Source organism: Ruditapes philippinarum, unplaced genomic scaffold (genome assembly GCF_026571515.1).
Source record: "Ruditapes philippinarum isolate M1 unplaced genomic scaffold, ASM2657151v2 ctg3277_1_1_1_1, whole genome shotgun sequence".
Classification (NCBI taxonomy): Eukaryota; Metazoa; Mollusca; class Bivalvia; order Venerida; family Veneridae; genus Ruditapes; species Ruditapes philippinarum.
Window position 1 is genome coordinate 1 of NW_026851554.1, and position 144179 is coordinate 144179.

The 144179-nt window shown below is 33.1% G+C and overlaps 4 protein-coding genes and 5 long non-coding RNA genes across 14 annotated transcripts; 7 read left to right on the plus strand and 2 right to left on the minus strand.

Moving 5' to 3' along the window:
* Nucleotides 1-2741: 2741 nt before the first annotated feature.
* LOC132743182 (uncharacterized) lies at nucleotides 2742-5921 on the plus strand. Its single transcript, XR_009627543.1, has 2 exons — nucleotides 2742-2823; nucleotides 5392-5921. It is a non-coding gene; the product is annotated as an uncharacterized LOC132743182 (long non-coding RNA).
* A 903-nt stretch (nucleotides 5922-6824) lies between these two features.
* LOC132743248 (uncharacterized) lies at nucleotides 6825-7691 on the plus strand. Its single transcript, XR_009627552.1, has 2 exons — nucleotides 6825-7007; nucleotides 7301-7691. It is a non-coding gene; the product is annotated as an uncharacterized LOC132743248 (long non-coding RNA).
* A 2755-nt stretch (nucleotides 7692-10446) lies between these two features.
* Nucleotides 10447-14121, plus strand: LOC132743314 (uncharacterized). The gene is made up of 4 exons (XR_009627563.1): nucleotides 10447-11022; nucleotides 12055-12158; nucleotides 13595-13671; nucleotides 13962-14121. It is a non-coding gene; the product is annotated as an uncharacterized LOC132743314 (long non-coding RNA).
* A 665-nt stretch (nucleotides 14122-14786) lies between these two features.
* Nucleotides 14787-26938, plus strand: LOC132743457 (uncharacterized). Its single transcript, XM_060732012.1, has 2 exons — nucleotides 14787-15085; nucleotides 26878-26938. The coding sequence occupies exons 1-2, from the start codon at nucleotides 14787-14789 to the stop codon at nucleotides 26936-26938; spliced, it is 360 nt and encodes a 119-aa protein (XP_060587995.1).
* Nucleotides 26939-27020: 82 nt separating this feature from the next.
* Nucleotides 27021-30754, plus strand: LOC132744114 (uncharacterized). Its single transcript, XM_060732767.1, has 2 exons — nucleotides 27021-27173; nucleotides 28224-30754. The coding sequence occupies exons 1-2, from the start codon at nucleotides 27153-27155 to the stop codon at nucleotides 30150-30152; spliced, it is 1950 nt and encodes a 649-aa protein (XP_060588750.1). The 5' UTR covers nucleotides 27021-27152; the 3' UTR covers nucleotides 30153-30754.
* Nucleotides 30755-36214: 5460 nt separating this feature from the next.
* On the plus strand, nucleotides 36215-112172 carry LOC132743618 (DISP complex protein LRCH3-like). Of its 6 annotated transcripts, none has more exons than XM_060732335.1 (20): nucleotides 36215-36426; nucleotides 56175-56319; nucleotides 69546-69675; nucleotides 70635-70740; nucleotides 73433-73569; nucleotides 75855-75991; nucleotides 77270-77396; nucleotides 80736-81110; nucleotides 83235-83393; nucleotides 83872-84041; nucleotides 85671-85712; nucleotides 91328-92230; nucleotides 93227-93370; nucleotides 93821-94127; nucleotides 94517-94633; nucleotides 95095-95401; nucleotides 97931-98058; nucleotides 100730-100867; nucleotides 102480-102557; nucleotides 110932-112172. In XM_060732335.1, the coding sequence occupies exons 1-20, from the start codon at nucleotides 36252-36254 to the stop codon at nucleotides 111052-111054; spliced, it is 3948 nt and encodes a 1315-aa protein (XP_060588318.1). In that variant the 5' UTR covers nucleotides 36215-36251; the 3' UTR covers nucleotides 111055-112172. The 6 variants fall into 6 exon arrangements, with proteins under 6 accessions (XP_060588318.1, XP_060588178.1, XP_060588387.1 ...); XM_060732195.1 differs by lacking the exon at nucleotides 110932-112172 and adding an exon at nucleotides 104368-105968; XM_060732404.1 differs by lacking the exon at nucleotides 110932-112172 and adding an exon at nucleotides 104368-105968 and having other exon boundaries at nucleotides 95095-95209.
* Nucleotides 38714-42340, plus strand: LOC132743556 (uncharacterized). The gene is made up of 2 exons (XR_009627590.1): nucleotides 38714-39076; nucleotides 41820-42340. It is a non-coding gene; the product is annotated as an uncharacterized LOC132743556 (long non-coding RNA).
* LOC132743392 (uncharacterized) lies at nucleotides 46940-48026 on the minus strand. The gene is made up of 2 exons (XR_009627570.1): nucleotides 47657-48026; nucleotides 46940-47120 (listed from the first exon to the last, which is right to left on the minus strand). It is a non-coding gene; the product is annotated as an uncharacterized LOC132743392 (long non-coding RNA).
* Nucleotides 112173-125653: 13481 nt separating the features above from the next.
* On the minus strand, nucleotides 125654-136559 carry LOC132744016 (dynein assembly factor with WD repeat domains 1-like). The gene is made up of 13 exons (XM_060732658.1): nucleotides 136420-136559; nucleotides 134729-134801; nucleotides 134304-134395; nucleotides 133743-133795; nucleotides 133406-133464; nucleotides 132912-133034; nucleotides 132615-132714; nucleotides 132271-132378; nucleotides 131773-131879; nucleotides 131047-131168; nucleotides 130215-130387; nucleotides 127907-128069; nucleotides 125654-126993 (listed from the first exon to the last, which is right to left on the minus strand). The coding sequence occupies exons 1-13, from the start codon at nucleotides 136457-136459 to the stop codon at nucleotides 126959-126961; spliced, it is 1248 nt and encodes a 415-aa protein (XP_060588641.1). The 5' UTR covers nucleotides 136460-136559; the 3' UTR covers nucleotides 125654-126958.
* Nucleotides 136560-144179: the final 7620 nt, after the last annotated feature.

The following is a 144179-nucleotide window of genomic DNA, read 5'->3' on the forward strand; positions in this document are numbered from 1 at the left end:
ATCGAAGTGAGAAAATGTTTCATATTTTTCACTCGCGCTACGCGCTCGTGATACATATTTCATTTTTTTTCTCACTTCTCAGTGAAATATATTTCATATTCACTCAAAACAAACAAATATCCTCTATAAAATTCACTAAACAACCGTCGTTTGAAACTATCTAATCATAAAAGGCGAAAAAAGCTAAGACGCGTCGAAACGATAAAGCGGCCCCGCCACAAAGACACGATCTGTTAAACGAATTAACTATATATTATTATAACTAGTGAATAGATATGGAAAGTTCCATAGAGCGTCTGCAAGCAATTGGCACAGACTTGCAAAATTCGTCTCAGGAAAGAAGGTTCCTAGATGTCCAAAATGTCATACTCTTTAATTGAACCAAGATTCCTGAAAGTCTGCGGAAGTCAAAAGTCTGTCAGACCAAAAAAGGTTCATTGATGTCAAAAAGGTCCTAATCTCTAATTAGATATCCTGAAAGTCAACGGGGGTCTCAGCTACTTCCCAAACAATCATATATGGTCTCATTGGTGTAAATATGGTCATAATTGTACTGAAACTAAGATTAAGTCTGTGAGATTCCTTTAGACTGTCGCTGTATGGTGGAAGAAATTTGAGGGTTCACAGAGGTAAAAGATCACTTCCAGTTGAAGTCTGATACTATGCCGTGCATTGTCACCAAAATTTTTTGAAGGTTTCGAGAACGTAAGACGACTTGATAGCAATACCATTACGACAATGCGACAGTTCTATGAAGACAATACAATGCCGACGATACGATATTGCAACAAGTTAGTACGATGGCGATAATGCAATGGTGGTGAAAAAGATATTGGTATCGTGATGTCGACATCACAATATCGATTTATTGCATTGTCGCCCTTGTACTATCGCACTGATATAACCACGATTGTCCTTATGATATTCCGTGTATCACATATTGAAAAATAAACTTGTGACATTTGTGATTCGCCTGTTTAAAAATTCTCAATTTTGCTTGTGACGTTTGTGATTGGCATTTTTACCCGATTTTGGTCAATCACATTCGTCACAAAAGTCATTTGTGACGAATGTGATCACATTCGTCACAAATTCATAAAAACTTGTGACGAATGTGATTTGTGACACATGTGGCCTAACATAGCTCTTACTTGACGATATGATTTAGTCTTAAGGCATTGAAGGTCATGTTTTTTATATTGAGAGGACCTAAATATGTTATTTGTGTTATCTTATATTATGGTTGTTTCCTGTTGTTGTTGTTTTCAAGGGGTTTTTTATCACATTTTATTTTATTAATTTTTTTAAATTTTAGTTATTCATTTTTAGTCCAGTCAGTCTGTAAATCGACCTCAAACAAATTGCAACAGAAAATATTTTACCTGGTATAGAAAGTATATGGAATAACATGAATCATATCGAAAGTCTAGCAAAATCTAAGTTGCGCAACATAGAAAAAACGGGTTTTTATCGCGTTATTTTTTGTGATTTTTTTCTGACGACAACGGTCTTCCATATGCGAACAAAGCGTCTCCGATACTCAGAATATCGACTGCATAATGGCGACAACAACAACAAAATAAGTGTAAACAAAATAAATGTCAGTAAAGTACACTGTAAAGTGAGTTGGTACATTTTCCTTAAAATATTACAGATAATTACAGGAATTATTAATGTGGGGCCGTAAGTTTATTATGAGTATTTGTTGAAAATTATTACTTGTTTTATACCAGTTCTTTATCCGTTGAAGGTCAACAAGTGTTTCAAGCGATCTGTATTATACTTTTCATGGAAAACAGTTTAATTTATATAAATTACAACTCTGATTCACTCCTGCCTTAGTAAACATTCAAAAACGGCCTAAAAATGTGTATTTATAACAAGTTAATTTCGATAGTATTTTTAAACTATGGAACGCCATTATCACTTCAATTATGACGAATTACGTTAAATAAATTCTGAATACTTTAATCATGTTTTATGGTTAAATGTGTATTCAAGGTTGTTTTTTTTGTATTTTTTAAAATTGTTTTACATATATAATGTATGTAATGTTATTATTATTTCAGGGGTACCGCTTTGAGGTAGTCTTCATTGATGTATGCTTGATTTTGAAAATAAAAAAAAATCCAGTAAACTATATAAACACTAAATGAGTAAGTTTGCTTTCCTGTGCTTGCATTTGTAATATTTTTACATATACATGTATAACACAAATATCAAACATTATCTTTTACTAGTTTAAGTGAATATTAAACATGGAGGAAATAGAGAGTCATATGCATAATTCAATATAATTTTTATATCTGAAATTTTTTTCAGTTTTTAATAGACATAGAAGAAATTTATACATGAAAAGGTGACATGAAAATTTTATCAATAAACAAACGTGATTTCTAGTTATGGTTCATGATTGACGATGTGTATGAGTTCAAGGTAAACATGCACAGTTGATCCATAATTTAAAAGAATCTTTTATGCTTACAATAGCACCTGTGCGAATTTGAAAAAGTGCATTACGTGTATAAGATTAATTCACAGCGATATATTAGTATTTCTTTCGGAATGCACACCTAAGTTGACTATAGTATAATTTTATCACTTTTAAAATAAAAATTTAAGCAAATACATGTAACAATAAAAACATCTGTGTATTCTATAGAACCTTATTTCACGTAAATATGAAAATAAGATTCTAATTCCCACAAATTTGAAGTAATTTCTATGTTACAGATTTCATCAACACACCAGACTGCGTGACCAGAGCCAATGGGTATGCCCGATCATGTGTTCTGAGGACACTGTGATGTATACGAGTTAAAGGTAAAGATGCATAGTTGAGACATTTGTTTCACAAAATCACTTTAATGATATTTTTCATCTAAGCAAACTTTTAAAAATATCATAAGTTCCATATAGTAACATATCAGTACAAATATTTTTGAATGCATGCAGGGATGGGCATTAGAAATGCTTAAAATTGAAAGGTGACATTTTTAAACTCAATATGTGACTTTATCTTTACGTTACTTTCAAACACTTTAACCAGTAGGTATTTAATATTTTTATAATTTTAGATTAAAACCTTAGAAAATAATAATAATATATGTCATATGTTGCGGTTCGGATCGGAATATCCGTTCCGAGGTGATCCGCCCATTGGGCGGTAACGAGGCTTGCCGGATATTCCGATCCGAACCGCAAACATATGTCACATACTTTTTCTTGCATATTTTACGATATAACATTATATTTTGAATTCTTTACCTTAATTTCAAATGGGAATTTATGCCATTACAACCGAAATTATTTTTGAACAACAGCGTATGAAATTACCACTTCATTCATTACGGTAAAATTACATCATCGTAAAACACCAGTCACACTACAGCTTAAGATTACTTGCGACCACCGGCAACTTGTAAAACTGACGACCATCAGCGATTGTCTGCGACCAAAACCATTTTTGCGCGTATAAATTTACTTCTGCGACTATCGTAAGACCAGTCATCATTGGCAATCGGACGACAGGTCATAAGCAAACGTACAATGGTCTCAATATTGTGTGGGATTACTTAATTACGACTACCCGTGACCTGTCATGCGATCACCTACAACTAGTCGTACGACCATCACACGATTACTAAAGACTACTCAAGATTATCAGTGACTAGTGGCAATTTGTAAAGACTGTCGTAAGATTGTCGCACTTCTGAACGACGATCGTGCGACAGCCTAAGACCTTATAAGATCACTAGCGATCTGTTTGATCGCAAGGAGGTTTTTGTGCAAGCTCAAAAACCTCTCTACGACTGAAATTGGTCGTGGGACCTAAATAAGATAAACTGCGACTAACAAAGATCACCGATGACCGTCGTAAGACGTTTTAAAGATTGTCCGCGACCAGAGGTCACTAGTGATCGTGAACTAGCTTCACTGGTCGTAAGCTCTAATGTGACTGGGGCTTAAGCGTGACATTGTACAGCACGCGACTCATCTGGCACCCCTATGCCAGATGAAATTTCCGGCATGGGTAATACTAACGGAAACGCCAGTCTGATATGCAAGAAAAGTGTGTCATATCAGCAACTTTGATCAAATAAATACACCTAAAACATTTTAAGGAAGCCTTTTAGGAAAAATACATCTTATAATAACACGTACTATTCTGGGATAACTGAAACAATACGTAATCAGCTACAAATAACTAGAATACAAGAATACAAGGGATGATCCAGAAATACCCGTAATTTAAACAATAAATTCAATAATATTTATTCAAAGTTCATATAACAAACACTTTATTATTGCGTAATATATCCTCTTTACAAGGAAACAATTTAAGAATATGATAATTAAACACAGTATGCCTACCGATTAAGTAAACATAGCATTTGTCACATTATGCAAAAAAGCTTGATGTTCTATTGTTCTTATACATAGGGAATCCTCCCGATGCCATTCACTGTAAGTGTACTAACAACCTAAACCCATGACTATTGAACTGCTAGTTGCTTTGATTGCTGTGATTCATACACATGATCATCTTAAAGTTGAAGGCATAAAATATATGATTCATTTAATTTAATTAGGTAAAAAGTGCATGTAAAAGAAAACAAATAAAGTATGAAAAACATCACATAATTAATTAGAATTCATTTTTTTTAAATCGCATTGAAATTGTGCAAGGCCGCATATGACAACATATTTGTATTTTTCAATCGCCAAAGCGACGGAGAACGTTAATTTCACGCGTATTCTTCAATGCCGCAAACGATATGTATTTATCCTAAAAATTACTTCAACGGTCTGGTAAAAAAAACTTCTTTACCCCTCAAAAAGTTTTGTATGCATGACTAACAAAATACTTGTGTCGAATTTCTTTTATCATATTAGATGTTTCTATGTTAGGCTGTCTAAACAGTTGACAAATGTTTATGAAAGTGCCGTTTTCCGACGCCTTAATGAAGACGTTTCTCTATAAATAAACGTTGCAATTACAAATGATTACACAATAATACAATGTTCAAACGACGTGAAATTTTAGCAGGCTTTACATTAACCTTCGGCAAATATTGGACATGATCCCTTTTTGTGTCGGGCACTTTGGTGTATTATAAATTTCAACGAACGTCGTGATCTTTGAGTTGCGCTGCTGTGGCGTAAACATGGTTATTTAAGGCGGCCTTAGACGGTACTGGATGTTTATAATCAATTATATTTGGCAATTAAATAGAAGAAACATCGATCTTTGCGCATTTATAAATTTAATGAAGAAAACATAAAAAGTTATCAGAATTATAAACAAATTTTGGGTAATTCTGGATCAACCTCCATATAATGTAATAAACAGATTTTATAAATCTTACAATATCAGTTTTTTTTTTCAAGATGAACTCCTGTCGGATTTGTTAATGGCTGTTTGATGATCATACAAAGACAGTTAAAGGCAACGAAAAGGAATGCAAGGGAATAAATGCTGCCAGTGAGATAAAAAATAACAGTTTAAAAGTTGAATCGGAATAATATATCTACATTGAGTGTAGAAAGATGTACTTTAACCCACATTACACTAAAAGAGACACTAAGACAGAAAAAGTAAACACTGATGCCACCATTAACACCATTGAGATCAATGACTGATAAGTTTTCATACAAAAAAGATTGTTTATATTGTGGTCAATCTGTAATAAGTAAGGGTAAAACAAGGAAGTGTGATGTTTTGCCAGTAAATACACTAGAACCTACTATATACAGAGGAATGACTGTTTGTCTGATACAGTGAGAGCAAGGATAGAACAGGTTCACAACTTGCTTGTAGCCGATGCTCTTTACCATCAAACATGTTTATGCTCCTCTAATTTCAGAACTGGAAAAGATATACCAGAAGAATTTCAGGTGCTACCATCTAGTGATAAAAAGTGAAAGATTGGTCGACCAGAAATTACAGAAGCAAGTGACGCTTAGTAAAAGTCATGACATTCTTGTGCTTATGCTTAGCGAAGATATTTTACAAATTAAAATTTGCAAATATTTTTTTTTTTACATTTTATGCTCAAATGTATCAAATATTTGAAATTGACCTTCCAAAAGGTCAATGTCCCCTCTTTTGACCCAATGTCATGGTGTTATATAATGACTCAGAAAAAAAATACAACATATGTGCTTGAAAGTATTCAAGTTAATATAAAACTCAATTTTATTATCATAGATAATATAAATTTCCTTAATGTTTCTTTATTTTGTATAAAATTACCCCACCCACTAGCTGTACAATGTTAATATAAATATTTCAATATATGCATTAAATATTGATGAAATGTAAATTAAATTCATAAAACGTTAAAACTTGGCAGTTTTCTCATGTAAGTTAACCTTTATGTATTTTTCTGTTTAATAACATAGAGCTTTCAATAAATTGTTGAATTACAGCAATGTAAAAATATTATATTACCCCACCCACTTAAGTTAATTAATAAATTTTAGAAAGGTAAAAGTAGTTTCTTTAAACAAAAACAACTTTTTGATTACTTTATGTTACTATAGGGATAGATTAAGCAATATTTTTATGCATATTATATATAAAACTGATTGGAAAATTGTATGTGTGTATTATATTGAGTTCAAATTAAAAAAAATAAATTCAATATGATACCCATAAATTTGATCTCGATTTTTGAAAACATTCTCCAATTTAGATTTTTCTAGACTTTTGATATGTTATACAATATAGGTCTGGGGTTTTAAAACACTCAAAATATTTTCTGTTGCAATTTGTTTGAGGTTTGACTCTATTTTGAGCTAGAATGACTGGACTATTTTATCTTATTTTATTTTTCATTATTTATTTTTTGTGTTTATTGTTATTTTAATTTATTTTTTATTGTTATTATTGCTATTTCTTTTCATTTTATCTTTATTGATTTTCAGGATCTTTTGAGGTGTACGTCAACGACAGTTTAATGTATTCAAAACTTCGGAACGGCGGTTACCCATACGAAGATGACGTCAGTAATTTCGTCACCATCCTTATAATTTTTTATATAACATCTTGTATTTATAACATCTTGTATATTTGGAGCATTAATTCAAAATCTATGTTGATAATTTTAAAATGCTCTTCAGTGATTTAAAAAAAAACAATTTAAGTACATATAAAAAAAAATATTGTTGACATGTTTTTTGAAATTAACGATAAAATGAAATTTCGTGATTTCATAGGTCTTTTTAATTGACTTGTCTTAACCTATATAAAAATGTTAATGATATAAGCTTTCAGGTTATAGCTTTATGCTTTCAGGTATTGCTTGCAATCGAGAAAGTCAAGCGAGGACACGAAGTCAAACTTGTTAGGAGCGGAAGGTCCATTCTCTGTTCGATTCTTTAGAGATAATGACGTCACAGATACCCTGCACGAGACATAATCATTCCGGAGAAAAAAAATCAATAGTTTATAAAAAAAAAAACTAAGTGTTACATGAGATGTACATATATTGACAACATTTGTGTTAGCATAGCCTACAATGACGTTTCACATCGAAAATTAAAGTGATGTGGGACTGAAAAATGCACGTGCAAACACAGACACTTGGGGTGTAGAGCTCAAGTCACCTTTTAAATCAAAATAAAATGCATATTTGTCAATCCCAGCACATGTACTTATCATATACATTAAAAAACTTAATATAAGCCGTTTTGGAAATTTCATATTTCAACGTCTATAATAATACACAAGATAAAAATGTTCGCCTGAAAAAAATCCGCACACCTACTCTCAAAATCACCATGTATTTTATTCCATTTCCAATATTTTCACATAATCCTTTGATCCATCGACACAGAATATATTATTCTCCACGATGATGGTCAAATTTAAACTTCAACATAAATATAAATAACGCAACAGGCGAAATAAACATCAAAATTATCGCCGTTTTACTCCGTTTTCAAAATCTTGAAATCAACAAATTCAAAATTGGCTTCCAGCTTTGTTGTATTCAAATGCGCCGCGCTTTGAAAATCGGAACCAACATATTACCGAATAGCTCCGACTATAGCCAGACTGGTTCTCATCTTCAAAACGCGGCGCATTTGAATACGGCAAAGCTGGGACATTAAGCACATCAAAGTGTGTATAGTTGATGAAGAGATGACAGTCAAAATAAGTTTACATTTTGCTATATAATTCTCTTGGCATGAACAATAAATGACTCACGTGACCCACGGATATTTCTATTAATATCCGACTGAATTAACCTGTTACGTTCAATTAATGAAAAGGGTGGGCAGTCTTTTTTGCAGATTTATATTTTATCCTAGACATTTTTTTTCAATAAAAATGTGAAAATTATAGGAATTTAAACAAAATTGTTTTCTTTAAAAAATGAATTATTTTTTCACTTTAATATTTGATTTTAAAAATAGTATATGTTAGTCTAATGCCAGTGAAAAGCGAGGTAATCATCTATCAGGACATTCGTGAAAATTCTGGTCAGTCAAATGTATCAGACATTATTTTAAGTCAGGTTTAATGGGTATTTCTATTGGAAAATTGATATGAGCCGCGCCATGACAAAACCAACGTAATGCGTTTGCGACCAGCATGGAATAGTGTGTTTGCAGCCTGCGCATCCGCGCAGTCTGATCAGGATCCATGCTGTTCGCTTACAAACCCTATTACAACTAGAGCCATGTCAACATGGCCATCCCCCGCCGAATGTGTTTGCTCATTGGAAGAATGTATATGTAGTAGAGCAGAATAACTTCATTTTAAGAGGTCTTTTGGTAATGAAAACTGATGGCTATAGTGATTACAGATTTGAAACCTATGTGAATACTGTTATCATTCTTGTGCACTGCACTCCTCCTCAATGAGGTCTATCCAGCTATGAAGTTTCAAGTTGATAACTCAAATACTTTTAGAGATATGCTCCGGACAAAAATGTCGGACGGAAGGACGGACGGAAGGTCGGACGGACGGACGGAGACTATTTCTATATCCTCCGCCGAAAATTTTCGGCGCGGGATAAAAAGAGATACTGATAGCGAACAGCATGGATCCTGATCAGTCTGTCTGTCTGTCTGTCCGTCCGTCCGCCACACTTACGTGTCCGGTCCATAACTATGTCATTTATCAAAGGAATTTGTTAATTTGGAACTTGGCACAAATGTCTGTTATAATAAGACGATGTGTCATGAAAAAGACCAGACCCCTTATCCTTGGTCAAAATCACACTTGGTGATTAAAAGTCAACAGGTATATATCGTGTCCGGTCCGTAAATTACTTATCCATTAAGGGATATTGATAATACTTGCTACAAATATTCACAAAATGAGAACATGTGTCATGCGAAACAACCAGTCGGGCTACCTTAAGGTCAAGTATCGTGATACATACTTATATATGACATTATCGCGATACATATATTAACATGACGATATTGCTATATTTTTATACATGAAAATGTCGCGATACATATTTAACATAACACCTGTGAATGACACGGTGATCAAATAGCTGTTACTTTTTGCAATATGAATAAATGCAAATAGCAAACAAATTTTGTTGTTTTTATGCAAACGCGCTGCACATCAAGTCTCTTCTCTTTTGGTTTGCAAAATAGTTGTCTTGAATACTGACCAGAGAATTTTGGTAGTTCATAAAAGCCCATAATGCAGACAGAATTAATTATACTATAGTCACCTCTTGTTATGACACCGAAATACATGATTATGTGAAGTTTCAAGCGAGAACTTTTTTATATTTTTTCAGCAACTGGTGATACATACAGGACTTCAATTACAAATTTTCTAAGGTCACAAAAGGCCATAATGCAGTCAAATATATGCCAAGAGTTATGGACCGTGAATAAGTGACCTTTTATGCTCTCAAATAGGTGTGCGAAAGCAAAAGATGATGTACAAGAAATTGAACGTAAAACTTTCACCGAGTGTTACTCCGACATCGACCCATTAAGGCTCATTATTCTTCGAACAGTCGAGATAAAATGAACCATGACCCTAACAAATAATGTGCCCTAACTGGCACGCAAGGGCAGCATCTAGGCTTTTTCCGTCAATCTTCGGTAAAAATCAATTATAAAAAATATCGAAAAACTGGCCTGCTAACATTTCCACTTTCCATACAAAGTCATAGCGTCTCAAGTTACTTTATTTTGTATTTTTACATTTATGATGTTGGAAATTAAAATTTTACTGTAGTTTTTCAATCAATAGTATAATACCTATTCATCACATTTATCGATCTCGAAACCAAATACTTTACAGATCTTTGGTACAGAATTAAACAGAATAGATTCTTTTCATCTTTTTTAATTTAAATCAAATCGCTTTAAAAGCATTCATCTATTCGGTGTTTGAAAACGTCTTTCGATCTTGTTGAATTTACCAATTTTGCTACTGGTTTATTTAATATATATCAAATGTGTTAAATAATTTAAGTTGGCTGGCAAACCTTCTAAACAGGAGTATTTATAAAATTAATATTTGCACAAGTACATTAAACATTTCAGACCTCCAAAATCTGGATAATTCATTTATCTTAAAAAAGTTTCTTAAGAAAAATATATATATATAAAGATATAAAGAAAAAAAGGAAGAAGTAAAAAAACGTACTTGGAAATTTGAATATTGTGTAAATCACTTACTTTGTTTTTACTGTAACAAATTTTTACATTTTAAATAGGCGGAATAACTAAGACGAGTCTTTAGATATGCGCGAGTGATTGAGATAAAATAATTGTTTTAAGGCCAAATATGTTCTATAATCAATACGACTATAGGTCGCGTCATATGGACAAGAATTATTATTTTACGAAAACTGATGAAAGTAAAAAGGGGGACTATGATATATTACGAATAAATCACGACGAGACGGATAGACAGACGGGTGAATACATCGATGACCCGGATGAACACGATGATTACGGTAGGGATAAATTACCTCGTACACGAGAATCACGTGCCAGAGGAAAACAAGTTCACGTATTAGTAACGCATTGGTGAGTTTGTTTATATGTGAATTTACTGTTTCGTGAAAAATGATAAAATATGTATATGAAGTTAGATAATTTATGAACTTTCTTACATCATTTTTATAAGCTTTTTATGCAAGATTAGAACGAAAAGAAATATTGGGTAATCAAAACCGTCTAAGCTATTCACTTAAAAGCTGCACGCCTCCAGACGAGTAAAACTATTTAAAGAAAATAAGCCTTAAGAAAAATGCTCTAAGATTTTAAGGAGTATAACAAGAGCTGTCGGTAGGACAGCATTGCTCGACTATTCTTAGAGTTTGATAGTTAAAGTACCTTGATAATGTAAAATTTTCTAAGATAACAAAAGGGCAAAATGTTTCTTTAAATCAATGTTACAGTTATAGGCCTTGGAGAGAGTCCTATTATGCTCTCAAAGAAGAGTATAAAATTTCAACTTGTTTCAAAGCCAGATCTCAATAGAATATGAAAATATCTGAGGTGGTATGCAAACTTAAATGTAAATTCTAACTTGAAAAAAGAGGCATTATTCTGCCAAATGCTTTATAGAGTTACCCTCTCCTGTCTACAGGAACCATATGTCAATGGATTTTAAAAATATATGAAGGGATACAAATACTTTAAATGTAAATTCTAAGTCGAAACGGGGGCATAATTATGTCAAAATGCTTGATACAGTTACCTCCTCCTGTCAACAAGTTAGGGTCATGATGGTGAACTAGTGTGCAAAGTTTCAGGGCAATATGTCAATGGACTTAAAATAGTTGAGGTATTACAAAAACTTTAACCAAAATTCTAAGTTGAAAAAGGGGCATAATTCTGTAAAAATGCTTGATACAGTTATCTCCTCCTGTCTACAGGTTGCTATCGCTCCCGTCGAAGTTTCTAATTTCTGTAGAACAGCACAGGTGAACACTAACATATACATAATATCCGCTCATTTTCGATAAGATGTGTGAATCATAATTAATTTATTTTGTTAACATTTAAGCCATGCTTAAGGTTTTATTATATGTACTGTCCTTTTTATGTTATAAGGTCTGGATGAATAGGTCAGGGTGTCTGTGACAATCTTCGACTAGCAATAGAAGATAACTATGACGAAGAAGACGTTTCATTTGAACAGAGAAAAGGCGCAATAAGTATAGCATTTGTTTTAACATTCTTTTTCTATATAAATAGTTGCTTTAACCCATTACCCGATATACACGCCTTTTAACGCCTTTTTCACCCCCCCCCTCCCTATTTGTTGTCCCAAATGGTGAAAAAAATGTCTTATTTAGGCCCCCAACACTTTTTTTGTTTGAGAAATTTTGCTTAAAAAAGTGACCACTTTTACGGCGCCGCCTCCCATCTTAAAGATACATCAGGGAGGTGCCAGAAGGGGAATGTAACCCCTTCTGTTTGGGGGTTTGAAGGAGGGCGGCAGTCCCCCTCATCGCCAAGAAAATTTTGGACTTGTGAGAGGCTAAAAATGACCCCAGGTCGATCATAAGGTAACGTGTAACCAACGCTGAAAAGCCTTTGACTCTATCTCAATCCATTGGGAAGTTGCAGCACTTAGAAATCAATTTTGATGGAAAAAGTCAACGCAAAATAGTGATTTTTGGTAATTTTAAGATGTCCCCTCTTTGCCATGGTAACAGGAAATTTCAGACTGAGCATGTCGTTACAAAGGCAATGGTCCAGTCAACATATGTGCCAATTTTGATGAGTATTGAACAGTTTTTTTTAGTTTCATAGCAGTTTGAACTTGTAAAAGGAGGCTTTTCAATGAAAACAGCCAATTTTCACAAAATGCTCATGAAGTAATAGGTTAACATCAGAAATGAAACTTACCGACCAATAGATTATTTGATGCTGTTACGTATAAAGCCTCTTATCCACGCCTTTCTTTTCCCTTTTTTGGGGGGGAGGGGGGGGGAGCAAAATTAAATGGCAAATTAGACGATATTTTTTCTGCATGGAACATTTTATAAATTATTAGATTACTAACTAAATGTTGATAACATTTTCTTTTCCAAAAAAAAAAAATCTTCATAGGCAGTCACGGGATGAGAGGTATTTTATGTCTCGTTTAAAATAATAAATACATGTACATTTGTATATGTAATAGTAGCTCTTAATCAACATTTTTAATTTATAATTTTCTTAGTCTTTTATATTGAAGGTCATGCTTGTATATATTGTGAGGACCTAGATATGCTATTTGTGTCGTCTGATATTATGCGTTTTTTTCTGGGGGGGGGGGTTTTATTGGGGGAGGGGGTGGGGGTATTATATTTTATTTCATTTATTTTTTAAATTTATTTATTCAGTTTTCTCTGATTTTCATTATTTTTTTTATTATTATTTTTATTTTATTTTTATCATTATCATTATTATTATCATTATCGTTTGTCGTTTGTCGTTGTCGTCGTCGTCGTCGTTGTTGTTACTATTACTATTATTATTATCATTATCATTATCATTATTATTTTTATTATTATTATATTATTATTATTATTATTATTATTATTATTATTATTATCATAATTATTATTATTACTTTTTTCATTTTATTTTTATTGTTTTTCAGATTCCTTTGAGGTGTACGTCAACGACAGTTTAATGTATTCAAGACTTCGGAACGGCGGTTACCCATACGAAGATGACGTTAGTAATTTCGTCACCATCCTTATAATTTTTTTATAACATCTTGTATTTATAAAATCTTGTATTTTCGGAACATTAATTCAAAATCTATATTGATCATTTGAAAATGCTCTTTATATGCTCTTAAAAAACAAGTTAAGTACACATAAACAGAATAGTGTTGACATGTTGTTGAAATTAACGATAAAATAAATTGTCGTAATTCCAAAGGTCATTTTTATTAACTTTTCTTAATCCATATAAAGAATGTTAACGATATAAGCTTTCAGGTTAAAGCTTTATGCTTTTAGGTATTGCTTGCAATAGAGAAAGCCCAGCGAGGACACGAAGTCAAACTTGTTAGAAGCGGAAAGTCAATTCTCTGTTCGATTCTTTAGAGGTGATGACGTCACAGATTCCCTGCACGAGACATTATCCTTCGGGAGAAAAAAACAACAATAGTTTATAGATCTATAAAAAAATCAAAAACAAGTGTTACAAACCATGAGATGTACATATATTGACAACATTAGTGTTTGCATAGCCTACAATGACGTTTCACGTCGAAAGTTATGATGTGGGACTGATAAATGCACATGCAAATGCGATGTTGGAATTTACTTATCTTTGTGTAACTACCAATAAAATCACACGATACTCATCTATCACATTTTTTTTTAAAGAAATCATTTGAGCCGTGTCATGACAAAACCAATGTATTGGGTTTGCGACCAGCAATTTTGCAAGGAAAAAAGCAAAGGGCCTGATCAGTACAGTAACCACTGCCACCACAAGTAAATTCGGCTTAAGAGAGCCGAATATATTTTTTTTTTCACTTTTAATTTTTAAAAAGAATACTTTATATCATTTTAATTTTCTTTCATTAAATTGTTATGCTTACTGTACAAGAAAGTAAAAAAATATACGTTATAAAATATAAAAAAAAAAATTAAACATAACGAAAGATATTTTCACTGTGACACCGTATGTGTAGTAAATAATGACTGAAGTTCGATTGCACAAACGATTTTGATCCGGCACTTATTACAAATTGAGTGTTATTTGGTAAGGATGTAATTGTAAATCTGCCAGTTGGATATGGGAAAAGCCTTGTTTACCAGTTGTTGCCTGGCATCATGAAGAAGAAGGGGCTAACAAAGAATGTTGTATTGGTCTTATCCCCCTTAAATATAACACAGGAGGAGCAGTTAAATATTTTAGGATCTAGTGGTGTGACATCATGTAGGTTACCATACAGTGATAAGGAACCAGAGTTTGACCTAGATTTGTCAAAAAATCTTGAAAATTCAGTCATATTTGCACACCCAGAGGCCTTGTTAAACACTGACTGTAGAAAGTCACTTCTCCAAGACAGGGCTTTCATAGATGCAGTGGCAGCAGTGACAATTGATGAATGTCACATTGTTGGGGAATGGTAAATGCATTAATTATACTATACCTGAAACCTGCATGATCTATATTCTTGTGGTTTTTTTTTTTAATTTAAAAAAAAAATATTTTTTTCATGAGTAAAACAGTACAGGGTATTTGCAAGCTGACATTATTAAAGTTAAGACTTGAATGACTCATAAAATGATTATTATTAATGTATTAATTTGGTAAGTATAATCAATTAGTCTACTGAGTAATTCCATTTATTTATCATAAATTTAATTGATGAATAAAAAACCTCAGTATCAAAGTAGCAAAGCGTGGCGTAACCGCTGTGAGGAGTTTGAGGCTAGGTCCGGAGTAAAAAAATTCAAAACTCAAACTCAGATCCCGGGTATTTGATTGGTCAGAGACTTGCACTAATTGTGCACTGACCCATGAAAATCCTAATATTGGACACAAATTTTTAAAATAGGTTTTATCAGCCTTAAACTTTTGGCTTTTCAATCGATTTTTAGAACTTGTTCTATGATTTCAAGCTATTACTTGTTATTGACCCGGAACTCCTTGGTTATCGTTCATAAAATATCGCATTTTTTCAGCCCTTTCTATCAGTTTTCGGAAAGGAACTATTATTGATAATAGCCGAGATGTTTCGATTAGGAAAGGGCCGAGAAGATCCATGGTACAAAAAACGTTTGTTTATGTTATTGCTTGTGTGTTTTTTTAGATATCTTGATGTTAATATGTTCGTTAGTTCGTCCGTGTGTTATGTCGTGTTTTACTTGATTGATTGATTGATTGATTGATTGATTGATTGATTGATTGATTGATCGATTTTTTGTTTAAAATATTATGGAATATGGTAGAATATGCAAGAACAAAAATATGTGACACACTGAACAACCCTGTTGTTTAATGCAAGTAAAGTCACCTTCAACATAGTTTCTCCCGTTTAAAATACCAAAATTTGCATTTAAATAAAACAAACAATTAAAACATCCCCATATCCATTGCATATTGATCTTATTTCTACAAGGTATACAGTCAACACCTTCATATTACTGTATAGTATTATGGCTGATTTGAAACGCTTTTGTGCGTCGTGTTGGCGCTAGCGACAACAGAACAAAGCGCCAAAGAGCGCGTTGTCGGACTTCCGTCTGGTCGTCCTGTCGCTAACGATGTACGCCAAACGGCGAGTTGTCGTGCGGAGTGTTTTCGCGATGTCACACTGTCGCTCGGTTCAAGTCGAAGGATTGGCATATAATCCAAGAGACAGGGCGACAGCGCGACAACGCGCCGATTGGCGCAATGTCGCGTTGTCGCTAGCGACAAGACGAAAAATCACATCTTTAGCATGAATACTCAATTTAAAGGTAGGTGTAAGGGTATTTTGATAAGTAAGTCAATGAAAAAAAATACAGTAGTGTGGCCTTAAATAGAGTCATAAACGGGTATTTAAATGATCCCTTTATGTTGATACACATAGACACCATATAGAAGTTTTTCATAAAATACAGTTTTGACACACTTTGAGATGAGATAATGAAAATATTGTTGATCTCTTTTAATGCATTTATGGATAGACAATCATTGTAAAAAACTGCATCAAATTGAATTGTGTGGTCATTCCATCTTCTTTCAATTCAACAAAGTTTCCAAACGATTTCCGTCAGTCTTCGGATAAGGACTATTTAAGGTTATTATTGGAGAGGTCATCAGACCTCTCCATAGTGTTCAGACTGATTGCTGGCGGCATCCATTTTTGCGTATCTGATTGCAGTGAATGAATCTCATTTTAAGCGTAAAATCATTAGGAGCAGTCTACAAAAATTGTTTTGCGCATGCCCCGTTTCAAAACACGGCTTAACTTAAACGAAAAATTAACATCGAAGTGAACAAATCGGTACATAAAAAATCGGAAAATATCATTTACGTTACTTAACACTACGTGCATGGATGCTTCATTTCGTAACTGTATAAATCGATTACCGTATTGTTTTCTGAATAACGTTTTACTATTTCATGTTCTGATAAATAGTTAAAGTAAACATTAAAGCTACAATATCACCATCCACTACATATACCGCCTCCGTGGTCGAGGGGTTAGAGTCGATGACTTTTAATACAGTAAGCTCTCTGGCGTGGGTTCGATCCCCGGATGATGCTATTTTTTGTTAGTTTAGCGCTGAGGAAGGTTGTCTAGTACTGGTGTAACTCTCCAGGAACGATGGTTAGGAAACTACCCGCCTATATGACTAAAATACTGTTGGGAAAAGGCGTACAATGAAACAAACAAACATATTATATGACCGAGTGTACCGTGTATTGAACCGGTATATCTAAATAACGCAAAGGGAGATTTTTTGGTGCAAATGGCACAAATTTTATCTCAAGTTTGTATTTCTTCTAATATTGTGGTTGGAGGCATGCAGCTTTATATACTGTTTATTCCAATAAACAGTATTTAACAGTATAACAGTATATAACAGTATTTACTGTTTATTCCAATCAAATGATATCAACATTTTTTATGTAAACTTGTTTGATTAACATACTTTATACTCGTTTGGGAAAATGTAGAGGAAATGCTTCCTTATATTTAACAAAACAGTGACCGAAAATTTGCTTATTGAACTTTACAAGAAACTTTTATTTTGAAAATACTTTTAATATATATATATAATTTTTCTACAAAGGGAACTGAATTTAAAATACAAATGTAAATGATATATATCATTTAATTTACATTAAGTAATTTTACAAATTTTTTTGTAGAAAAAGTATCCCTAATGCGCCAAGAAAAAAGTCCATTTCTCCGGCATATAATCTTTTAAAACATTAAAAAAAGATGAAATGTAAAACAAACTTTCATTGCAATATATATAATAAATTCTATTTTGTTTAATAATTGTAATTTATAAACATTCATTGTGTCTGTTATGCAAAAATATCCCCAAATATTTTCGAATTAAGCAAATTTTCGACAGCAGCAAAAAGACCTCTCGCATGCTTCTTTTTAAAGAAGCAAACTTGTAGATAATAGCCGAGGATGTTATGATTGCAAAATATTGCTCTTGAATTCGGAACACCTTGCCGATTACTAGTTATTTATTATTATTCTAAATCTGACGTTGTACTGAAAGGACCGAAACGTTGCGATTTGTATGTACATGTATATTTTGTCCTTTTATCGGATAAAGTTTAATTCCCTTTAACTAGCGGTAAAGTACACTGGACAATGCTGTGCATTGTAAAGCGTTTAAATATTGTTTGGAATGAACTTGGGTTTGATTTATTTGTCAAACAAAGTATATTTGCCTTTCATCAATTATATAGCATGCATTATATTTATCATAACATTCATAACTTCGCCATTTCAATTCGAACGATAACAAAATTGATACTATATAATATCACATGAAAAGAAAATCTTAGTACAGTTTGGAAAAAAAGTATAAAAAGTAAAGATTTTTTTCATGACAAAACCAACATAGTGCGTTTGCGACCAGCATGGATCCAGACCAGCCTGCGCATCCGCGCAGTCTGATCAGGATCCATGCTGTTCTCTACTTGTAATAGGGTTGGTAAGCGAACAGCATGGATCCTGATCAGACTGCGCGGTTGCGCAGGCTGGTCTGGATCTATGCTGGTCGCAAACGCACTAGGTTGGTTTTGTCGTGAAGCGGCTCATTTCTGTTGCGGTCATTTATTCCCATGTTCACGCCACAAAAAAACGTCTTCTCAATTACTGCACGGTGCAGAATTTTCTTTGTAAAAAAATAAATATCCAGTTTCTTATCATTTTTAACCAAATTTACCGAACACCAGTAAGTGATTTCTTCCAAAATGAGCATGTTGAGCAGTTAACCAGTTCGATTATAAGTAATTGTTGTAGTTATTAAATTAACCACTTTAAAGTCGGTCTCGAAACTAACCAGCACTCGTCCAAACATATTTATTTTAGTTCAGTTGCGAAACAAGTTATTGCAACTTATATCAATCACTTTCGAGCCCCCTTCCTGGAACTAACCATTACTTGTGTTATGTGAGAAACATGGTCGTGGCCAGGTAGGGTCAGCACTTGTGATATTTAATGCAACACCCTCGTAACCCTTGACTGGTTCGAACTCTTGACCCCCATGAATTGTGAGAGACGGTACATCACAGCTTCCTTTAACTTTATTTGCAACGGAAGCGCAAATACTTTTACAGCCATTACTAATTGTTATTTATCTATCTACTCATTAATAATTTTTTTCATTTTTCCTTTTTCTGTCAAAACAGCAAAATAAATCAAACAAGAAAAGAGCATTACCTTTTTTACATATAATTTTATATGTCCTTAGAAATTATTCAGAGATGACGCAAATACTGTAAAAGCCATTATTGTATTAATTTGCTAGCAGAACAAATTTAACGAGAAACGAGTCTTACCTGTTAATTGTGTTTATTTAGATCCTTAGAAAATTTATCAGAGATAACGCACTTCGATCGAATCACTTTAATTGTCACTTTTATCTCGTTAAAAGTACATAGTTTCCTTACCAAAATCGATTACTTTTTAGTCCGTTTGTGTTAAAAGTTCTATTTTTACTATCTAACTGAACTGGTAAACGTCCAAATATAGATACGGTTTATAATGCCACTTTAATGCCCCCAGGGGATTACGTGGATTATTGTTTATGACAATGGTCAGCTAATCCTTATGGCCCGTATTCAAAACAATACAATACAATACAGTTATATTTGTTTTAAACATTATAACAACGTTTCTAGCATAATAATAGACAGGTAACATGGTTAATAGCAACAATATGCACACACAAAAAATGTTATCAAATCTGTGTTAGCGGAGGGATATTTCTTATATGACAAAATACATGTATATAAATCTTGATTTGATTTTTTTTTGTGATGAAATACAAATTTTTGTAGAATTTTGTTGTGAAAACTATCTAGAATGAAAGAAAATGGTCTAACTAAGAAAAAGAATTCGAACACCAATATCTTTTATTCAGTCGTTAACGCTGTACAGACGTTTAAAGTATTGTTTACGTGACGTCACAATGTAGCGCCAAATAGCACGTAAAAAACAATCAAATCAAGTACGCTATTTTAATGTCGCAAACGAGTTAAGTTTTACATTTATTTCACCTTTAATAATTTTTATTTCGCTTGAAAAATTATAGAGTGAAATAAAATAAACAAACAAAGTTTTATCAACGTTTCCAAAATTCGTTATTCTACACACAGAAGATTTAACGACAGTTTTTATATTTTTTCTTGAAAAGTAGTCCGGCAAACATGCATACCACGTGATCAAGTGCCGTAGATCAGTAAAAATATACGGCACCTTGTTATCGGGCCGAAATTGATACAAGTGACAGGATAAATAGAGAATAATAGGTTGGTGCCGTGGATGGAGAAAGTTTATCTGGCGAGGCGGAAGAATTTATTGGGTGAGCCTCAGGCGAACCCAATAAATTCCGGAGCAGAGCCAGATAAACTTTCTCCATCCACGGCACCAATCTATTATTCTATTTATCCCGTCACCGTTTTTTTAAAGAATTTTATTAGGCAAACTACCTTTATTCACAGTATATATAAACAAAAAAGGCCCGAAGTGTGCATTATTCTACAACAATGCACTTGCCGTTCTTATTATCTCCCTGCGTATTTTCACATTAAGGGCGCCATTTTGTTTGAAAAATGTGATAAATAAATACAATTTTTTGTCGAATTATGTTGTGAAAACTATCTAGAATGAAAGAAAATGGTCTAACTAAGAAAATGAATTCGAACACCAATATCTTTTATTCAGTCGTTAACGCTGTACAGACGTTTAAAGTATTGTTACGTGACGTCACAATGTAGCGCCAAACAGCACGTGCAAAACAATCAGATCAAGTACGCTATCTTAATGTCGAAAACGAGTTAAGTTTTACATTTATTTCACTTTTAATAATTTTTATTTCGCTTGAAAAATTATAGAGTGAAATAAAATAAACAAACAAAGTTTTATCAACATTTCCAAAATTCCGTTATTCTACACACAGAAGATTTAACGACAGTTTTTATATTTTTTCTTGAAAAGTAGTCCGGCAAACATGCATACCACGTGATCAAGTGCCGTAGATCAGTAAAAATATACGGCACCTTGTTATCGGGCCGAAATTGATACAAGTGACAGGATAAAGAAAGCTTTTGGGACATTAAAATTTCGGCGTCATTAAGAATCTTAAATAAATTAAATAAAGAAAATGAAGCATGTTGCGAAATACGTTTTTGGGTGCGAGACCAGTTACCATTTTTAAACAACGTTATTCCTAGATATTTAAAAGAGAAAACTATTTCAATTAGAGTGTTGTCAATACAAACATCAAATGCCGTATGTCTGCTACGTTCAAAAATTATAGTTTTTGTTTTAGAAGTATTAATCTTGGATCCACAAATATTACAATAATTAATAACGACATCGTTTAACATTAACTGTACGGAAACTGGCGAAAAAGAGAATAGTGCCTAGTCGTCGGCATACAGTAGTTGAACCAGTTTAAGCTCATTTAAAGTAAAAATCCCAGCAAGGTCTTAATAAATATATTGTGTTCTGTCTTTGATGTTTAACATAAAAAGAATAGACGAACTGGGGTCTCCTTGTTTTAGACCTATATTTGAGCTAAAATATTCTGAATATGAGATTGTATACCTTTACACATGATTTAACAGTCTTGTGCATAGATTTTATAACGTTCACTAATTTGAAACTTACGTTTTCTGAAATGTGTTTTTGCCATAGAAATGCTCTTTCAATATTATCAAAACACTGTTGGTAATCAATAAAGATGCAGTATAATATATATCCTGAATTAATGACTTTAGCTATTATAGAATGTAAAATAAATATATATAATCAATATAAAAGACTTCCCTTTCTGCAAACCAAAATACAAAAATGGCCTTTTATTCATTCATAATGAAAATGAAGACTTTCCTTGAAGAAAACTTATAAGAACCAAAATTAAAAGTTTTGTAAAGTGTAGAAACAAAAATCTCAACGTTTGACTATGTTCGTAAAAGACTCCGACAAGATTCTACTAAAAATCTCAATTCCGCGAAAACTTCAAAGCCCTCGGCTTTACATTTAGAATTACTCTGGTTTATTATGCAAAAAATAATTCAATCGAATCGCACACATTTTTCCAAAGCTATATTTGACTTTCGGAGCTCTTCGGCAATTATCCATAATCATCCTGGACTTAACACGGATTTAAAATGTTTCAACTACAGTAGATGTGATAAATATCAGACTGTTTACCTCTTTAATAAATAATACATGTACTATTCAACATCCAAAGAAAATTAGTCTTTATCAGTAAATTATGACTTTAAAATATGTAAGACGATCAAAATAAATTTAGATTTCCCACTGACTTACAATAATAACTTCATCCAAATTATAGTCAAAATAAACATTAGTAATTTTGCTTCTTCAAATATATAGAAAAAAAGTATATAAATAGTGTAACATTTCCTTCTAAAAATTCACTTAGTTTAGGTGTACATTTGCACGATAAAGTGTAACAATTCACAGCATTTACTTACTATTTGTTTACATATTTAACTTAACTTAGACCGAAATATTTCTTCTCTCATTCTTAGCATTCATACTTTTTTAATTGAGGTCCTTAACCAAAATTTGACGGAAAAAGCCGACAATGTGCGAATGTATGGTCAAATCAGACATATCAGAATACATGTGCCTAAAAACTATTCTACACCGTAACTTTATTTATATATATATATATTATAAAAACGGAATTTAAACAACTAACAGCTAGCATTAAAATAAAAGAAAATGCAGTTTAAATTTTAAAAATGTATAAAGAACGTGAAAATGCCGGAAATGATGTCCTTTACAAACGCGTCGCTTATAAAGTCATGGACAAAATAAATTGGACGTAAAATAAGTTTTACAAAAGTATCATAAGTATTGTCTGTCATTAATACAAAATTCCTAGATTATGCTTTTCACGGCCCAGTTCAGGGGAAAAGTGTCATATGATACTGTTACGGAAGAATTGAACGGATTAATTAAGTGATTGTTATCATGTGTGCAAACATGTCTTTGAAAAGAGCCAAAAGTTTTTTTTACGAAACAACAAAACATTCTTAGAAACTTCATTCAGCCAACTCATTCAAGTAACTTGAGTATAAATAATAATCACTGAAAAGCCAATTAAGTATCATTGAAAAGTCATCTAAATATAAGAAACTGTTGATGCTATAAAAGCATTTCACTCTTCACAGTCAGACTGAACATTTGTTACGGTGGTTAATTCTCGCCAATTAACTCAAATGGAACGAACATCTTTGCCAAAATGATAGTCTCATCATATTATATGTAAGCTGCGCATTCATTTGACTTTAATCATCAAAATTTAAAGTTATGGAGCAAACATCAGATAAGAATAAGTCGAACTAAACATGCTTTCTCACAATACCGAAACATGTATAATTATAATCGAATTCCAACTTAAAATGCCATGTTTATAATGCATGTACGATAAATAAACTAAACTCATAATTTTCTTCCAATGCAAGAAATAATTAGATTTTTAATAATTTATTCTTTTGGCATCTTCCACTTCATTAAAATACATGTACACTCTTTTACACGACATGGTTACACTTTTGCAATGTATATTGAGTGTTGCTATGTGTCATCTTTAGAAGTCTTCATATGTGTTGCAAAGCTTGCAAAATGTAAACAAAGTACTATTTTGACTTCCACAAAATACAAGATACTAACTCGCTATACCAATTACCAAAGAGCAAGAGAAGCGAAAGAATGTTTAGCTATATGGTCAATTAGTTAGTTTGGAAACTGTTATAAGATATAACAACTAAAAAGGATTTGAGAAATAAAGATGATAGCATGTCGGGGGCTTGGTGGGCCTTTAAAACTTGTTCCCTTGAATGTGTTGGAAACATGTCAATAAGATATATAGAGAATACCATGATTTTGCCTGATCTTACAAAATTTATCACCCAAGGCTTAGAAAAAAGGACGAGGTTTTTTTTCGCTCCGAGTCTGATCATTTTTGTTATCAGACATTTGTTTGGTTTTTCATTTATCATGTTTTCTAATGCGCGTTTCTTTCTTTCAATTTCAAATGAAACAATCAAACACTGTCAATAACTTCTTGAGTTCATGCCGCGCACAGTTATATTCCAAGTATCATACCATATGAAATAGTCCAAAATGTTTTAGTTTAATGTAAGAGATTCTTACATATTCAAAATTTCTATTAGTTTCAAAGTTAATCGGTTTAATATTTTCAAACTAGATCTAGTCATTTTATTTCAATATGTATTGAGGTACCTGATGTTGATAAAGTTAATGACATGATTTAAAGAAGGCTGCTGCTGGTGGTGGTGATGTTGCTGCTGCTGTTGTTGTTGTTGTTGCTGCTGCTGCTGCTGTTGTTATTTGTTGTTGTTGCTGTTGATGATGCTACTGTTGTTGTTGTTGTTGCTGCTGCTACTTCTTCTGCTGCAGTTTTCAGTATTTGCCCTATTGTTTGTAACATTACCATAGCGTTTCTGATTCAGAATAGTTGTGGTGTTTCGCTTACAATTTGGAAAAAGAACAAGATTTAAGTTTTGCCATCAATTCTCGTAATGAAAATCATCAACATAGTTACAAGCAGGTAGGTTTTGTAAGACCTTTTCATTCTTCTTATTTTTACTTTCCCAGTATTTCTGACACGGGGAAGATCTTCCTTTCTTATTTTCTGTAATGCAGTTATAATTGATATTTGGAAAAAGGGTATCCTTTTTTATTATGGCCAAGTTACGGTATAAAATATGCCGACATAATGAAACTGACGACATAACAAGAGCCATGTCAACATGGCCATCCCCCGCCGAATGTGTTTGCTAATTGGAAGAAATGTAAATGTAGTAGAGCAGAATAATTCCGTTTTAAGAGGTCTTTTGGTAATGAAAACTGATGGCAATAGTGATTACAGATTTGAAACCTATGTGAATACTGATGGCTGAAAATAACAAAGAGCAATAACGGAAAAATAATGCAGGGTAGGTTATCATTCTTGTGTGCTGCATCCCTCCTTAGTAAAATCTATCCACCTATGAAGTTTCAAGTTGATACCTCAAATACTTTTTGAGAAAAAAATTGAATTGAAAAATTAAGTATGAAAAATAACAAAGGGAAATAACTCAAAAATTATAAAAGGTAGAGCTATCATTCTTGTGCACTGCACACCTCCTGAGTTAGATCTATGCACCTATGAAGTTTCATAATGATATCTCAAAGGCCTTTTGAGTTATGCTCTGGACAAAAATTAATTTTGAAAGATAAAAAAGGGCAATAACTAAACAATTATGCAGGGTAGAGTTATCGTTCTTGTGCAATGCACTCCTCCTTAATGAGATCCATCCACCTATGAAGTTTCAAGTTGATACCTCAAATACTTTTTGAGATAAGCTCCGGACAAAATAGTATGAAAAAGAACAAAGGGCAATAACTCAAAAATTGTACAGGGAAGAGTTATCATTCTTGTGCACAGCATTCCTCCTCAATAAAATCTATCCACCTATGACATTTCATGTTGACATCTCAAACACTTTTGAGTTATGCTCCACTCAGGTGTAAAAGTAAGTATGAAAAATAACAAAGGGCAATTACTCAAAAATTATGAAAGGAAGAGTTATCATTCTTGTGTACTGCACACCTCCTGAGTGAGATCTATGCACCTATGAAGTTTCATTTTGATATCTCAAAGGCTTTTTGAGTTATGCTCTGGACAAAAATTAATTTTGAAAAATAACAAAGAGCAATAACTCAAAAATTATGCAGGGTAGAGTTATCATTCTTGTGCACTGCACTCCTCCTTAATGAGATCCATCTACCTATGAAGTTTCAAGTTGATACCTCAAATACTTTTTGAGATAAGCTCTGGACAAAATAGCATGAAAGAGAACAAAGGGCAATAACTCAAAAATTGTATAGGGAAGAGTTATTATTCTTGCGCACAACATTCCTCCTCAATAAGATCTATTCACCTATGACATTTCATGTTGATATCTCAAACACTTTTTGAGTTATGCTCCACTCAGGTGAAAAATTAAGTATGAAAAATAACAAAGGGTAATAACTCAAAAATTATGAAAGGTAGAGTTATCATTCTTGTGCACTGCACACCTCCTGAGTGAGATCTATGCACCTATGAAGTTTCATGTTGATATCTCATAGACTTTTTGAGTTATGCTCTGGACAAAAATCAATTTTGAAAAATAGCAAAGGGCAATAACTCAAAAATTATGCAGGGTAGAGTTATCATTCTTGTGCACTGCACTCCTCCTTAATGAGGTCTATCTACCTATGAAGTTTCAAGTTGATAACTCAAATACTTTTAGAGATATGCTCCGGACAAAAATGTCGGACGGAAGGACGGACGGACGGACGGAAGGTCGGACGGACGGACGGACGGAGACTATTACTATATCCCCCGCCGCCTTTTCGGCGGGGGATAATAAAACTGACGACATAATAACTTTATTGCATGAAGTGTTGTTACCTTTATATTATTGCTGCATGTCAAAACATGTCTAGAGAAAGTCGCTAAAAGCTCAATTGTTACCGTAAATAATATACAATTTTATAATCAGTGTAAATGAAAATGATCAGGTGCTTTTGTCTGATTTATTATCTTTCACACAAGTTAATCCACAAATGCACAACAAAACACACTAGCCCAGATTATATAACATTGAATAGCCTTGCATTTTTTGGTGTTGTATTTTTAGGCAAGAGACGAACAACTTTTGGGCAGATTTAACAAGATTAACGGTCTGGGATCAACATTAGGATCATAGGGATTAAGGTTTAAGTACGTTTGAGCTCTTTGACATAGAAAAGTTGTTTCATTATCCATTATTTCCAAGATTTTGAAATGCTATAATAGTATTATTGTGTATCACATGTACTGATTTCATTCTATCATGATTATGGAGTCGAAAGTTTAATAACATTTCGTTTTTGTACTAAATGGAAATACGTATGATTCCCGAAAAAACTACGCATGGCGAATTGTGCATTGTCGGTAAGTAAACAGTATTCTTTTTTTACTGCTAAGATTCTGGTGTCATGAGCAAATCCTAGTAGCAGGGTTGAATAGTTAACAATCTATAGAACTGCAACAAAAAATCAGGTTTTTTTTAATTGTTATCCACACAGTGCAGTGGTAAACTTTAAGATTGAAATGGGTGTTGATTAAAAAATCATAGCGTATAGATTTACGATTTATTGCTCTTTCCCACTTGTTCGCCAATCTAATGTAAAGTTTAAAATTGCATTTTGTTCCAAATCAAAAAATAGAATCGAAGCCCTTGTGTGTGGTTTGAAGTTCTCATGCACCAGACATAATTTAAAAATGATCAGGGGAGATAATTAAAATGTCATACTGATTGCCTCCCTTGGCATAGTGTAATGATAAGGGTAGATCACTGCGTAGGAGATTGCTGTTTAAGCAGTTAGGGGCATGTAATTCAGACAAGTGTTAGCCACGAGTTATTCTCCGAATATGAAAACTGTAACAGACAATCCGTAAAAACACAACGTGACTCCCATGTATACTCTTCAAACTTTGTTTAAACGCACAATAAGTCTCAGACATGAAAACATCTTCTTTTTTTTCGTCCTTCGAAAAGGCATACAGGCGTTTTAAAATACTATTTATGAAGTTAAGAGCATGTTAGAATTGCGTATCACACGAAGAACGGGATGCCTAATGTGAAATAAGTTGTCATAAATTTAGCAAAACGTAAGAAAACTAGTATCTTGACTTCATACAAAATACTAAAACACTACTTTTATGTATAACTAAACCTTAATGTGAAAATACAAAAGAAGTAAGAGATTGTTTTGCTATATAGCTAGTGATAAACTGTCTAGACACTGCAACTGGACACCAAGAATTACAAGGTTTTGAAAAAAATATAAATAATATTTTGGGCTTAATGGGCCTTTAATGATGATAAAATTAGTTTTGCAAAACATGCAAAAATGCCCGACGTTGTATTAGAGCTACATGTTTTTGTTGTTGTTTTTGTTGTTTATTGTTTTTTCCCTAAATTGTCTTTCCTTATTTCAGGGAACGAAAAACATTGAAATTCCATTTCTGCGACTTTGCGCATTTCAGAAAAATATGAAGCGAAGATGTGCTATTTTTGTCGGTATGTGTCTATCGTCTATCTGTGTAATCGTATTCATCACCGGATTAAATAGAGATGACCAAATTTTGCAATATTTCGATAAATATAGTATCAATAAATTTAAAGAACTGAAGAAACAAGCGTGTGTTCACCCAGACTTGTCCATATGGAACGATTTTGACGTAAGGTCTGTCAGTAACAAAAGCATAACATGTGGAAACGCAGACGACGAATGGGTGTATACCGGAAATGGAAAGTTCTACATTTCTTCATCGGCAGTTAAACGATATGGAGAGATAAACTGTACATATATACCAATTAGTAATTTTAACGACAATTATAAACGGCTTAAACTTATATATCCAATGCTTAACAACAGTGATCTTCTAACAGACGCGTTCAAAGCTTTGTGCAAATCCGCCAACGGAAGTAAGTACGACAATTATCATGCATGTATTTCAATAAATAAACAACCCACTGCAAATCAGAGTAAAATATCAAATGAAAATAAATTCAACGTTATAATCCTCGGTCTAGACTCTTTCTCTCGACAAATGTTTCAACGACTTTTGCCGAAAACACACGAGTATTTTACAAAAACATTACATGGTTCCTTACTAGAGGGATACAATATTGTTGGAGATGGTACAACGCGAAATCTAATGCCAATGTTTACTGGAAAGCGCATGACTGAAATACCGGAAATTCGACGGGGGTTTCCAGGAGCAAGACACGTAGACGAGGTTCTAGATTTCGTGTGGAAAAAATATGAAAACAATTCATATGTTACACAATGGGCCGAAGATTATCCGATGGCTGGTGCTTTCTTCTACAGGGTACTAGGATTTTCTAAACAACCTGTAACTCACTATATGAGGCCATTCTTCCTGTCTGTTGGAAATACGATGAAACATGACTACTGCATAGGTGAAAGGCCAAGTTACAAAGTGTATTTAGATTGGATTAAAGAAGGATTAGAAACAAACAAAGGAAAACCATTTTTTACGTTGGGTTTCATGGCAAGATATAGCCACGATGGTTACTTGCAAATGCCAAAAATAGATAATTATAATGTTGAATTTTTAAAATATCTTTACCATAAAAACGTTCTGAAAAATACATTTCTTATATTAATGAGTGATCATGGTCGTCGTTTCGGGTATTTTCGAATGACAGAACAAGGAAAACTGGAAGAAAGACAACCCTACTTCGGTGTATTTATTCCTCCAAAATTCCGAAGCAAGTTCCCCAAAAGATATCGAACATTTCTGGAAAATACAAAGCGACTTACTGTTCCCTCAGATATTCATGAAACTCTTCTTGAGATCATAGGGGAAACAGGTAACCATACAAATATAAATAGAACAATTTACTCGCTGTTTTCTCCTGTTCCACGAGAGCGGACATGCGCAGACGCTGGTATTGAACCGCACTGGTGCGCATGTCTCAAGTCAGAGACTGTTTCCGTTTCCGACCCGAGAGCAATACGATGCGTTCAGCATGCGTTACATTATATAAATGGCCGGCTTAGAAAATTTTTCATTCTTTGTCACAAACTATCACTTAAAAACATTTTAAATGCAATTTCATTTAAAACAGACTCAAACGTTCTAAAGTTTAAGAATAGTTTTGATGGCAATGCTGATTTTAGTGACATGTTAAACGCTGAGTTAGTGCACTACCAGATTACATTCGAAACTGAGCCAAGTTCTGCGATATTTGAAGCCTCTTTTATTATGGACATGAAGACATGGGATGTTAAATTGCACGGAGAGTCGATTAGCAGAATAAATAAATACAATGATGCACCAAAATGTATCGAAAAGTTTAGGCCAGACCTGAGGCCATATTGTTATTGCCGAATTTGATACATGTATTAACGATATAGCCTAAGGGATGAAGTCTTTTCTCAAAACGAATGAAGAAGTCAATGTGGTCATATTTAGCATGGGTTGAAACAAATTCAAATTAATTAATTTTGGCACGGCACGGCATAACAAGGCACGGCAAGGCATTCTATGCATAGCATTGCATAAAATAGCATAACCCAGTTTAAATTTTATTCAGTATTTAAATTAAAGGTTAAAAACTATGATATTTACAGTCGTGTGTTTATTCAACCTTTAATAGTGAACATACCATTTGAACTCACAAAATTCCAATGGTAAGCTTGATATAAACATAAAGGCGTTTATGAAGATTTCGAAAATCTACCCTTAAAGGGACTCCACTGAGGTTTTTTGACATGACGGGACTGGAAATAATTTTTTTTGAGATTATTACTCAATTTGATGTAGATCTATAACAATAACTTATGTGCAAAATTTCAGATCATTAGCTCGCTCCGTTTTTCCAGAATAATTATTATAATAGTGAAAAATGACACAAAATTGAAAAGCATTTAAACGCTTTTCACTCAAATCGGACTGAAAATAGCACAAACATACGATTTTCAATATATTTCTTGTAGATTTCTTAATTATAACTTATTTATAGTTCTGTTTTAAGTGCATGTTTATCTATGTGAAAAATTAAAATTTTATATTTTTAGGCTTATAAACCTCAGTGGAGTTCCTTTAACATTATTTAAGATTATTCAGATTTTGTTTACATGTTTTAGAAAAATTTTAAACATTACCGACTTTAAAAAAACATGCATAAAATGTACTTACTTAAAATTTTATATTTGCAGTAATAAAAAAATTTGAAATTACATGTATTTTAAAAAATGATACAATTTAGCCCCCAGTACTCTCTTTTTGTCCCGTAAAATTGGGGGGTTGGCTTTCCCCATTTTTCCATATGGTGTGAGCCTTAACTTTTTTGGGTTTTTCCGGGTTTTCCTTTTAATAACAAGAATTTGACTTTGTGAAGTGGAGCAAAAAAAATATTTTTCGCATTGCAGGCAGCACTTTCAACCTATGCAAATTATCAAAAAAGACGGCAAAATATGCAAACGTAGCCCTTACTGCGTTAGTAACACAGTATAAATATAGTAAAATTACTGTAAATTTGGTCATAATCGCTCATAACATGGAACTTATTACCTATATCTTGAATATTTTTACTTTTCTTAAAATAGCAGTACTTTTGTCTTATCTGGAGGCATGCAGCTTTAATGCAGAAATGAAATACGTACAGAATCACGGAAAGTCTATGTTACAAAAACAAATGACTAGGATAACATAACCATTCCATGCACTATGTATCTTGCTGTAGGGTTATTATCTCCCTTGTGCTGATACAAACGAAAAATAAAATCATTCTGGAGAAAGGGGAAACATGCGCTTTGTACAGTTGTTGTTATTTGAGGTGCCTATCACCAGATGACAATCGCGCTGAATAAGATATAAATTATTATAAAGATAACAAAATGAAACCAAAGTTGTTGTTTTTTTAATGCATAATGTAAGTTATATTAATAATTAATACATGTACTTTAATCATTGGTCACGTATTTGAAATACATGTTTCAAACGTCTGCATTGTAAGCATTAGATACCAAAAATAAGGTTATGAAAAAATTCTCTTTGGTATTTCGAACATACAATGTGTATTTTAGTAAAAAGTGATATTCTGTTTCTATCAAGTTTAATGAACAGTTTCGACGAATCTTCTCTTGTAGTATAATTGTCTCTCTCCTTTTCTATTTTAACTGCGAGCTGAACTGCACAGACACTGAGATCCAAAAGAAAAAAAAACAAAAAACAAAAATAACTCAGAATTAAATTGAAAATCGACATCTGCTATTCTAAGCTGGATTTAAGTGAAAAGCGTTGCAACGCTTTTCTTGTTTTCTTCTTTTTTTTATTGGGGGGGGGGGGTCATTTTTTACCATTAGAAAAATTATTCCCCCCCCCCCCCCAACAAAAAAAGAAGAAGTGAGCGAATGATCTGAAGATTTCCAGCCCTACATCAAATGGAACACGAAATCTCAAAAAATTATTTCCAGTTCCATCGTGTCTTAAAACCTCAGTGGAGTTTTAAACTTCTTTCCCCAATCCTTATCCTGCTAAATTCGTATCACTGAATTGACATAATTATTTTAAGACTTAATTTAAATAATCCATTGTTAATGTAAGAGATTTACATATCAAATTACTACTAATAATACGAGGGTTGTTAAAAAAAATAATAGGACTGAAAGTCTTGCAATCATATTCATATTTCATTCAATTGAGAATATTTCCATATGTAAAGGAATCGTAAAATGTTTTCTACAATTTATGCATAAGTTTATCAATTTATTGTGATGAATGCCCGATTCCTGTGATATTGAATAACCATGGTAACACGCACCCGGCGCAGCACATAAAAATAGTTATTTGAGCTAAATTGTACTTCTAATTTATTAATAATTTATACTCTGTTTGTCCATATATTCCACCAACACATTTACTTATATTTAAGTGACATTATATATAAATTTGACGTCATTCGGGCATGAAATTGCATAATTATGTAGTTTTGAACAGCTGTGGTCATGACGTTAAATGTAGAAATACGGCACTCGGTAGCAAACACAAATTAGTTCCATCGTTAATTTGTGCCAACAAAGTGGCAATCATACTTTCAGATACATACACAATGATAAAATTAAGAAACAAAAAATATCCTGCCACCAGGATTCTCGTTTTCAGCTGGTACAATCAAGTTAAAAACGACGAATACAAAATCTCTAACAGGAAAGTGTAAGGATGAAAGCGGAAAATTGAGGGGACGTTAGTGACGTCGTTGTAAATGGATCGACGCGGGCTGTCCGGCACTTATAATGTCTGCTTCGGGTCTACTTATTTAGTTGTCACCAAAGGATTGTATATAAGACGTTTCTATTAAACACTATTTTATTGTATCGCATTAGATATACTTGGTTTTAACACGGATTTATATTACTCTATTGTAATATAAATCCGTGGTTTTAATAAATTAATATAATAATGATTAACGTTAATAATTTGTAGTATTTTTCCCCCAATTTTGTTTTAATAAATTATACTTTTAAATTGATAAATATTGTTATTTTAATGTATATAATCATATTGTTTTGAAAACGTACGATGGCATACATGTGAAATTTAATAATAAAAATCGCTTTTGCATTAGCATTATAAGTCCATGCTTGTTGAATTCACAGTTTACTCAAAAGTTTCGAAAAAAGTGGAGAATGGCCGGCTATCAGGCATTTTTCTTGGATAGTTAAACAAAATTGTGATCTCTTTCTTTCTCGCTTAATCTCCACATATGAGACCTGATCATGGTCACACGATTCAGACACTTAGAGCACTAGGGAGAATACTTTCAGGATGGATGACACTTGTTATATTTTGTGTTTAGTTAACGACGTCATTAAAGTCATTTATTGTATTGTCAGCATGCGCCGGGTTTCATACCCCTTGTCATTTGAAAATTTCACAGAATTGTTATTTGTAAACATTTTGTATCGATTTTTTCACTGTATATAGAGAACATGTTCCGATATTTGTTTCTTGTAAAGTTATGCACTTAAAATAAAAAATGTGAACAGTAGAGCTGCAGTCCTATTACTTTTTGAACAACCCTCGTATAAGGAAATTAAGGGTATAAACAATTTTCAAACGGTTTAGATGCTCAGGCAGACTCCGCTATAATATTCTGGTGACATAGGCAAGTCATACCGAATATATCAAAAGAGTAAAGAACAAATTAGTTATAATCATGGTGGTGGTAGTTGTGGTAGTGATGCACTGTTGTTGTTGTTGTTGTTGATGATGATGATGATGATGATGATGATGATGATGATGATGATGATGATGATGATGATGATGACAAGGACCATGTTGTTGTTGGTGGTGGTGGTGCTGCTGCTGCTGCTGCTGATGAAGGTGGTGGTGGTTGTGTTGGCGGTGATGATGATTATAATAATGGTGAGGCTAACAAATGTTAAATGACATGGAAAATCATAAAAAAAAAAAAAAAAAAAAAAAAAAAAAAAAAAAAAAAAAAAAAAAAAAAAAATTAAATAAATAAATAAAATTAAATAAATTTAAATAAATTTAAATTGATAAATATTGTTATTTTAATGTATATAATCATATTGTTTTGAAAACGTACGATGGCATACATGTGAAATTTAATAATAAAAATCGCTTTTGCATTAGCATTATAAGTCCATGCTTGTTGAATTCACAGTTTACTCAAAAGTTTCGAAAAAAGTGGAGAATGGCCGGCTATCAGGCATTTTTCTTGGATAGTTTTTTTAGGCATTTTTCTTGCAATTAAATTAAATTACTAAATGTTCGTGTTTGTGTGGCTTGTCTGATTATGGAAAATCATAATGATTCTCATTTCCCGCCCAGTCACTCAGACGTAAATAGTTCACGTGGATCTTGAGTATGTAGTCATATTATATTTATATCAAGTATTAACAGTAATATAAAATCTAAAACAGGATATGTTGTTGTGATCTTGTTCTGATTTAAGATTACTAATAACGATGCTTACATACCCATGATGGATAAATTACATGACAAATAAACTTTTTCTAGTAATGCTGGAGAATCATGTAAACATTTGATCTTTCGATGTATTTTAAAAAAAAGGTTACCAGTATCAATGTTTAGTAATATCTCTTGAACTAAAATACACTCAAAACCAACATTATATACTGAACCAAAAAAGAAACTTTCGCAAAGTATGTGCCAGTTGTTCAAGGCACACTTATATACATGTAGTAGCTTTGTTTGCAAAATCGGTCAGCGAATCCCCGTATAAAAGCCTGATATGTTTATTCAACGTAAAAATCGAGTTATAAAAGGATTGAAAAACTGTACTAACATATCTACATTCAAACTTGGAGAAAGTTTCTTTTTTGTTTCAGTACACAACCAAATGTGTGTGTAAAGATAAGCGTACTATGTTTCAAAATGATTTACACCCTTATTCAATAATAATAATAATAATAATAATAATAATAATAATAATAATAATAATGATGATGATGATGATGATATGATGATGATGATGATGATGATAATTATAATAAAACAACAAACACTAAATCGTGCCGTAACTAAGCGTAAGAAACACACTGGCTGTAACAAAAGTTATCAGAAGAACTCGATCCAAGACATTAATTTTGAAAAATAGGGCATAAAGTTGTTGGGCTTTATGCTACAGATATTGCATTTTGAATAGCAGGTAAAACGTATATAAAGGTGTTAATTGAAATATAGTTCTTAAGCAAACAGCTGGTCTAAAATTTTTGAAAAAGAGGCTTTATGAACAGACTCAATGAAACCGAGCCTGCAACATTTTTAATTTTGTCGTTCTGGGCTTTCTTTAGGGATTCTGTTTTTCTCTATTTTATATTTGCAACTTTTCACATTAGGTAATTGAGTATGGCAATGAAGAAAATCACAAATGAACGCGTCAATATATGTAAGAATGAGCAAATTATTTTGAAAATTTACTCAAAACTACCAGATTTTAAACAAATGGCGGTTAAAAATGGGCTGTAAAGTTATGTGTCTTTTTACACATAATACAATATGTAAGGCAAACTTAATAATCAAAGTTACATTTAACACCTAAAACATCTATCTTCTTAAAGACGAAAATTTCTATTTTTGACGAGTGTTTCTTCGGAATATACAAAAGTTTTCCGACAAAATCCTTAAGATTTTCCAGGAAATCTGTGACAGTTATCACAAGGACTCCTGGCAAGTTATCTTAAGAATTCCATCCTCCATTTAACAGTTCATCCCCCCGTGTACCAGTTACATTCGAGAGTAACCTGATGAAGTAGATGTATATAAGTTGAAAACTGTTCGGTAATCGGCCTAACTATTCAAAGTACTTTGATATGCTTTAACAGACTATAACTGTATAGCGGTCTTCAGCCACAAAACAAATATGAAAAATACGTGTTACTAAAAGTACGAGCCGATAAAACTGCGCATGCGTAGTCAATGTAAAATATTCGCCAGAAAATGGCGTCAAACTTTCATGGAGGCGGCTCACAAAGCCCAACGTCGCTTTCCAAACCGATAGAACGTGTTTTTGAGGATGCACAGCATACAGGGGAAATAAGTTTAAGTTGCAGAAAACTCCGAGAATACCCAAACCTAGCTGCGAAATATGATTTGATTGACACAATTTCGGCAGGTCAGGCATCTGTTGTTATTTTTTTCAGCATCCTCTACGATGAATCATCACCTCTTCTCTTACAAATTTTACTTTTTTTAACTTTACGTTTAATAACGCTTCTTTATTCTTTCTATTCAACAATTTCGTTATTTTCCTTTGTAAATTTAAAAGCGTGAAAGTTGTAGTTTGTAGCGTATTTTTGATTTCTAATTCATAAATTTATTTATTAAAAAATAAAATTTTTCTCACAATTGTTTTCAAATTAACTTAGCGAGTAGAACTGACGGGCCTCAGTCACCGTATATTACATGCACGCTTTATTATTTAATTCATAGGGAATAGTGACAAATAATGACAGCAATCATCAATATATCCCGAAACAACCAATTTTCAATCACAACCTAAATTCAAACACATTCTTAATTCTGTTGCACTGATTTTACGGTACCACTAAAATACGCAACGGAGATTTTTTGGCGCAACGGACGCAACGGGCGCAACGGAGATATTTTTTTAAAAAAACCGGCACAACGCCTTTTTTTAAAGCCAATTTGCTATATTTAAGCATCTAAAACGATTGTTTAGCACTATTAAATAAGTATGTTTTAAAATGTTTCATAAATTGTATATGTTTAATTGCACTGAAGGGTTATATGCCTGGCGAAATGGAAATTTCATGGCGCAACGGAGATATTTTTTTAGAAAAAAAACCGACATAGCACCTTTTTTAAGTCAATATGCTGTATTTGAGCATCTAAAATGATTGTTTAGCACTTTTAAGTAAGTATGTTTTAAAATGTTTCATAAATTGTATATGTTTACACTGAAGGATTATATATGCCTGGCGAAATGGAAATTTCATGGCGCAACGGAGATAATTTTGGAAAATTGGCACAACGTATGTACTAATATATGAAATTAATTAACACCAATGTTATTTGAATAAATAAATTAAAAAAAAAATATTTAAAAACCTTAATCATATATCAAATAATCAAATAGCTGCAATGTTGATGTTGTAAAGGATAGTGTGCCGGCGAAATGGACATTTTGTCGGCGCAACAGAGATTTTTTTTGGCTCAACGGAATTTCAAAGAAAACAATGTTTGTCCTAATTAAGTTGTAGTATGAAGAAGTAAATCATTAAAGATATGAACTGAATTACTGAAGTGGTGTAATAAAAGTCTGTTTTATTAATTCAAAAATGGAATTAAATACGTTTTTATCGTTATGGCTGACACTGAAAAGGCAAGTATGGATTTTACAATCTGTTTCATTTTTTCCCGTTCAATCTGTTAGTACTCGTTTAAATTTGATCCTATAATTTTGTAACTGTAAAAACTATTTTCTTATTTCTGCTGCCGGGAATATATAAGCAAATTACTTTATTTGTTAAAAGCATGACCAGTAGCAAGCAAATTGCTAACCATATTACATTATATTTTTTATAATGATTAAAATATTTTTAAAATTAAAAATAGTAAAATATTAATTGTTTGATGAAGTTATTAAAATAGTAAAACGACTTTGCTGTTCTTTCTATTGCCATTTTAAAACAGTAAAAAACATAAAATAATTAAATTGAACGTTACTTATAAGAATTCCTTCCCCAATCAGAAAACCCCGTTAAAATCAAATGCAGCTACTGTTTATTTAGCGAAACAACAGCAATTTGGTGATTTGAAGAATGTTTATCACGGGTGTTAAGTACCGATAATTAAATTACCAATGACACGTGGTTGATGTTTATTGGACACGCGTTTTCACACCATTTAGATAATGTGATTAAGAGGAACATGTATTGACTTTAAGGTATTAAATATTTTTCTATAACTTGTTATTGTCGAAAATATTGCTTTTGAAGCTTATTACGCCAATATTTCACTCAAACTATGAGAAAAAATGTGTATATGAAATGTGAGACGTAATAAAACTTTTTGGAGTCTGAATCCACCACTGATGACGGTCAAGTTTTCTATTACAAGTGTTAAAAACATTATTAAACACCCGTACCATTCACGTGCACAATACGTTGCTAATTGCTAACAATTCTCGTGTAATTGATTACCTTTTGTCAATATCATAATTATGAAATATTTGGATTGCTTTTGATGAAATATACAATGTATACGTAACAAACAATTATTGAAAAAGTACACAATGATTAATGAAAGATAATAAATTAATAAAATAATATAATATGATAAAACTGTTATGATAATCCCCGTTGCGCCGAAATAGTCCATTTTGCTGTAATTTAAATATCTTTTACAATATCCTATTTTCAACATTTTCTAAAATAAAGGAAATAGTCCAGTCAGTCTGTAAATCGACCTCAAACAAATTGCAACAGAAAATATTTTACCTGGTATAGAAAGTATATGGAATAACATGAATCATATCAAAAGTCTAGCAAAATCTAAGTTGCGCAACATAGAAAAAAAACGGGTTTTTATAGCGTTATTTTTTGTGATTTTTTTCTGACGACAACGGTCTTCCATAGGCGAACAAAGCGTCTCCGATACTCAGAATAGCGACTGCATAATGGCGACAACAACAACAAAATTAGTGTAAACAAAATAAATGTCAGTAAAGTACACTGTAAAGTGGGTTGGTATATTTTCCTTAAAATATTACAGATCATAATAGGAATTATTAATGTGGGGTCGTAAGTTTATTATGAGTATTTGTTGAAAATTATTACTTGTTTTACCAGTTCTTTATCCGTTGAAGGTCAACAGGTGTTTCAAGCGATCTGTATTATACTTTTCATGTAAAACAGTTTAATTTATATAAATTACAACTCTGATTAACTCCTGTCGTAGTAAACATTCAAAAACGGCCAAAAAATGTGTATTTAAAACAAGTTAATTTCGACAGTATTTTTAAACTATGGAGCGCCATTATCACTTTAATTATGACGAATTACGTTGAATAAATTCTGAATACTTTAATCATGTTTTATTGTTAAATGTGTATTCAAGGTTGTTTTTTTTTTGTATTTTTTAATAGTTTTTTAAAATTGCTTTACATATATAATGTATGTAATATTTTTACATATGTAACACAAATATCAAACATTATCTCTTACTAGTTTAAGTGAATATTAAACATGGAGGAAATAGAGCGTCGTATGCATAATTCAATATAATATCTGAAATTATTTTCAGTTTTTAATAGACATAGAAGAAATTTATACATGAAAAGGTGACATGAAAAATATACTTCTGTCAGATATTTTTTCTTGCATATTTTACGATATAACATTATATTTTGAATTCTTTTTCTTAATTTTCAATGGGAATTTATGCCATTACAACCGAAACTATTTTCGTACAACAGCGTATGAAATTACAACTTCATTCATAACGGTAAAATTACGTCATCCTAAAACCCCAGTCACACTAGAGCTTAAGATCCCCGGCGACTTGTAAAACTGACGATCATCAGCGATTGTCTGCGACCAAAACCATTTTTGCACGTATAAATTTACTTCTGCGACTATCGTAAGACCAGTCATCATTGACAATCGCACGACAGGTCATAAGCAAACGTACGATGGTCTCAACATTGTGTGGGATTACTTACGACTACCCGTGACCTGTCATGCGATCACCTACAACTAGTCGTACGACCATCACACGATTACTAAAGACTACTCAAGATTATCAGTGGCTAGTGGCAATTTGTAAAGACTGTCGTAAGATTGTCGCACTTCTGAACGACCATCGTGCGACAGCCTAAGACCTTATAAGATCATAAGCGACCTGTTTGATCGCAAGGAGGTATTTGTGCAAGCTCAAAAACCTCTCTACGACTGAAATTGGTCGTGGGACCTAAAAAAGATAGCCTGCGACTGTCAAAGATCACCGATGACCGTCGTAAGAGGTTTTAAAGATTGTCCGCGACCAGAGGTCATGGATGATCGTGAACTGGTCTTCACTGGTCGTAAGCTCTAATGTGACTGGGGCTTAAGCGTGACATTGTAGAGCACGCGACTCATCTGGCACCCCCTATGCCAGATGAAATTTCCGGCATGGGTAATACTAACGGAAACGCCAGTCTGATATGCAAGAAAAGTGTGTCATATCAGCAACTTTGATCAAATAAATACACCTAAAACATTTTAAGGAAAGCCTTTTAGGAAAAACACATCTTATAATAACACGTACTGTTCTGGGATAACTGAAACAATACGTAATCAGCTACCAATAACAAGAATACAAGAATGCAAGGGATGATCCAGAAATACCCGTAATTTAAACAATAAATTCAATAATATTTATTCAAAGTTCATATAACAAACACTTTATTTCTGCGTAATATATCCTCTTTACAAGGAAACAAGAATATGATAATTAAACACAGTATGCCTACCATATAAGCAAACATAGGATTTGTCACATTATGCAAAAAGGTTGATGTTCTATTGTTCTTATACATAGGGAATCCTCCCGATGCCATTCGCTGTAAGTGTACTAACAACCTAAACCCATGACTATTGAACTGCTAATTGCTTTGATTGCTGTGATTCATACTCCTGATCATCTTAAAGTTGAAGGCATAAAATATATGATTAATTTTATTTAATTAGATAAAAAGTGCATGTAAAAGAAAACAAATAAAGTATGAAAAACAGCACATAATCGTCAATTAGAATTCATTTTTTTTTAAATCGCATTGAAATTGTGCGCAAGGCCGCATATGACAGCATATTTGTATTTTTCAATCGCCACAGCGACGGAGAACGTTAACTTCACGCGTATTCTTCTATGCCGCAAACGATATGTATTTCTCTTTAAAATTACTCCAACAGTCTAGTAAATAAACTTCTTTTCCCCTCAAAAAGTTTTGTATGCATGACTAACAAAATACTTGTGTCGAATTTCTTATATCATATTAGATGTTTCTATGGTAGGCTGTCTAAACAGTTGACAAATGTTTATGAAAGTGCCGTTTTCCGACGCCTTAATGAAGACGTTTTTGCATAAATAAACGTTGCAATTACAAATGATTACACAATTATTATAATACAATGTTCAAACGACGTGAAATTTTAGCAGGCTTTACATTAACCTTCGGCAAATATTGGACATGATCCCTTTTTGTGTCGGGCACTTTGGTGTATTATAAATTTCAACGAACGTCGTGTTCTTTGAGTTGCGCTGCTGTGGCGTATCCAGGTTTTTTTTAAGGCGGCCTGAGACGGTACTGGATGTTTATAATCAATTATATTTGGCAATTAAATAAAAGAAACATCGATCTTTGCGCATTTATAAATTTAATGAAGAAAACATAAAAAGTTATCAGAATTATAAACAAATTTTGGGTAATTCTGGATCAACCTCCATATAATGTAAAAAACAGATTTTATAAATCTTACAATATCAGTTATTGTTGTTTTTTTCAAGATGAACTCCTGTCGGATTTGTTAACGGCTGTTTGATGATCATACAAAGACAGTTAAAGGCAACGAAAAGGAATGCAAGGGAATAAATGCTGCCAGTGAGAAATAAAAGTTGAATCGGAATAATATATTCACATTGAGTGTAGAAAGATGTACTGTAACCAACATTACACTAAAAGAGACACTGAGACAGAAAAAGAAAACACTGATGCCACCATTGAGATCAATGACTGATAAGTTTTCATACAAAAAAGATTGTTTATATTGTGGTCAATCTTTAATAAGTAAGGGTAAAACAAGGAAGTGTGATGTTTCGCCAGTAAGGACACTAGAACCTACTGTTTTGAATATATGTATACAGAGGAATGACTGTTTGTCTGATACAGTGAGAGCAAGGATAGAACAGGTTCACAACTTGCTTGTAGCCGATGCTCTTTACCATCAAACATGTTTATGCTCCTCTAATTTCAGAACTGGAAAAGATATACCAGAAGAATTTCAGGTGCTACCATCTAGTGATAAAAAGTGAAAGATTGGTCGACCAGAAATTACAGAGGCGAGTGACGCTTTGTAAAAGTCATGACATTCTTGTGCTTATGCTTAGCGAAGCTTTTTTACAAATTAAAATTTGCAAATTTTTTTTTTCACATTTTATGCTCAAATGTATCAAATATTTGAAATTGACCTTCCAAAAGGTCAATGTCACCTCTTTTGACTCAATGTCATGATGTTATGTAATGACTCAGAAAAAATACAAAGATGTGCTTGAAAGTATTCAAGTTAATATAAAACTCAATATTATTATCATAGATAATATAGATTTCCTTAATGTTTCTCTATTTTGTAAACAGATTGTAAAGTCCATTCTTGTCTTCCAGTGTCAGCCATAACGATAAAAACGTATTTAATTCCATTTTTAATTTTTAAAAAAAAGTCTTTTATTACACCACTTCAGTTATTCAGTTAATATCTTTAATGATTTACTTCCAGTGTCAGCCATAACGATAAAAACGTATTTAATTCCATTTTTAAATTAATAAAACAGTCTTTTATTACACCACTTCAGTTATTCAGTTAATATCTTTAATGATTTACTTCTTCATATTACTACTTAATTAGGCCATTTTAAATTCCGTTGCGCCAAAAAAATCTCCGTTGCGCAGACAAAATGTCCATTTTGCCGGCACACAATCCTTTACAACATCAACATTGCAGCTATTTGATTATTTGATATACGATTATAGTTTTTAGATCTTAATCGTAAAATAAATTTATTTATTCAAATAACATTGGTGTTAATTAATTACATATATTAGTACAAACGTTGTGCCGATTTTCCAAAATTATCTCCGTTGTGCCATGAAATTTCCATTTCGCCAGGCATATATAATCCTTCAGTGTAAACATATACAATTTATGAAACATTTTAAAACATACTTACTTAAAAGTGCTAAACAATCATTTTAGATGCTCAAATTTAGCATATTGACTTTAAAAAAGGCGTTGTGTCGGTTTTTTCTAAAAAAATATCTCCGTTGCGCCATGAAATTTCCATTTCGCCAGGCATATAATCCTTCAGTGCAATTAAACATATACAATTTATGAAACATTTTAAAACATACTTACTTAATAGTGCTAAACAATCATTTAAGAATATTAAAGATGCTTAAATATAGCACATTGACTTTAAAAAAAGGCGTTGTGTCGGTTTTTCTAAAAAAATATCTCCGTTGCGCCCGTTGCGTCCGTTGCGCCAAAATATCTCCGTTGCGTATTTTAGTGGTACCCCTGATTTTATGTCCGACTAAATTGCATAAAGTCACATGTTGTATTAACTTCAAAACTTCCAGAAATGCCACACTTGATTAATTGTCAAATGTTATCAGAAAAACAATAAGAAACTGTTTGTTTTAATTGACACAATATAAATTGACCAATTTTAACTATATCAAAATAGTCACTCGTTTAAAATAGTGGTAATATTTTTCCAAACAAATAAGTTTTTTTATAAAGTATTGGCTAAAGAGTTTTACCATTTACCTCAGTCCTAGGTGTATTTAAAACATTTATTTATATGATGTACCACTAAATATTCATCAGACTTTACATGGGGGTCCTTATTAATAAAATCTTATATTGTTATCAATTTTTTTCATGTGATGATTGTAGAATAATTGTTTTGTAAGCGATACCAGCAGGCAGATCTAGACAAATTCCCATATTTGATAATATTATACAGTGGGGAAGGTAAAATGGCTGTAAAGATTGGATGTATTTATCATTTTGCACCCTAAATATCGTACTAAGACATGACACCTTCAACTGGCTTTTTATACACATTAACTTTAGTCATACCAATGCATTGTACTGTACATATGGTATTACATTTAGTGTGAGTTTTTAAAATCTTGAAAAAAAACTGTTGAAAATCGTTGAATATAGACTGTTGTGAAATTTTCTACAATTTTAAGAGGCCCTGATTTATCTTGAACAAATTTTCCATGGTGATTACCCTGCTGTTTGAATTTAGGTTAAAATATTCCTGGGAGTGGCCCAAGTGGGTCATATCATTTTTATTGAATTTCTAAGAAAGATCAAGACTTGTTGAAAATGTACCAACCTTAAAATGAATAAGAGTTGATAGATGCATTAATAGCTAAAATAAATTTAAAGTATTATTTCCTGTTCCATTTAATATTGGCTAAAAACAGCTTAACTGATTGAATATTGGTTGTCCCGGGATATATTCTAAATAATTTTGACAGTGATTTTGATGATTTCGAGACATTTCGGCCCCAAGACGTATCGGCCCCAAACTACCCAAGACGTTTCGGCCCCGGACGTTTCGGCCCTTTACCAAATCGGCCCCAGAATAAATACTGTATTTTAAACCGATATATTAATAGCATTTCAATAAATAAATGAATCAATTAATATATATATTTAATCATTTTGTATAAAAACTAGATTATAATAGTAGTAGGGGAAAAGGAATTACAGTCAACCCGGCCCCAAGTTAACCCGGCCCCAAGTCAACCCGGCCCCAAAATTGGTCAATGCGGCCCCACAGTATTTTTATTTGGTCAATGCGGCCCCAAAATTGGTCAGTGCGGCCCCAAAATCGGTCAATCCGGCCCCAAAATATGTATTTTTCAAAGAAAACTATTCAGGTGATTTTGTTGTATGATGGAATAAAATTATTAATTGATTATTATTAACTATAAAACAATAGTAAAAAAACGCAAATTTGCATAAAAGTGTAGGTAAATTTAATTGCGCCGATTAAGACTTTAATACGCAATAGTGATAATGAAAAATTATATAACATCAACAATTATATGTAACTCAACATTATTATAGATGTGATAATGAAACAGTTTAAAGCAATCAATTAACAAAAAAGGTATAGCTGTGAAAACAAATCCTTTAAATTCGATGTAAATTAAAGATGATTTCATAAGTGTTAAAATAAATGCGATAATTAGGAAGAAATGCTTAGAATTTCGAGTTAAAAGGTTTGTATAAATTAAGTTTACAACAATCTTTTTTTCAGTTCATTTGAATGTTTTTATTGAATACGTTCATCAGTATACTTAATATTTGTTTCGCATTTTATTAACTTATTTTCAAAGAATATTTACTGTGTAAAAAAATATTGGAATATTACTAAGTGTTTGCAAAATTGATAGTGTTTTGTGTTTAATCATTTTATGTCATTATGACTGACCACTGTATTGATTGTGGATATATTGTGCGTGACAGACAGGAGGCAGTGACCTGTGGTAGATGGCAGCATCTCTATAATTAATCTTACTTAAAAACTGTTAATGGAAACACTTTAGTGTGCTTTTGGTCATTTCTTTTTTTAACATACAATAACATAGTAATGTCAGATTTGAACACATTAAGGTTTCTTTTCCATGATTTTTCAATAAAAAAGTTTAGTTTTTTCTTAATACTTCTATCGTAGAAGGGTTACGGTTGAATGAGGACAGACGTCACCTTATTTTCGCGACGGTAAAAACAGTAAACTAAGCATGTGTTGCTTGTTTGTTAATATTGATAGTTTTTATATAAAATAAATAATAAAAGATATCCAGTGTTCCCATTTACGCACAAATGTGCGTATTTTACGCATAACAGGGCTTGACACTAACTTTTTTTAGGGGTAGTCAGAAGGACTACCTACTTTGAGGATCAGGTAGTCCTTGGCAAATCTAGGTAGTCCTCATTGTAAGACATAAAAAAAAATGTTTCTTATTCTATTTAAATGCATTTTGAGTGTATGTATCTGAAGATAAGAAAACAATAGCATGAGATCTCTCCAAATTTATTGGAAAAAAATCACCAATAGATAAATAATATAAGATCTAGTAAAAGTTTGTAAGCTTTATTCTGCATGAGATGTAGGTTCCGACTAGCCTCTGAGCTCTTCAAAGTCATCATCAACAATTTTTTTACATATTTTGTTATAAAATATGGCAGTGTGACACACATAAGTCATTAGGTTTTGAAAGGCCAGACATTACCTACAGGTACAGGGTTTTAGCCAGGAATTACTAAGGTGTGTTGCAAATAAAATTGCTAGGCAATCAGCTCAGCTTATATTATTGACAGCTTATAGGGAAGGGGAAAATATATTGGCAATATGAGCTAAATAAGTATCTGTCAGTTTTAAATTTATGTAATACCTGGCTTTTGTATTAAAAAAATATTTCAATAGAGCTTACAAATCTACTTTCAGGTATAGATCAGGGCTTCCACTAGGATTTTTTTTTAGGAAGTCAGGACTTCCTTTCAAGGAATTTTGGAAGTCATGAGGTAAATTTCTGGAAGTCAGTTGTTCTTACGCGTATAATATTCATGTTTCAATGTTTGATTTATAGTATGGGATGATACAAGTAAAAGCAATTATTTTAATCACAAGATTCTGAAAATGTCATTCCTTTTAATGTTTTAAGTTCAAAGTATCTTTACATGATTGTTGGGTAAATAGAAGAACATTACCCTGAAAAGGACTGTATTGTTGTTATTTAAGGACAGTGGTAACCGTGTAGAACCCTTCAGTGATAACATTCAAATAATTGCTCATTGGTATAACAAAAAAAAAATAATATTTCCAGAAAACTTTTAATTCTTTAATCAATCATGGTACAAGTAGATTCTGAAATGTGTATGATGGGTTCTTCTTTTTCTACCTCTGGATCAGTACCATACAGCTGTTGTCTCATGTGATCAGCCTGCACAGCATTTTTGTGGTCCTTGGATTCATTGTGTTTTAAAAGGGTGGATCTCTGTAGATTTCCTGAAATAAAAAACATAGACATCCTTTAGCATTGTTATATTTCTTATTTGTAAAATAAAAATTGTTGTTTAAATATCTCTCGTGCTTAAAATTATTTACTACAGTACTGAACACAATTTCAGTGTATCTAATGAATCATAACACATTAACAACCCAAACTGGTTAAATGTAATCAGGCTTGTAAATTGAAAGTTTTATGAAAATAATTTCGAACACCGTTCTTGACCAAATTAATTTTTTTTAATTACGTTTTTGAGATACGCCAAATTGCAGAAGTGAGCGTCGAGACATTTTAAGAGTGGGTAGGGAAAAAGATTTTTAAATGTTACTTTGCTTCTCATAATCAGCGAGTGAAAAAAAAAATCAACATCTATAGAATGTGTGAAAATAAAACGTCTATTTCTTCAAAAAGGAAAAAAAATATCAAAAGACTAAAACACGCTTCGCCGACTCGGCAAACTTTCAGATACATTCAAAACTTACCGATGCACACAATAATGAAACAATATCTAATTAAAGTAAAAACAGATACCTACCACAGTTTATGTCAATTAACTATCCGTTATCCGTACAAAACAAACAATTAATCCAATCACATTGTTTTCACGCTTATCAAGGTCATAAATCAACACTCGCTAATTCGTCACGCGCCAGGTGCATTCGCATAATTTCACCCATCGCTGTCATGTCAACCATGCAATTCAGGGGGCGGAGTTAAATAAATAATCCAATCGTACGCCAGGAAAGTGAGAAAAGGTCGGAAAATGGTCGTGGCGTACGTCGCGGCTTACGATTTTCGCCGTATTCCTAAATTTTTGGAAGTCATCGGTACGTCATTGATCTTAATTTTCGGCGTACAGATACGATTTTCGGGCGTAATTTACGTCCGTACGCCTGTTAACGGAAGCCCTGTATAGATAATGTATGACCTTTTAGATGTGTTTTTTTATAGGGGCCTCCGTGGCCGAGTGGTTAAAGTCGCTGACTTGAGATCACAGGTCCCTCACCACTGTGGGTTCGATCCTCACTCGGGTCGAAATCTTTCATGTGAGGAAGCCATCCAGCTGGCTTACGGAAGGTCGGTGGTTCTACCCAGGTGCCCGCTCGTGCCTGAAATAATGCCCGGAGGGGCACCTGGGGTCTTCCTCCACCAAGAAAGCTGGAAAAAAAGCGACGAAAAATCTCGGCGGGACGCTCTAGGATGACCCGACTTGAGTGTACGGTCGCCCATATGGGCTTTCCGGCGGCGACCTTAAATAAACGCATTAAAAAAAAATGTGTTTTTAAATTCAAAACAGAAGTAAAAAGCATGGACAAGAACAAAATATGTTTGTCTTTACTCTAATCGATTTATTCTACAAACTTCTACAAACTACAAAATATTGCCATAGTTTTTTATGCGTAGGGTATTAGTATTTGTTAACAATTTTTTTCTTCATATACATGTATTGGCATTATGATTATTGCTTACATTTGCTTGTACATGATTAAGAAGTGCTTACAACATTGTGAAGTTATGGCAAAGACAATTACAAATACTTTAGAATATCTCTTTTCTCTTTTTTAAAGAGATTTAAACATTTTTCTTCTCTTTTTATAAAGAGATTTTTTCCCAATCAATAATCTCATGTCCGAATAAATTACATCCGAAATCAGATCTATTTCACGTTTATTTTGGTTATCAATGTCAGTGTGATTTACATCAATCAACAAATCATATTCTTTTAAGTTTAAACCCTTGAATAGGTTCCAATATGAGCAAATATTTTCATTGAAATGTTTAATAGACAAAGAATTCTACTGAAGTAGGCTGGAAAAATCGGCAATTAAGTTGGACTTCCGGTTTCACTTTTCGCAAGTTTATAGAGATTAAATAGAATCTATTATGCGTCTGCTGTGACTGACACTGATTGACAATTATACTGAGACATGCTTGGATAGATAAAATTGGTTTGTTTTTATAATGATATTGATTTATTAAGGGATGTCGAGAGATTAATGGATGGCGCAATTATACCTCAGTGCCTGAAGGCACGTCGTGCGCTTAATGTTTACAATCATTAGTGACCCAACGGCTAATTATTTACTAGTAAGATGAATTTATCTTTTGTTTTGGATCATAGCCTAAAAATATTATTTTATTAATTATTTTTAGTGAATTTAGAGACATCATGTCACTGAAATTTTGAGTAGCCCGACGGGATACCCAGCTTGGAAACCCAGGTAGTCCTTGGGGATAATTGGTAGCCTCGGGCTAACGGACCATCGTTAGTGTCGAGCCCTGCATAAAATCGACCGTTCAAGTACAGAAATTTAGGTAAGGGGGTAAAAATACGCACAGAAAAATCGGGAACTCAATCGGGTATTTGGCTTAACGTAATGGAATGACGTAACTAGGGATACTTCTCATTATTAAATAAAACAAAGGACAATCGGGAACTTCATCAGGTACTTGTTACTATTTTTAGCACGCGCACCCGCTAAATTGAACTTCCGAAACGTAATGGAATGACGTAACTGGAAAATACCTACATATTCGACTGGTTGTTTAATAAATACGTACATTTTATTGAATTAATTCGCGACACAGTCAATCGTATTCGCACATGTTTTTGCTATGTCATTAGTATGTACGTCATACCGTTAGTCTGTAAATACCGCTATGGCGCAGAGAAAAATAACCGATATTTTCGGAAAAGGAAATGCTGAGACGCCGACAATATCCCCATCCAGTTCTCAAACAAATAATGAAAATAATGTGTTGCAGGCGGCTGAACAATCTAGCAAAAAGTCGAAAAGAATTCTTAAGTTTAGAAATGAATGGCTATCTGAATTTTCATGGTTACGCTATGATAATACAACTCTTACTATGCATTGCCGTGTTTGTGAAGAGTTTGACAGCTCTTCAAAAGTAGCATTTGTTACTGGTTGAAAACAGAATGATCATTGCATATGGAGCAAATAGAGCAGACTTTGATCAAAATGAGGTTATCTCTAGAGCATGTGAGCTTGCTTGTTATGATCTTTCATGTAATGTACAAATTTTGCTATGTCTGAAAAGAAAAAATAACTAAACACAGTAACTTTTTGAAAAAGACTTTATTCAGTACTTTAACCATTCTATATATATTTGTAACACATTTATCTTTCCTGTACCCCCTGATTTTTCATTTTACCCCCAGTTTTCCAAGGTAAGGGGGTAAAAAAAAACCTAAACAACATTAGACAATTGTCCTGAAGGAGCTGAGAGAAAGAGAACATTGTTTTGCAAGTTCTTTTCCAAAAAACCACCGGTAATATTCCCAATGACAGTAACGTATGTCCCTGTCTACAAAAAAGGTGATTGATCCAGCAAAACTATCGCCCCAATTTCCCTTTACATGCATCCTGTTGTAAAACACTCGAAATATAGTTGCCTCTCAACTATCCTTCACTTTACCACCCACGAACATACTCTTTGATCTTCAGCATGGATTCAGAGAAAGACGATCAGTGAACACAACTCATTGAATCTTCTGATTACTTTGTGAAACAACCTTTTCAAAATGGCAAACAAACAGATCTTCATACTTCTTGACTTCTCCAAAGCTTTCGATAAAGTAAACCATCTTAAACTCTTAGATACCCTGCAAGAACATGGTGTTTGTCCTCAAATTCTAAACAGGATACAGTCATTCTTATTGGCCGTAGACAGACAGTAGTTGATGGATAGTGACTGCTCATCTGAAGTCCCAGTTACCTCTGAGTGCCCCAAGGCTCGGTCCTAGGGCCCTCTGTTTCCTTCTATATATCAACAAGTTACCATCTTCTGTCCTCAAATCCCAAGTCAATTATTTGCAGACGACACTGCTGTATTACCTAACCATCAATTCCTCCTCAGACCCCCAACTCTCCAACATGATCTAGACAATATGGGTTCTGTGGGAGAAGCAGTGGACATGGAGTTTAACCCTTCAAAATGCCAAGTCATCCATATCACCAAAAATAAGACCATAATTAAACACAAAATATATGCTCCATGGCCAAATCCTAGAGTCTGTTACAAATGCTAAATATCTCGGACTAGATCTATCTGCTGACCTTAAATTTAATACACATATATCTCGAATAACTTCCAATGCAAACAGATCCTTGCTTTATTAAAAGAAATGTCATCACTAAAAATGAGAAAGTAAAAGAACTAGCATACAAGTCCCTGGTCCCGCCCACAGGTTGAATATGCACCTCATCTATTTGGTCTCCTTATACTAAAACCAATATTGAACAAAGTTGAGATGATCCAGAGACGTGCAATAAGATGGGTTAAAAGGGATTACTCCCCTGCACTCTAGTGTCACAGCCATGCAGGAAGAACTGGGCTGGCGATCCCCTTGAACATCGCAGACTGGACTGTAGACTGATAATGTTTTATAAGATATACCATAACCTAGTTGCAATTAATCTCCCAACTTATGTTCAAACCCCACATAGATTAACCAGACATATGCATCCCTTATCCCTACGTCAAATACAGGTATCCTCCGACTACCATAAGTACTCTTTCTTCCCTCAGCATTATGCTATGGAATAAACTTACTAGTAACATTGCCACCCTGCCCAACCTGAGTCAGTTCAAAACAGGCAGTGGTGGGTTTGCAGTACTAGTTTACTCCCAGTGTTTTTTAAACTATTTTATCTCTTATTCATCTTGTTTCACTATTAACATTTTAACCATGACTAGAATACATTTTCAGTCTCACCTTCCAAGCATGTCAATGTTTGGACTTTTCTTTTTAGCTTTTCTCTTCACCTTTTACTAACAATCCGACGTGCACTAAATTCCTGCCTTTAACACTCGTAAGAGGGGTTGGCAGTATCCAGAGATAGATAGATAGGAAAAATGGTGGTGGGAACACTGGATATCACCGTTAAACTTTTGTTGTTGTTTTTGTTGTTATTTTTCATTTATTTCTTGATAAGTGTTTATATTTTAAAGCAAAAAAATAATTTTAAAAAAATGGGGCCGGGCTGACCAGAAATAACATTGCTTTGGGGCCGGGTTGACCAATTTGGGGCCGGGTTGACTTGAGGCTGGGTTGACTTGGGGCCGGGTTGACTTGTACCGGGGGAAAAGTAATCAATACAAACAGAACAGAACATAAACTTTATTTGAAATAAATATAATACACAAACAAACAATTATTTACAACATATAAATAGATAATGTTTTATTAATGCAAACAGAACAGAACATGAACTTTATTTGAAAAAATATAATACACAAACAAACAGACACTTTTTATAAATAACATTTTTACAATTTTACAATTAAACAACTTTACTTGAAAACTTGTGTGAAGAGACATTTTTATAAATAACATTGTTACAAATAAAAATGAAAAAAACAACAACACAGGACGGTTAAAATATTGTTTTATAAATTAAGTAACCTGCCCTTTATTGTTTGTTACACCTTTAAAACATTAACGTATATCTAAATGATTCAAAAGATAATAAATAATTATTATACCCCCAAAAACGAAGTTTGGGGGGGTATATAGGAGTCACTCGGTGGTCGGTCGGTCGGTCGGTCGGTTGGTCGGTCGGGTGGTCGGTCGGTCGGTCCAGACGTCCGTTGCATTTTCCTTGTCCGGAGCATAACTTGAAAACTAATAGTTGGAATTCAATATAACTACATGCAATGGTCAAGCACATTGAGAGGAAGTGCAGTGCACAAGAACCATAACTCTATCTTGACTAATTACAGAGTTATTGCCCTTTTTTACTTTTCCTTGTCCGGGGCATAACTTGAAAACTACTGGTTGGAATTCAAAACAACTTCATACAATTGTCAAACACAATAAGGGGAAGTGCAGTGCACAAGAACCATAACTCTATCTAAAGTAATTACAGAGTTATTGCCCTTTGTTGCTTTTCCATTGCTTTTTTTTATTGTCTGTTGCATTTTCCTTGTCCGGAGCATAACTTGAAGACTAATTGTTGGAATTGAATATAACTACATACAATGGTCAAGCACATTGAGAGGAAGTGCAGTGCGTAAGAAACATAACTCTATCTTGACTAATTATAGAGTTATTGCCCTTTGTTACTTTTCCTTGTCCGTGGCATAACTTGAAAACTACTGGTTGGAATTCAAAACAACTTCATACAATTGTCAAACACAATAAGGGGAAGTGCAGTGCACAAGAACCATAACTCTATCCAAAAGTAATTACAGAGTTATTGCCCTTTGTTGCTTTTCCATTGCCTTCTTTTTTTGTCCGGACCATAACTTGAAGACTAATGGTTGGAATTCAATATAACTACATACAATGGTCAAGCACATTGAGAGGAAGTGCAGTGCATAAGAACCATAACTCTATCTAAAGTAATTACAGAGTTATTGCCCTTTATTACTTTTCCATTGCTTTCTTTTGTCCGGACCATAACTTCAAGACTAATTGTTGGAATTCATTATAACTTCATACAATGGTCCAGCACATTGAGAGGAAGTGCAGTGCACAAGAACCATAACTTCATCTTGATTTATTACAGAGTTACTGCCCTTTGTTTCTTTTTCTTGTCCAGAGCATAACTTTAAAACTACTGGTTGGAATTCAAAAACAACTTCATACAATGGTCAAGCACAATAAGGGGAAGTGCAGTGCACAAGAACCATAACTCCATCTTGACCAATTACAGAGTTATTGCCCTTTGTTTCTTTTCCATTGCTTTCTTTTGTCCGGACCATAACTTGAAGACTTATTGTTGGAATTCATTATAACTTCATACAATGGTCAAGCACATTGAGAGGAAGTGCTGTGCATATGAACCATAACTCCATCTTGACTTATAACAGAGTTACTGCCCTTTGTTACTTTTCCTTGTCCACAGCATGACTTGAAAACTACTGGTTGGAATTCAAAACAACTTCATACAATGGTCAAGCACAATAAGGGGAAGTGCAGTGCACAAGAACCATAACTCCATCTTGACTAATTACAGAGTTATTGCCCTTTGTTACTTTTCCTTGTCCAGAGCATAACTTGAAAACTACTGTTTGGAATTCAGTACCACTTCATACAGTTGTCAAGGACATTAAAAGGAAGTGCAGTGCACAAGAGCCATAACTCCATTTTGACAAAATACAGAGTTACTGCCCTTTGATACTTTTCCTTGTCCGGAGCATAACTTAAAACGTACTGGTTGGAATTCAAAACAACTTCATACAATGGTCAAGCACAATAAGAGGAAGTGCAGTGCACAAGAACTATAACTCTATCTTCAGTATTTATAGAGTTATTGCCCTTTGTTCTTTTTCTTTGTCTTTCTGGACTTATTACAGAGTAATTCAATTAAACTTCATCAATGGCCAACCACATTCAAAGGAAATGCAACATATATGAACAACAATTATCTTTAATTGCCCACAACCATAACTCTATGTTTCAATTCTTTTACAAGGTATTCTGTTACTAGTAACATCCTCATTTCCGAAGCAGACTTGTGGGGGTATTAATCACATTTAGTGATAGTTCTAGTTTAAAGAATTAAAGTGTCATAATTGTTTAATCGTAATTAAATTAATTGTTGTTAATCAATCAAGCAATATACTAAAGTGGGGCCGAAACGTCTCGCGGAAATGGGCCGAAACGTCTAGGGGCCGATTTTTCGATTGGGGCCGATTTGGTTTGGGGCCGAAACGTCCTGTTTGCGATTTTGATATCATTGAAAATGAATTCTTTATCTTGGCAGTAAACTCGTAAATTTGTAAATCAATAGGTGATATAATATGAAAAAGGCAAAGCCTCAAAGCGAGCTCGATTTTATTTTACCTTAGGATAGTTTAAAACAATCGTTCATTTTTATTTTACATTTTCCGTTTTTAAATTGTCATTCGGTATTTTATATACTACTTCCGTTTATTCTGGTTCCTCCTATCTATTATGGTTTCTATATAAGTGCGCAGGACACCAGTCTACACTTCCGTTTTCAATCAGAGTACATCGGCTTTTATTGTTATCATGTAATTCGAAAAGTTGCGATGTGTCCAATTCGGTACTTCGGACGGAAGTTTTCAAAACCATCACTTAGCAGGTACTCGCGTTACCGTAAAGCTCGCTAAAATCAGTATATAACACTTCACCCCTTAAAATTTGAAAGTCTAAGTATTTCAACATCAAATAAACCTCAAGATTCTTAATTTTCATAAATAATTAATCCCTAGTAACTATTGATAAATAACTATTTTATTTTAACTCTATTCTTTTTTTAACAGAACATTTATCTTTACCCATATCCCTGTAAAAACAATTACTTACCACAACATTGGATAATATAAGTTATAAGAGGAGTTGCATATCAATAAAAAATTTAAATATACTGCTCAAGATCAATTTTGATTCCAGTATCATGTATATGTGAAGGTACTGTCAAACTGGAGTGCCTACAGTATAATTGTCCAGAAGGCATATGTCATTGGATTCTCAAGTGTGGCCTGTGAACAGAAACAAAAGTGATTTCCTGTTCCAATTTTTGGTTTGATGATTGATCCAGTCAAGCAAGAGTCTGCTTGATACAGTTACTTTTTCAACCCATTACTACATGTACGGTGATTGGTTAAAATGCCCTTTCCTGTCAACGTAGAAACACTCACATGTACATTCATACACGCAGATAAACACTTTACACAATCTCTCTTTTTTAAATGCCATTTAATGACATCAACTTAAAACACTAATTTTCATTTCATTATTCATATAAAAATAAGGCCTCATTACAATTGGGGAACTTATTATCAAACAGGCCATTGATATTTTTATCTTCTTGAAATTTTATTCGGACACGAGGACTGATGGAACATCTGCATGATTTTTATTCAGCCAGGACCAAGGACCGACCGACTTTCACACGGACTGTAAGTGTCGTAACTACCTTTCAGCCAAGCTCATCTGAAAGATATGACCATTAAGCATTTATTTTTCTCCATGTTGCAAGAAAAACTGCTGTTTTTATTAAAAGCTCTGTAATGTATGCAATTTAACTTGATCAAATTTGTTTAAATTTTCATTTCAGATGTGTCTAAGAATCGGTTATCAGAGGTACCAAAAGAAGTGTGTACTTACATATCTATGGAGAAATTAGACTGCTACCACAATGTGATTAAATCTATACCAGAAGCTATTGTTCAACTCCAAGCTTTAACTTATCTCAATCTTAGGTAAGTCATACTGTATTTCTGTCAGGGATCATACCTGTAGTAATATTTTCCAGTTTGTAGCTGAAATTCAGCAACTCGACATTAGTGTTGTGCAGTTGAATGATATATCATTATATGAAAATAAAAAATTATAAAATAAATGCCCCATCTCTAAAAAAAACAAAACATCTTTTAAAAAAAAAGAGTAAATTCTCCCAGCTGCCATTTCTTTACTTTTATTAAGAGCTCTTGCCTGATTTTCACCAGGCATGTAGGGACGGTGAGCTGAAGCTTTGTCAAAAACATCATGAAGTATTTTAGCTGGTTTTCAGACATCTCATTGAGTAGGAAATAATATCTTTTTCTAAATGGTGTCATTGTAGCTTTTGTCTATTTAATTAGTTGAATGGTCTTACTAGTGTAATTAAAAATTATGGAGTAACTGTGACGTAGTTTGCATGACTTTAAAAATGTGCTTAGTGAACTTAAGAGTATAAAAATTATTAAAGTATTAAGTTCTTACCTACTAAAATGGCAGATAATTATTGTTGAATTTTGGAATTGTGTCCATATATAAATTGAATGCAATTAGAATGATGCTAAATTTAATGATTAAAGGAATTAAAATAATTATTGTAATGCTCCTTATTTGTGAACAAAGATTGACATTTAACCAATTTAGGAATGGGTCCTTAGTGTGGACATCCTTATTGGGAGTTTTTTTGACATATGGAAATAAGGTAGATTGGGTAAAAGAGCCAATGGAAACACATATATGTTTATTAAGTATACTATAAGAGTCGATGGGAATATATAACATGTTTTATACTAGAGCAGTAAAAACTTTAGACAAGTCTTGCTAAATATATTATCATTTGTGTCAGTAGAATAAGTAGCATGGTTAATATTTAAGGAAGGCCAGTTTTAAATGTTTATTTTAATTAACATTTAAAGTAACATACCATTTACTCTCAGAAACTGATAAGATCAATATAGTGACAGCAAAGCGATTGTAAGGGAGATAAATGTGATTAACCTTTTGACCTCTCTTTTAACCCAGCAGGTCAGGATTTTTTGCCTTGGGTGTCATAGTTTGTGACATTGTTGTACTTGTAGAACTAAGCATTTTAAATTTTATGTACACAAAGAATTTTTTTACATCTTGATTAAGTTGATTTTATATGAATATGATACAATAAAAATTATTATAATAAAAGCATAAATTTGCAGCTTTATAGCAAACCTGGTGGGAAGTTGTGACTGAGATATTGTATTGGTATAGCTAGTAGGATAATAACCAAGCAGTATAAGTTGAAAAGTTGTCACAGCTTGTACTGGTAATCTTATAAGTTTTGCAAGGGATGGGGTCAGTCTTTTGCTGAGTTTTTGACTTTGAATGATTTATCTGTCGCAATTGCATGTTAAACTCGTGAAAGAATTATAAATTGATTTATGTGAACAAGCTTACAAAATATAAGTGGTCAAAGCAAGAAGCCACTGGCCCACTTCCATAGATCATCAAATAGATCTGAAATAAAATATATGACCATCTTTTTGAATTTTTGCCAGAAAGTTGTCATTTTAAACTGACAATTTTGATGTGACAATATCAAAAACACTTAAACTTTACAGTGTAAAATGAGCTATTGATAGTATTACAATTTTAAAGCTTTCCTAAATTTGGTTATATTTCACTAATGAAAATACAATCATAACGACATTAATTAACTAACAATGGCTTGAATAAAAAAAATCAGTCTACATTGTAGATTGATGCACTTTGATTTATCAAGGCATTGTGACATGTCATATTAACCTTTTTTGTCAGAAATTACCTCAGAATTCAGCAAGTTGATTTGAAATCAATACAGATAATGGTTATACAGATAAACCTTACTTTGTTAACTGCTTCTCTGAAATCTGGAATGTATTGATCTAATAAATGGGTGCGTTTATTGAAAATACGATGTTGTCATTATGAAAGGCAGGTAATTTCTTGGTATCCAGCATGGCAAATGAATTAAAACAGTCAGAGGGCGAATGATTATTGTGACTTGAGTACTTGTTGTCATGAATTTGACATTGTTATATGTGTAAAAGCTTTTAATATAAAAATGCATGTAGACTTAGGTCTGTGGCAAGATTTCAGAAAAAATGCATATAGAATGATAGAACTTAAGTAGATGTGTGAATGTTTAAGAAAAATGCACAAATCAGTAGTAGGTGTGAATGTTTAAGAAAAATGCATATATATATATATATAGGTCTGTAGTAAGATGTTGAAAGTTTCAGAAAAATGCACTGATCTCTAAAGAACTGATATGATACTTATGTAACTTATTATTATCCAATATCAGCCAAAATATTAGCCCAAAAACCCTAATGATGTTTGGTATCTTGCTTATTTCTTGAAATAGTATGTATTGAATGTAATTAAGTAAATAGATTTTTAAAGTCCTATTGATTTAGAACCAAGTACAGTCAACCTGTGAACAACAGTCGTCTAAAGGAGAGACCGAACATGGTCTTTATTGGCAAGTGAGCTTTATTTGGAGAATACTTTGTTCTTCGTAATTAATGAAGCATTGTGGAAGAGTGTCAGTGACCTTACTTCACAGGGTGCTCTTTATGCAGAAGTGGTCTGACTGTATCTAAGTTTTTAAAAAGCATTTTGGAGATCTATTTATTAATTTATGTATTGATTCTATGTTGATAAAAGTAAGTTATTACAGCTAGACATTTAAATTATTCTATCTCAGACACTGGTTAATTGGCTACATCTGTATAGTACACTCAGGTGAACTTCATTAAACCTTGGAATTTATTGATTGAACAGGAATATCCAATTTTGATTGTAATTCTACAAGCTAACTGCCCACATTCTCTTCAATACTGTAATTATTGTACTTAAAGTAGGATTGGGGGGCATTTTTGTCATTATATATCAATAAAAATCAGTCTTAAAGACAGAAAACTGTTATGATAATTATTATAAAGTAATGTTTTCTGTATTATGTTTGAGGTTATTACAGAAGTTTTTGAGCTCTTTAAATTTTACCTATCAGTCAAATATATTTGTTTAATTAATTCATGTTGTTTTAAATTTGAAACTGTTCAAGTTAATCTGAGGGGTGTTGATTTTAATATATTAATTCTAAAATTGCTGTTGTGATAATCAAATAATCAGCTATAGATTTACATATAAATGAACTGTACTATAAAACCTCATTTTGTAAATATTTTATTTTTGGCAGATCTTTGTTGCAATGATTCCATATTCTTATTAATTAAGGGGTTGGGTTATTCAATGGTTGTTTAACATGAAAGAATTTTAATCCCCTATAGATTGTACTGTAAACATGTTACCATCAATGGATGGAATGTATAATGTTATACATCTGCTGTTAATGCACATTTAGTGACAAGGTGAAGAATCCAAGATGACCGTATATTGAAAAAAATGTTTAATAATGCTAATGTATACAGGAATCAGGCTCGAAACTGTTAACTGAATTTTTTTTACAGATTCCTTCAAGCAGTTTAAACTATCTACAAGTCGTTTGTATCAAATTAAGTTTGTTATCGTTTTTTTTCCTCACTTAATTTTGAAAGAGTCCTTAGCCCCATGATCACTAAAATTACTGATTTTGGAAGTAAAGAAAAGCTCTTTGCAAGGTCAGATTTTTTGGAAAACGGCATGACTTTAAAAGAAAATTACATTGGAAAGATGTCTTTTTATAAGCTGAAAAAAAATTACTGGAATGATTGATAAATAAAACTGAAGAATAAACAACCTTTCGATCCTTAATTGCCCAGATGACCTCTTGACCTTGAATTGCTAAGCTGACCTTTTGATGGGCTGCTTTCGACCCTTAGAATTGCCCTTTTGAATGTTCAAGGGTTATTCATATACCGAAAGAACTTGGCAAAAAAAAAAATGAATTCATAACCTGTATGTAATGTTTTTTTTGTTTTTTTTTAAGTTGCTTATCTGCCATTAAAGCAACAGGGGTGTCCTAGTTTACTGCAAGAAATAAATTCAAAGCAGTTGTGCTAGCACTTTAACAATTATTCATAATCTAAGTGTAATGTAAAAATTACCTATGTTAGGTATAGATGTAATATAAATATTATGCAGGTATCCTGGAATCTTAGGTGAACTTTTGTACTGATGTTATTTTGTTAATATAGCAAGAAAAAAATGTAAGTCAAGGTAAAACTTTGTAGAAATGATTCAGCAATAAGTCTACAATAAAGATAAATTTTATATGTTTTACTGTTTTATTGTTTTCTTGAGAAAAACTAGGGTTTCATGAAAAATAAGATGGAAATATTTTTGGAATGCATTAAGAATTCTTGAGAATGTTATCAAGGGTGTGGCTACTGGGAAACTAAGTATTGGGACACTCAATAGTCAACTGCACTCTGGAAAAAATAGATTATATCTTTATATATTTTGAAGAAGGCAAGTTTATGTGTTTTAGGATGTCAAGATTATTATATGTAATTATTATTGGGCTCAAAAGTGCCAATTGGGGTGGAGTCTGGAGTTTGAGACATTATTAGGAGCGGTGGTATAGTGGTTACAGGTGTCTGCCTCTCAGCCAGTGAGTCGCACCCATGGCACCACTAGTTCACTACCACTGGTTTGTACCAGTAAGCTGACTGGAGTGTAGTTCATTCAAATTAATAAGCTTTCTATACAATCAGGGCTTCCATTACCTATCAAAATTTTGAAATCAGAGACGAAAAATATCTGACTTTGGAAGTCACATCATATAGGTTAAGAAAGAAAAGCAGTATATTTTGGAAGTCACAAGCCAAAGTCAGGAGTAAATGACTCCCAAACTTCACAAATGGAAGCCCTGATGTAATTGAACTTGATAACATACAAATTTTATAAATAATTTGTTTTAAGTATACTTGCAAATTTATTCATTTAACAATTTATGTTTGTAAACATAATCTCTTGAAAACCCTCTGGTAAACATATGGAACCACTAATGATATTGTAACTCCCCCAAAATTGACGTATTACAAAGAAAAAAAAATAAATGTATATTTTATTTTTACTTACTGCAGCATATTTCTGAGATAATAAGATTCATGGTAGACATTTTATAGATTATTTTCTGCATCGCTGCTGCATAAATATATATATTCTTATTTGCAAAACGGAATTTCTTACATACAGATCACATTTATCTTCATATAAAGATGGAAAAAAACAAAGGTGAAAGTTTTCCCCCCTCCTTTACCTGTATTAATTATAGTTGTATTATTTTTTTCCGCTATGCCAATATTTCTTGATTTTATCGGTGAAATTGGCACAATTGCTGGTATAATGTTTGTATTGAGTTAACAGTTTTTGTCTCTGGTGGATTAGGGATAACTTAATTCAGTAGTGGTGCATAATTTATTCATAGACCTGTCTACCAGGGTAGAATTTCTGGAGTAAGTAGGGCGTGTTGGCCCTTTAATAAAGCTCACGTTTTCATGCCATTCCAGAAATAGATTGCCAGACTGGAAAATGATTCCACAGAAATGTTGCCTGTATAAATAAGTATGTATGTATGTATAAGACACGGTATGGAATATTTCGGGCTGTAATTACAAGTAATATGTATTGTATTATTTCAGACTGTTATATTGAGTTTTTTAGAAATTTTTTTTATTGGTTAATTTGTTCAGGTTTAATGATCAAACCGACTTACAGGAATAACTTACTTAATAAGTATTATCAATTACTTCACTTGTGACAGGCTACTTATCAAGTTATCATAGTTCATACATCATGTCTGAATCAGTGGTGAGAGACTCAATGTGCAAGAATTGTCTGAATTTTAGAACCAGTGTACCCTTTATGCTCACTCTTTTGAGCTAAGCAGGCAGACTAATGTAAATAGTGGACTACCTTGAGTATCTATGGTCAGGAAGAGTATTATGAATGATGAGATGATATAGATTTGAACCAGCACCCCTTTTACACTGGACACACACCCTCCATGTTTACAGTACATGTGTTCATATTTTACAGGGCTTTCATTAAGGCCAGAGACTTCAAAATCTCTGATATTGGAAGTCACCTATAGGTAAAGAAAGGAAAAACATTATATTTTGTAAGTCAGAAGCCAAAATCAAGAAGTAAATTACTCCGAAACTTCCACTAAGATGCAATTGTAATGCCCCCTTTAATTAAAAGTTGCATGGCCCGGGGGGGGGGGGGGGACTCATATAGATTGCTCTTGTCAATCTGTCCTGCTGTAATGTGGTCCATCAATAGGCAGTCAAAACTATTTGTGGGCATCCATGTTCTATTTTGTGGCAAAATGTTAAGTTATTGAAAATGATTTATTGAATAGCAGCGATTTTTGCAGCGTCTTGGCTTTTTAGCTCACCTGAGCTGGCTCATGTTGAGCTTTTAGGATCATTGAATGTCTGTCGTCTGTCAGCTGTCCACACTTGTTCATTAACACTCTAGCAGTCACATTTTTACCTCAATCATTATCAAACTTTGTCAGGATGCTCATCTAGGTAATAACTCAGATGAGTTTGAACATGAGTCATCTCGGATGAAAAACTAGGTCACAGGAGCTAAAAATAGAAAAACCTTGTTAACACTATAGTGGTAACATTTTTGGCTCAATTATCATCAAACTTGGTCAGGATGCTTGTCTAGGAAATTGCGTGTATGATTTCGAACATGGGTCATCTCGGATGAAAAACTAGATCACAGGAGCTTAAAATAGAAAAATCTTGTTAACACTCTAGTGGCTACTGCTTTGATCCAAATATCCTGGAAATTGGTCTGAAAGTTTGTTTTGATGATTTCTAGGTCAAGTTCGAATATGGGTCACCTGGGGTCAAAAACTAGGTCACACTGCTCAAATATGGAAAATCCTTGTTAACACTCTAGTGGTCACATTTTTGACTCACCTGTCATGAAACTTGGTCAGAATGCTTGTCTAGGTAATTGTTCGGATGAGTTCGATGGGTCAGGTGAGCGATCTAGGGCCATCTTGGCCCTCTTGTTTAAAAATGTTTGAGTAGAGAGATTGTAGAAATGATAGGATTGTCTGAGAACCTCCATAGTGTATCTTACAGATGAATTGCAGCTTATTGATTTATGGAGAAACCTTATCAAAATATGCACAGAATTCTTTCCCTCCATCTGATGATTATAAATGGTATAGTTTGGGCTGTTTCAGACACCAAATATTTGAGATATAAATGTCATTGATCAAGTTTTGTAGACTCTCATTTAATATTTTGTGGCTGAATTACACATATTTGGTTTGACAGTACATGTAATATAGTATAATATACACTGATATAATGAAAGGAAGAAAATATAAAAAAAATCATTATTCTTATTTCTATTTTGATGATATTAGCCTTTTTGAGGCTCAAATCCCTGTTAATCTTAACATCATCAGATACATTTTTGTCTAGAGTTCATTTTTATCAAGCTTTTTTTTGTTGTTGAAAACCAAGCAAAGTCTGCTATAGAAGAAGAGAAGGTCTTTACATGTATTAGCAATGTATACAAAAATGTACTTTTGTAAATTTATAAGTAAAAAATTGGAATGCAGTGTATACTGTAGCTTAGTAGCTCTATATAGATAACATTTATACAAGATTTTTCATTAGTACTGTTATAGAATTGATGGCAAAAGTGAAATCTTTTGTCTTTACTGTTACCTGAAATATTTCCAGGAATCAGCAGTTTTATTATTTATTTATCCCCTCACTGTATTGAGATATAATAGGTTGTATTGGCTGTAAATTACCACAGAGATTTATCAAGGTCAGGTCAGACTTTCTAATGTTAGAGCCTGAGAGAAAAGATTCAGGCAGACATTTGGAGCAATTTTTTGTTTATAAATTGCCATATTTCCCTAGACTGTTACTATAATTATAGTCCTCTAAATTCCTTTAACCCTTAGCTTGCTGTTAACCCAATTGACCAGCGCTAACCCATTTGACCAGTGCTAACCCATTTGACCAGTGCAGAATACCATCAGCTGACTGATTGCACATCTTTGCCATGGGATACTGAGATCTGCCTCAGGACTGTCAGTATGTATTTTGAAAATTGTCCTAAAAATGATGAATGGTTAAGTCCATAATGAAAGATGGGGAAGTTCGTTTAAAATATAGTGTGCATAATTATAATCTATGTTGAAGAAATTGGTGGAGAATTTTGTACTGATAGTTAACAGGGCTTTACTTAGGTTACAAAATCAAAGTACCCCCTTTTCTATATGAGAAAATTTTGGCGATGGACGGGGGATTAGTGAGTGGGGCTTGGGTGGCCAGGGTAATAGTGCATAAGGTACATTTAAGAACTAATGTTAGATGCTGGCTTAACATGCATTTGTATCATAGTTTGGAGACCTTTTTGTTGAAAATGTGTCAGGGTTAAATCGTATACATATACATGCACAGTGCGTTAACTGGAGTGCGGGTATTAGTTACCCGCACTCCAGAGCATGCCCATTGATTGGCTCATTTTTGCTGGGGTTTACATATTGTGACGGCAGAGAAAGGGAAAGCGACAGAAATGTCATATCCAGATGTTCGTTCATTGGTTCATTTTTGCCGGGGTTTCATATTGTGATACAGGGAACGTGCTTTTATGTTTGACTATGATACAAAAGAGAAAGAACATCAAAACACTCGGCAATCTGATTTATAGTAGATTTATCTACGTCCTCTCGTACAAATCAGATAGCCTTGTGTTTCAAAGCTCTTTCTATTACCTAATTGTGAGTGCTGGCATAGGTATTTCCTTATCAGCATTAGCAAGAATGAGAATTAACTAATACTAGCATTATTGCAATTCTGAACAGAGCAATTTCAGAAATATGTCATATGTATAATAACAATTATATTTGTCTAATATTTGCTAAAATGTCTTGGTTTTTAAATAAGAAAAAAACATGGTTTATTCATTATTATTTGATTAACACATAAATTAACATTCCGCTATCCTGAAAAATGTGCACTTTTATCTGCAAAATAAAGAATGTATAGACATTTATTAATGTATGATATTATATTATTTGTATAATGAATAATTTCTGTTGCCTTAATTAAATTTAAAGGGCCATGTTATGATGTTGTTAAGGTGGCTGAATTATAAAATCAGTTTCATGGATAAGAAAATGAAGCAAAGAAGCGAACTGTTGATCTACTCAAAGAATGTTGAGGTCCTAGCCAAATTGTATTTTGTCTTCCCAAATTTAAGCAAGACACAACATAGTTTTGGCAATTTCAACTTCAAGGGCCCTGGGTTATGTTTAAAAAAAAATGTACTATTAGACAATGTCAGAATAAGAGAGTAAAATAAACAACACTTAGTTTTGTAACCTGGGTTATGTTCCCAATTTAAAAAAAAAAGAAGAAAAAAAAGAGAAAAAGACAATGAATAAGAGAATAAGCATGTTATAAGCATGTTAATGTTTTAAGATTTTACTACATGCTACCTCACATTACATGATAAATAAACTGAATACACAGAGTAATCAGGAATTATAAATGCATCATAAACTGTCTCCAGTTTCAAAGGGAAGTTTAGCCATGCAAGCATGATAAGGAGATCGGAAAGAACATAATTAAGATGTGTACTTAAACATGGGAAGAATTTTCTTCATACAGTTGAACATGGTTTAAAAGACCAGTTTTATCATATGCATTTCATTTTAAAGGGCTAATTTGGGGTCAAAATTCGACCACATTCCTATCTCCAACAAAGTACATGTACATAAAATTAATTAAATTTTCTGTTTTGAAAAAAAAATCCCCTAAAATTTTTTAGAATTAATTTATAATAAGAGTGGGACAGAGATGGTCATTGTAATTTGAAAAAAATATATGGTATTGATAAAATGGAAGTTTTAAATCCCCACTGTGACACAAATTCCCATTATATGGACCTTGCAGTTGAATGCCCTTGAAGTGAGAAAAACACAAGATAAGAAAAGGGCTATGTTTTGTTTGTCTAAAGTGTTTAATACCATGTTGAAATGGTAAATATACATTGTGTTAAAATGAGAAAATGATAGTGTTCTAAATTGAAATGGTCTTAATTCAGAGTTGGCCTTAAAGTACAGAATTAACTGTATATTGGTAAACATCAAAATTATATCTGGTCTGGAAAACCACAACACAACAAAAACAAAACAGCAACTTGAATCAATATATTGCAAGGGATGATAGATTATGATTTATAAACATCATTCCAACATTTGCATTCTGAATATTCCTGGCTGAAAATACATACAATCTATAGTGTATCTTATAGATGAATTGCAGTGGTTCTCGAAAAAAGATATGCGAAAAAGGACCAGTTATATAATCAAGATGAGCATCTGATGGTATTATATAAGTAGTAGATGATAATTTAGTTGTAGTTAGCAATTGATATTTAGACTAAGCTTTGCTTTATTATACTTGCCCTCAAAATTTAATGGTTTTGACTTGGTGCTGTTTTGTTTTGAACTTTGAAGCTGTTCTGTTTAGGGCTTGGAACTGTCCTGTTTGCACTTGGAACTGTCCTGTTTGCACTTGGAACTGTCCTGTTTGCACTTGGAACTATCCTGTTTGCACTTGGAACTGTCCTGTTTGCACTTGGAACTGTCCTGTTTGCACTTGGAACTGTCCTGTTTGCACTTGGAACTGTCCTGTTTGAACTTGGAACTGTCCTGTTTGCACTTGGAACTGTCCTGTTTGCACTTGGAACTGTCCTGTTTGCACTTGGAACTGTCCTGTTTGAATCCGGACCTGTTCTATGTTGAATTTGGGCCTATCCATTGTGTGTGTGGGGGAGATACCATTATGAATTTTAAAAAAGCAGCCATCATGCAATTGGTATTGGAGCCTGATCTGGCTAAGCTCTGTACCGGAAGTGAATGCAAGTTATTATTGCAGCTTGAACTTTGATAGTAATACAAAATATGTTTAACTGTTACCATTCACCCATCCCATCGGTTGATTTAACTCTAATGTCTTTGGTAACATTGTGTTGGAACCAATTATTTTCGTTTACTTTATAAACTTATTTGTTCAGAAATAGGGACTTATTTACTATTCACTTTATTGATAGAACGTTATTCTTCGTGTAGAATGGCATGTTCACCTACTTTAGTGGATTGCATTCAATAATTGATTATACAATAATTGATTGATGATTTTAATGTATAATCTAAATGTAAAGGAAACAATGTACAACAGTCTGAGTGACAACAAATTGCACCCTGGAGAATTTACCTTTCCTATATTGCTACACCTTCTGCATTTTTTACCCAGACTGATTAATGGACAATATTGACATTGTGCTGTTTTTTTGTGGGTGTTTCTTTCTTTCCCCCCCCCCCCAAAAAAAAACAAACAAACAAACAAAAAAAACAACAACAACAAAAAAAAACAACAAAAAAACAACAACAAAACAATACAATAAAAATGAAAAAAAAAACAACTTATCAACAATAACAAAAAAAAGAAAAAAGGCACAAGAAAACAATGTATGAATTGTATCAACTGTAATGAGGCATACTGTTAAATGATGCAGAGTTACAGAAACAGTGGTCATAAATGGAAACAGACATCAGGTTTTTTTTGCAGTGATTCAGAAATAAATGGTAGATAATTAACCCTTATACACTGTTGTAATTTTTTTTAGTGGACTTCCTGTTTGCTTAGAAATTAGAGGGTCTAATAGTAATGGAAGGGATTTCAGGATCATAGTACTGTAAAATGAAGTACTGTCAGTATAGATTCTGGTCAGACTACATGGATGACTTCTGGCAATTTGATACATTTAATTTACCCATGCCCTGTGTTTGTACCAGCTGATTCTTCCCGTGGAACGATTTGAGCCGCACCATGGCAAAACCAACATAATGCGTTTGCTTGGCATCCGCGCAGTCTGGTCCGGATCCAGGCTGTTCACTATCAGTTTCTCTACTTGTTATAGAGTTTGTAAGCGAACAGCATGGATCCTGACCAGACTGCGCGGATGGTCTGGATCCATGCTTGTCGCAAACGCATAATGTTGGTTTTGTCATGGCGCGGCTCATTTCAGTGTGTGTCCTACGTCCGTTAGTTGGCACATCTGCGCTGTCTGATCATGGCTTACATTGTTTGCTATTGTCAGTACATATTATGAAAATTTTCCCTGAAATGATCAATAGTTTTTCCCAGAGTATAAGATGGACAAGTCCATTTAAAGGCACATTATGCCCCAAAAATGAATAAAATTTTCTTTCTTAAGAAAGGACAGACATGAGTTAATAATGTATAAACAGTTGTTTTTCAAGCATGTTAGAGGTTTATTACCTGGAAAAGTAGCTCTGAATGTGAAATGAGCCGTGCCATGACAAAACCAACATAATGGGTTTGCGACCAGCATGGATCCAGACCAGCCTGCGCATCCGCGCAGTCTGATCAGGATCCATGCTGTTCGCTTACAAACCCTAGTAGAGAAACTGAAAGGGAACAGAAACTGAAAGGGAACAGCATGGATCCTGATCAGACTGCTTGGATGTTAGCAAAGTTCATGTAGTATTTTGACTGTCATACAAAATACTAAATCACTTTAACTGTACAAAATATAAGAAAGGAACAGAAACAAAATATGATTCAGGTTACTGGAAAATAAGTAACTTTTTGGAAACTATTTTAACAGGTCACCAAATATAAAAAGCTTTTGAGACATGAAATAAAAGTATTTCTGGGACATAATGGGGCTTTAAGATATCTAGCATGGTAAGGGTTTCACATGAGCTATAATTATAAGACATTATAGCCAGTGTTAGAATCATTTTGCTGTTGTTTGTTGACAGGGTAGCCAAATAATAGCTTATACTCTTACAAAATACGGTATATTTACTGTGTTTGAAATGTGTATTCAGAACTTTGGTGTTTTCACTAAAGTGCCAGTTTGTGTCTAGAATAATGCATGGAAGGACACCTGAAGTCTTTGTCAGTAAAGCTGGAAAGTACATTATAACCTATGCTCTAGGTACAATATAAAACCCAACATAAAAATGTTTTTTTTCCATTTTGGAAGGTTATGTTGATATATACATTGAAGTACATGTTGGCATGATTCTTTGTACTTTAGGTATAAACTAGTCTTTACCGGTGCCAACAAATGTTTTGAAAAGAAAGAAGAAATACTGAATATATTTCTTCAATGTATTTCTGAAATAGTTATATATTATATTGTTTTGTTTATTTTTCAGTCGGAATCAGCTGTCGATCATTCCGTCCTTTATAAGTCAACTGCAGGCATTAGAAGTACTGATAGCTAGTCATAATCGTCTTGTCTCACTGCCGGAAGAGTTAGGGGTACTGGATAAACTTATGGAACTTGTAAGTCATTTGTTTTAGCTTGTACAACCTTCACACAGTCATGGACTTTGATATTTATTACCTTGACCTTCAAGGGCAGGACTTTGATATTTATGACCTTGACCTTCAAGGGCAGGACTTTGATACATGACCTTGACCTTCAAGGGCAGGACTATGATACATGACCTTGACCTTCAAGGGCAGGACTTTGATATTTATGACCTTGACCTTCAAGGGCAGGACTTTGATATTTATGACCTTGACCTTCAAGGACAGGACTTTGATATTTATGACCTTGACCTTCAAGGGCAGGACTTTTGATATTTATGACCTTGACCTTCAAGGGCAGACTTTTGATATTTATTACTTGACCTTAAGGGCAGGACTTCGATAATTTAATGACCTTGACCTTCAAGGGCAGGACTTCGATATTTTATGACCTTGACCCTTCAAGGCAGGACTATGATACATGACCTTGACCTTCAAGGGCAGGACTATGATACATGACCTTGACCTTCAAGGGCAGGACTTTGATATTTATGACCTTGACCTTCAAGGACAGGACTATGATACATGACCTTGACCTTCAAGGGCAGGACTTTGATATTTATGACCTTGACCTTCAAGGACAGGACTTTGATATATGACCTTGACCTTCAAGGGCAGGACTTTGATATATGACCTTGACCCTTTAGATGATCTTGGCCTTCACAGCCACATTGGTAAAATTAAAAACTTTTTTTTGCAAATTTCTGATTTACCTTTTCACCACTTTTCCCATGTTCTGGCTTCTTGAACCATGATAAAATTGTTACAAGTACAAATTAGTGTAATATGTATAATTTAAACCAAAGTTTTATGGACTAATTTATTTGGTTATTATGTTTTCTTAATAAATGTTATAATTTTACAAGAATAATGCAGTCAGATTTATTCATAATTTAACTTTGAACAGATATTTTAATGAAATCATTTTACAGGATGTTAGTTGTAATGAAATTTCACACCTTCCTCTACAAATTGGCGATCTCAAATCACTGAAATCTATGAACGTTAGACGCAACATTTTACAAGAACTCCCAGTGGGTAAGAATCAGTTTACAAATGAGCTGCGTCATGACAAAACCAACATAATGGGTTTGCTACCAGCATGGATCCAGACCAGCCTGCGCATCCGCGCAGTCTGATCAGGATCCGTGCTGTTCGCTTACCAACCCTATTGCAAGTAGAGAAACTGATAGCGAACAGCATGGATCCTGATCAGACTGCGTGGATGCGCAGGCTGGTCTGGATCCATGCTGGTCGCAAACGCACTATGTTGGTTTTGTCGTGACGTGGCTCAAATAGTATCATAAAAGTTTTGTAATGGATAGTAAGTAATAATGTTATCCATCCGATTAATTGTTTCTGTCTGAATGTAAAATGTCTATTTATAGGTTAGTGTTTGTCTGTCAGCTTTAAAGTAGCATGCCTCCAGATGAATCAAAATATTTCAATAAAATAAAACTTGAGGAAAATCTACTGAGATTTTAGAAAAAGAAGAATTCAGGATTCATATAATAATTTACATGTTATGAGCGATTAATGGTTAATGTTTCATTATGTGTAACAATATTTATTTTTCTACTGCGTTACTAATGCAGTAAAGACAGTTTTTGCATATTTTGACGTATTTTTAGCTCACCTGTCACAAAGTGACAGGGTGAGCTTTTGTGATCGCTTTTCGTCCGGCGTCCGTCCGTCGTCCGTCCGTCCGTCGTCCGTCCGTAAACTTTTGCTTTAAATGACATCTCCTCATAAACCACTGAGCCAATTTCATCCAAACTTCACAGGAATGTTCCTTTGGTGGTCACCTTTGAAAATTGTTCAAAGAATTTAATTCCATGCAGAACTCTGGTTGCCATAGCAACCGAAAGAAAAATCTTTAAATATCTTCTTTTAAACAACCCTAGGAGCTAGAGCTAAGATATTTTGCATGAGACATCTTCTAGTGAGTGTTTACCAAGTTTGTTCAAATAAAAGCCCTGGGGTCAAAATTGGCCCCGCCCCGGGGGGTCATTGATTTTCCCTATATGCATATAGTAAAAACTTAAAAATCTTCTTTTAAAGAACCCAAAGAGCTAGAGCTAAGATATTTAGCATGAAACATCTTCTAATGAGTGTCTACCAAATTTGTTCAAATAAAAGCCCTGGGGTCAAAATTGGCCCCGCCCCGGGGGGTCATTGATTTTCCCTACATATGCATATAGTAAAAACTTAAAAAATCTTCTTTTAAAGAACTCAAAGAGCTAGAGCTAAGATATTTAGCATGAAACATGTTCTAATGGGTGTCTACCAAGTATGTTCAAATAAAAGCCCTGGGGTCAAAACTGGCCCCGCCCGGGGGTGGGGGGGGGTGTCATTGATTTTCCTTATATGTGTATAGCAAAAACTTAAAAATCTTCTTTGAAAAAACCCAAATAGCTAGAGTTTAGATATTAAGCATGAAACATCTTTAAGTAAATATCTACAAAGTTTGTTCAAATAAAAGCCTGGGGGTCAAAACTGGCCCTGCCCCAGGGGTGTCATTGTTTTTAACTATATGTGTATAGTAAAAACTTTAAAAATCTTTTTTTTAAAAACCCAATGAGCTAGAACTTAGATGTTTAGCATGAAACATCTTATGGGTGTCTACCAAGTCTGTTCAAATAAACACATAAAAGCCCTTGGGTAAATATTGGCCCGGGGTGGGGGGGGGCCTATATACAGGTGAGCGACCTCAGGGCCATCATGGCCCTCTTGTTGTAATTAAAAGCGAATTGCAAGTGCCTTTGATAACGTGAAATTTGCTTCTTTTTAGTTACAATACAATATTAAACAGTTAATTACAATTTTAAAATTTTCATGAAAATAAGCATTAATCTGGAGGTGAGCTGCTTTAATGAAATTAAATCAGTCTTTAGTGGTGCAATCGCTCAACAGATTTAATGGAGTTAAAGCTGACTCAAAGTTATATTATGCTCATCCAAAGGTATAGTGAGTGAACAGGTGAAAGTCAAAATAAGTTTACATTTTGCAATAATTCCTTTCAATTTTATAATTAGCTTTGCATGAATGACAAATTACTCATGTAGACCATGGAAATTTCTATATATATATATCCATCGTAATTAACCTTATATGTTCTATTTATAAAATGAGTGGGGCAGTCTTTTTATATTTGAGGCAGATTTATATTTTATCCTAAACATTTTTCAGTATCAATTGTTGGTCAATCACTGTAATAACAGTAAAAGTTTTGAAATATAAAGTTGATTAACCTCAACTTGAAAATGATTAACAAACACTTATTTACTTACTATGTGGTTGAAATCATGTTTGGAGTCTTACGACCACATAGTAACTATGATTCACCGAGTTAATGGGATATAGCATAAAATGACAAGTTGGTGCAGATGAAATAGATAAAATATATCAAATTATTTGGGGAAAAAGAGGAGCAATAGCATGGGCAATGTATAATTAAAAAATTTTCATCCACTAAGAAACTTTATTCTTTGGAAAGGGATCAGTAGCTCCTTTCCTGTGTAGGTTGGGAGTCAGCCAGGGACATTGAATTCTTCCATGTGCGGAAGCTATCCAGTGGTTCTACAGAACCTACAGGTGTGAGCTGCAAATTGTATGACGTCAACAACCTTAACCACTTAGTCACGACTATTACACAAACCAGCTAATTAAGGAGTAAATTAAGCATATTATTCATCTTGCCACTTTTATTATTTATATAATTTTATTTCAGAAATCAGTAAATTAAACCTCAGAAAACTGGATATATCTTCAAACAGAGTGTCAAAGATTCCAACTGTATTCCGCAAGATAGAAACATTAGAAGATATTATACTAGACAATAATCCATTAACTACCCCACCTGCTCATGTAAGTCGAACATTTGGTGAAAATATATGGGTACCTTTAATCCTTAAAGGCACATGATGCCTCAGAAAATAAATATTTTTTTACCCTTCTTTAAAAGGGCAAACACAAGTTTATTTTAATGATTTAGCATGTTTAATAACAGTTTTATCTGGAGAAATAAACACCGAGTCATAAAAGTAGCAAAAAAAGAGACAAAGTAGTATTTTGACTAAATCACTGTAATGTACTAATTGCCAAAAAGCTATAGAAGCGAAAGATTGATATGGTTATTGACCAGTGAGTATTCTTTTAGAAATTATAAGAGGATACCAAAAACACCGAAAAAAGATTTTAAGAAATAAAATAAAGCATTTCTTTGGCATAATGTGCCTTTAATTTTCTGGAACAAAGCATGACCCTTGCAACAAGTATACAGTCAGGCCAGCCTGTACATCTGTCTGACCAGGTTCTGTACTGTTGATATCTCGAAGTTTGTATACTGATATTCAGAACCCCTAAACTTTGAATGGACTGTTCTAAATTCAAAGCAGGGCAAATCCATTACACAAATTCAGCAGGTTTAGGTTTTAAACTGTTGTGTAGGGATGTTTAAATCACTGAGTATTGAAAATGTTCACATACAAACTTCTTAACTTCCCTTATTTGACCAATAGAATTTTTATGCCCCCGCCATGTAATGGCCAGGGCATATAGTGTCACCCTGTTTCGTCATTTCGTCCTTCCGTCCTTCTGTCATTCCGTCATCATCAGTTTCCGTTCATTATCTTAGTAACTATTGCACGCATTCAACTCAAATTTAAAATATGGATATGTCATCATAAAATACAGGTCAAGTTCGAATTTGGTCATGGTTCGATGATTTTTGGCAGAGTTATGCCCCTTTCACTTTGAAAATAATATGAAATTTTCAGTTTCCGTTCATTATCTCCCCAACGGTACAACACATTCAACTCAAACTTCACATATTGATATGTCAAAGGAATGCGCAGGTCAAGTTCAAATTTGGTCATGGTTCAATGATTTTGGCAGAGTAAAGCCCCTTTCACTTTGAAAATAATATGAAATTTACAGTTTCTGTTCATTATCTACCGAACAGTGTTACATATTCAACTCAAATTTGACATATGGATATGTCAAAGGAATGGGCAGGGCAAGTTGGAATTTGGTCATGGTTTGATGATTTTTGGCAGAGTTATGTCCCTTTCACTTTGAAAATAAAAACCGCCTCCGTGGTCGAGGGGTTAGAGTCGATGACTTCTAACCCAGTTACATCTTTGGCGTGGGTTCGATCCCCGGGAGATGCTTTGGTAGTTTAGCGCGGAGGAAGGTAGTCTAGTACTGGTGTAACTCTCCAGGAACGATGGTTAGGAAACTACCCGCCTATATGACTAAAATACTGTTGGGAAAAGGCGTAAAATGAAGAAAACAAACAAACAAACTTTGAAAATAATATAGATACATCTTAGGAATAAGCAGTTTAAGTTTGAATTTGGTCGTGATTCAATGATTTTGGACAAACTTATCTTTATTGAATGTTGGAAAAATTTTGAACTTTCAGTTTCAGCACTCGTACTTTTGTGGAAATGTATGTAGCCATTATTTTGGCTACAAATATGAAATATGCTATTTTTAAAAGGTTAAGACTGAATAATTTCAGTGCCTTGAACATTGTATGGAAATGGTTTGTGTTAACATTGAAAAGTTTTAAGGGCTTTGAACTTAAAATGAAAAAAATAATTTGTGCAAACAAATTTGGAACTAAATATTATAACATATGAAATTTTGGCTGCATGCGGGGGAATCCGTGGCATGATGACACATTTCTAGTTTTTAACGTTTTACATTCAATTAATTTTGTCATGAAAGTTTGTAAAAGAAATTAGATTTGCACATTCACGTAACAAAACAAACTGTTGCAGCAAATATTTGCAGTCTGATATCATAAGCTTTATAATACTGCACATTTGTAATGTCCCTTTTCATTGGATAATTGTGATGTTTATATAGTTTTATATACACGGCTGATGACAATTTATGAAGAAATGACACTTTTTTCGCTAGAAAAAGGAGTTTTCTGTATTATAAATGTGTTATAAAGATTCCAGACAGTTTTTGTGTGTGCAAATCCCTTGCCTGGTGGTTTTGGTTATATATATATCGGCGGGCTGATAACTAGTTCATTACACAGTCAGCTGATTTAGGATTAAATTTTTTAGTTTGTATATTTCATATAGAGGATAGATTTTGATGACATTTGTACATTATGTTATGTGTACATGTTGTAGGTATGTACAAAAGGCAAGCAACATATCATGAAATACCTACACATCATAGCTATACGAGAAGAGAAAGCCCGAATGGGAATGCTGGGCGAGGTAGAGATGAAAAGATTCAGAAAATCATTGCCACCTACACAGTCTGTGTAAGTCATTAATGAGCCGCGTCACGACAAAACCAACATAGTGCGTTTGCGACCAGCATGGATCCAGACCAGCCTGCGCATTCGCGCAGTCTGATGAGGATCCATGCTGTTCGCTTACCAACTCTATTACAAGTAGAGAAACTGATAGGGAACAGCATGGATCCTGATCAGACTGCGTGGATGCGCAGGCTGATCTGGATCCATGCTGGTCGCAAAAGCACTGTTGGTTTTGTCGTGACGCGGCTCATTTTATATATATTGTGACAGTTTATAAATATATTCTTAGCAGATCTGATCAGTACTGAAATTTAGTTTAATCAAAATATTTTTGCTTGATTGTGATGAAAGTTTGAAGTATATTTGAACCATTCTCATGTTAGCTTTACTAGTACGCACCAGTACAAGTGTCTTGTAAGGTAACTCGGTCTTTTCCCCATTAATGTTCGGACCAACAATATTTAGGCTGAGAGGCAAACACATCAACTGCTAGACCACAGCTCCTGAAATATAAATATTTGTGCTTGTTTGTAACATGCTGTTCGTCACACTATCTGTCCATAGATAAAACAGTGGAATGACGGGGGCATCTGTGTCTGTAGATACATTTCTAGGAGTGAAAAAATCACTAGTTATGGATAAGCACCTTTTAAGTTATGTTTGAAAGGAATGGGAACACAGCAGTACATGACAATGAAATATTTTTGATAAGTAATAAGTCTAACAAAGTTAAACAAAATTTGCATCATTACATAACAAAAATATGTCATGAAAGAGAGTTTTAAATAGAGTTGGCCAAATATTACTATAATAGAGACAGGATAGCTCCTTAGGCTGTTTTCTTAGCTTAGATGCATTTAGAAAATCTTTTCTATGGAACGAAAAAGTGATCAAATAAAGGCATGAAACAGATAAGTGTGAAAATATACCTAGCTAGTCTATTCTATGAATAATATGTCCTATCCCTCCATGGGGATAACATTGGTTTTGTTTGCAAATTCATATCTCATAAACCGCAGTTCTAAAAAGGTATTCACTTGAAATTTAGAAAAGTTTTATAGATCATAATGCAAGGCCACTGACCAAGACCCATGACTGTAGCATGGATATTGACCGATTTATTTCCCAATGGTAACTTCATCAAATATCCTGCATGTCTCTAAGTTTAGATATGGTCAAGCATGTCCATAGTAGGACTATAGTTTGTAATTTTAATGTTAAGACATGTTTAGAATGTGTATTGCATTGTTATATTTTGATTTAAACTAACCTGTGTTACAGATCTTCAGAAGAGTTTAGAAATCTTATGGAATCTCCAGACAAGTGGAAACGTCATACTGTACTGAGTAGTGATTCTGGTTACAGTACAACAGATAGTGTGGATAAATGTGGCTGGTCCCCACAGGAAGTAAGTGAAATATTACAAAAACATGGTTCCTAGCCTCCTTGTTTAAGGTCTCATTGGGAAGTAAAGTGGAAATAATGTACTCCACTGCATGGTTCCTAGCTTTAGGAAGTTAAGAATGGCAGAAATGATTGATGTATTGGTTCCCATGTTCAAAACTCAAGAAACAAATGCATGGTTCCCAGCTGTATAGAAAATATTGTTGAAGCATCTGGAGAATATTGCATGGCAAAAAAATCAAAATTGATGTTTCAGATATTTACTAGATTTGCTAGATTTTTTGTAAAGTTTGGGGTGCTCAATTAGCAGTGAAGTGTGTGAATGGCTGCACTGGTGTTTATATTTAAGTCCCTAATAAAAAGAAATTTAATAGAAGTAGAGTCTTGCAGGGTTTTCATTATTGACAGATTGGCGATCGAAACCATAAGTTAAAATGCTGTTAAGTCTGTTGCATCTTGAGTTTGTAAGTTAAAAATTCACCTTTGACCCTAAGCCAGATTGGTTGTTTTAGGTAGCTTATCTGTTTGGTAAGATAAAAATGAAAGCCCTGGTCTTGGAATATGAACACAGCGTTTCAAGTTTTAAATCAGACAGATGATTGGAAAGGATATAAGCAAGAACTTGTTATATATTTTATCCAAGTTTTATATGTAAGTTATATGTACAATAATAATGTAAGCATGTACTGTTGGTCTCTTAGATTTCTTGCTTTCAAAGTTGAACTATCAAACATTTTAGGCAATTTTCAGTGTTTGCTTCGTGTAAAAGTTTGTATACTCTTCTGCTATAATTGTTATACTAATTGTGACAGTACAAGTTTTTCATCCAAAATCATGTAAAAAAAAGGAAAAAGAATTGTTAAGATTTTCAGCTCGATTATTTGAAGAATAGGGAAAGCTATTGTACCTACATAGGCGATGATGACACTGCCACACTTTGGTTATGCTTTTTGCGTGCAAGTTGTTATCTCTAAAACAACAGAAGGAAACGGGTTGAAGCTTCACACACTTGTTCTCTGTGATTATCTAACATGATAGACACAGGTCCCATTACTATGGTTTACCTTATAACAGAGTTATACCCCCTTTTTTATTGTCGAGCACTGAAACTAGTTGAGAGTGCTATCTTATGAAAAGTTTTTGTTACATGTAAGGTTTGAGACATTTTTTCTATTTTTATGCCCCCACAATGTGGGAGCATATAGCATTGCACTTGTCCGTCCGTCAGTCCGTACGTCCCGAAATCTTGTGAACGCAACTCCTCTTAAACCGGATGGCAGATTTTGCTTAAACTTACAGGGATGAACAACCTTAATGTATAGATGGTAGTAAAGAAAGGAATTTTCGCTGCGACCAAATTTAACAGAATTATGGCCCTTTGTTGATTTTTTCACTAGATACTCTGTAGAAATTTTGTGAACGCAACTCCTCTAAAACCGGATGGCAGATTTTTGTTAAACTTACAGGGATGAACAACCTTAATGTGTAGATGGTAGTAAAGGAAGGAATTTTTGCTGCAACCAAATTTAACAGAATTATGGCCCTTTGTTGATTTTTTCACTATATACTATGTAGAAATTTTGTGAACGCAACTCCTCTTAAACTTGATGGCAGATTTTGCTTAAACTTACAGGGATGAACAACCTTAAGGTGTAGATGGTAGTAAAGGAAAGAATTTTTGCTGTGACCAAATTTTACAGAATAATGGCCCTTTGTTGATTTTTTCATTATATACTATGTAGAAATTTTTTGTGAATGCAACTCCTCTTAAACCGGATGGCAGATTTTGCTTAAACTTACAGGGATGAACAACATTAAGGTGTAGATGGTAGTGAAGGAAGGAATTTTTGCTCCGACCAAATTTAACAGAATTATGGCCCTTTGTTGATTTTTTCACTAAATTAACTATGTAGAAATTTTGTGAACGCAACTCCTCTTAAACCGGATGGCAGATTTTGCTTTAACTTACAGGGATGAACAACCTTAAGGTGTAGATGGTAGTAAAGGAAGGAATTTTTGCTGCGACCAAATTTTACAGAATTATGGCCCTTTGTTGATTTTTTCACTATTTATTATGTAGAAATTTTGTGAATGCAACTCCACTTAAACCGGATGGCAGATTTTGCTTAAACTTCCAGGGATTAACAACCATAATGTGTAGATGGGAGTAAAGGAAGGAATTTTTGCTGCGACCAAATTTAACAGAATTATGGCCCTTTGTTGATTTTTAGTTTTCAACTTGTGGCACATATAGTCCAAAAAATATTTGACCTAGAGTCATTAGATTGACAGAACAGTGGCGTGTGGGGGCATCCGTGTCCTTTGGACACATTTCTAGTTATTTTTATTTTTTTTTTTTTGGTAAGTTCATTTTGATTGGCAGTGTCTTATATTCGCAGTGAGCAAATTATACAAATTCTTGCATGTACAGCACTTCCTATGACACATTTTACTTGGGATTTCATTCAAACTTTTTTCTTAGTGGTTGTCATCAAGTGCCATGGTGCATTTTACTATAATTTTGTGAGTTGGAACATTTTGATATAAGTATGTACCTTTGTTTAAAAAAAAGAGAAAAAAAATGTAATATTGGCAGAAACCTGGTGTTCTAACAATTTCCTATCGCTGTTAATTCATTTAGTTCAAAGGTCGTGTGAGTGATCCACTTTGCTTCCTGTTCTTAAAATGCAAATTTTATATCACATATTCTGTGCTTTTATATTGGATAATTTTTATTTTGAGAATTCTTGTTCTTAATGTATGTCTTTTACTTCCTAGTTATTATGTCTACATAATTCTCATGATAACAGTATAGAATCACTGAAAGAAAATGTTCAAAACTACACAGAAAGTCTTAAGATATGCAATCTATATAGTTATAAATTCAAAGATGAATAATTCTTCCTAAGTCTGTCATGTCTTAAAAAATGCCAGTCAATAATCAGGCATTGCTTTATTTTATTGTGGAATTTCTGGATCTTTTGCTTTAGATATATGTTTTATTGGAAAAAACAAAACAAAAACATGTTGGATTGAGTTAAAGTTATTTTGTAGTAGATTCATATTTATATGATTGTTTTGTATTAGAAGTGCTGAATGAAATGTTTAGTGACATGTGTTTCTTAGTAGCAGAATCCTTCTTTACTGATCTTAGATATTTTCTAGTTGATATTTATTTACCTTGTTTTCATAAGTAACACACTTGACTCATTGTAACGAAAAAAACGTAACATTTCAGTGTTATGCATGAGAGAACATTTCATTTTATGTTTTATTCTCCACCAATTATCACTGTATGAAGTTTGTCTGATGCATGTTTTTGTTTGATATTAACCATTTCTAGGGCACGGCCGACCCTCAACATCTTATTGATAGTAACAATCTTGCAATGCGAGCCGCGGCTGCAGTATGCAGGGAACAGAGAATATACACACCTGGGTGGGAACCTCGGCGCGACCCTCCAGAACCACCACAGCGGATCAATAGTCGGTTGTCTACAGAGAAACCAGAAAAACCTTCACCGCCAAATACATTGACGCCGGGGTCATCATCTTCTTCGACAAAGTCACAATTTTCGACACCTCCTACCCCACCCACTCTGTATCCAAGCAATCCCCCAACCCCACTTACACCCCCGACTCCACAGGGGCCGGGACCCGGTAAGGCAGGCGATGCCCCTACTATACTGGGCACCAGCTTGGAAGATGAATTTACAAGGGTTAGTCCATTGCAATATCTTTTTTCTAATTTCAGTTTTGTACTTTAAGCTACACATTCACTCGTCTGAGATGAAAAATATTTTTTATTAATTATGATAACATACATGATAGTATGTTAGTGGCATATATTTCACAAAAATTGATGTTTGAAAAATGTCCATGGAGGAAACTGAAAAAACAACTTTACACAAAAATGAATGTGATAAAAATTATTCATAATCTGATCACATGAATTTCATTAACTAATGGAGTACTTACATAGAAAAGGAAAAAGATAAAAAAGGCTCTTGAGTGTGAATGAGTAGATTTTATGCATGGTTATTTGGTAGATAAAATTATTTTCTGCATTGTTTCATTTGTAAGTTTATATTTGTACGCATGTTTTGTATGATGTAATTAAATCATTTATTTTCCTATTATTTTCATTACCTTAATTAGATATATATTTTGTACACTTCCTTTTCTCAATTATTTATTTTTTCTCTCATTAATTTGTAATTATTTATTAGGCTGGCTGGCTTGATTTTAAGTTATATATATCCCCCCTTCCTTCCATCCACTTGAACTGCCCCCCCCCCCCTCCCCCCGTCCGAAAAAAAAAAAAAAAGAAAAAGAAAAAATTACCAATTTGAGTCTTATATTTAAATATATATTTTGCATAGTTTAGTGTTTGTATGTCTGCTTATAAGACGTTGACCATTTCATGTTTAAATGTTAAATTGTGCTTAAGCCAGTGCAAGGGGAGCAGCGAAACCAAGAGTGGTGGCATGGCCAAGTTGTTAATGCGTCAGACTAGTAATCTCAGGATTGCTTGCCCTGTGGTTTCAAACCTATGTTTTAAAAATTAAAAATTTTATGTTTAAGCCCCTCGGGCATCAGTCAAGTTCCTTTAAACCAACGCTTAGTGTGACTGAGTTGTTGAAACAAAGTTTTTTCCCAGGATTTTGGGAACATAACCAATATCCATAGCACTGGGAATTTCATCGATGTTTTGTTAAAAATTGGGAAAAATTGCATGACTTAAATTTTGCAGTGATTAAATAAATGCAAAGAGTCACTGTCTAGGATGGCATCTTCAGGCATTTAAGCACCATGACAGTGAAGAAGCCCTTAGTTTTAAAGATTTTAGAATTTTATTTCAATATTTTTATTTAATAACTTTCAATTGGGATTGTCAATTGGGAAAATAACATACTATTTTCAATTGGGAATATGGCTGAATATCGGCTATAAAATAAGCCAAAAAAAAATCCCTGTGAAATTATGTTTTTAATCTTTAACAGTGCGAATATGATATGCATATTGAACAGAATAGTGTTTAATTCTAAGTTGTGGCAATTCGATGTATATGTATCAAAGAATTTGAAAAATAGGGGGATCTCATTGGAATACAGCCTCTTAAGCTTTTGAATTTTTTTAAAAGTACATTTTCCTTTATGTTAAGAGTGTTTTTTTGTTTTTTTCATTTGAATGATTTATTAGACCTAGAATGTTGATAAAACATCTGGCTGCATCACTTGTCATGGTTGAATGATGGTTTTGAATTGAAGTGCTTAAAGCTGTCCTGTTACATAAATTGTCATTTAATTGTCAAATCTAAAGAAATAAGGTGGACAATGAAATTTGCCAAAGATTTGATACATAAATAGTAAGGAAACCTAAGCAAAAATTACAATTATTATTATTGTACATGAAATTGCATATATAAGTACCTGAAAGGAAGTTTCAAAAGGTACCAAATATTTTCCTAATTTAGCAATTTTGCTTTGCAAAATTTACCAAACTGGGCTAGGTACTTTTCCCCAAATTTGCTAGGAAATGGCCGGCTTTTCCCTAATCACAGATTCAAGCAAACTTAATTTGCAACATTTACTACCACATTGTTACCATTTAACGCTCCCATCTAATTAGTACCCCCCCCCCCCCCTGCAACATTTTAAAGAAGGAAAAAAAAAAGTCTTACCTAATAGATTTATAATCCATACTAAATGAAAAATACTCTACATAAAACCCAACCATAGTAAATATTTTTTGTTTTTCACTGCTTTCCAGGGATCCTCAGTAAGAATTTCATGAACTTTTATGAAAACAAAAAAATTTATGAAATTTTTTTTTTCGCCCAGGAATTACAGCGTCAGAAACAGGAGTATGAGAATCGTAAGAAGGTGGCGGAACAGTTACGTATACAACAGGAAGAGGAGGAGGAGAGAGAACAGCGACGACGCGCCGCTCAGCGCATACAAGACGAACAACAGGCCATGCTGAATAAACAGCGTGAAGAGGTTATTCTTACTTATTATTATATTTAGCATTTTTTAGCTCGACTATTAGAAGAATAGGTTGAGCTATTGTACTCACCCAATCGTCAGTGTCACACTTTGGTTAAATTCTTTGGCAAGTTGGTATCAGGGAATGCTTCAAAAGTTCTCACACTTATTTGACAGCATAATACGGTGTCACTGTCCTAGGCCAATAACCATTACATCAATTTAGACAGAAATTTCTTTTATGAACTTAGAAAATTGTACATTATCCAGACTCTTGATTTACTATCAATCACTGAGAATAGTTGGGTACATTGTCCTACCAACTACTCTTTGTTTTATGTTTTAGCATATTCTGAATCAATTAGTATTTGAACATAACTTTAACTCCTAAATGATGAAAATTAAATGACTAATTGCTATTTTAACTGTAATTATTACGTTTTTACTGTCATTTAAAAAATAAATTTTTTTTTATTTCTTTGCCAAATTTCAGGCTGAAGAAATGAAAAGACGGGAAGAAGAACATCGCCTGGCCGAGGAGGCTCGTAAAGCTGCCGAGGTCGAGGCTAGAAAGGTTGAGGAGGCGAGGCAGATTGACGAGGCTCGGAGGGCAGAAGAGCTGAGACGGCAGGAGGAGGCACGGCAACATAAAACAGATAATAAGTATGTGTACTGTAGTTTAGTAGTATATATTAATATGTATCTTTACATAGATGAGAATGATCTTTTCATTTTATACTGTCTGATACTAAAAAACGAAATTTCTTTCATATATTTTTCCTTGGTAACTATTTTCAAAGGAGTTTTTCTGAAAGTAGATGATATAAAAAATTAGACTGGTTGTTTTTTGGAGAATGCCTGAAATAGTGTGGTGTATTGATATAGAAATTTTGATCTTATGATTTTGAATAGATGTCGGGACTTGTTCACTAATTTATTTTTTGAAATAACGCCTTAAGTGATAGATTGCGAATCATATTTTAATTTAGATATAGTGTAATGAGATAAGACGTGAAGTTGTAATGATTATTTCTTGTATTTTAAATTTTAAATTGAGGTATAAGTCAAAGTTATATGTAACAAGGAAGATGATTGTTATGACACTGCATCGATAGATTAATGGTCATATTGTGTTGGTCCAGATAGTCTGTCCGTCGGTCTGCCTCTATGTCCAAATAGCAATATATTCATGTATAAAGTTAACATGAAAAGATACTGTAAAAAATCATTATTATTCATGGGGCACAAATTTTTGTGGTTTTCGTGGGAAGGTCAAACCACGAATTTAAGATCTGACGAAATTTTATCTCAACAAATACTTCTTGCCATGTCTCTATTCTATATATTACAAACATGCATCGGCGCTTTTCCGCCGATTTTTATGTGGCAAGGATTAAATTTAAATACAAGCGCTGTGTGATACATAAAAATATGAACATGCGGTAAGTAAAATGCCCAGCTATTAATTGAAAGATTACTTGGCATTAGGTTATTTATTTTATTTTTTTACAAGAAATTGAAAATCCATAATTTAAGAACCCACGAAAATGCCCGTTTTGATAAAACCACAAAATTTCATGCCCACGAATATAAGTGAATTCGCAGTACATTCCTTACCAATATGATCAAGGCCATGACCCCTATGTTTAACAAAGAAAAATTAATGTTCTTTAAGAACATTATGTTGCATACATTCAAATATGACCTTGATTGCTAAAAGGCCTTGACATTGAAGGTCAAATTTAAGCAGTTATTCAATAACTTGTTATTTAGGCAATAGTAACTTATTATTTAGGAAATAGATTTTGAGTGTTTGTTGTAAAATAATGCATGGTTCAAGTTCAAATGCAAAGGATGGCAGCATTTGAACAATAAACAGTGCATTATTGTACTACAAAGCAAGAAAAATTTATATCTATTGCCCATTCTAACATGCTAATGGAAAGAAAATAGATACAAATATGCTGAACATTTGGTTTATTGATGTCCCGTCTTGACAACAAATGATGTTTAATTATTCCTTGTTTGCTGTCTGTTTTGTAAGGCTTGTCAGAATCTTAAATTTATTGTGTTTAAACCATTAACATTTCTCTTTTATTAGCACAACATGTTCAATTCTGATCTTAAAGTTGATATTGAACTTAAATATTGATGAAGAATAAAGAAAAATATCTTCTGAAATAAATTGCATCCCATATAAGCTACCTAACATTCTGAATAACGAAAGTATTTGTTTTTTTGTCCCTGTGATTAACTGTGAACACATTCTTACTGTACTTATCCTAATTACAGAGTACTGCGTGCAAGGCGACATACAGTTGATAACTGTCTTAGGTAGAGGTGTTTTTTCAGGGTTTCTTCTTTCCTCTTAATCAATCCTAGATAGGTGAACCATGCGGTGCTTTTTTGTGATTTCTTAAAAATCCACACGAAAAAACCCACAAAAAACAATAAATAAAAAAAAGCAAAGAAATATTTTTTTTTATTTTGTTAAACAGAAAGCTTAAATATTAAAAATATATAATAGTGTTAATTCTAGCAGAAAGACTTTTAACGCATTACAACTTTCTTTGCTGATTTCTTGTGTAGGTTAGGTACATTATTTTAGCTATATATGTGACAGTCATTCTGTGTGTCATTGGTTGTAGATATTGGCTTGAATCAAGCAACTTATAATGTACCAGGAAGTTTTCTACAGGATTAAATACGTGTCAACTTCACATTTAATTTCTGCTTACTCAGCACAAATATTTCTATATAAATTTCTTATCTCATACCTAGCTAAATCTCTTAAATGGACTTGTCTATCTTACATGGATTTTTACCAAAAAAGCACTGTATTGTTCAGAGGTGATTTAGTTAAATGATAATAAAATAAAACTTCTGTCATTGAACATTTAATATGTAATAATGTTTGAAGTGAAAAAAAGACTGATAAAATTTTAAAGAAAATGATGGGATATTAATGATATTGGTCTGATACGTTTTAATCTTTAAACATGTATCATCATTATCATTTATAAGTTGGAAACAAACAAATGGTCAGCAGTTGCCAAACTTTATTACAGGAGGTTCTGCCAGTCTGTTTTGTCAATGGAAATTAAATTTAAAAGTAAAAAAGAAGAAAAAAAAATCTTTCAAGTTAAACAATTCAGCTTACAAGCTTACTTGTAGGAAATTGATGAAAAAGAAAGTGCATAATAGATGGGGCTCAGTATGTTAATGAAACAATGTAGCAAAAATAAAATATATATATAAAGATAGATATAGCTCTGAACTTTGGGCCTGCCCTATTCTATCAAAATAGCAGTATGTTTATGTTGACCCTTAACCTGTTGGAACAGAAAGTAATAAGCCTTTGGCACAAGATTAAAGTCAGGCCAACCTGTACAACTGTGGCAGTCTAACCAGGTTCCCTGTTTACTAAGAAAAGATCAGGAGCAGGATAATAATTATGATCCTGATTTTATTTTCATTGTTTTATAAAACTAAAATTGATTGTATTTTGCTAGAATTGAATGGTTCTTAACTATAATATTGAAATATTGCTGATTTGCAAAGAAACAATCATATTTTATTATAAAATTGAGAAATATCGAAATAAATACAAAAAATTGTTGAATCAAAAGAAAGGTTAGTTTAAGGATCAATATCAATATTTGGATTTAAACTTTAAAATGCTTATATCTTTTAAAAATAACAATTAATAACTTGTAAAATTTTACTTGTAACATGCTATTCCAGGACCAATTTTATAAAGTAAATATATTTCATCTATGAAGATAAACAATGGAAAATAATTCAGTTTTTAAATTTGATCCTAATACTGATCCTGATCCTGAAATCTTTGTGAACATGGGGCCAGAGGCTTTATACTGTTGGTAGCTAAATTTTTGTTCAAAATGTATTTTGATTTTGATATTCTTCATATTTATATGGACTGTACTGGAAGTCAAAAATATTGCAAGTCTATTACATTAATTCAGGAGGTTAAGGGTTAAACAAGATTTCTGTTTTGTTTCCATGGTAACTGGTCATCATATATATCCAATATATAATTTCTTACCACAATCTAATACAGCTAGTGTTTTGTTTAAACTTTAGGTACATAGCTATGGTAAAATGATTTGATTTGGATTGGAGGGTATTTTTGTCTTAATATTTAATTACATAATGAGCTTTAATACTTTAGTCTGGGTTTTATTTATGGAGATTACTATAATTTGATTGAAGTGGTGTTTTGTATAATTGATAGTATTTTTGTGATGTGATGTTTTTGAAAACAATACCTTAACCAACAAAAGTATTTTTCATACAATAAACTTAGGTAATTATTAAATATAAGCAATTTTGCTAAATTAAAGGAAATCAGTTAAGTTTAGGCATTTTTATACCCCCAAAAACGAAGTTTGGGGGGGTATATAGGAGTCACCCGGTGGTCGGTTGGTCGGTCGGGCGGTCGGTCGGTCGGGTGGTCGGTCCAGACGTCCGTTGCATTTTCCTTGTCCGGACCATAACTTGAAGACTAATGGTTGGAATTCAATATAACTACATACAATGGTCAAGCACATTGAGAGGAAGTGCAGTGCACAAGAACCATAACTCTATCTTGACTAATTACAGAGTTATTGCCCTTTGTTACTTTTCCTTGTCCGGGGCATAACTTGAAAATTACTGGTTGGAATTCAAAACAACTTCATACAATTGTCAAACACAGTAAGGGGAAGTGCAGTGCATAAGAACCATAACTCTATCTAAAGTAATTACAGAGTTATTGCCCTTTGTTACTTTGCCATTGCTTTCTTTTGTCCGGAGTATAACTTGAAGACTAATTGTTGGAATTCAATATAACTTCATACAATGGTCAAGCACATTGAGAGGAAGTGCAGTGCACAAGAACCATAACTCCATCTTGACTAATTACAGAGTTACTGCCCTTTGTTACTTTTCCATTGCTTTTTTTTTGTCCGGAGCATAACTTGAAGACTAATGGTTGGAATTCAATATAACTTCATACAATGGTCAAGCACATTGACAGGAAGTGCAGTGCACAAGAACCATAACTCCATCTTGACAGATTACAGAGTTATTGCCCTTTGTTACTTTTCCTTGTCCAGAGCATAACTTGAAAACTACTGTTTGGAATTCAATACAACTTCATACAGTTGTCAAGGACATTAAAAGGAAGTGCAGTGCATAAGAGCCATAACTCCATTTTGACAAAATACAGAGTTACTGCCCTTTGATACTTTTCCTTGTCTGGAGCATAACTTAAAACGTACTGGTTGAAATTCAAAACAACTTCATACAATGGTCAAGCACAAAAAGAGGAAGTGCAGTGCACAAGAACTATAACTCCATCTACAGTATTTATAGAGTTATTGCCCTTTGTTCCTTTTCTTTGTCTTTCTGGACTTATTACAGAGTAATTTAATAAAACTTCATCAATGGCCAACCACATTGAAAGGAAATGCAATATACAAGAACCACAACTATCTTTAATTGCCCACAACCATAACTCTATATTTCAATTCTTTTACAAGATATTCTGTTACTAGTAACATCCTCATTTCCTAAGCAGTCTTGTGGGGGTATTAATCACATTTAGTGATAGTTCTAGTTTTAAAATATAAAATGATAAGTTTTGAAATAAATCATTCCATTATATTTCTATCAGAGGGTTGTAAGTGGCCAGGGTGATTAAGGTCATTGACTTTAAACCACTTGCCCCTTACCCCTGTCAGTTCAAATACTGCCAGGGACTTAGATGAAGACTTTTCTATGTGAGGTAGCTATTCAGCTAACTTTCGGCGTGCCGGTGGTTATACTCAAGTGCCTGTTCTTGCTTGAAGTAATGTACAATGGGACACCAGTCCTGAGGTCTTGCTCCAACAGTAAAGCTAGAAAATCATCATAGTACGTTAAAAGTATTAGTGAGAGGTTAAATCGAACCCAGAAAAAACAACAACAAATATTCCTTCATAAAAAGACATTAGAAATTTACCTTGTGAGAATTGTGTAATGATTTGATACATGTATATTATTGCAGACCGAAGCCAAGCCTTTTGCTAAAGATTTCACCATTAAAATAAGTGTTTTATTAATTATTTGTTCTTCTCATTTTCCAACTTGTACTGTGCTGTAAAGCTTCCTATTATGACAATGTAAATTATAGCTTGCTTGATTGACTGCAAATCAACTTTGCAAGAATAATGTTCTTCATTCTTGATCATAAAGAATCAAGATTTGCATTGGCTTTACTTGTTGTTCTTTTTTCACAATAAAGGTTTTAATCTTTATAGAGGATACTTCAGTAATTATGTTCATGATTTTAAATGTCAGTTAATATAGATGACAATTCTATGTATTTGTAGATTAGAAAAATAGGGAAATATTTCATTTTCTACTAATACCAGTTCAAAAAAAACCCTAGATAAATTGTTCTTTAGATTTAAATTAATGTAAATTCTGAACATTCAGACGTAACCTGTTAGTGGTTTGATTACACTTATGTAGATTTTTTTCTTACTCCTGAAAAATCAAGTTGTACAGGAAGTGCTGCAATGAATTCTGAGAAAGTTTTGCATGTTCTATGCTCATTCTGCAGTGAGTTTTCACTAACATTTTACTTAAATTCCATATGCTACACAAGATGTTTTTATTTACTGAGAGACAATTTTTTGGTGTTGAATAATCAAGATCAGATAACTCTGTCATATAAACATAGAACAAACATTTCAAAATATGAATTATTTAACAGCTAATTACTTTGGTATAAAGATGGTGACAATATTGACTTAGCCTGGGGCATAATAATTGGCATAAGCAACCTAGTAATCTAATGTTGGCATAAAATTGACAGCTGATCGATTGATAAGCATAGAGGCGATGCTGTTATTATAAAATTATTGCATTGCCAAATTTTCATTTTCCTGCAAAGACAATTGAAATACTAAAGGACTGTAAAAATCCTATATTTTACTTATTCTTACTGTGGTCATAAAAATACACTTTGACAACAATGAACAAGACAATATTGGCAGTATGTACATTCTGATTTGACGAAAAGGTAACATGGACTTGGTGCTAATCTCTAGTAAGTTGCTTCTCACATTGTATTATGTCCCAGCTAGGGCCTATGCCATTGGTTACAACCACACCTGAATATAATGTTGTGGGCTTAGTTTGCATTTTTGACAATGATGACCCTTTAACAGCAATTGACTGTTTCAAATTCAAAACAGGCCCAAGTTTTTTTTTATTGAGGACAGTAAGGACTTAACAGTACAATAATTAATATATGATATTAAGTAATTTTGTGTATAAAATCTGATGTAGTTAAATAGGACCAAACATTGGATTTTGGATTTCTGTCATCTGAACAATTATAGGAAAAAAGGATGAAATTTTAAGTTTTACAGGAAAAAAATTACATATTACAGGAAATAATACTGTGAAACACAAATAGCACTTGTAGGATTTTTTCGTTTTTTGCAGGTTTGCTTATTACTGTATGAGACTTTGTGCAAAATTTTATCGTAGCCTTTTGCCCAAGCTTAGAATTTCAGTTGCTCATGCAAAGTATTTTTGGTTTCTAAACTCCTGAAAATTATCAATGATGGAATGAAATTAAAAATACAAAAAATGTTGTATTGGGAACTTACTTGAAGTCAAGGAAACATTTACGAAACATGAAAAGGAGAGTATGAAATTTATGATAAGGTCGATTTTCACACAGCTTTTGATATCATAGTGATAGTGTTTAAAAAAAAATTTTCTCCTTTATTATGAACCATTGGCACCATTCAAATTTTAGTACTGCGCAGTGCATTTTAATGATAAGTTTGCTTGCATGTTCCTTGATTTATGCAGAATTGTTGTGTATTTAGTCTGAGCAAAGCGATGTTAAAATTATTTCTGCATTGCCTATCGTCTTGTCTTTTTTACAGTTTCTATTTTAAAACGAACGCTTCTTACAACTACAACAACAGTAACCATGCATGGCCGCCACCTCCTTCTCCAATAGCCAATCAGCATGAAGCTCGGAATTCTCCCGTACCCTCGCACAGTGAGCCGCGTAGTCCTATAAGTCCAAACCAACATTCAGTGGAACGAACAAACTTTCATAATAATTATCCACATTCTCAAGCTGGACCCAGTGATCATTTAAAATCCTCAAGTCCAGGCCATTATGGACCTGGCCACAATTATAGAAATTCTGGACAGCAAAGTCCTAGTTATCCTGGACAAAGTTTTAATGGACCCAGCCGTAGTGTTCATGGACAAAGTCACACTCCCCATGGACAAGGTTCAGTTTATCAGAGACAAAATTCAGGACATTACGGACATAGTGATAGAGGTCAGCAAAGTCCTGGATATTCTCCACAAAGCTTGTACCAGGGTCATGAGCAATACCGTCATGGTACAAGTAATGGACCACACAGCCCTGGTTATAGTACCTCAAACCATGAACTGCCCAGGTCTCATGCAAACAGTCAATATGTAAACAGCTACAGTGATTCTTCTACGGGTACTAACCAATATGGACATGGTGGTCATCGGCATGTTCCCAGTGAATCAAACACTTCGCCAAATGCCAGTATTCAACTTTACCAAAACGTACCTAGAGTCGTCTCAACAAATGAAACAAGTTCTCGGAATACCTCAATGTATCGAGATCACTCGAGCCAGCATGCGCCAATGAGTCCTTTGAGAGAACAGGCTGAGCCGACGCATTTAGGTCATCATAGCAACCATGAGCATGATCGCTATGGCAACCAGGAGCATGGTCGCTATGGCAACCAGCATGATAGCACTAACAGCATGCCTCTAGATACCTACCCTCACTACAGGTAGGTAAATAGCATGTTGGATAGATTCTGACCGATATTTCATATTGTAAGAACGATCATAGCTAAGCGTGCTCAATGATAAGGAAATACTTGCTGAAAATTTTTTTGACCTCTTTGCTCTTAAAAAAAGATATGAGAAGAAAAAATAATGGCTGATCAATCAGTTAATGGTTTCTTACATTCAAATCTAGAGTTAGCGCATTACTGTTGTTTCATGCTCTCTATGCTCCTTGAGTATACAGCAGTGTTCCTTTTACTGTTTGATTATTGATATATCTGAAGTAAAATATATTATGTGGCAAATACTAACACCTGCTTAGGAGGTCTGATTGTTTGGTAGAATGGTTGGCATAATTGTGTGTGGAGGGTAAGGGATCTATTTTTCAGTTAGGCATGCCTTTAAAAATCTTTTGTTTTTGCATGTCTTTTTTTATCTGAATATTTCTTCTATTTCCAGAACTAGATTTTCTTCATTTTCAGATCTAGAATTCTGTTTCCAAACGTTTTTTTGTTACATGTTTTCTAACTTTCTTCTAGTTTGTATGGGATATTTGCATTTAATTAAACCTAAAATATAATTATGTAAAGTTAATGATAGTGACATAGAAATTCATACTGGTAATGTCATATTTTATGGAGCATTTTTTACCCAAACTTTAAGTTAACTTAAACTTGGTCCTTTCTATAAGCTGTCCAGTTTGTTTTTGAATTAGGTTAGTTTTGTAGGCAAAAATAACTTTTTATGTTCAAAGCATGTAGTTTTAAGGTTTTTTTGTTCACAGTTTTTGCATGATTGCAATGTGCTTTAATATTTTTCATCAATTGAAACCCAATGGAGTAAAATCTACAGGCAAGATAATAAAAATTACAAAAGAAAAAGATTAAAAAGTAAAGGCAAGAATTAAATAATGAGGAATATGTCTAACAATAACATGCCTTTTAGAAGAATTATCTTGTGTTGTAGTAAGCAGTTGTGTTTGTAATTTTGTTATATAGGAAGCCAACTGTTAGTGCGTCAAACAGTTTTAAAGAAGAGAGACGGCCCGGTGAGGGGAATCAGCCATACAGGAGGACTGTGTCAGACTCCAACCAGAGACTGCCAGCCACTAGTCATCAAAATCATGGGTCCCCACTAACAAAGTAAGTCAAATTGTTCACTTTTGAGTAATAGATTTGAACTGCTTTGAATTGGGAATCGTTCATTTAAAGTGTAAGGTAGTACACTAACTCTGTGATTAAGAATATTTGAGTTTTTCCCAGCTAATCCGTAGGTACAAACTTTTACAGTTACAGTTTCGAACATAAGCATAACAGATTGACTAATCTATTGTTATTGGTAGTGCATGGGAAATGTTTAAACCAACGATAAGCTGGGTAAAACCCACATTTTCAAAATTCCGAATTACATCTATTTGAAAATCTAAATATTAAAAGTGAGCTACCAACAGTATAGAGTCTTGTCAGACTACAAGTACATTGAGGGAAAATAAAGTAGGAATAAATTCAATTTAACAAATTTTTCAGTTAAGTTAAATTTTTTAACATCAGTTGTTAATGGCTTTTAATGGTTATGCACAATATTATCCACAGTGGACCTATAGAGGAACAGATAAGTGTCAACGGAACAACTTCCCCTCATCCTACAGCCGGTGAAGCTCTCAATACATCATTTAACTCCACCAAATCTACCCCTCCACATGGTGCACCATCAGTCAATGGTCCAACAGATGACCGACCAAAAACTCCGCAAGGATCCGGAGTGGCTAAGAGAACCAAACCAGCAGAGAGGGGCCAGGCACCGGCGTCGAGGGTATCGAAGCCTGCTGTACGTACACCAGGACCAGCTACATCTTCACGGAGTGCGTTGCCAACTTCTAAAAGATCTAATCTTAATCAGGTAAATTGTATTTAATTTTCTTTTTCCTTGAACAAGTCTCAGATGAAATTTAATTTGACTAGACAAAGCTATATTTTTGAAATATGCAATAATTATTTAAAGTAATTATCAATATATCTGTGTATCTTTGATATTTGTCGTGCGATATTTTTGTATATTGTCAATATGCTTTGCACTGAATTAATGACATTTCTAGGCATTGGCAATCCAAATGAATTATGTGCATATATTTTGTATTATTGTACATCTCTGAAACCTTTGATATAGAAAAGAATCTGTATTTTTATGACTTTACCAGACAATGTTTTTTTACTCTGCTGAAAGAAAAAGAAAAATCTTCCCATTCATATGATACTACATGTATATATATGTTACTTTTATGTTTTCAGGATGAAGAGTTACGTAAATCAAACACTAGTTTAAAGTCAGGGGACACAAACAAACCTAAAGGGGACCAGAGGTTGCGGTCAATACAGAAGGATGCTGTAAACAATTATATGAACAGAGTAGGATTTCTATATATTCCTTCACTGGCGGTTGAGCTGGAAAGTTGCTATCACTTTGCAATGTTATTTTGACTTAAAAATCAACCACAACAAAAGATAAAATTTATCAGTGATATGATATTGATTACTACAAAAGGCAAAATCATAAAATATTATATAGCGGATATTGAATGAGTGTAGTTTAATACTAAATTTATTGAACGAGTTGAATAAAATCATATTATGCCAGCCACTGTCGAGCATAATATTGTTTTATTTAACAAGTTCAATAAATTTAGTATTGAATCTACACGAATATAAATATATAAAAGGGATCATGGTATGCACTGTTTGCTAATCAGTCTTTGGAATTTTCCCTTAAAATGATAATTGGTAATGTCCAGATTTAAAGATAGACAAGTTAATTTATGATATTTAGGTTAAGGGTTAATTTGTTAACATGTTGGTTGATATTTTTGTAGCGATCATCAGGAAGTACAAGCAGCGAGGATGACAGGAAAAGGTCGACACCAACTCGATCACTGGCGTTACAAAACCCATCATCGGCTTCATCAACTTCAAAACGTTCTGGGACAGGTATGTCAGGCACCACGCGTCCGACCACTACCACCACTGGTGCTAAACGCACAAATCCCACTTCACGTGTGACGCCCACCACGTCCCAGACTTCTTCACGTAGAAGTCGTCAAAACTCTACGTCATCCACAACATCAGTGTCTTCGACCACCGCTAAGTCTAGTGTAGATAAAAGTAAAAGATCGGGAGCAGGTATGATCGGCAAACTGTATTGCCGACAAGTTACGCTGACGCATAGTTTTTTGCATTCAGCTGCACGATTGCTTGGCTTTTGGGTTATTTTCCTTTTAGGAAGTTTGAATTTTTTTCAGAACCCGTCTTTTCTTCCTATTTGATTCATTGATTAGTTTTTTTTCTTCACTGAAATGAAACTTTCTGTGTCCTTTTTTGCATGGGTTTTCTATTCCTTGTTTTCAACTCTTGGGATGTTTTGGTCCCGCACAGTGTTCTACCCATATAATCAAGTTACATTTCAAAGGTTTATTCTTTCCTTAGACTGCATTTCACAGTTGAGACCTCTTTCATGTTACACTCATTGATCACTAAGCAGAAAGTATAATATTTGTAGGTAAGACCAAGACTAGTATATCCTACATCACCACTTAACTGACACAATATTATTATATAAACAACACATAGATTTGTGAATTACAGAAAAAATATTATCTTGAAAAAAATACTGTTACCTGAGGCGTTACAAGGGGTGATTCACAAATCTATGTGTTATTTAGTTTATTACCCCGAACAAATACTTCATTGTTTCTATAGGTTTATATTTTTTGGATTTTTACTGGGAAAAAGTACAAAATTTTCAGTCACATGGTACACTTCAATTAACAGTAAGAATAACTCCCATTGGTCTATGGAAAATCAACATTACAAAAAAAGTGAGGGGTAATAACATTGAATAACCATTTGTCACAAAGAGTGAGGTTTATATATAATCAGAGTTCTTTGAAGCTTTATCTTATTCATACTTCACTTTTAGATTTAATCCTGTGAAAACAATTTACTCATATTTTTTCGATACTTCTTTGTTACACATCATATTTGATGAGACTTCCCTATTTATTTCAGTTTTATATGAAAAAAGCAAAATGTTTGAAAATTAGTCATGTATTGAGAATATGCCAGTTATATCGCGCTACACGTGTAGAGAAAACGCTTTTGTTGTTGTGACATACATATATATATACATATGTGTACATATAAATATACAACATAATGAGCTATGTGTTGTTATTATGACCAGTGAATGATACCTCGATTTTGTAATAACGGCCGTAGTGATATTATGCTAGTTGGTGAAGTGTTTGCAAGTTGAATGGTTTATGAAGTGGTTGTAAACTTTATATAAAATTCTTGTTTTTACATTTTATACAATGAAACTCCTTAAAAACATACAGTGTAATGTCTTAAAAGCATATATTCATTTTTAAATTAAAATCAGTTTCTAACAGCAGTCTTTGTGAAGTAATGGTAAATTGAAATGTGTTAATTGTATAAAGACTGGCTGTAAACTTTGTATGATATTTCGTTTCCATATTTTATATAAATGTAAGCTCATAAAGACATTCTTGTTTTTCTTTTTTTTTTTTTTTTTGAAAATCAGTATTTAAGAGCAGTCTGTTTGGCATTGAATAAATTAAATGCTAGGGGACAGAGTAAAAGCTCTTTTCTGCAAGTTAGTAGTCATTTAAGAAAAAACATAGAAACAAGCCAACTATGTTTAAGCCAATTGTTTTAAATTACACAATTTAATTTCAGCTTGGTTTGTATAAAGCTATATATCTGATTCAAAAATTATTATTTTCATTTTGTAAAAGAATACTTCAGATATACTTCCTTAAAGTGATTGCATAATGTTAAAACCTAACTTAAAATAGCAGCTCATAATATTTTGTTCTGGAACATGATTGGATAAAAGAGAGATTCTTTCGGGAATTGACCGTAAATTAGTTTTACTGTTAATACATTTTATGAAAAATATTTTTAAGATACAGCTTCATACCCGTTAAAATCTGAGATTGGTGAAAATATTCCATTATCTAGAAATTTAAGAGTTAAAAGTCATTAAGCTGGATTTTTATGTATTTATTAAGAAATTCAAGTCTTTAAATTGTATCCAAAGAAATGAAAGTTTTCAGTTTGATTAACTATAGAAAAGTGGATAGATATCTTAAAAAAAAAATGTAAAAAAGAAATGATAAAACAGGTGTAAATGTGAAGATTTATCCTATATCAACCATGGGAACGTTTCAGTCTTTGGTGGTGGTCCCCTTTTGCACATAATTTGATTTGCATGAAGTTTTATTATTACATTTGATTAAATAAATATTTTCTATTTATACATGTATATAAACTGTACATTAGCTATAAAATCCTGGAAAGTCTCTTTAAGTAAATATTGCATTTTAATTTGAAATTATTTACATAATTTGTATCATAGCTCTTTGTGATGAACTTTTTTCTTTAATAATTTATCCAGTTCATATAGTCATTGTTTTAAACAGTAGAAATGACTTTTCAGCAAGGAGAAACATTCTCTTTAGTTCTGGGTTTCCTGATTGCTGTTGGATTGAATTCCTATCAGACTGCAAATTTTTCTCATTCTTTGACATGTAAATTATCCTTATATATATAATTTATGAATAACAGACAAATTCTCCTACATTTTTATAGTACACATGTATACAAAGAATGTTGTTTTTTTCTGTCCAGTGATGACCACGGCCCAAGTGAAGTTATTGGATGATTATAGTAAAGAAGCAAATGGACCGAACTATACGTTACGGAGAAACCAAGAACACCATAAGGAAACCATAGAACAAATGGAAAAACTGAGAAAAGTAAGTTTGTTGGATTTTTTTGTATGAGTATTACATTAAATTTACGCCATATTATCAACTTCTGCAGAGCTACACCCTCCTGGAGACAAATATTTTGGTTGCTACTAAGAGGTGTTACACTGGAGAGGTTTGACTTATTGTAAAGTCGTAGTTTAGGAATAATTGCTTTGTAACGAGAAAGCTAGCTTACAAAACTTGGATGGTTCTACTCCTGTGCCTGAAATAATGTACAGCTGGGCACCTGAGGTGTATTATTTTATTATACCCCCAAAAACGAAGTTTGGGGGGGTATATAGGAGTTACCCGGTGGTCGGTTGGTCGGTCGGTCGGTCCAGACGTCCGTTGCATTTTCCTTGTCCGGAGCATAACTTGAAGACTAATGGTTGGAATTCAATATAACTACATACAATGGTCAAGTACATTGAGAGGAAGTGCAGTGCACAAGAACCATAACTCTATCTTGACTAATTACAGAGTTATTGCCCTTTGTTACTTTTCCTTGTCCGAGGCATAACTTGAAAACTACTGGTTGGAATTCAAAACAACTTCATACAATTGTCAAACACAATAAGGGGAAGCGCAGTGCACAAGAACCATAACTCTATCTAAAGTAATTACAGAGTTATTGCCCTTTGTTGCTTTTCCATTGCTTTTTTTTGTCCGGACCATAACTTGAAGACTAATAGTTGGAATTCAATATAACTACATACAATGGTCAAGCACATTGAGAGGAAGTGCAGTGCATAAGAACCATAACTCTATCTTGACTAATTACAGAGTTATTGCCCTTTGTTACTTTTCCTTGTCCGGGGCATAACTTGAAAACTACTGTTTGGAATTCAAAACAACTTCATACAATTGTCAAACACAATAAGGGAAAGTGCAGTGCACAAGAACCATAACTCTATCTAAAGTAATTACAGAGTTATTGCCCTTTGTTGCTTTTCCATTGCTTTTTTTTGTCCGGACCAGAACTTGAAGACTAATAGTTGGAATTCAGTATAACTACATACAATGGTCAAGCACATTGAGAGGAAGTGCAGTGCATAAGAACCATAACTCTATCTTGACTAATTACAGAGTTATTGCCCTTTGTTACTTTTCCTTGTCCGGGGCATAACTTGAAAACAACTGGTTGGAATTCAAAACAACTTCATACAATTGTCAAACACAATAAGGGGAAGTGCAGTGCACAAGAACCATAACTCTATCTAAAGTAATTACAGAGTTATTGCTCTTTGTTACTTTTCCATTACTTTTCCTTGTCAGGAGCATACAGTCTTAAAAAGTGCTTAAATTTGAGTCTCTCTTAAAAAGTGCTTAAAAATGTAAAAAAGTGCTTAAAAGTCCTTGAATTTGATTACTCTTTTGAAAAGTGCTTAAAAAGTGCTTAAATTTGCTAAAAATGTGCTTGAAAATATTTAAGTCACAGAATGACATAGTTTTGATAAAAATCAACGGTTAACAAAATAAAAAAAGATCCAATTTAGTATCAAAATCCATGAAATGTTTAATCAAGGTAACAGTTAGTGGACAAATTGCAGTTGTTTTGAACTAATCTGTATTTGATGCACCCTTTGTTGTTCTTGTATAATGTCAGAAAATGTGTATTCAACAAAAAATGGTGAACAAACTAGCCATCATATTTTGAAGATTGTGTCGGTATATGTGCAACAAATATGCTTGAAAAATGGGAAAACGTGCTTAAATAGTGCTTAAAAAGTGCTTGAATTTTGGCATTGGATGTCTGTAGGAACCCTGATAACTCTATCTAAAGTAATTACAGAGTTATTGCCCTTTGTTACTTTTCCATTGATTTTTTTGTCCGGACCATAACATGAAGACTTATGATTGGAATTCAATATAACTACATACAATGGTCAAGCACATTGAGAGGAAGTGCAATGCATAAGAACCATAACTCTATCTTGACTAATTACAGAGTTATTGCCCTTTGTTACTTTTCCTTGTCAGGGGCATAACTTTAAAACTACTGTTTGGAATTCAAAACAACTTCATACAATTGTCAAACACAATAAGGGGAAGTGCAGTGCACAAGAACCATAACTCTTTCTAAAGTAATTACAGAGTTATTGCTCTTTGTTACTTTTCCATTACTTTTCCTTGTCAGGAGCATAACTTAAAACGTACTGGTTGGAATTCAAAACAACTTCATACAATGGTCAAGCACAATAAGAGGAAGTGCAGTGCACATGAACTATAACTCTATCTTCAGTATTTATAGAGATATTGCCCTTTGTTCCTTTTCTTTGTCTTTCTGGACTTATTACAGAGTAATTCAATAATGGCCAACCACATTGAAAGGAAATGCAACATACAAGAACCACAACTATCTTTAATTGCCACAACCATAACTCTTACAAGGTATTCTGTTACTAGTAACATCCTCATTTCTGAAGCAGTCTTGTGGGGGTATTAATCACATTTTGTGATAGTTCTAGTTGAATATTATACGCACAATTTACTAGTTCACAAATTTTGCAACCATAATTATCAAGTGCACAATTATTCAAGAAAAATTGTTACTGTAAAGAGTTTATTGCTGTATTAGAGGGTCGCTCTGTAAAATGTTACCCATAAGAATGTCCAAATGACCTGATATTGAACAAGAAATTTTGCTATAATGTAATGATTATTTCTATATTTACAGACTATATCAACACGGTTAAAACGAACACTGCCAGAGAATCTGTCGGAGGCATTAAGTGATGGGGTATTATTGTGTCATCTAGCCAATCAGATACGACCAAGATCTGTGGCAAGTGTACATGTACCATCACCGGCTGTGGTAGGTATAATTTCCTGAAAATTGTTTACAGTTGTATGATATGAAATATGTGAATATTTTTCGCTTTGGCATAATAGTTATGTGTCTGCATTAATACATATTAAAGGGACAATATGTAGATTTGCTGTCAAAAATTGACTTTTTATTGTTGAATATATAAAATGATCAGGAAATTATTCTTGAGATTCAGGTTGAAGAATATGTTGAAGGATCTTAACCACTGACAAAATAATGCACTTAAAGATCTACTTCCCATTAAGCTGGAAATGGCCATGTGATGCGATGTTAAACCTAATAATAATTATAAAAAAAAAAAGGCTTGGCCCACCAGTAATGCAAGGAAGTCGCCTTCTGATGTTTACATCATCGGTGTATCTGAAAAGTTAACAAGCTGTTTACAGCAAAAAGCTTATATTTTTAGCTCACCTGTTACAAAGTGACATGGTGAGCTTTTGTGATCGCTTTTCGTCCGGCGTCCGTCCGTCCGTAAACTTTTACTTTAAACGACATCTCCTCATAAACCGCTAAGCCAATTTCATCCAAACTTCACAGGAATGTTCCTTTGGTAGTCAACTTTAAAAATTGTTCAAAGAATTTAATTCCAAGCAGAACTCTGGTTGCCATGGCAACCGAAAGAAAAAACTTAAAATATCTTCTTTTAGAAAACCGTAAGAGCTAGAGCTTAAATATTTGGCATGAAACATCATCTAGTCAGTGTCTACCAAGTTTGTTCAAATAAATGCCCTGGGGTCAAAATTGGCCCCGCCCCGGGGGGTCATTGATTTTCCTTATTTGTATATAGTAAAAACTTAAAAAATCTTCTTTTAAAAAACCCAAATAGCTAGAGCTTAGATATTAAGCATGAAACATCTTCTAGCGGGTGACTACCAAATATGTTCAAATAAAAGCCCAGGGGTCAAAATTGGCCCCACCCCAAGGGGTCATTGTTTCTCCCTTTATGTATAAAGTAAAAACTTAAAAAATCTTCTATTAAAAAACCTTTAGAGCTAGAGCTAAGATATTTAGCATTAAACATCTTCTAATGGGTGTTTACCATTGTTGTTCAAATAAGGGCCCTGGGGTTAAAATTGGCCCCGCCCTGGGGATCATTGATTTTCCTTATATGTATAGTAAAAACTTAAAAAATCTTTTGTTAAAAACCCAAAGAGCTAGAGTTAAGATATTAAGCGTGAATTATCTGCTAGTGAGTGTCTTCCAAGTTTGTTCAAATAAAAGCCCTTGGGACAAAATTGGCCGCCCGGGGGGGGGGGGGGGGGTCATTGTTTTTCCCTATATGTGTATAGTAAAAACTTAAAAAATCTTCTTAGAGCTTAGATATTTATCATGAAACATCTTCAAATGGGTGTCTACCATGTTTGTTCAAATAAAAGCCCTGGGTTAAAATTGGCCCCGCCTTGGGTGTTTATATACAGGTGAGTAATTTCAGGGCAATCATGGCCCTCTTGTTGTTGAATCTATCGCATACACTTCTTCAATCTTTTTTTTCTTTACAATGCATGAAAAAATAGAATAATAATACAATGTATTTCAGCTGTCTGTCATTTAATGAAAAATCTGGTACAAATTGATATTTTGATTATTCTTTTTTCAGCCCAAATTGACGCCACCAAAATGTAGAAAGAATGTAGAAAATTTTCTAGAAGCCTGTAGGAAAATAGGTGTACCAAAGGTTTGAAATACTACTTATAATATATATTTGTTTCTTTTAATAAAATATAATCCCAGCTCAGAGAGGAAGAATAAAAGAATGGTTTATGACAGGTTAAGTTATTCTGTACAAGAATATTTGTATTCTGTATGTGTGAATAATGATCATCGAAGGTGTTAACATGTTCCATATACCAAGAATTTCAAGGTGGGTAAAAAGTAGTTGTTTTATGTTAAATTTGCATTAGCAAAGATGGTGAATTATTTGATTCTATGTGTGTTAACAGTGTAGAAAGGTAGGTGGACTTTACAAAGATTTTCACAATGTTGATTTTCAAGAAAATTTGTAATCGATGAAATAAGTGACTACTATAAGGATATATTATATAAACTGTGTCAAATAGCAGGCAAAGTTGTTTCAATTGGTCTCAAAAATAAAGGCAATTTTTATCTCCCTTACTATATAATCTGTGACAAATAACTGACAAAGTTGTTTTATTAGCTCTCCAAAATATAGGTAAATTATATGCCCCTTACTTTAGTACCTTGAGGCCTCTGTGGTTGAGGGGTTAATGCCTAAATAATGCACAGAGGGGCATATGAAGTCTTCCTTAACTTGTAACTAAATTTAGAAAGTATGCCAATTACAGTGCTGATGTGAGATCATAGCAAATCAAACAAAATGCTAGTTATTTTAGCATGAGGAGTATAGTGTCTGCAGAGTACTGCCCTCCTTGTTGTGTGTGGGGTGGGGGCAGTGGGGGGGAGGGGCAAAGATTTTTGTTGTTGCTGAGAGTTGTTGCTCTAGAAAGGTTAAATTCTGTGTTAAATCATCATTTAAATGTTAAAGTTTAGAAAGGTACAATGATCGTGTTGTTGTAAAGAGGTTCTTATTTACATATAGCCAAACTGCAGAAGTTTGCAGAGTTAAAAGATGATCTTATCCTAGATATGAGTAACCTATTCACAAGAAATATAAAAAATGATCTTGTATTGAATAATATCTTTTACTAATAATTGATTCTACAAAGAGGCTAAAACATTAAGTTACTGATTCCCATGAAATTTATCATTGACGTAGTAATAAACTTTTTGTATAACTTTTCTTTCTTCTAGTTATGATATTTTTAAAGACTATCTAAATATTTAATTGTGAAATAAATTACTAAAAGTGTTACAAAATCTGATAGACCCCTTAAAAGTTGAATTTCAAAAAGCCTGTATTTGGTGCATTTGGCATGATTTATCTATTTTTCAATCATTTTAACAAAGGTTGCTGTGTTTATTCTGCTATGTTAGTTTCTTTGTTTTGGTAGAGGAATATATCATTTATTTTACATATGTTGATATATATATTCAAGCATGGTGATTGGGTTCTTCTGTGGGAATGCTTTTAAATATATATGCAATTTTTATTTTAGACCATTATACAGTGTATATATGCTATATAAAGTATATTTTTAAAAGGTCGCACCAAAATATTTGCTTGTTAGTTATGTCTGTCCATGATCTTTTGTCATCAGTAAAAACAGCACATTAAATTCACTAATAAAGAATTATTTGTCCTTGTTCTAAGTATTTCTTAAATTTAGATGTGTGTTTAAATATATAATATGGAAAAAAAAATAAATAAAAAAAAAAGAAAGAAAAAAGAAAGAGAAAAAAAATGCATGAAAATTTTGTGTTAATTTTCTTGTACCATTGGACATTGTGAAACATTTTCCAATTAACAACATTTATTTTGATGTGACCTTATAGATGTAAATTAACTTACTAGTGATAGCACATTAGGGAATGGCGGGCACCTGTTAACAATACTCGTCTCGTTTCAGGACTGTCTGTGTGCATGTGACGATATTGTTGACTGGTGTCGGCCTGCTAGTGTCGCTCTCCTGGTGTCGGAATTAACCCGTCTGTCTCCGCTAATTGCTCGACGTGATGTCCTCATAACCTACCTCTGTTTAGCAATATTTGTAGCCACTTGCTATTTCTTGTACTTGCATGGTGAACGGTGACGGGGATTTATGTTTTTGTCTATCAAGATCTCTTATTCTTCTTTATTCAGGAACTGTACTATATATATATATGTGTCACTTTCTACTTACATAAACAGATCTGACTTTATACAGTATTTGCTAGACCTGCTTTATTGTTGTTTATTTTACGCATGGTGACTGGTTTGATTTTCTTCTGAATGTAATGGAAACTGAGAAAGTTCTGTTTTTTAGATGGAAAATGTAATGGTAGATATTTTTAGAAATTTTTATGAAAGAAAAAAAGCTTCATTGAAGCTCCTTCAAATACTTTTTTGTAATAATCAAAAGGGCTGGCAATGATGTTGACAAACATTTAAAAAGTTTTTTGAGGTACAAATACAATAGGATGAAGGTTTTAAAATTAATACACTTTTCACATTGATCCAAAATTTATGATAGGAGTTTTGGTCAAACAAATGAAGATGGAAAATGCATGTAGATGGAAAATGTTATATGCATTACCGTAATGCACAATACTTAGGTGTTTTCTCAGTTTTCATAGCTAGTGAGAATTATATAACATCTGAATGGTTTTACATAGTTACTAACTTGATTGCATTTTTTAATAGAATGCATTTTATTGTTTAAAATTGTTACAAACAATACTCCTATACTTTTGTTTATTGTTAATTTAGTATTTGTGTCTTATAATTTTAAAGAAGAAACTAAATTTCATGTGCTTCATGCAAGATGTCGGATGTTTTTCATACAAGTTACTGCCATTTTGTTTAAAGACAACATAATGTATTGTTATTGGGAGCACATCTAGTTTAGCGGACACTAGATATTGAACAATATTGGCACGATTGTTTATTTGGTACTGTCATCTCAACCGCTCTTTTTAACATATTTTTTTCTACAACTTCAACAAATTTCAGTATAACAGCATAATAACACATTTGATTATATCTGGGGTCCGCTAACCTACATTGTACTTGTATCTTTTAGTTGTTTAATGTTAACATGCAGTGTCTTTAGGTGTAAATGCTCCTCAAAAAGTTTTTGGTAGGGCATTTAGTTGCTGCTTTGTCTATTGTCTTTACATTACTCTATCTTACTGTCATAAATAGCACCTGTATTTACCGCCTGATAACTTAATACATTTGGAATTTTGGTGTTAGGTACATGTAGCATCCATGGTTTGCTAGTTTTGGGTTTTAGGTAGATCGGGATAAGGTCATCATGGCTAAAACTAGAAATTTCATGATTGTAGTCATAGTATAGCCATTTTTCAAAGCTTTGTCAACTAGGCATTGTGGAAGTATAAATATTTTGCTGTGATATTCATGTTGGACAGAAAGAAAGGAAGAAGATTTGTTGCTTCCGGGTTTCATTAACAATGATAATTCTGCTGATGTTAAAAACAGATAACGATATTTATATCAAGTCAAGAAGTGTGAATTTTTTATTTATATTTTTGGAGTACATACAAGTGTCATACAAAGTTTTAAGTGCAATTATCGTAAAATATGTGATGTGAAGATGATATTGTGCAGTCATTTCATTCATACCACTTAAATGTTCATATATACATGTAACAACATACAATTTAAACATCGAAGAATCTCATATCTGTACATAGTATTTAAAGGAGCTCCACTGAGGTCGAAAGGTCGGAAAAACATAAAATTTGAGATTCTATTCTAATAGAGAAAGTGCAGCACTTAAAATGTTAAAGCTGCACAGAATAATGAACAAATATTCTCATAATTATATTGAATATAAATTTTTTGTGCAATTCTTTGCCTGATTGGAATGAAAAGCATTGCAACGCTTTTCATTTTTGGGTCATTTTGATAATTCTGTATTACAGGGTGAGAGAATGATCTGAAAATTTGTACACAAGTTATCAATTCAGACTTATATAAAATGGTATACAAATCTCGGAATAATATTTCCAGTCTGGTCATGTTAAAAATAGTCTTGTCCAAAAACCCAGTGGAGTCCTTTTAATATTTAAGAAAAGTTGAGAAAATGATATATATATTATATATATATATATATATTATATCATTTTCTCAACTTTTCTTAACACATTAAAGATCTGATATTTTTTATACATGAAGTATTTTTGCACTTTTTTGAATGCATATACTTAAATGAATGTTTCAAGAAAGATCTGTGTTTATATAAATTAAATGTAAATAACTGGTTATATAAGCTGTAAAAAATCTTTATAAGAAATTTATAATACTGCAAACTTCCTCGATTAGAAACAAATTGAAATTGCTTCACAAATCTACTGCAGCTGTGTTTATAGATGATGCAAATGTCACAATTATCCAATGAAAAATGATGTTACAAATGTGCACTGCAGTGTTATAATTTGCTGCTATATACTATATGTTAAGTCTGACCTATGTATGTGTTAAAACATTCCAATCTACAGTTACATTCCATCAAATACGTATTTTAAAGCAGTAAGTATTAATTAACTGGTAAAAGGACATGCATCTATTGTGGTTAAAATTGTCATTGCAACCTGTCTATAGTAATGGGTTTTTCTTATGTGGACCATATTTTGTCTGTTGATAAATATTTATGTTTTTTCTACTACTTGAAGAATAATTATTTACTATTCAAAGGTTGTGTATTTATAATTCATAGGTTGTGATTTAATGAATTACAGATGAAATTTACAATTCATTTCTGGAATATACAAATTTACAAGTCACAGACAGTGTATTCATATTTATAAATTGCTGTTTGAGGATTAATAATTTTCCTGTTCTAGTCTTTGTAATTGTTGAACTGGTTATTCATAATTCATTTGTCACCTTAGTGCAGTTACAGGATAACTCTTTTTAGATCACCTGTCACAAAGTGATATGGTGAGCTTTTGTGATCGCTTTTCGTCCGGCGGTAAACTTTTACTTTAACAACATCTCCTCATAAACCACTAAGCCAATTTCATCCAAAATTCACAGGAATGTTCCTTTGGTAGTCAACTTTAAAAATTGTTCAAAGAATTAAATTCCAAGCAGAACTCTGGTTGCCATGGCAACCGAAAGAAAAAACTTAAAATATCTTCTTTTAGAAAACCGAAAGAGCTAGAGCTTAAATATTGAGCATGAAACATCATCTAGTCAATGCCTACCAAGTTTGTTCAAATAAATGCCATTGGGTTGAAATTGGCCCCGCCCCGAGGGGTCATTGATTTTCTTTATTTGTATATAGTAAAAACTAAAAAAAAACTTCTTTTTTTTTGAAAAACTCAAATAGCTACAGCTTAGATATTAGGCATGTATTAAGCATGAAGCATCCTCCGCCCCAGGGGGTCATTGTTTTTCCTTTTATGTATATAGTAAATACTTAAAAAATCTTCTTTTAAAAATATCATGAAACATCTTCTAATGGGTGTCTACCAAGTTTGTTCAAATAAAACCCCATGGTTTAAAATGGACCTTGGCCCAGGGGCCTATATACAGGTGAGTGATTGTTTGTGTAAATGACAGGTTAATAAAATTGAATATTGCCTGGGTTTTTTTTTGATGTGATAATTAGTTAATTTATAATTCACTGGTTGTTTTAGAAAGATGTAAAGCTTGTGTACTAATTCATATTTTGCTTGTGTGTTAATAATGCAATGATTTGTTTATCTATATTTTCTGTTAAATGTTTTTCTTTGTTGAGGTTTATTTGATAAATGCCAATTTACCCAGATACAGCAATAAATGGTTAAAATTGTTTCTTTATTGTCTTCATAAATATAAAAATCATGTCACATGTGTATGAACCCTTAAGGTAAGCTCCGGTTATCATATATCATTTTTGTTTCATGCTAAATATTTAACAAGTGAGTCAACCGAAAATGCTTACAGATTGATTAATTTTAATGACATGTAACTATTCCTGACATGTTCCATGTTACAACTTACAATGGTCCCCATTTTGTGTCATTATTGGTCATCATCTTTTTAAAGGAGTACTTTATTAGTTCTTTTAATGTGGGGGTTCTTCGTGATTAAATTGTTAAGGTGACTTCATTAAAATCCTTCGACACTCGCCTTGGTGGGTTCAATTTCTACCACACAGTGTTAAAACAAATCTACTTGATGTTATTGCAAGATAGGTTCAAGTTGAAATATATAGACTACCAAGAAAGACACAGTGATTGGAAGTAATACATGCTTGTAAATGCATATAAGCTTGCAAGACAGGGTACATATTGAATATAAAGGCTTGCAGGTTATTGTACAGTGATTTTGTGTATCCACTATGACTAGTGAAAGATTTAGTTCTACCATTATAGGAATCTCTTCAGCTAGCTTGCTGGAGACATCAGTGGTTCTACTCTGATGTCTGTCTGTGGAAGAGATTGACTTAGAGGGGAATCTGGAAAGCTTCACCCCCCCTTTAAAAAATGATTCTTGCTATAAGATCTTAATTTGTATAGAAAAGAAATGTCTAAAAACTTCAAAAACTTTTGTGATTTTTTTAGGGAAAAAAAGCCTCTTGATCAAAATGTATGCTGTTTAATGTGTTGTTGACTTGTTTGTTGCAAAGTGAAAGTCAAACTGTTATGATTGCTGCTGCTGCGTTGATTGTGTCATACAAAAACATTAATACATCCCATTATTTAAGCATTTTTAAAGTTATCAACACGAGACTCCAAATATTTTTTCTTCTCATGACAAGGTGGAGACAAGGGACATAATTATGACAGCAATATTTTTGGAGTTGTGTCCCTTTTTAACTTAGAATTTAGACAAGCATAAACATGGCATCTGGTGCTCTTGTTTGAAGTTAGGTAAGTTTTTATATTTATTTGTATGGAAAAGGGTCCTGGTTGCTGATGAGTAAGGTGAGTGTAATATATCATTATAAATTACAGAGAAATTAAATTTTAATGAACAATGATGTAAAAATACTGGTTTGTAATATGACAAAAAATGCGATAGTTTGTATTTTTATTAATATTGAATAATGTTCTAATGAAAAAAATATTTAAAAGATTGCAACAGAAATTTTATGGGTTTTTTGGATATAAAGTAATTAATTGTCTTGTTAAATGTATAGTGTTAACCTGTTTATATATGGCTAATTGCTGGGAAATCAGTCGGTTTTTAGTTTCATATTTTTAACTTGAATATTTGAAGAGCAATATAGCTCTTCTATTTTGTCACAATATTTTTTTTCCTTTGAGAATTTGTAACTGAACAACTATGAAATGTGTTCTATTGAAAAGTCACATGTGTTAAGGATGACCTGTAGGTCACTGTCCAAAACCTGTGAATTTATCATTTATTTTTACTGAATTATTCCCTTTTATGAACATGGAAAAATCCTGCCTTGTCCAGACTTTATCAAGCATCAAGATAAGTCAATTGTACCATTTAACTGGTAGCTCCTGGTCTATAATTTTGTCATATAGTTGCTAACATTTTTGTGTCGCCTTGAAAAGGTGACATATAGGGGTTACTTTTGTCGGCGGCGTCGGCGGCAGCGTCTGTGTCGTTGTCGGCGTCCCCTAAAGCTTGTCCGGAGCATAACTCAGTCACTATAAGTCTGATTGACTTCAAACTTGGTATGCATGCTTCTTTCAATAACCCGAAGTGCAGTGCACAAGGACCAGTACTCTGCAGTTCTTATTTTTTGAGTTATTGCCCTTTGTTAATTTTCATACTTTAATTTTGTCCAGACCATTTCTCTTCAACTAAAAAAGCTATGGACTTGAAACTTCATAGGATGATAGATCTCATTAAGAAGAAGTGCAGTGCACAAGAACCGGTACTCTGCATTTCTTATTTTTTGAGTTATTGCCCTTTGTTTATTTTCATACTTTAATTTTGTCCGGGCCATTTCTCCTTAAGTATAAAAGCTATGGACTTGAAACTTCATAGGATGATAGATCTCATTAAGAAGAAGTGCAGTGCACAAGAATCGGTACTCTGCATTTCTTAATTTTTGAGTTATGGCCCTTTGTTAATTTTCATACTTAATTTTTGTCCAGGCCATTTCTCCGAAAGTATAAAAGTTATGGACTTGAAACTTCATAGGATGATAGATCTCATTAAGAAGAAGTGCAGTGCACAAGAATCGGTACTCTTCATTTCTTAATTTTTGAGTTATGGCCCTTTGTTAATTTTCATACTTAATTTTTGTCCAGGCCATTTCTCCGAAAGTATAAAAGTTATGGACTTGAAACTTCATAGGATGATAGATCTCATTAAGAAAAAGTGCAGTGCATAAGAACTGATACTCTGCATTTCTTATTTTTTGAGTTATTGCCCTTTGTTATTTTTCATATTTCATTTTTGTCCTGGCCATTTCTCCTAAACTACATTGTTCACAAGGCGACACATCCGACTCGCGGAGTTCTAGTTAGAAATATATAGATTATACTGTGTTTTATTTCAGGACCAGATCTGTGAATCTAGTGACATTTTGGCAGAGAAAGGCATTCATCGTGTTGCTAGCACAGTGGCTGCCCTTGTTGCTATAGCAACCCATTCAAAACATCCAGTTGCATCAAATGTTTGATAAACTTGTGTGTTTTTATAAGTATGTGATATCTAATATAGTGATATTAACTGTTATAACTTGATGTTACCATAGCAACATGTCTCAGCTTTGTCATGAATAGTATTAATGTATCCACAAGCTGATATTTGGCATGGTTGCTAAGCAACTGCTATGTAATATACCAACTTGGTCACCTAGCAACTACTAGGTATCCTGGCAACCATTTGGACACCTGGCAACAAAGTTACTAAGCAACTGGCAACAGAAGAATGGTCTTTGTACTGTATACAGTATGTTTATGACACAAAAATATCGGACGGACAGTTTAAAGTAATTTATATATGTACAAAATACTGATTGTTTGAGACTACCTGTGAAATAGTGCTTATGAACATGTATCAGCATGTACATTGTAAAGATGTCTGTGAAATTTGCCATTTTATAATCAGTCGTGATGGTTAAAATGTTTGAATGTGATTACATAAACTGTGATTCAATCAACGTTCATATTGTATTAGATATTTTGCAACATGTTACATATTATACATATATGTTGTAGTCCTGAAAATCTTTCGTATTGGGGATTGATTCATTGTGAAGACGGATATGTTGACAACCTTGGAACAATGTGATACTTTATTTTGTAACTTTTAGAACATGTAAAACCTTAAATGTTGTATTTCCTTTTTCGAAAGTCACTGAAACCAATCAGTAAAAACCTAAATGTTGTACTTTTGAAATGTATTTCCTTGTTGAAAGTCACTCAAACCAACCTGTAAAAATGTTAATGTTGTACTTTCATTTCGAAAGTTACTCTTGCAATCCTGTGTTTTTTCTGACATTCATGGTTTATTTCCAGACTCCAGTGTAAGCATTTGTATAAAAATGTCATAAAATATTTTTTCGTACAAGTCTGATAAGCAAGACTTGATTTCGTACCCTATTGTTAAAAGTTTATGACACAAAAATGCTTATTTAAACCCTTTGGTCTTTATTATCTTTTCGAAATGCATACATACTTATTTTCGATATTTTTAAGAAAATTGAAAAAATTCTTAAGAGGACCATTATAAAGGCCAAAGATTATTATTATGGAAGCCTAAGTTTTATGTATCATATGTAATTGTTTTGTTTGTACAGGTGGAGTTCAAAATTGTAGTTTATGTTTACAGTCTAACCCGTTTGTAAACCCATTAACAGTCCAACCCATCAAAACAAAAGATTATAAAAATAAACACCTTTAAACAAAGAGCTTTAATATAAGAATGCCCTCTAGCGGACTCATAAAAGGTAGTTAGGTTCACTTTTGTGCCTGCTTATTCTTTAAAGTGTAAAGGGTCGCCAGAGGTTTATCTTCACCATTTGAACTAGAAAGTCTCTGTAATTATGACCTTTACAGTGTCTGTGCGTTAAAACCCCAGCTCCGAGATGAATAACATCATGAAAACATCTACAAAGTGATTTCAGTATGCCTTATAGTTTGTAGATTATTTGTTTAGGTGACTCGTACTGCTTTTTCATACCTCTTTTAATTAACATGGTAGATAATAAGTTCACTTGTAAGATGTGCTTCAGGTCATTATTTTAGAATCTCTGAAACACCTTTACAGAGGATGGATTGTATACAAGTATTCTATTTAATGTAATGGTTGGTTAACAATATTTTATACATTTTGTGCTTCAATTAAATTGTGCCTTCTAATTTTGTTTACTTCCATTCTTTTAAAGAATTTACTTGCATTTCAAGCACTGTTGTAACATGTAGATAGGAAATATGGTACAGGCATTATACTAGTTACTATAGAAATTGGAATGAATTTGTCTCATAATATAGTATCTTTCAGTGGAATGAACCAATTTTCTTTGGCAACATTGTTACATTGTCTTAACCAGATAAGCAAAATTATCTCCCTTTTTGGGGGGGGGGGGGGGCAGGTAATGAAAATGTGCTGTTACCTGTTTTTATGGCATTTTGATATTCAAAATTATTTCCCAAATTTTAGAATATATAGGTTTCATGGCAATTTATTCTCAAAGGTGTTTTATTTAGATGCCTACATAACCCAGTAGTGTGTTTACCGGTAATTGGATTTCATATATATACATGTAAAACATAACATATCCAAGAAATACTTGGAAAAGCAAGAGCTTAAGAAAAAAGTACAGACACAATTTTTCATATCACATTTTTCATTAAAGCAAAAATAGAGTTTAAAATTTAAATAATGTTATTAATATATCACATTTATGTGTACATGGAAAGTATATTTCATTGGAAGGAAAACATTCAATACCTTACATTACAAAAATTAATGGTAATTAATTAATAAGTAATTATGTCTAGACTAAATATATATTATATAAACTGAACATCATATTTTTATTTTGTGTGGGTTCTTATGTTTATATATAAAGAATTGTAGTTTTTATCAGTTATTTTGCACTATTATTTAGATTTTTATTTCAACAGTTTTGGCCAGTGTTTAAACATGCTCTGTTGTCACAGATGTGTACATGTTTTACATAGTAACCAAATTCATGTCTCACTTTAAAGGTACATGTATCATATGCCCATCTTTTGTGCCCAGAATATTGTTTATTTTTATAAGGAATTTTGTTTCATAAGTAAACATTAGAATTAAAGTAATGGAATATTTACAGCACACAGATGGATTGATGTATATTTAGTTATAAAGGCTTTGTTTTATGCTGACCAACACATTTGTTTAAATGTAAGATTTCATATGTTAGTGCTCTAACAACAAATATTGACATGTCTGTATTGACAGTATAGGGCCGGGATAGCCTGGCATATTCTAGCCAGCTTTATACCAGAATCCGTATCGTTGGTTGCTATTATCAAAATACTTTAAGGCTATCAATTGATAGTTCCATATTGTAAGCATGACAAGTCATATTACAAATAAAAATTCAGAAGTGCAGGAGCTATAAAAAAAATAAATGTTAGAATTTTTTTATTTTAGCATAATATACGTTTAATTGCAAGTTTCACCTATGTTTGACTTTGAAAATGAACAATGTCATAGTATCATGTGATTAGTTTTGTACTTTTTATTTTTTTTGTATTGATTATGCAAAAAGTTCTGTTTTCTATATTAATTCTGTTAATGTTTGCTCACCAAAAGTTTTTTAATTTGTACACAAATACATCATGTTCATAGGATAAAGGGGGAACATTGTGTAAATGTTTATGTCAGATTCATTCTGTTATCAGTCATTTAGTATATACACACGGCTTTAATTGCATGGAGTAGAACTTTATTAACAAAATTTTGTGTGAAATGGCTGTTTATGAAATTTATTACTCCAGTAAAAATACAATTTTTAATGAATAATTGACTGTAATTATTCTCACTCTCGGCCATTGATTTCATCTTTATCCTATGTGTGTTCCCGTACAACATACACACAACAAGATTTTAGCTGAACGAGGTGTTTCTAATCCAGTCCATTCAATTAAAGCTGTGGTATATATCATTACTTTTCAATCATTAAATTATGACATCATCACATTTCATTATGTATGACATCATTAGGTGTCATTATCATAAAAATGGCTATAAAAATATAAAAAAAAGTAACTTGTCTTACATTTTGTTACTAAAAGAGTCATTTTACCTTTTTTCCATTGATGTTACTCACAAAGCATTGAAAATTCATTTTAAAAAAAAAGAATTCCTATACCAGTATTCATTCTTGTTTATTTTATCATTCAATTCTTTCATAATTCTATCATTCTTTCATCGCACATATTGGTCAACCGTTTTTCTTTTTTACACAGGGTGGGAAAAAAAACATACCAAAACCATGCACATTCATTCATTCCATTTGTAACTTAATCAGAGTTTTAATTATTATTTATTATTAAAGATTATCATAGGGACTATATTTAGATAGGGTAATTAATTTATATGTTTAAAGTAACTATTATAATGTTTATGACTTTATCCAAGGCTAATCGTCTCAACAGTGGCATTCTTATTTCAAAGGTTTTCATCTCGGCTCTGTCCTATTGACTGTTCTTAATCTATTTTAGTATTTTGATATGGAAAAACCCATAATCTATAAATAGAATGTTCCAAATTGAAAGCAGGTCAAGTCCATTATGCAAATTAAAGGAGGTTAAAGGTTAAGTTCATAAGAGTTTTTGACAAGTGTTGGGATGGAAACCTTTATTTACATGCCAAGATCTGTAACTTACAATTTACATATGGAGATCTGTTTCTTCTTGCAACAATTACTATATATATCACATTTTGAATTCATGTAAATTTTCATAGCATACATGAAACAATTGTTTGACTTGTGTTTTTATATATATTTTTGAATCATGCTGATAGCTCTATATATACATGTATGTTGTTTATGGCTAACAAATTTGTGTCACACAATTTGCCTTAATTATATCCTGCTGCCGTATTTTCTTTTAATTTTTTTTCATAAACTGTGCTGCCTTATTTTGAATCTTCTTCAGGATGTTTAAGTGAAATTCTTTTTGTTCTTGATTATTTAAACTAAAAATAGAAATAAACAAACATGGCCATAAAGATTTTAAGATAAACTTTGTTTCGGATTTGAAACAGAAAAAGGAAAATTAATACATGTACTCCCATTTTAATGCAAGTAATTCCTTGATGTCATGTATATCATACTAAGAAAGAAGTATGTTTTAATTAAAATCAAGAATTTGACTGATTTTTTATACTTACCAAATTCTTAAATACAGTCTTGAGGGAATTCCAGTGTTTTCTAAACAAATAATGTTGCATAATATATCATAAAAAATATACATATGTACATTTATTTTTCTTTTATGATGCACAGTTTAAAGATAAACTACTTGAACTGCACAGTTTGTAATAGAAATTTAATTTCTTTTCTAGAAATGCACAGTTTAAAGATGAAATGTATTTCACTTAATAGTTAATTTAGTGTTATGATGGTTTTCCTGTTATGAAGAAGAAAAAAAGCAAAAGTTATAAAATGATCACAAAACTTAATTTCACCACATCTGAATTATTCTAGATAGCCAGCTTATAAAACTGTGTGTCCACTATAAATGAGTGAACCTATTGTAAAGGTTTTCCTGTTTGTTTGTTTTTTAAGAAGAAAAGTTGTTTAACAAAATTTAATTTCTAGAATAATTTGAATGCTTCAGCATGGCCCGCATATTATGTCCCGTTTTTTGTTTGATGCTAGTAACTTGAGTTACTCTGTGTATATAATGTAAATGCAGTGTGTATAATTTATTCTGTACAGTTATAATGCTAAGCCTTATTCATACATATATACATATAATATCTCTTCTCTTATTATATTATACTTGGTTTTTTTGTGTAAAAATGCGTGTACAAATCAAAATATTACAGAAGTTTTATTTTTACTCTTACAGAATTGTCTTGTTTTGTCTTTTATGTTGGCATATGGGCCTGAATTTTTAACACATTCGCATATTAATTAACACAAAATAACTGCCATATAAATATATGTTTATAAAATTTTATGAAAAGAAAAATGGATCTGAGTTTTTTACTGTAGATTACAGTTAAAAATTTTGAAAGACATATAGAGAAAGAAGTCTGACAATTAACACATACATAGTGGTTATGTCATAATGCAAAATGAAACCAAAGAAAAACAATCAACTTACATAGGAATTTCATACAAACTTGCACTCTAAGGTTAATTCAATTTGTCAGTAATGTTTGTTCAAATTTTTTATCTTTATTGAGATATTTATTTACATTTGTTGTTAAAATAAACAGTGGAGATTACCAAATCTTGCCAAGTTTAATGTAGTGCATTGTGGGACCTACTTTTCTCTTCTGTATAATTTTACTATTTAGGGACCAATTTTTTAATTACTCTTTTTCTGTGAAAAAAAACAACAAAAAACAACAAAAAACCTCAAAGACAAATTCACAGAATTCTTAGAAATGTCCAGTTTATGCCAGCAGTATTGAGCTAGGCCCAGTCTCAAAATACACTAGTCTAGCAAGAGTCTGTACATCAATTTTGATTTTCTTTATACAAAAAAAAAAGCTGTTTTGATTACACAAAAAAAAGCTGGCATAATTTTTACATATATATATATTTTAAATTTTCTTCAAATGATAAACTTACATATCTGTTTTCTGACAAACTAAGGCATATTTTTAAATGTATAGGTACATGTAGTAATGACCTGTTAATGATGAATCCTTAGCTCCCAGTTTACATTTTTATCATTACCAGAGATTGGAGTCATCATCTTGTGTATCGAACAATGTTAAACAATAGGTGATACAATAGATGAACAGTTTAACAATGTTAACTCTGTGCCTACTGCAAAAACCCTGCTTTTTACTTCAAATTGTTATCTCTTTGCATTGAATTATCGTACTTCCGTGCTTTTTAGCTCACCTGTCACAAAGTGACAGGGTGAGCTTTTGTGATCGCTTTTCGTCCGGCGTCCGTCCGTCCGTCCGTCCGTCGTCCGTCCGTCGTCCGTCGTCCGTCCGTAAACTTTTGCTTTAAATGACATCTCCTCATAAACCACTGAGCCAATTTCATCCAAACTTCACAGGAATGTTCCTTTGGTGATCACCTTTAAAAATTGTTCAAAGAATTTAATTCCATGCAGAACTCTGGTTGCCATGGCAACCGAAAGAAAAATCTTTAAATATCTTCTTTTAAACAACCCTAAGAGCTAGAGCTTAGATATTTGGCATGAAACATTTTCTAGTGAGTGTCTACCAAGTTTGTTCAAATAAAAGCCCTGGGGTCAAATTTGGCCCCGCCCCGGGGGGTCATTGATTTTCCCTATATGCATATAGTAAAAACTTGAAAAATCTTCTTTTAAAGAACCCAAAGAGCTAGAGCTAAGATATTTGGCATGAAACATCTTCTAGTGAGTGTCTACCAAGTTTGTTCAAATAAAAGCCCTGGGGTCAAAATTGGCCCCGCCCCGGGGGTCATTGATTTTCCCTATATGCTTATAGTAAAAACTTAAAAAATCTTCTTTTAAAGAACCGTAAGAGCTAGAGCTTAGATATTTAGCATGAAACATCTTCTAGTGAATGTCTACCAAGTTTGTTCAAATAAAAGCCCTGGGGTCAAAATTGGCCCCGCCCCAGGGGGTCATTGATTTTCCCTATATGCATATAGTAAAAACTTAAAAAATCTTCTTTTAAAGAACCCAAAGAGCTAGAGCTAAGATATTAAGCATGAAACATCTTCTAGTGAGTGTCCACCAAGTTTGTTCAAATAAAAGCCCTGGGGTCAAAATTGGCCCCACCCCGGGGGGTCATTGATTTTCCCTATATGCATATAGTAAAAACTTAAAAAATCTTCTTTTAAAGAACCATAAGAGCTAGAGCTTAGATATTTGGCATGAAACATCTTCTAGTGAATGTCTACCAAGTTTGTTCAAATAAAAGCCCTGGGGTCAAAATTGACCCCGCCCCAGGGGGTCATAGATTTTCCCTATATGCATATAGTAAAAACTTAAAAAGTCTTCTTTTAAAGAACCTAAAGAGCTAGAGCTAAGATATTTAGCATGAAACATCTTCTAATGAGTGTCTACCAAGTTTGTTCAAATAAAAGCCCTGGGGTCAAAATTGGCACTGCCCCAGGGGGGTCATTGATTTTCCCTATATGCATATAGTAAAAACTTAAAAAATCTTCTTTTAAAGAACTCAAAAGAGCTAGAGTTTAGATATTAAGCATGAAACATCTTTAAGTAAATATCTACAAAGTTTGTTCAAATAAAAGCCCGGGGGTCAAAACTGGCCCTGCCCCAGGGGTGTCATTGTTTTTAACTATATGTGTGTATAGTAAAAACTTTAAAAATCTTCTTTTAAAAAAACCCAATGAGCTAGAACTTAGATGTTTAGCATGAAACATCTTCTTATGGGTGTCTACCAAGTCTGTTCAAATAAACAAATAAAAGCCCTTGGGTAAAAATTGGCCCGGGGAGGGGGGGGGGGCCTATATACAGGTGAGCGACCTCAGGGCCATCATGGCCCTCTTGTTTGAAGGGAGTTTTTATAGGTGTTTTTATTGCTTCGCCATCACTGACCGATCTTCCATTATGTGTTTTTGTCATCCTGTTGTTCTATTATTCTTTCCCCCTATCATGGCATAGTTCTTGCAAAATCATTTCATATTATATGACTGATGATGATTATAAAACAGTATAAAATTCAGCTTGTCTTTTTTTTTATTTAACATCTGTATGTTTATTTCCTGTATATGCTTGATGCAGGAAGGAAGTGAAATTGGTTACGGCAACTTTATACATGTATAAAGTCACTCAATATCGCAAAAATGAAAAGTGGTGTTGGTAGACAGATTCACATTCCATCACTGTACCAATTGAGACCACAGGAAGGATTATAATTGGAAGTGGTGCAGGTTCCATTTGATAAAACCTGATCATAGATAGGTCTATTGTTATGTCTGCTTCTTTCAAACCATGATTGTCTCCCTTTCTACACCTGCAGGGTTAGATAGTTTGGTTTGAATATGAGGCGGTCATTTTTGCTTTGATAACATTATGTGACATACCACAGTGTTTGCTAAGTTATAAGGCTGTCAAAAATACATTTTGACCTACAACTGCCTCTTAATGACAATCCTGCTGAATTCAACCAGTAATTACTATGAATGTTGGAAAATTTAGAAACATCTGCAGATGTGCTTATACAATACAAGTAGATGAATGTGTCTATGAAACGTGCAGCGTGACATTCTTATGCCTTGGCTGCAAGTTTATCTAAGACCACTAAAGCCAGTATATTTTAGTAATAGATCTATGATACCTTAGCCAGATGCAGTTTGAAAGGTTTTATATAATTCAAGAATTCCTGAATTTCACTTGGTGTGGGGGGCATATTTTATTTATTTACGAGTATTTTACATTATTTGAAAGACGTGAAAGGACTAATAATGACTTCATAGATTTACAGCAAACCACCAGGCAATGCTATATTTTAACTGTAACCTCTACATTCAGCCTCAGTGACCAAAGTACACGTACAATGAAATATCATTTCTTTGAAAATCAAAGGAGATGTTAAAGGGTATAAAGCTATATCTCAAGGAAATATTTTTATAAACAGTAAAATCTGTTTTACTTTATGATAGAATGTCTCTGTCATTTAATACAGTACACACATGAATATTTGCGCGTAAACAGAATAAAACGTTCCCAAACAAAATATGTTGCTATTTTAAGAAGGGTTTTAGCAATGATTTCCTGAAAGTGTCATGTGCTATGCTATATAGGAAAAATACAAACATATTTCTTTCATAGGGGTATTTTAGAAGTATTCTCTTCTAAATTTCAAGACCATTATTTTTACAGCAGAGATATAGCTTTATACAATTTATAAAGAAATTCTTGACTACTAATGGCAGACATAACTAAGTAGTCACACAACTAAGATTTCAGTTCAGGAATGCTTATCAAGATTACATGAAAGTACTAAAACTTTACGCACATGGCAGAAAAGGCACATGGCAGGTCAAGTCATCTCAAGTACCAGAGATAATTGGTTCACCTGTCATGACTAACTCGATAGGGTGTGAAACATGAGCTTTTTTTGTTAGAAACATGATGCCTTGGAAAGTATTGAAGACTCCTTTCAGCAACTAACGAAAAATAGGCTACTGCATGAAAATGACGTTCTTGATTTAACTACAACAGCGGACCGGCATGGAGGCTGATGAATCTCAAACATATAGTTACTTCAGGCGCCAGTCAATAATAAAATAAACAATAACAAATAAAACTTTATTACTTTATTGTTCACTGACTGGAAATGTGGAGAGTGAAGATGGAATGATATCTGATAATGCCACACAAAGATAAAAATAATCAAAACTTCTAAAACAATGTAATTATACTAGTTTTGGTGCTTGTACCAACTATATGAGCCGTGTCACGACAAAACCAACATAATGGATTTGCGACCAGCAAATGCGGATGCGCAGGCTTATCAAGATCCATTCTGTTGGCTATCAGTTTCTCTACTTGTAATAGAGTTAGTAAGCGAACAGCATGGAGACTGTGCGGATGCACAGGATGGTTTGGATCCATGCTGGTCGCAAACGCACTATGTTGGTTTTGTCGTGACACGGCTCAATTATTATAATTAATCCTAACATACAATTGGTTGAACAAAAAAATCAAGTTCTTAAGTAACATTACTAATGGGAAGAAGTTCATAAGACACTTCGTCTTTCATTCTAATCCTGTTTTTTAACAATACTTGAAATGTCTTGTATATATTGTAAATTGTAACATGTATATATATTCTGAGAAATAAAATATTTTTAAACTAACCTATGCTGAAAATAAATAATAAATGGTTTTCTTAAATGGAGTAATGTTACTGTTTCATAAAATCTAACAATTATTTACAGCCCTACATTTCAATTAATTCTACAAGTTACCTTCAACACATGTATACTTCTCACCTATTTCCATATAATTAAGCCCCTCTCATTGAATACTATATTTAATAATACCATGTAAATTATTGATTTTTTTTTAGAAATATAGAAACAAAAATTTGTTAAAATAAATTAAATACAACATCAAAAAAACTCCACCAAGTTTCTTCAATATTTTTTTTCCCAGATTGAGATCTGTCCTTTTGGGCTGTACCTGATTAAACTTTATAAATCATTTCATTTACCCTTAAAGAAAATTGTCTTCAGATGAAAAATGTTCAAATAAATTTTACTAAAAAATGAATATATCTATCCACTGTTTTAGAAATAGTCATCTATACATTGACACACAGTTTTCAAATGTTCGTAATCATTTAAAAATAGCCTACTGAGATTTAATCTAATTTGAAAGAAACCATTTTGAATGGCAAACATTCATCTTTCCTAAAGTGATATGACACAATTCCCTACATTTTAATTGTTTTAAAAGTTTATATGAATTTGTATTAGTTTGAATGTGTTGTAAGCTTTAAGCTTAGAACCAACCAGTACAAAGTAATGTGTGTAAAGTTTCTTGCCCCTGACCTGGTTTGAACCCAAATAGCAAACAATCCTTAGATTACTAGTCCAACATGTTAACCCCATGGCTTAGCTGCCACATGTATTTTTTTGAATGTCATTATAACAATCCTTTAGAAATAGACAATAAATAGGTAAAATATTCCAGGCAGGGCTTGCAGGACAAATCTATTTAATTTATAAAAAGATTAAAATACAATAAATATTATCTCAACCACAATAGCTTGACAAATACCATGAATAGCACACTTGTTGATAAACATTTATGTTAAGTTTTTACACAACAAATATATTAAAAATAAATATAGAACAAAAACCAGCAACAACAAGAGATGGTTATATATAATACATGATTACACTATTTTATACTATAATGATGAGGGGAAAAAAAGAACGAAGAAACCTGCTCTGCACTAGGGTGATAACACTGTGCCTATACTACCAATATACTGCCAGGCCACCCAACAAATTACTGTCAACAGACCAGACTCTACACTGCTTGTAATCTCTTAACCTTTCAACTCCTGAAATACTTAAATGGACTTGTCCAACTTCCATTATGGAACAGTCCACTATCATTTTAGTGGATATTAAGATGAAAGTTTTGCCAACAGTGACTGTGAGCCTGGTTGATTGCAGACTGGCCTGGCTCTATACTGGTGGCAAAGGCTAATCACTTTAGATCTGAGCAGGGGTACCAGCCATAGCTATCAATGGAAGTTCGAAATTCAGGGCAAGTCTTATATATATTCAACAGTCAAGGTTAAAACTATCAACAAGCAATAAATAAGCAAATGAAAACTAACAATTGTAACGGTCTGTTCAACTGGACGGGTATTACTAATTAAAACATATCAACACTGAAGAACAGCAGCATGTAAATTAATTCATTGATGAAAAAACAATAGAAATATATGTACGTAAATAATCATTATAAATATTTGTAAATAAATAATACTTTATACGGTGGGAATGTAATTTTTTTTACAAATTTCATGGAATGTTCACAAGTTCATAATATATATAGTAAAAATTATTTGTAAAATACTGAAATAATTCATCTTCTGTTACTAAGGACGGAGCAAAAAAAACACATGTTTGCATAAAAGCAATGAAGCATTAATGTGATATACATTGTATATAAATAAATTTGAGCATGAAAACGAAAGATAATCAACATAAAAGAATGCATAGTACAAGGGTGTTTTTAACAGTAATATAGTTATGTTGCTGCTCAGTAAAAATTTAAAACAGGAGTTGTTGGTAGGACACTGTGCTAGACTATTCTTAATTCTTGACAGTAAAACAAAGGTCCAGATAAAGTAGAATTTTCAAGTTTAAAAAGGGCCATAACTCTGTCAAAATCCATGTAAGGGTTATAGGCCTCAGTGACCTCCTATTATGCTCCCAAATAAATATATGAAGTTTCAATGGAAGCTTTGGAGATACCAACTTGTGTGCAGTGTGACACTGACACCCAGGTGGGTACAACATTGTACAATAGATTTCCCTATTCTTTGCATAGGCGAGCTAAAATGTTCAGGTTTAAAACTGGAATTCTCAGACAACATACATGAACAGACTCAAACTGAGCTGTGACATTTTCAATCATGTCCTTTTGGCAACAGTTTCCATTCTAAGTACTCTATTTGCATGATTTTACATTTTTTTGCCGCATGTTTCACTGAGGAAATATTATTATTATTGCATAATTATTTTGACATATATATTTTATTATAATTTTTTTTTAACTCTTGTACTATGCACCCTTTCATACTGCAAGACATAAAAATACAATTACATGTACAATAAATACAATCAAGCAGTCACAATTCAGCTAATAAAAATAATTTGATACACAAAATAATACAAACAAACAAACAAAAATCAAAATTAAGTTTTCAATGAAACACTGCCTTAACTCAATAAATATTATGAAACAAGTTAAAACAGCCCTGCATTAAAGTGAATTGGTCAAAACTGGAAAATCTGTTAGACCATAAATAACTAGAACTATCACTAAATGTGATTAATACCCCCACAAGTCTGCTTCGGAAATGAGGATGTTACTAGTAACAGAATACCTTGTAAAAGAATTGAAACATAGAGTTATGGTTGTGGGCAATTAAAGATAATTGTGGTTCATGTATGTTGCATTTCCTTTCAATGTGGTTGGCCATTGATGAAGTTTAATTGAATTACTCTGTAATAAGTCCAGAAAGACAAAGAAAAAGAACAAAGGGCAATAACTCTATAAATACTGAAGATAGAGTTATAGTTCTTGTGCACTGCACTTCCTCTTATTGTGCTTGACCATTGTATGAAGTTGTTTTGGATTCAAACCAGTACGTTTTAAGTTATGCTCCGGACAAGGAAAAGTATCAAAGGGCAGTAACTCTGTATTTTGTCAAAATGGAGTTATGGCTCTTGTGCACTGCACTTCCTTTTAATGTCCTTGACAACTGTATGAAGTTGTACTGAATTCCAAACTGTAGTTTTCAAGTCATGCTCTTGACAAGGAAAAGTAACAAAGGGCAGTAACTCTGTAATTAGTCAAGATGGAGTTATGGTTCTTATGCACTGCACTTCCTCTCAATGTGCTTGACCATTGTATGAAGTTATAATGAATTCCAACAATAAGTCTTCAAGTTATGGTCCGGACAAAAGAAAGCAATGGAAAAGTAACAAAGGGCAATAACTCTGTAATTAGTCAAGATGGAGTTATGGTTCTTGTGCACTGCACTTCCCCTTATTGTGCTTGACCATTGTATGAAGTTGTTTTGAATTCCAACCAGTAGTTTTAAAGTCATGCTCTGGACAAGGAAAAGAAACAAAGGGCAGTAACTCTGTAATAAGTCAAAATGGAGTTATGGTTCTTGTGCACTGCACTTCCTCTCAATGTGCTGGACCATTGTATGAAGTTATAATGAATTCCAACAATTAGTCTTCAAGTTATGGTCCGGACAAAAGAAAGCAATGGAAAAGTAATAAAGGGCAATAACTCTGTAATTACTTTAGATAGAGTTATGGTTCTTATGCACTGCACTTCCTCTCAATGTGCTTGACCATTGTATGTAGTTATATTGAATTCCAACCATTAGTCTTCAAGTTATGCTCCGGACAAGGAAAATGCAACGGACAAAAAAAAAGCAATGGAAAAGCAACAAAGGGCAATAACTCTGTAATTACTTTAGATAGAGTTATGGTTCTTGTGCACTGCACTTCCCCTTATTGTGTTTGACAATTGTATGAAGTTGTTTTGAATTCCAACCAGTAGTTTTCAAGTTATGCCCCGGACAAGGAAAAGTAACAAAGGGCAATAACTCTGTAATTAGTCATGATAGAGTTATGGTTCTTGTGCACTGCACTTCCTCTCAATGTGCTTGACCATTGTATGTAGTTATATTGAATTCCAACCATTAGTTTTCAAGTTATGCTCCGGACAAGGAAAATGCAACGGACGTCTGGACCGACCGACCGACCGACCGACCGACCGCCCGACCGACCAACCGACCGACCGACCGACCGACCACCGGGTGACTCCTATATACCCCCCAAACTTCGTTTTTGGGGGTATAATTATGTTGTAATAAGTGATACAATACCATGAAATAATTATACATGGATGTTGTTGGTAAGTGTGAGATACATGATCCGATATGAAGTATATTTATATAGCACATAATGAATTGTTCTGGAACAAAATATTATAAAACATCATATAAATGTCCGGACTTAAAATCACTAATAGCTCTTTAAATATTTTTTGTCAAGATTTTTTTTTTTTTTAAATATCAAATTTATACAGGTCTTTGTTTTATTTATTGATATTTGAAATCCTTATGGAAAATGTGCCCATGGTAGACTAATCCACTTTAAACCTTGATAATTATGTAAAAAAACAACAAAAAAACAACTAAAAAAACACACGCACAAAATCCCTCTCAAAGAATAACTTTAAATAACAGTATATTGCTTTTTTAATTTATACTATAGTTTATACATTAAATACTAATTCTTAACAATGGAAAAAAAATGTAAATCACTATTATAGACAATTAATTGAAATTGTCAAAACTTTTTGAATTTGGATATAAAACACTGCTGAATTTACAGTATACTAATATACAACGAACTTATTTCATACAATCATGGTCTTATCAGAGGAAAAAATGTAGTTAATGTCTCTCCTTCAAATGTGGACAACTATCTTGTTTGTAAAAAGAAAAAATCAAAATAACATAAATAAAAATTAAATAATAATAATAATAAAAACCTACAAAAAAAAGTTGTGAATTGTGAAAATGCAATCAAAAAATTATTGTTCTGAAAAGAAAAAAGAAATGAATGATAGTAAATTTAAAAAAAATCACAAAAAAATCCTTTTCCATTGACTAAATGACTTGACCTCACAATAAACTGCACAATTTAATTTCATTATTTAAGAATAATTACAACTGGAAGCCATGTTTCACACAGGCACTTTTATGCTATATTACATGCATATACAATCATTTCATGATTTATACTATAAGCAGCAATATTCTATGAATTCAGCTCTTTTAAGAGTTACTTCCCTTCATTTAGTGATAAACTTCATGAAAAGTCAATATTTCCTATGCTATTGTTATTCAATAATGAGTGATAAAGTTTGAACAGACAATTCTCTCTATTTTCATTTCAACAGACTATTTATGAATGTTATTCTATTCATTACAGGTCTAACATCTCTAACTTAAAGGAGATAATTCTTTCAAATGCTCTAATTATGTAATATAGGGGAGATAATTTTTTTCAAATGCCTTTTTGCAAATCCAATGTATTGAACTTTCTGATTGGTTAAAATGCTGACTAGGGGGCGGGCATATTGAACAGTTTCCTACCCTCATCTCCATATTCGACATGTGTTGTCTTTACTTCCTGAAATAAAAATAAACCAATCAAATAAGCACAAAGTGAGTTTGGCAACAAAAACAACCAATATCCATATGAGAGGTGGCAATAATGTAAGATTTCAATTCAATTATCTATCTCATGTTATAAAATTTGTTATTCTTACTGTTCAAAAAAGCTACTAGGATTAAAACTAAATTGAGTCACTTAAGAAAAATACTTACATGAAAATTTGAGACATGTGTAAAACTAAGTGTACTAAAGAACTTTAAATCTGCAAATTCTTAATTTGAAAGCTGTTTTGAAGGGTTTTTGTTTTACCTTCTATCAACACAGTGTAGGTCATGTCAACTTTCCAGTTTAACTAGTAAAGGAAGACTGCATTGTGATTCTACTTAGGTGCCCGTTTGTGCCTGAAATAATGCACAGAGGGGCACCTGAGTAGAATGACAACGTTCCTTAAGCTAGCTGGATAGCTTACTCTCTTGAAAGAATCAAAAGTCCTTGGTAGAATTTGAATGCACAGTGGTGAGGAGCAAGTGGTTTGAAGGCAGCAACCTTAACCACTCCGCCACCGACACATCTTACCTTGAAGGTACAGAAGATTGAGTTTTACAAAGAAAATTCTTCACTTGCTTCCTTTGTTGTTTTGTGATCTAAACCAGGTGAGCCTAAAACCCCATTTAATGTTAATGGTCAAAGAGAAGTATCTGAAACCTAAATATTTATACCATCAGTCAATTAATGGAGGTTCTTAGAGACAGGGTAACCATGACGGGAATTAAGAAGAACAACTTGACAACCATAATGTTCCAACAAGGATTTTCAGTGATTTGAAAGAAAAAGAAGACAGAGAGTGTCATGGATGGAAGGACAGACAAGGCAGTGACCATATGACCTCCCTTCGAGGAACATAAAAATAATCTAGCACTAGACATACCAGTTATTACAGTATTTCCTTCATAATTGAATGCACAGCTAAATATTTCATCAGTATGACCCTCCAGTATTTGTTTACATTCCCCGTTCTCCGGGTCCCAGATACGTGCTGTCTTGTCAGAACTGGCCGTTAACACTGATGTACCTTGTGGATTAAATGTTATCTGCAAAAAAACATGACACCAGAACCATGAAGTTTATTTTCCTACACACTACAAAACTTTTTTTAATTTAAAGCAGCATGCCTTAAGTTTCATGCTAATTTTCATGAAAACTTGGAAAGTGTATTTAAAAGTAATATATTGTGAAGGGAATAATAACAAGAGGGCCATGGTGGCCCTAAATCGCTCAACTGAGATGGAATACTTGTTTATTTGGGTCTTTTAAAAGAAGATTTTTTTTTACTATATGCATGTAAGGAAAATCAATGACCCACTTGGCGGGGGCGAATTTTGACCCCTAGACAATTTTCTATCAAATAGGTAGTCACTCACTATAAAAGATATTTCATGCCAAAGTAGCCTTTTTTTGTTTTTTCCTATATAAATATAAGGAAAATCAATGAGCTTCTGGGGTGGGGCCAATTTTGACCCCAGGACTGTTACTTGTAAAAACTCACTAGAAGATGTTTCATGCCAAATATCTAAGCTTGAGCTCTTTGGGTATTTTAAAAGAAGATATTTTAATTTTTTTTTTCCGTTGCCATGGCAATCAGATTTTTGCATGGAATTACATTCTTTGAACAATTTTTAAAGGTAACCACCAAAGAAACATTCACGTGAAGTTTGGATGAAATTGGCAAGTCATTTAAAGTAAAAGTTTACGGACAAACTCCGGACATAAAGCGAACACAAAGCTAAAATCTCACTACACAATAAAATCTTTCTCGAGTATACAATTCTTTTCCAACAATACTTTGAATTTATTCATTTATATATTTTTGGTACTAAATGGTTGCTACTTACATGAAATAATATTAAGGATATGTAACTGGAACACACAAAAACTTAGAAAACTAGCGATTATTTTATGTTACCAAACTAGAAATGTGTCCATAGGACACTGATGCCCCCCACACGCCACTGTTCTGTCAATCTTATGACTCTAGGTCAAATATTTTTTGGACTTCATGTGCCACAAGTTGAAAACTAAAAATCAACAAAGGGCCATAATTCTGTTAAATTTGTTCGCAGCAAAAATTCCTTTCTTTACTACCATCTACACATTAAGATTGCTAATCCCTGGAAGTTTAAGCAAAATCTGCCATCCGGTTTAAGAGGAGTTGCGTTCACAAAATTTCTACAAAGTATATAATGAAAAAATCAACAAAGGGCCATAATTCTGTTAAATTTGGTTGCAGCAAAAATTCCTTCCTTTACTGCCATCAACACATTAAGGTTGTTCATCCATGGAAGTTTAAGCAAAATCTGCCATCCGGTTTAAGAGGAGTTGCATTCACAAAATTTCTACATAGTATATAGTGAAAAAATCAACAAAGGGCCATAATTCTGTTAAATTTGGTCGCAGCAAAAATTCCTTCCTTTACTGCCATCTACACCTTAAGGTTGTTCATCCCTGTAAGTTAAAGCAAAATCTGCCATCCTGTATATAAAGAGGTGGGTTCACAAAATTTCTACATAGTATATAGTGAAAAAATCAACAAAGGGCCATAATTCTCTTAAAATTGGTCGCAGCGAAAATTCCTTCCTTTACTACCATCTACACATTATGGTTGTTCATCCCTGGAAGTTTAAGCAAAATCTGCCATCCAGTTTAAGAGGAGTTGCGTTCACAAAATTTTACATAGTATATTGTGAAAAAATCAACAAAGGGCCAAAATTCTGTTAAATTTGGTCGCAGCAAAAATTCCTTTCTTAACTACCATCTACACATTAAGGTTGTTCATCCCTGTAAGTTTAAGCAAAATCTGCTATCCGGTTTAAGAGGAGTTGCGTTCACAAGATTTCAGGACGGACGGACTGATGGATGGACGGACGGACAGACGGACGGACAAGTGCAACGCTATATGCTCCCACATTGTGGGGGCATAAAAAGTGTTATAAACACTTCAACTGGTTGACTTTCTAAAAAAGGAAATTGATCCAAGACCTTGTATCTAAAATACAATTAATTTTGAAAATAATATATAAATAATATTTCCATATCATCATTACTTCAAACTACTTCTATATCTATTAATTGATCCAGTCTGAGCAAAAAAAAACCCAAAATAACCCAGTCACAAATATTCAATTTTTTTTTCAGAAATAAAGACAGTAGATATTAAAGTATCATAACTTAAAACTTACTTTAGAAATTTCACCTTCATGACCTTCAAACTTGGAAACAAGTGTATGAGTTGTAGCATTATAGCACCTTGCCGTCCCATCAGCGGACGCTGTCAATAAATATTGCCCCGTCATGTCAAACGCTACATCCAGTACTTCATCCTCATGGCCACGTAAAGTTCCCACACAAGTACCTATCAAGTACAATACAAGATATGTAAATACAAAGTCAAACAAAAGCTGTCCATAAGATTGGGTGCTTGAATTTTCTCAGTACTTGATAGGAGGGACAGGGGACATAACTCTGTACACAAGTAACATAGTATGTCTATTTTAGTTCCAGGAACAAATTCAGAGCTAATTTTAAACCAAACAAAATCAAAATTGTTAAAATAACTACATGTTCCAGTACTGAGCAACAAGTGTAAAGTTTCTTTCACATGGAAACAACAGCTAGGACCCTTATAGGGTTTAAACCAAAGTGGCTAGTTATCCTTAGTCTAATAGATCACTATTAACTGTTTGAAACATATGCTGCATGTCATAAAATTGCTTCTAAACCCTTAAAATAATAATTAACATTTCCAATGTGCTATCAAGAGGTGTGACGAAGGCAAATGAGTGTGACTAAAGTGTTGGAGCACCACAATAAATATTATATTCCGATATATATCCCAGTAGGCTGTTGAATGATTAAATGCTAATATCTTGCCTTTCACCTGCAGAAATGCACTCTAAAACACCTAATATACGATAATGAATATATATGTAAGAATTGGCAAAAAACAACAACAATATTTTTGTACTATGTACTCCAACACTGTAGTGAGTTTAATCCAGGGCAAATACCTACCATGATTGGTCTCCCATATTTTACAAGTTTTATCCATGGACCCTGTAGCTATCAGAGAACAATCATAATTAAACTGGGCACTACTTATTTCTGCCTTATGTCCGATCAATGTATGTAACCTCCTGGAAACAAAATTAATTAAGTTGGATATATACATGTATAAATAACATAATACAAAATCAATATATAGAATTTATATCATATAATGAATATATTGATCTTTACCAGTACAATAATTCAAACTGTGATACTGTAACCTCCAAAGAATCTGCAGAAAATTGCATGGCCTATGAGAGAAGCTGCATATGACAATGACAACCTTTTTTAAAACACCAACCAAACCAGTCCTATGGTATGAAAGTGCTTTCAATGAAACAGTCAGTAAACATGGCGAAAGAACAAACAGGACAGCTGAGTGCTTTACCAAAATATTTCAGGCCACAGAAAAGGATGTTCATAATGAGGGATAAGAAAAATGAGCCGCGTCATGACAAAACCAACATAATGGGTTTGCGACCAGCATGGATCCAGACCAGCCTTTGCCTCTGCGCAGTCTGATCAGGATCCATAGTGTTTGTTATCAGTTTCTAGAGTTTGTAAGCGAACAGCATGGATCCTGATCAGACTGCGCGGATGCGCAGGCTGGTCTGGATCCATGCTGGTCGCAAATGCATTACATTGGTTTTTTTGTGACGCGGCTCAAATGTATAAAACATGATGATATACCTTCCAGTGATCACCTCCCACACCATCACAGTGTGATCAAATGATCCGGTGATCAATTGTGAACCAGATGAATTGAAAGAAAGGGAGATAATCTCAGCAGAGTGGCCCTGAAAAAACATACACCATCAATACATATAACATGAAATAAATGACAAAAAAATGTTCATTACAAGACATGATAACTTGAATCATTTCTGTGTTTTTTGACTTGTTAAGGTCATATAACAAGTTTTCAGCAATACTTTAAATCTAGCCCTTTCGTGTATTATTTCAGGCACAAGAAGACACATATTTTCATTGACATGCCTATATTGTAAGGCTAACATGACATCAAGTAAAATTTCAAATACACTAGTAAAACTATTGTTTTCATTAAATGTCATTATTTCAGTCCTGAGCTATGGTTTATGTGATATAAAAAAAAATCTTTTTCATATAATAAGTTCACACTTAAGTATTTAGTTAGTATTATAATATTTCATATACATAAAATCTTACATTAAGGGACGCGACCTCCTGTCCAGTCTGTATATCCCATAGTTTGGCAGTGGTGTCCATACTTCCAGTAGCTATCATTGTACTAGGTGGATTAAAACTTAAACATACCTACAACACAAACAAATTGATATCAACAATTTTCCAATGTGCATATTAAAGTTGGAAATGTTGTGATGCATAATTCATCGTTCACATACTTTGTAAATATCAGTCCGGCCTATTGCCTTCATGATTATAATAACTGCATATTTAACTTTGACCGTTCAATATTACACAACCCATACATGAAATACTAATATCTATTTCTTAACTTTTTTTTTCCAAATAATGAAAATGTTACTTACAATTTCTGCTGTATGCCCTCTGAATGTATGATAACATTTGCCAGATTCAAAACTCCATAATTTACATGTCTTATCAAATGATCCAGTTGCAATTTTATCACTACAAATATACAAACATAAAAATGTTTACATATCTTGAAGATTTCTTATACATACAGTACAATAAACTGGTCAACATTCTATTACTTTCTTTTTTATCTGTACACAGCATCACAAAACATGTATGTGTTATTGGACAATAATTTATGAAGATACAGAATATATGTTATATAGAGTGTTATATTCACTTTTACTTACCCATATGGATTATTAAAGGCTATTGCATAAACTACATTTCTATGTCCCTCTAAGGTGTGTAACTCTTCCCCTGATGCTGTGTCCCATATTTTACATGTTCGGTCATAACTTCCTGTGATGAAACTGAAAAAACAAATTATTCATTTAACCTTTAACCTGAACTGAAAGTGGCCAGCCTTTACCACCAGTATAGAGACCAGCCTGCATGTCTATGTCAGGCCAGGCTCTATACTGCTGGTGGTTTACTTTATGTATTTTCATATAAATATTTTGAATGATCAAAAAAATAAGCTTGGCAAATCCACAATTCAGAAGATTATCTGTTAATGATCATAACAGATACTATCCTACATGTATCAAAGAATTTATTTTGTTTCAACCAAAAATATCTACATATCTAATAAGGTTGAGTGTCTTTACATACTTACTAGAATAAGAATTATATTAGAAAACATAATTTCCAAAAGCTGTTAATTAAAAGAACTTCACATTACCTTGATCCTGATTTATTGAATGCAACATTTGTGAGAGGCAATATATGTGCTCTAAGAACCTGAAACAAGTAACATTTCAAATGCTTATTTCAATGTCAAAACAAAGTTGGTTTTATATTAAAATGTCGGAATAAATGTAAATCTGCCTTGAGTTAAACCCCAAATGTAATACATGTATAATATATCATAACATTTTAAAACTTTCAACCCTGTTTTATTGTCCACATTTTGACAATTATTGTCTTTATGAAAAATAAAAATAAATAAAAAAAACATTTGTTACCTAGATTTAATAACTGGTAACATATACTATGTATAGTAAAAAGAAGAAACTTACTTTGAACAAGTAAAAATGGTGTTCATCTTTTATGGCAAGCTTTTCCTGCAGTCCTGCTTAAAGTTAAGGATATAAAGTATTTCACTTTCCTGGAACATTTCAAGGTTCTTTGTCTTCTTTTATCTTAATTTAATTGAGACTGAGATTTATCTTAGAATATTATTTAAAGAGATAAATGGCAGAGTGGTTAAGGTCACTAACTTCCGTAAACTTGACATCCAACCTAAGTAGGTTCAAATCCTGATAGTGTCTGAATTCTATTATGTGAGGAAGTTATCCAGGTAGTTAATGGATGGTTGGCAATTCTATTCTAGTACTTGCTTGTGCCTGAAATAATGTCATGGACTCGTGTAAGTTCAGAATTTTGGGAAAATTGCATAATGTTAAAGACAATTTCTATTGGGAAGAGGCCTTTCATAGACCTCTGTCAAGTTAGGTGAAAATCACTAACTACTAGGCAAAACCTTCCACAAATAAACAAAGGGGCAAAACTATCAAACATATATGCAAGCACTATTCAACCCTGGAACTATGCACAGACAAAAATATGATAAAGGATACGTCCGATGAGTTTTCTAACTTGTTCTGTTTTAGAGGCTGTAATTAAAGCCTCTTTCCTGGCAATCTCATCGACAACAGCATCAACATCAGTCCTGAAATAAAAACGTTATTATGTGTACAACAGTTAACACCATTACTCATACAACAAATTACCACCATTGTGACCCAAAATTGTTTCGGTAAATATTTCACAAGTACCGTATATGGCGGTAAAATATTATTGACCTGAAGAGCTAACAAAATAAGTACAAAATGATGATAAAAGTTCTTTTTTTTAACTGTACATGGCTTTTCTTTCACAGGCTGGAGAAGCAGACCTCCTTTTTGGGGAAAACTGCATGATTTTAAAGAATTCTTCTTTGGGGAAACTGCCTTTAAATGACCGCATTAATAAAAGGAAAAAAAGTCCTGCTGTAAGAACTTACTCTGGTTTCAAATCCAGCAAGTCTATTGATTTTGTTTTTAGATTTCCACCTTGTTCATACTCAAGAATGATTCCTGAAAATAAAAGTCATAACAATTTTTAAGACAATTATAAAAATGTTTAGCTTCAGTATTCAGAGGCAGTTAGCAGACACCCTTGAGAGTGAAAGGAAGAAGCATAGAAAACTCCCTCAGAAAGAGACAGGAATTTCATTTGTTCGCGAGGGCCAAGTTAGATCTACTGGAGCACAAAAGAGTGGGGTCCTGCAGTCATCAAAGACCTTGGTGATGAGAGTAGACCTGGAAAAGCGACTTGTTTTCCCAGAATTGGTCCAGACAACTCTGCGACCAGACATAGTATTGTGGGCCCCCCAGGACAAGAAGATTGTGCTCATTGAACTGACGGTACCTTGGGAACATTAAATTTAGTGACTAGCACTAGTGGCAGTCCTTAGCAGTGTTTAATAATTTAGTAGCAAGCTAAAAGAGCAGCTCTCAAAGCGAGCTTTACGGTAACGCCAGTACCTGCTACAGAATAATGGTTTCAAAAAATTTCGCCGGAAGCACTGTAAAATCATGGGAAATCGACACATCTCAAGTTCTCAACTTTTCGAATTACAAGATAATGATAAAAGCCGGGGAATTTGATTGAAAATGGATTCGTAGCCTGGTCTCCTGCGCACTTCTATGGGTACCATAATAGGACTTGGAACCAGAATAAACAGAAGCTGTGCATAAAATATCGAATCATCAATGGCAGTATTAAAATGGAAAATGTAAAATATGGTGTGGAGTGAATTGTACGGCCAAAAGTGTGCAGTTCTAAGTGGACTGAAAACATAAAATGTGTTACATTATAATATACTTGAGGCTTTGCATTCTATTCTATTTTCTATTCTACATCATACTGCTTTAAGATCGTTTTCGATCACTCTAAGCAGGTATACATTGTATACATTTAAGAAACAGCTTTAAGATACAAGGGAATCCGGGAACCAGTCCCTAGCTCTTATTGAATAGACCCCTTGGTTCTTTTACATGCCCAGTGTATAGCACTGATACATGCGAGGATTACCTGGATTTCTTACCAGTACACCTCTAGGTAGGTGGGAAACACTGAAAGTGTCTCTGAAATATCCCAAGGGTGTAACCCAGGATCGAACCCGGGACCTCAGGAGTGATAGTCAGTGGTTTAACCAACTGAGCTATCGCGCCACCTCATTATTCATATTAATACAAGAGGTTGAACAGCTAGACCACTTCTTGATTACATTATTGGGTAGATGATCACCACGATGGTTAACAGCTAACCAGGCAGCAAGGTTCTAGAATTTGACTATACTAGAAATATCAATAACTTGCTTCTTTGCCTCGTAGACATACTCATAGCTGATCAAAAACTTAAAAATATCTTACAAATGCGTCTAAATTCTCTAAGTTCTAGTTAAGATTGACAAAAAAAAAGAAAACACCGGCAATGGTTTTAATTAAAATGATGTATTAGTTAATTTCAAATGACAAAATAGACTTTATATGACTTATATCGTATTTTTTGAAAATGCAAGACAAAACATGTGTGAAATATTTCATGGTTCTGCACTTGAATCCAGATTACTTGTAGCATTTCATACAGCGAGATTTGAACTAAAATGCCCATAGAAAAAAATTAAAATGGTTAAAGTGTTTTTCTTACCTGGGGGATAATACCTTAGCAGAAATCGCTTTAATTTCATGTTGAAGTTTGACTGTTTGTCAGCAGAAAAATCTTAATGGCGGAGCGTCCTGGACTTCAGGGGCAAGTAACTCTTAACGACAACAAGAGTACTAAAAGACGTTCATCATTGCCGTTCCTATCCTTATTACCTCTGGTTGTTTTTTTTGCGATCGTTCTGAACTTTTAACAGTCTTTTAGTTTTGCTTGAAAGATGAATGTTTTTAAATTATGAAAATAACACTTTTTATTTAGCTTGTAAAAGAATGAGAAATGATGGCAACCCTTTAACCCTTTCTGTTGTATGTTACACATGTATATTATTAGAGACTTTTATATCTCTGTAATATTATTATCTACTTGTTGTGGATAAAGTCGACTTTAGTTTTTATTGTTGTTTTTTGTTGTTAGTTTAAACAATATTTTATTTCTATTTTACAACATAAATATATACAGTAAGCATATACAATCACACTGATATATTTCGTGGATTGGAAAACAAGTCAAATGTGACTTATGTAAATTTCTTTCCACATATAATGTACTTGCAATAAAAAATATGCACATATTTGGTTCGAATTATACAGAAAAGGGAAATCAGATAAATAATTAAAATGAAAAAATTTGTTAGAACATTATTATCTTGTGTAGTCGAATAAGAAAAATTCTGTTTCAAGATTATTTCATAATATTGGGAGATTACTATAAAATATTGTTTTTAACTAGTATTCAATTTAAGTAAGTTTTTTCAAATGATTTTGTTTAGAATGTTTCGAAAAAAAGAGACTAAAGTATTTAAATGAAGTTTTGAATTTAGATAAAGAATTGAAAATATATGTCAGCGCACAATATTATCGGGAAGTGATGGACAGAAAAAAGTTGATATTAGTTAGTAAAACGTTTGGAAGCTAGGATAAACTGTTGTACTTTAAGAATGATTTTTTCGTTCGTGTTAAAGGTCCGGCGCTCGTCTCCGTACAAGAGATTGTTAAGTGTCAGGGGACATGGAAGGGGACGTAAATATATGCTTCTGATGATATCATAACGAGGGCATGAAAAGAAAAAGTGATGCACTGTCTCTATTTCGCCACATAGACATAATGGAGACTGGATAAAAGACTTTCTATGAATTAAGGTCAAAGTTCAGGGAGCTACAATCTAAACGAAGACGTGCGTGCAATATTTGGCCTATACGACTTCCTACATTAAATAAAGGGGAGGCTTTTGTTTTGTTTTTATTAAGGCACCGTTTAAAGGCAGCAACAGAAGATGAGTTTCTTGTATCTACAGGTAGTAAGTTCCATTCTCTTATTGCAGAAGGAAGAAATGATGAGCTATATATTTGTGTCCTTGAGTTTACTTGTCTGTGATTTCTGAGGTGGTAGGACTCGTTGTGTTGGGGTATCAGATCAGAGAGATAGTTTGGAGTAATTCCATTGTACATTTTAAAGAATAAAACTAGTTTATGTTGTTTGCACCTTTGGGCAAGGGTATCCCATTTAAGGTCGTTAAGTAATTTACTTACATTGCATAATTTTGTTGCACCTGTTACTATTCTTGCTGCCTCGTTTTGAACTGCTTCAATTTCATTTTTTAACATGTTCGAGGAGTTATCCCATGTAACATCGGCGTACTCAAGGATAGGGCGGATAAAAGACATATACATTCTTTCCAAGCTTGAACGATTGAGGAGAAATTTCAGTGATCTCATGATGCCTACTCTCTGCCAAGCTTTTCGCAGTATTATAGATATATGGGTATCCCATTTTACATTTTCAGAAAGGGTAACACCAAGATGTGTGTGATTTTGTACACGTTTGATTGGAATTCCATTCATTTGAATTGGGGGATGGTTTACTTGTTTTATTTTTCTTGAAAATATCATGGATTCTGTTTTGGACGGATTAAAAGTAACCAGCCAAGCCTTTGACCATTCATGAATTTTTTGAAGGTCGTCATTTAAATGCTTGGCTGCATCTATGGGATTCTCTACAATGATATAAAGGCTCGTGTCGTCTGCAAAAAGTCGTATGCTCGAATTTACATCGTCAACGATATCGTTTATATATATCAAGAAAAGCAGAGGTCCGAGGATCGAGCCCTGGGGTACGCCGGCATTAATTGATGACCAGTTAGAAGAACAATTAGCGTATACAACGCGTTGTTTGCGATTAGAGAGATAGGAAGTGAACCAGTTAAGAATGGAGCCGTTTATTCCAATTGAGGTAAGCTTATGTAAGAGACCTCGATGCCATACTCGGTCGAATGCTTTAGAGATATCGCAAAACACAGCGCGAACCTCCAAGCCTTCGTCAAGAGCTTTGCAAATATCGTTATATATGTATGTAATTTGATTAATGGTGGAGTCACCTTTGATGAAACCGGATTGATAAGACGTGAGGAGGTTGTTGGTAATAATATAGTTGTACAAATATTTGTGAATACACCTCTCCATTAGTTTACCTATACAGCTTAAAAGAGAAATGGGTCGGTACATGTAGTTCGAAGGCTTAGATGGGTCATTCTTTTTAAATATAGCAGTGACATTGGCTATTTTCCAGGAGGTAGGAAAGATACATTTTGAAAGTAATATGTTGAAAAAGTCAGCCAAAGGTTTAGACAGAACAGTAGATCCTTCTCTTAGTAATCGGGGATAAATAAGATCTGGGTCACAGGCTTTCGACGGGTCGATTAACGAGATAGCATCTTTGACATCTTCTTCTGTAATTGTAATTTGGGGAGGAGATGAATTTGTATGCAAATTCAGATTTGGGAGTTGTGTGTTTTGACTATCAATGTTTGATTGTGTACAAAAGAAATTATTTAGTAGGTCTACCTTCTCTTTGTCAGTATTTGCAGAAATTCCGTTATCAAGGAGGACTGGGATTGCTGGTTTTGATTGTTTTTGTGTGAAAGATTTTGTCAGTTTAAACCAGTTTTTCGTTGAAGTATTTGATGAGTTTATTTGTTTTTTGTTGTTGTTTCTGTTTGTTTCTTTGTTGTTTTTGTGGGTTTTTTTTGGTGGCTTTTTCTTGGTTGATATATTATCATCATCATCATCATCATCATCATCATCATCATTATCATCATCATCATTTCATCGTTTTCATTCCCTTTTCAATACTTATCAAAATCTGTGTTCTATGTCCTCATGGAAGAAAATCAACAAACTCCCTACTGTCATCCATTGAATCCAAAAATAGTTTCTACCTCATGTGTCCCTTCAAAAATATAGAGTTCTAAATCATCTCTAACCTAGTTAACCAAAAGCATAAAACGACAAATATGAAAGAGAAACAAGAAAAATAGCAGTAGCCCCGGTGTAAAACAACAATACAAGCATTTCAGAAACAATGTTAAAAGTGAAATTTAAAAAAGTCCACATAAACTTTTTAAAATATGTTCTTGAAACCCAGGCACATGATCCTCGATCAGATCAAAATTTCTGCCGTAATTTAAAGACCTTTTAGTAATGAAATGTGCTAAACAGGACACGCAAGGTATCGCTTCACTGTTGGAAAATGATAAACTTATCACAGATAGCACGGGTCAGACAAATGTTTTAAATCGCCAATTTCAGTCAGTTTTACTCAAACAAGTCCTTAAAAACTGAGCCAACTATGCTTGATGAATACAAAGACAAACCCTGCTAAGATACCTATTTAAGCCTATCTACCACTAAAATCTCCTTTGGTGTAAGTAGCGTCCAAAAGCTTTTAACCACTTTCTAGACTGACAAAACTTGCGACCCTGGTAATTTAAAACCAATATTCTTGAAAAAATCTAAGTCACTGGTCACCCAAAATTTCCAAAAGTCGTTAGATACAGGCACTTTTCCTTCCGACTGGACAAAAGCGAACGTCACCCCCCTTTTAAAAAAAGACGATAAAATAACATGGCAAACTACAGATCAATTTCCTTGACTTGTTGTCTTTGTAAATTTATGGAACACATTGTCGCACCAAACATTACACAGCAATTTAAGGTCAACAATATTGTATTTTACCTACAACATGGATTCAGGTAAAAAAAGTCTTGTGAAACAATTTTAGGACTTGTTGGGGATTTATTAAGAAACTTAATTCAAGGTCAACTAACAGATTAAATACTCCTCGAATTGTCAAAAGCATTTTATAAGGTTAATCCCTTAAAACTTCTCTAGAAATTACATCAGCATGACATCCAAGACTGCACACTACAGTGGGTCAATTCCTTTCTCATAGGCCGCCTACAATCTGTTTTAGTCAATGGTGATAAGTCAGATGAAGTATCCGTTACATCAGGTGTCCCACAGGGCTCTATCCTTGGCTCACTTCTTTTCTTATGCTACATAAACGACCTGCCTGAAAGCATAGTTTCACACGTCCGGTTATTTACTGCTGACACTGCTGTATATATTAAAGTTAACATCAGTAAACAATAGCATGCATGTGTATTTTGCAATATGATTTAAATAGGTTACAACAGCGGGAGAACAAACTGGGAAATGGAATTCAACCCACCTAAATGTGCAGTTATAAACATGACCAGTTAACGGCAGTGGCGTTCTCCTGGAAACAGAAGGGGTGATGCCAGGCGACTGATGTGCGGACAATGCCTTCTTATGTTACAACTCATACCCAGCTCACTAGACACAGACATCTCCTTTCTTATAGACAAATATATACTCCATGTATCATACATAAGTTCTCTTTTTTACCCAGCAACCATCATACTCTGGAATTCTCTGCCGACCAATGTTGTACAAGCCTCTACCCTGGATCAGTTAAGGCAAAGGGTAACTTAATTGTGCCATGGGTTCTGAGCGTACAGGCTGTTTTTAACTGTATACCTTACCTCATCTCATTTTCAAATAACACTGTCAAATTGATTCGAATTTCTCGTTAATACATATATTCTATATTACTTTTTCTGTCTGTACATTTTTTCTTTTAATATCTTGCACTGACGTGCATGTACCCAAAATACTCGAACGGATGTGATACAGTATCTACAGATAAATAGAAAGAAAGTTTTGAACCATTGTTGAGTTTGTTAACAAAAAGATTGGTTGAAATGAAGTTAACTGTCAAATTCAATTAATTTTCATGAATTTGGTATGTAAAATTTCAATTCGTAATAAGTTCGACATCATTATGAAAAATGGTGGAGGAGCTCCACCTGAATTTTAAAGGACCATTTTACGTGATAATCTTTAACCGCATTTTGATTGATCGCGACACAAACCCAATTCAGTTCTGCGTCAGTAAAATAGAGAAAAACAGAATCCATACAGAAAGCCCAACACAACACAGCAAAATTGAAAATGTAGCTGGCTCTGTTTGATTGAGTACAAAAGTAAAACCTACTTTGTTGAGACGCGGAATATGACTTTATACGTAAAATGGCGCGGAATGATAATTTGTCATTGACATTTGCCATATCTCATAGAAGACACACTAAGACTAATTAAAGAGTTCGACGAATTAGGCCTTAAATGCATTCAGTGAATGGAAAACTGAATTTCCAACGTCTTTATTATTATTATAATTATCATCATTATTATCATTATTATTATCTTCATCATTATTACTATCATTAATATTATTATTATTATAATTATTATTATTATTATTATTATTATCATTATCATTATCATCATCATCATCATCATCATCATCATCATTATCAATTATTATTATTGTTGTTGTTGTTGTTATTATTATTAAATATTATCATTATTATTATTATTATTATATCATTCTACACCTTAAAAAAGTTAAATCCATGTATTTGACCTAACTTAATGATATAGCTAAATGGTACCTCTTATTAAGATAATCATTACCATGACAACTGAGCAAAATTGCAGACACTATTATTTTCTACAATATATATAACATAAAATTATTTCATCCCATTATATATATATATGAATTATTAACAATTATATACAAAAGTGTTTCATAAAATTTTGAAATCGAGTATCACTATTTCTTCACAATAAACATGTCGCGCGAGTTTAATTTCATTGAGAGAGAAAGTGACTTTTGAAATGTTACTATAATCATCGAGGGCACTTTAGTAATCAGAAATAATAGAAACTAGCATTATTTACAACCAATCTCATTAGTTGCGGCGATACAAAGACATTTTGTTGTAATAAAAGTTAGTTTTAATCTTACTTTTCTGAAATTAAAGAAAATATATCCTTTACGGGCATGTGGAAAATCAGAATTTTCAGCACAATCCTCATACTGATATTGTTCCAATATACCTAAAATTTTCAATACGATATTTTTCATAGTAACGGATGCTGCATTTCGCGCATGCGCATTCTGCGAAGGGCTTCCAAAAAAAAAAAAAAAAAAAAAAGAAAAGAAGAAAATTTACCAAATTGACGCTTACTAAAGAAGTAAGGGGCGGAGTTGATCGAAATCTTGTAATATGTGACATAACATTTCGGCGACATGTGATAAAGATGGCACGATGTTTTATTTCAAAATGACTGCCAAAAACCGCTTGTCCTGAAAGATTTTTCAGTTGTTCCAACGTTTAAACTTTTCACATATAAATGCATTATAAATATGTTCATTTCTAAACGATAACCAACCCTTTAGGGGTTTTCAATGTCTCAACGATTGGGCTAGGATTATGGATATCAGCCTTCCAAGCTATAAAGAAACAACTTTACGAGCACAACTTGTAAGAAAGTTTCCAAAATGGCGCTCGCGCGAACCGGAAAGTATCATTTTCTTTTCGCTTTCATTTGGAACGTGTTGAACGAATTCGATTAGCAAAATATCTCTCAAAGTACCGGTATTCAAAAAGTCGTTGGGCATATTCTCGATGTGCCATTATTTTTTCAAGAGGCGAAATGACGTCATGACTGACCAGAAGCACTAAAATGTGATTAATATCGCCAAATCACAATTTAGCAGGCAAAAAATGCGCTAAATTTTATACATATGTTTGTTCATATACAAAGTATAAAAAGAAACATTATTTCAAAATGCAACTTTAAGATGATATTTGATAAATTATCATAATTCATCTGCCTAACCTCTTGCAGTTTTTTTGCATGACTTTCGTCATGTTCAAACGTGATGTCGATAAAACTATTTACGAAATAAAAATCCTATTATCTATTTTCATACTTAAAAAACTTCAGTGTTCAAACCCAGGAAACTGTTTACAATTTTTGTACAATTTCCATGTTGATACAAACTAAAAGAGAAATTGATTAGCCATAATTGGTTTTAGAAGCGGATACACTCAGACAAATTGCAAGTTAATTTTCGAACTAAGAAAACATTTGACTTTATTTCTGAGATTGAATTTCCCATGGATTAAAAGAGACACAGGTATTTCAATTAAACAAAGATGTTGGCTAACTATAGAAAATGAAAAGCAGTTATAATTGATTCTTAAACAATTCCCAGAGCTCTTGTTCAGCGGATCGATTAACAGCGGAAATAAAAATACTCTTCATAAATTGATTTTATCATATTTGGTACGCACGATTGTTGTATTTATTAATATTTGACGCATTTTAAAATCATTAGTCGTTCAATTATCATATGTTAGAAATCCACTGGGTCTGATTTTAAGACAGCTATAAAAATTACATTTCTTTTGATTTCTGGCATCGAATGCTGTCTTATGACACACGAATGAATTAAAAGGCTCGGCGAGTTTTCTTATTTGATATTTGAGATTTAGTATCGCCAGGCGTGATATTAAACATAATAATTATCTGATAC

Coding starts and splice junctions, on each gene's coding strand:
- LOC132744114 (XM_060732767.1), top strand. CDS start 27,153: ATGGCGAATTGTGCATTGTCG. Junction 27,174..28,223: donor TGGCGAATTGTGCATTGTCG/GTAAGTAAACAG, acceptor TCCTTATTTCAG/GGAACGAAAAACATTGAAAT.
- LOC132744016 (XM_060732658.1), bottom strand. CDS start 136,459: ATGAAATTAAAGCGATTTCTGCTAAGGTATTATCCCCCAG. Junction 133,465..133,742: donor ACCATTTTTACTTGTTCAAA/GTAAGTTTCTTC, acceptor TACTTGTTTCAG/GTTCTTAGAGCACATATATT. Junction 132,379..132,614: donor GAGGGCATACAGCAGAAATT/GTAAGTAACATT, acceptor TTTGTGTTGTAG/GTATGTTTAAGTTTTAATCC.
- LOC132743618 (XM_060732195.1), top strand. CDS start 36,252: ATGGCGTCAAACTTTCATGGAGGCGGCTCACAAAGCCCAACGTCGCTT. Junction 92,231..93,226: donor GATACCTACCCTCACTACAG/GTAGGTAAATAG, acceptor TTTGTTATATAG/GAAGCCAACTGTTAGTGCGT. Junction 100,868..102,479: donor ATGTACCATCACCGGCTGTG/GTAGGTATAATT, acceptor TTCTTTTTTCAG/CCCAAATTGACGCCACCAAA.
- LOC132743457 (XM_060732012.1), top strand. CDS start 14,787: ATGAAGAAGAAGGGGCTAACAAAGAATGTTGTATTGGTCTTATCCCCC. Junction 15,086..26,877: donor TGTCACATTGTTGGGGAATG/GTAAATGCATTA, acceptor TTGTATTTTTAG/GCAAGAGACGAACAACTTTT.